At 38.5% G+C, this 101,908-nt stretch overlaps 5 protein-coding genes across 7 annotated transcripts; 3 read left to right on the top strand and 2 right to left on the bottom strand.

The window, feature by feature from the left end:
• Positions 1-25,319: 25,319 nt before the first annotated feature.
• LOC148864060 (T-complex protein 1 subunit alpha-like) lies at positions 25,320-60,292 on the top strand. The gene is made up of 17 exons (XM_088974428.1): positions 25,320-25,581; positions 25,763-25,827; positions 30,774-30,863; positions 31,003-31,089; positions 31,226-31,285; positions 31,423-31,473; positions 31,967-32,062; positions 39,081-39,146; positions 39,414-39,631; positions 47,877-47,973; positions 51,949-52,035; positions 52,921-53,055; positions 53,375-53,479; positions 57,223-57,351; positions 57,466-57,569; positions 59,723-59,813; positions 59,933-60,292. The coding sequence occupies exons 1-17, from the start codon at positions 25,509-25,511 to the stop codon at positions 60,017-60,019; spliced, it is 1,641 nt and encodes a 546-aa protein (XP_088830554.1). The 5' UTR covers positions 25,320-25,508; the 3' UTR covers positions 60,020-60,292.
• A 4,281-nt stretch (positions 60,293-64,573) lies between these two features.
• Positions 64,574-66,276, top strand: LOC148864061 (uncharacterized). The gene has a single exon (XM_088980743.1). The coding sequence runs from the start codon at positions 64,700-64,702 to the stop codon at positions 65,960-65,962; it is 1,263 nt and encodes a 420-aa protein (XP_088836869.1). The 5' UTR covers positions 64,574-64,699; the 3' UTR covers positions 65,963-66,276.
• A 10,962-nt stretch (positions 66,277-77,238) lies between these two features.
• Positions 77,239-82,943, bottom strand: LOC148864062 (U11/U12 small nuclear ribonucleoprotein 25 kDa protein-like). Of its 2 annotated transcripts, XM_088979263.1 has the most exons (8): positions 82,460-82,631; positions 82,301-82,383; positions 80,022-80,317; positions 79,873-79,948; positions 78,906-79,185; positions 78,522-78,627; positions 77,585-77,684; positions 77,239-77,492 (listed from the first exon to the last, which is right to left on the bottom strand). In XM_088979263.1, exons 5-8 carry the CDS (start codon positions 79,123-79,125, stop codon positions 77,397-77,399), a joined length of 522 nt encoding a protein of 173 aa, XP_088835389.1. In that variant the 5' UTR covers positions 79,126-79,185; positions 79,873-79,948; positions 80,022-80,317; positions 82,301-82,383; positions 82,460-82,631; the 3' UTR covers positions 77,239-77,396. The 2 variants fall into 2 exon arrangements, with proteins under 2 accessions (XP_088835389.1, XP_088835388.1); XM_088979262.1 differs by lacking the exons at positions 79,873-79,948; positions 80,022-80,317 and having other exon boundaries at positions 82,460-82,943.
• A 2,669-nt stretch (positions 82,944-85,612) lies between these two features.
• LOC148864063 (UTP--glucose-1-phosphate uridylyltransferase-like) lies at positions 85,613-93,704 on the bottom strand. 2 transcript variants are annotated; one of them, XM_088975200.1, is made up of 22 exons: positions 93,351-93,608; positions 93,112-93,159; positions 92,924-92,949; positions 92,788-92,826; positions 92,453-92,543; positions 92,179-92,239; positions 91,976-92,053; positions 91,845-91,895; positions 91,421-91,494; positions 91,053-91,125; positions 90,627-90,684; positions 90,432-90,478; positions 90,290-90,355; positions 89,424-89,456; positions 89,204-89,256; positions 89,004-89,079; positions 88,859-88,915; positions 88,683-88,766; positions 88,503-88,601; positions 88,319-88,423; positions 85,956-86,027; positions 85,613-85,837 (listed from the first exon to the last, which is right to left on the bottom strand). In XM_088975200.1, exons 1-22 carry the CDS (start codon positions 93,431-93,433, stop codon positions 85,811-85,813), a joined length of 1,401 nt encoding a protein of 466 aa, XP_088831326.1. In that variant the 5' UTR covers positions 93,434-93,608; the 3' UTR covers positions 85,613-85,810. The 2 variants fall into 2 exon arrangements, with proteins under 2 accessions (XP_088831326.1, XP_088831325.1); XM_088975199.1 differs by lacking the exon at positions 92,788-92,826 and having other exon boundaries at positions 92,858-92,949; positions 93,351-93,704.
• Positions 93,705-94,455: 751 nt separating this feature from the next.
• Positions 94,456-99,797, top strand: LOC148864064 (expansin-A13-like). The gene is made up of 2 exons (XM_088975201.1): positions 94,456-95,356; positions 99,301-99,797. The coding sequence occupies exons 1-2, from the start codon at positions 94,860-94,862 to the stop codon at positions 99,605-99,607; spliced, it is 804 nt and encodes a 267-aa protein (XP_088831327.1). The 5' UTR covers positions 94,456-94,859; the 3' UTR covers positions 99,608-99,797.
• Positions 99,798-101,908: the final 2,111 nt, after the last annotated feature.

Below are 101,908 nucleotides of genomic sequence, written 5' to 3' on the forward strand. Positions count from 1 at the left end.
TTGATTTACACCTCTTTTGTTATTTTATAAATTGATTTCGACTAGGGTAGGGGTGGATTTGAGTCAAGCTGAGCCAAAATAGTGTTAGGCTTGAGTTTGAGCTCGAGATTGATTTAAGCTAGAGACTTGAGCTCGAATTTAGCTAAGCTCAAAAGCTTGCAAGCTCGCTTTATTACGAGCCAAGCTTCCTAAATATATATATATATATATGTTTATTTTACATACAACAATTATGAAAATTATTTATAATCATACATATAAAAAATAAAAATACTATATATATATCGAGCTTCATTGGGGAGGGGCCACTTGGATTGGGTTTGAATTGAATTGAACCAAGTCTATAGCCTTTTATAGCCCAACAATCTTTGTACATCCCACTCTAAGCCTACATTTGACACTAGAGGTTTAAAGGGTCGGCCCACCCTAAAGGCGGGCCATGTCATCCTCCTGAGTGGAAATTTTGGAGGTCAATCCAACACGGCCCATGCCGTGTTGAGCTGGGCCACAAGGCGGGCCTTGGGCCTAGGTCGAACCGGGCTGCACTTTTTTTTCATTTTTGATTTTTTTTCTAAGTAAAATTGTAAAACTAAAATATTTAATTTCCTATGAACTTTGGGAATTAGGAACTATTTAAAAATTAAGAAATGAGAAATCTAATTTACTTATACATAAATGAAAAAAAAATACTTAACCAAATTGAAATAAGAATGATGGAATAAAAAATTGGAAGGAAAATAGGAATTTTATTTCATTTAAATTTGAATGGTACAAATTAGTAAATTACAAATACAATGATTGGATCATTGTATACTTAGATGAATGAAATATAAAAATGAAATAGATTAATAAAATATAAAAAATACAATATGGTTACAAATTGAAAATACAAAATTACATCGTTAAAAAATATATCAAATAAATTAAATAAAATTTAAAAATTCTACAAGTAATCAAATTCATAAATCATCATACATGACTTTCATCATCTGTTTTGGGTGAAATGTTTGTTGTATCATGCCCTCCCTTTTCTTGTAATTTATCTTCTACATCTAACCAATCCTTGAAGTAGATGCACATCTCTATGCTCTCATCGTTTATGCAGCTTCTTTTGTCATCCAGCATCCTAGTACTTGCACTAAAACAAGACTTTGATGAAACTATAGACACCGGAGGGATTAGTAGATCACGTGCCATGGTGGCGAGAATCAGATAAGTTTTTGAGTGTTCACTCCACCATGCTAAAATATCAAAATTATTTGATATTTCACCTAAATTAGAAAAATTTACTTGCATATAAAAATTAAGTTTAGTAAATGAACTTGTTGTAGAACTAACAAATTTCTATCTTCTAGTTATTAAATAAAAAAGCCTTTATCTTCTACTACTGGGCTCAAGGTCAGAAGTAGAAGAAAAAGATGATGAACAAATTGTAGGAATATTTCCTACAACTTCAAATTCATACAAACTGGTCATTTCAAATAATAAATTATTAATTTCTTCTTTTTTATTTCCTATGTCAATATCATATTTTTCACAATATGTTTCAAGTAAAATATCTAAATCATATTTTCAAATCCTAGGGTCTAACATTGTTGCTAAACAATAAAGGGGAGAAAATTTTCTCCCAATATTTTTTTAAATTTATTTTCTATAATTTCAACAATACATTGAAATTGTAAATTATTTCTATATTTATCAAAAAAAATCACTAATTATCATTAATTGGTATGGTAAATTACAACTAGTTGGATAATAAATTCCAAATAATTCATTTGTCGCATCATAAAAATGTTTTAAAAAATCTATTATACAGATTGTCATTTCCCAATCTTCCTCAAATATCATATCATTAGGCATTTTTAAATTATAAAAATAAAAAAAAAATTATGATATATACAACTTTCTAACATAACATAAGTAGAATTTCACCTATGCTTTATAATTAATATAAAATGTTTATATTTTAAACCACAATTTTGACATAAATATTTAAATTCTTGTTTTCTTGCCCCTGAACTTTTTATATATATAATACAATTTCTAATTTTTGAAATAATATTCAAGGCATCTTGAATACATAAATTTAAGATGAAATAATTTAACATTTAAGCATGGTTTTAATTGAGATATTAAAATATTCATTGCAAAATCATTATTGCTAGCATTATCAAAATTAATAGAAAACAATTACTTTTTGATAATCATACAAAGCATTTAAAATACTTGTAGCAATAGCTGGGCCACTATGTGGCCATTCAAGCCTAGTAAAACTTAAAATTCTTTTATTCAAAAGCCAATTTTCATCAATAAAATGGCCGATAATACAAATATAACTAATATTAATTTTGGATGTCCAAACCTCCGAAGTAATTGTAACTTTAGAATTAAGATTTGCTAACAAAGAAATTAAATTTTGTTTATATGAATAAAAAAATTTTAAAGCATCAATTCTTATAGTATTTCTAGAAACTTTTTTTATATTGTGGGTTTACAGAACTACACAACCATTTTTCTAGCTTTGGATCTTCAACTAATATAAATGGTTGTTCTGCATGTACAATATACTTAGCAAGTTCTTGTCTCATTTCTTCTTGTGAATATCTAAACGTACCAAAACAAGTCCCCCTTCCAATCTGTGTTTGGGTTGTTTCTCTCCCTTCATCTTCCTCTTACTTATGTGTGAGCAAATGTCTATCCAAATCACTCGTACCACACTTGCTACAATAACTAAAGTATTTCCTACATTTTTGGCAAACGACCATTTTCCCCTTCCCCTCAACATCCTCTACTTTGAAAACTTTCCAAACCGGGCTACTCAACTTAGAAGCCCTTCTTTTTCCCCTAGTATCACTACTATCGGGGGTGAAAGTTCCACTTCCATCGACATCAATCGCATCAGTGCTAACACTAATACTATTGTGATGCGATGAATGTCATCCATGGTGAACATGTTGGGGAATCGGTTTTGAAAAGGACTGGCCATTTTTTTAATTCTAAAAAGATAAAAATTAATCTAATTTGGCTTACCCGGATTGCCAATTTAAAATCCCAACTTGATTTCAACTATTGAAGTCTTTTAATGTCCAAGCTTCCCGAATTGAGATACTTGAGCTGGTTGAGTAAGCCTTCTTGTTGAAAGTTGAAACTTTGATAAAAGACTTGAGAATTGGAGAATGCATAATCAAACAATCAGCTAATCAGAATTTCTCAGGTTACAGATAATTGAGAATGTATGAGTATGAGAAAGAGAGAGAGAGAGAGAGAGAGAGAAGAGATTAAGAGAATCGTTAAATTAGTGAGATGAGAATGGTAGAGGATAGGGCTATTTATAGGAATTTAACATAATTCAATTGCCCAAAATACCCAAAAAACTATTTGCTATTTAGTTGTTGAGTGGGGTATTTTGGTCATTGTAAAGTTACTTATAACTTTACACAAAATGCCCCCTAAACTAGTTGTTATATAGTTGTTGGGGGCATTTATGTTATTTTTTCAACCTCCCTAAGCAAAATACAGAAATACCCCCCTAATATGGCTATTTATAATTGTTGGGGGGTATTTCTATAAAACCCCTCTCAAAAGCTGAAACTAGTCGTTGGGCCCCTTTGGGAGGGGGAACCAACGATTATATTCCCAAGCGTAGCCCGCTATGGGCCTGGCGGGCCGTGTTTCGTGTTGTTCCACGAGTTGGGCCGTGCCGGCATACGGGCCATGGGCGGCACGACACGTGCTGACCATGCCGGCCCACGGGCCTCGAACCTCTGACCCAGCACGGCACGGACCTCTGTGCTGGGCCTGGCATGGCCCGTGGGTCTTCGTGTCATGCCGAGCCAGGCCACACGCGGCCTGGCCCATTTTGCACCTCTATTTGGCACTCCTTATAAGGACTTATCTCCTTTTTTTTGCAATTAAAAATTCAGTGTTCATAAGGGCATTTTAACTGCAAAAATGTTACAAGTCCTTAAAATAAGTATTGTCAAATGCAGCCTAAAGTTGCTAGGTCGTGATGCATGTTTAACATGGACACTTGTTGCAAGAATTTGGATGGGTATGAAAGTAAAAGTTGAACAATAGATGTGAAATTCAAACTAATAAAGCTCTAAGGAAGTTGGGAATAGGTTAGGTGATCAACAAGGAGCTATTTTGTTCGATAGAGAAAAATAAAGGGAGAACACTATGGAAACAACAAAAGGTGTAGGGTTTGGGAACTAAGGGCCTATTCGTTTGTTCTGAAGTCTGACATCTGAAAGTACAATAATTACATTAATAGATATATTGGTATTGGTGAAATTTTATTTCCTTTGAATAGAATGTTGTTTTGAATTATGATTTCTGAAAATTATCAAATATCCATTTTGACCCCATATATAAGAGTTTTTGTTTGTCTTTTTGGGGTATAATTGAAAAACAAAAAGTTGTATGATTGTATTTTAAGAGATAAAAGGAAACGAACAACCATTTTTCTCTTAAAGTTAAAAAATTCTTCTTAAGAGACAAGAATTAAGAGGAAACGAACAGCCCCTAACTCCAAAAACTAATGGCATGATAAGAGGCCAAATACACCTCCTTCTAACTATTCTCCTACTAGAATTGGGAGTTACTAAAAACAAACACAAGGTTTAGTGGTCTACACCATAAGACCACTCCAAATAAGTATGTTTGGCAAAAGATAAATTTGTCAGCACAAAATTAACTCAACTTTACAATTTATATGAACCATTATACACTCTACATATTTGCATCCACACTTATCTGCATCATTTCCAAACGCAGTCAATGGGATTTTAACAACTAAAGACCACTTACGGATTGCAAAGCTCAAAAGAATGATTACTTCTGGCTGTGATTATTGGATGCCACATGAGATATACTTCCTGGGAAGTCAAACTCCAATGTGAGCTTGTTTTACATTGCCAGTCCCCAACATCAGGTTGGTAGCTGACCTGAATCTAATAAAATATACATTAAATTAAATGAAAAATAGATCCATCTGCATAAATCTCGTTGAGTGTGTGCTGCTATCAACTGAGTTGGGTTATTTTTTGATATAATTTTTGAATGTTTAACATCACTGTCATTACTGAGATATGTGCCAATTTGAAGCAGCACCTGGCTCTGTTGGAGGCAAGAATTATTAAATATACAACTATTAATTTCTCTGATCGCAAATTACCCTAATGGCTATCATAAACAGATGGAATTGTTTGTCTTTCTTGTCAAAAGTTTTAAGCTTTGTTTGCATCCAACAGCAAACTATCTCAAGCAACTCTTTACCCACAGTTTCATCTGGATCTATTCTCAATTGCAATGAAAACCAAATTGCTCTGGATTAAGAACCAGTGAAAAAATAAGTGATGGAAGGTTTCCTAATGTTCTTTTGACTGTGAAGGATGTTTGAGTCTAAGTAGGGGTTTATTTTTATTTCTCAGTACTGTAACGCACTGGATTAATAACCCAGCGAGGCATGCAGGATAAACGGTCTTGTTTCTTTTTTCATTTTTATATTTCCATTCCAATGCTTGTTTATCTCTTGTAGAAATTTGAATTCAACAATGAACTCAAAGTGATCATGGTAATTGAAATTCTATTTTATCTTGCTGAATTTGTCTCTTTCAGGAGATCCATGTAGAAGATTTGTCCGTTTCATTGTTTTTGTTGTTTTAATATAAAATTAATTTCTACTAACAGAATCTTTAAAATTAATAAAAATAAATTTTGTTCAAAACTAGTTTATTTTCTTTGTAGTATATTATGTGGTATTTATTTTATTCAATTGTTCATTCAAAAAATAATAACAAATTTTCTAAAAATAATAAAATAAAGAAACAAAAAGGTAACATGAAATAACACAATCTTTTAAGTTTTCATTAATTTAAATCCCATTTAAAAGTTGGCACAATTAAACGATAATAAAATTATAGTTGGATTGGATTCAAATCGGCTTCGCCTATTTGGGGATGTTATAGGATTTCTTAAATTTTTTTTAATAGCTTCAATTTCGCTTTATAAAACAACTGTATGCATGGGTCCTAATAGGGGTGCAACTTGGGCGGGCCCAGCCTGAGTCCGAACTGGCCCAACCCAGAATTTTATACGGGCTGGGCTTGGATTTTTGGTCCTCAGGTTGGGTTCAGGCCCAATAACTTGGGTTTTTATATTTTTCGGGCCAGGCTCGGGCCTAGTCCTTAGGTCGCCCGAACCTGACCCAATTATATACATTTATACATCTATGTGTATATATGTAAATGTTGCATATATATATATATATGTGTGTGTGTGTGTGTGTATTTACATAAATACATTTATATATGTATAATTTTAGAGTGGGTTCATTGATCAACACGAACCCAACCCATGTGCATCAAATTACAAGACGGGCTGGGCTCGGGTTGGGAAAATCGGGCTTGACCTCAGGCTCAGGCCGGGCTGGGCCTAGGTTGACCAAAAACCTGATCCAAGCCGCTCGACTTGCACCCCTGGGTCCTAACTAGTATTTGATGGTGGCTTGGGAAAATCTTTGACTTCTTGTTAGAGAGACCTGAGATCAAATCCTGCTACCACCAAGGTTGGGGGGTTATTAAGGGGATGAGGGTGGTAGGGGTGTCAATGGATCGGTTTTGGGTTAGATCTATCCAAATAAAAATCAATTTGGACAGATTGGAGGACCAAAACGACATATTGGATTTGCCAGTTTAGAGTTAATGGTCTAAACTATTTATTAGATTGGGTTGAACCAATATCAATAATCCATTGATAAAAGGTAAAGATACAAGTGTCAATGGACCTGGTTTGTGTTTTTTGTTTTTTTTTTTTTTTATATTTAATCATATCATATGCCTGAATCCCCATAGGAGGCGTGTTTGTTTTCCTTTTTTTGAAATAGCACAACACACTACTAACTCTCCTTCAAATCGGTGGTAGTGGGACTCAAATCCATGTATTTACTGGAACAATCCAGCTACCAACTAAGCCACTCATATGGCAATTGTGTTTGTGTTGGAATCAATCTAATTTAAAATAAATTTAAATAGATCGGATAATGCAAACATTGAATGGGATTGGTTCAAAATGGTCCAGAATAGTCATTAAATTGGATTGGACTTGATCCATTTGTAATGGATTCTTATTAGACCGATTTGATCCATCTGTGCCCCTTATGCGCCCCACATTAAAAAAAAAAAAAAAAAAAAAAAAAAAAACTTTATGACTGTGTTTTGTATTAATCCATCTGTTTGAGGGGATTTGCCTTCAAAAACTTTGCTATTCTTCTCCATCCAAGTGGTCCAAAGAGTAGCCGCTTTTTTTATATACTTGTGGTTTTGTTCAATAACATTTTATATTTTTTACATTCAATGATCAAACTTGAATGGAAATAGAAAAAAAAATATTTTTAGTGTTTTAAATAAAATGATAAAATCATCTCAATACTATAAAAAATGGTAGTATGGGCATTTTCAAAAAGTTTAAATTGTATATATCATCATGTTATACAAATAATTAACAGTGGATACTAAACTGACAGTTTCTGGGGGTTTGAATACTATGGCGCATTTTGAAGTTCAAGCATTAAATTGGGACTACCCCTAAAGTAGACCTACTACTAATTTTTAATTTATTACCAGAAAAATCTGAAATTTACCTTAGTAAGTTCTTGTGACTAGAGTCTTTTTTGTAGAAAGAATCTTGAGACCAAATCTCGTTGCCTTTGATAAAAAACATCCCATTGCCACCAACGGACAGTTGTGGGTAGGGTTGTAAATTTAAATGCCCAACTGGATATATAATTCAATTATCGTGGGTTTTTAGACCTGCATTTAATTAATAATCTGATAGGACGTGAATTTAGGTGGCGTTCTTTTTTTGGATTTTGAGAGGCAGAAATGTTGGTCATGGGGATTTTGGTTTTTATTGGCCAACAATCTCATATTCTTTTTTCAGCTTTATGTGGGGAATAGGAAAAGTTTATTTTCTTATGTATCATTTACTCGGGAAAGCTATACACATCTTTAAGGTGGGTAAATAACTTTTCCACATAGGGGGAAAGTTACCAACACATGAACGGGACAAAAATGTCCCTTTTAATAATGGATTTCTATGGCTAAAATGGTCATTGCCTTATTTACCTAGGAAATAAAAGAACATAGGTAAATACACTTACCTAGATAAGTATTTCACAAGAAAAATTTGCCCAGCTAACTACATTTACTCGAGTAACTTACCCAAAAGCGAACGAAACCTTAATCCCATTTGACTTTGATTAAAATTATTATTATTATTACTATTATTATTATTATTATAAATATAAGTTAAAAGTAATTTTTTTTTGTCATTTTAAATACAATAAGATGGGTGTGGTTTAAATTCGAATTCATTTAGATTCTAATGCATCGGATTTTAGATTGAATTTGGATCCGCAAGTTTGGTAGATTGGGTTTGGATCGAATGTAGATGTGATAGGATCAGTCCGAATTCGATCAGGTTGCAGCTAGGAGTGGCCACGAGGCAAGCCTTTTATGAGCTATTCGAGCTCAGCTTGACTCAGTTTAAACTGAGCTTTGAGCTGAATTTCAGCCTGATATATAGGCTCATTTCCTATTCAGTAGAGCTTGGCTCATGAGGCTCACGAGCCTAGTATTAAATAAATAATTTTATTATACATATAAATATATATATATACTAAATAATTTTATTGTATATATAATAATAATTTTTACTTTTTATGTATAATAGTAAATAATTTTATAATTCTTAATTTTTTGTCTAAAAAATTAAAAAATAAATTTATACATATACTTTTTATTTTTTCAAAAAAAAAAACTTGGCTTATAGTCGATCTTGAGCCAAGTCAAGCTCGAACTTGTGAGTTATGAATCGAGCCGAGCTCGAATAGCCAAGTATTTGGCTTGGCTCGGCTTGGCTTGAATCCACCCCTGGTTCAGCCCTAGGAAATAAGCAAAAAAACTAGGGTAAGCTAATTCAAGTTGATTGGCAGTTAAGGCTAATGGAATAGATTGGCCCAGCCACAAATCCGGTCCAAAGTTGGAATTCTATGGCCCGAGCCTAAGACACACTCTCAATTCCGTAGTTTGCTTTCTATTTTGGGAAAATTTCTTAAACTACTCCTAAGGTTTAAGAAATTGACTAATTATACCTGATGGCGCGCGATCTGGAAGCTCCTACTTGGAAGATGATCTAGACCTTAGTTGTGTAGCGAGCTGGACCAAGCTGCAAGATAGAGGATTAGAGCACCCGGGGCGGTTAACTCGACAAGGTTGCTCTGATGCTTAAGTCAGTACGATGTTGTGATTGCGAGCTAGAATCTAAGTGTTAGAGAGCTTGGATGCAAGTAATCGTGCATACCTGGAACATGGAGGGGTTGACGCCTTTATATAGCCGAGTTATTGTAGTTTCCCGAAACAGTTCTGACCTGAATGGGTGAGATCCGTTCCCACTTTAGTTGGGGAGTAACATATCAGTCAATGAACTTCATTATCGCCACCCGATTTGGACGGAGAGAAGATAAGGCTTGCCGTTATGGGTATGATCCCACAATATCCGAAGTCTGCTGGGAAGCTACTGGGATTTATTACGTGTCACTTCGGCTCCTGGGCCCTGAACTTGATTAGCAGTCGAGGTGGCATTACACCGAGGTGAGCTGTTGCCGAAGTAACTTTACACCAAGCTCCGCCAGAGCACTCACTAGGCTCCCCTTGCTAAGTTGTCATCCTACGTGCAGATCGTGTCCACGTGACTTTTATTTACTAGGTCGTGCCAAATTACTCCTCATCAATTCCCCCCCACTCCTCATGGCGGGGGTCCTAACCTGACACGAGGAGTTCACAACGAGCTTAGGTGAATTTGGCATGAAATCTAGGTGATGTGGAGGAGGAGCCGCTGCTCGAACCCGTTCAACCGTTCAATTCAACCAGGAAGTAACCCAGATCGCGTACCCTGTATGCACGGACGTCAAGCTGTTTATAGACTCTGCGGACGTCAAAACACGCACTAAATCGATTTCAACCTCGGGGGGCGTGCAACTGGTTTCCCTAGGAACCATCAAATCATGTTGATCTTGGCCGTTGATTCCCAGATATACTGGGCCAAAGGGCCCATTTTCTTTGCCTCAAGTCTGCAAATCCACAATCTTTGAGATCGTGCTCAAGTCTTCCAGTTCGGTATCAGCCTTTTCTGGGTTTGAGGTCGCCTCCTTTTCTTTAGTCTTTCTTTTGGTGAGAACACCTTCCTTTGCTTTTTCCTTTTGATCCCATTGTCCTTTCCTTTAATATGTCTAGCCTTAGCTTAGATAGTCTTTTAGACGAGAGCGGCGAGTCCGCTAGGGCCAAGGTGGGTACCTCAGCTGAGACCGTGGATCCTCATCCTACCAAGGTGGTCACTTCAGGACAGGACGTGGTCCTCGATCCACCCGAGGTGAACTCACCTCGGCGAGAGTAAGAGGCCTCTGGTAATCAGCTTCCACCTCATACCGAGGTCGACTGCCAAACAACTTCCGCCCGTCGATAAGGACGGCGAACAAGCTCCTAGCCTTAGTAGTCCGGTATAGACTCCCTAACGACCTTGTATATAGCATCCCCTTAGGAAACATTCCTTGGGATCATGATCACAACGAGATCATGATCTTCGAGGAGAAGCTCGTAGTCGGTCTACGTCTTCCACTTCACCCTCTTATAATCGAGATCGTTAAATTATTTAACATTACCATAGACCATCTACACCCGAACTCTATCCATAATATAGTGGGGACCATTTCTCTTTTCCATGATTACAACCGCCCCCTTGACCTCAACGTCTTCTCTTCGATCCTTTCCATTAAGAAAAACTTGTCCTGCATTCTGCCCGAGCGCAGGCGAACTTACTACTTGTCACCTCATCCCGGATACAAACTATTGCACCAGCTCCCTAATAAGGTCCCGACCTGGAAGAGGTGTTACTTCATGGTCCGCAACACCGAGGGGTGGCCCTTCCCGACTCACTAGAGAGTAGTCATCCAGGACCCCGGCGTTCGACTGGACCTTAAGACAAGGGAGGAGGTCCGATCTTGGGCGGGGCTCGGCCTAAAGTTTAAAAACTTCATGACCAAGGAGAAGCTCATGCAAGTCGGCCTAAGTCCTCCTGGTAGGTTGCTATTTGTTATGCTTTTTCTATTCGTTTTACTTTGGTACTGTATCTGACTTACCTCGTTTTTATTGCAGTTGCCAAGGACGATATCCCTGTCGATGAGCTCTTCGGGAGCATGAAGAAAGGGAAAAAAAAGAAGAGAGCCTTCAAAGAGGCTCGCGTCAAGACTGAAGCAACCACAACTGAGGGTGTTGTTCCTGAGCCCGAGCACCCACCAATTGCTGAGTAGCCTCCCGTAATCAATCTGGTCGAGAAGGACTCGGGCAAGGCCACCCCAACCTGCATGCCCGAGGAGGCTACGTCTTCAGAGCCCGTCCTAGAAACCGCCACTTCTTCGAGTAGTGATGCTCTAGTTCGGAGCATTTTGACTCCGAAGTTTGGCCTTCTCAAGAGCAAGGATGCGGTGTTCACTAAGGAGATCGTTCGTTGGACCGACTTGCCAGATGCTCAGCTCAGGGCCAGAGCGGCCACACACTGTATGGTGGTATGTTCTTGAACTTGTTTTTCAATTTGTCTTCTACTTAGATTTTTTTGTATACTGATACTCATTTTCTTCTCTTGGCAGGTGAACTCCTCCATCCACAACTTGGCTTATCAGTTTGAGGTGAACCTAAAGTGGGCTCTCGAAGCCGAGGATTCTTCCCGAAATGCCCACACCGAACTAAACTTAGCTCGCAATGAAATCAACCAATTGAAGAATGACACGCAAGCTAAGAAGGAGCTGTTAACTCTACTGATGTCAAATAAGAAGGAGCTCGAAGAGCGTGAAATGGCATTGAAGAGGGAGGTCGAGAACCTCAAGGCTCACGTGAAGGAACGAACTGAACTACTACTTCAGGTGATGGAGGAGGCCAAGGTTAAGGCAGTTGAAGAATACAAGTCCTCTGTGGAGCTTCGGGAAAGGTTAGTCAAGGTAGGGACTGCGGGTTACCACAAGGAGTTCAAACTCAGCAAGTGGTTGACCAAGCGTGAATTTCCCCACCTCAACCTCAACGCCATAACCACGTCAAAAATCACCAAGGAGATGGCCATCGAAGCTGCCAAAGATCCGGACTCTGAAGCGGAGAGTGATAACGACCTGCTTGATGACAAGGAAGAGGAGACCGGTGCTGGCGAGGACCGTATGGAGACAAATCCTCCTATCGAAGTCTCCAATAAGGATGAAGAGCCCCGAAAAGATTGAAGCCTCTTTTCTTGGACCCCCTCTCCTTTCACAATGCTCAATGTTTCGAGCCTCCGAGATCGGTCAATTGTAATCTTTCTCTTTTTTCTTTTTTCTTTTTTTTTGTACTTGAAGTTCTTTATCAATGAAATATAAGTGTTTTGCAATCTTTGTGTGCAAATTTTTCTAAGTGTAGATCACTCTCAAGGTAGCGAGCTAAACCAAATAGGAGAGAACTTTTTTCTAAGTATAGATTACTCTCAAATTGACGAGCTCAACACTAGTAGAAATAATCTAATCGCCATTGTATGCCAGGGCAAACAGACATTGTAGGGTACATACCCGACCTATCTGTGTCTGGGTCACTTTGCTTTGCCTATGCCAAAGCGACTGGGTTTTAAGCTGCCTATGCTGAAGAGGCGACTAGGACTTTTTTCGTGCCGAGGTTTATTATCGGCTCGTCACTATAGCCCTTAGGCTTCTGGGAGTGACTTATGGTCCTCTCTTCAGCTCGTCGTCTATTTGACCAGTTTGGTGATTTCATGAGTGAATTATACTTGGAGTTGTGGATTCATACACAGTATCTTCTTAAGTTGTTCATGTTCCATGCTCGAGGTACTAGCTTCCCTTCCAAAGTCTCAAGCTCATACGTGCCTTCCCCGTACACCCATTTTATACGGTACAAACCTTCCCATTTCAGTCCGATCTTACCCACACCGGGCTTAGGTACCATAACTTTCCGTAGGACTAGATCGCCAACACAAAACTGTTGCTTCTTGACCCGGGCGTTATAGTACTGAGCTATTTTCTGCTAGTATGTCACAGTTCGGATGTAGGCCAGGTCTCGTACCTCTTCTACAAGGTCTAGGTTGGTACGAAGCTCGTCATTATTTGTTTCTTCATCATAAGCCTCAAGTCGCAATGTGGGCACTTCGATTTCTGTCGGGATCACCGCTTTTGTACCGTATGTGAGGTTAAAGGGGGTCTCACCCGTTGTTGTCTTGATGGTAGTCCGGTGGGCCCAAAGAACACTAGGTAGCTCGTCCACCCATAGCCCTTTAGCTCGTGCAAGATGAGGTTTCAACATGCGAAGGATGGCTCTATTCGTTACTTCGGCTTGCTCGTTTGCTTGTGGATGTGCTACCGCAGTGAAGTTCTGTTGAATCCCCATCTTAACGCACCAGTTCTAGAATTTAATATCTTCAAATTGCTTCCCATTATCTGAAATCAAGATTTTAGGAAGTCCGAAATGACATACAATGTTTTTCCAAAAGAAATTTTGCACATTCTGAGTTGTAATGCTTACTAGCGGTTCGACTTCCACCCACTTCGTGAAGTAGTCTACTGCCACGATTAAGAACTTCCTCTGTCTGATTGCTGGTGGAAATGGACCGAGGATGTCGATTCCCCACTACGCGAAGGGCCACGGGCTAGTAAGATATTTCAGGTCGGTAGCAGGTTGATAGAGGATGTTGGCATGCCTCTGACATTTGTCACATTTCTTGACGAGTTTGAGTGCATCTGCTTTCATTGTGGGCCAATAGTAGCCTTGCCTTAATGCCTTTTGGGCAATGGCCCTACCCCCAGGTGTCCTCTGCATAGACCTTCATGGATTTCATGAAGTACAAGCTCAGGTTCTGTGGGTCGCAGGCAACGTAGGTCTATGAGGACGTACTTGGCCGATTGTTGCTCTACCCTCCGAGTTACATTGCATTCTGTAGGTAGAGTCAGCAGATAATCAACGAGCGGGTTAATCCAGCTCGATTCCACTTGCAACACGGGAGCGGCCTCTTCTGCCCCCCTGAAAATATTGGGCCAAGGTAGGTCCTCTATGTAAACAGTCTGCATAGTGTTGTCGCTCGTACTTGCTAGTTATGACAAGGCGTCGGCCTTGGCATTCTTGGACCTCAGGATTTGTTTGATAAAGTAGTAACGGAAGCTCGACAGGATCTCTCTGACTCTGGTTAAGTAGGCTTCCATGGTCAAGTCACGTGCTTCGTAGTCGCCATTGACTTGGTTAACTACTAGTTGAGAGTCACTACAGATGATGAGGTGCTTTGTTTCCATCTCCTTTGCTAAGTTGAGCCCGGCAATTAGCGCCTCATACTCTGCCTCATTGTTCGATGCCTCGAATCCGAACCAGAGAGCATACTCCAGCTTCACCTTGCTCGGGACGTACAGTATCAGTCTTGCTCTGCTTCCTCGTTGGTTAGACGAGTCATTGACATAGAGGATTCAGGGCTCCTCGTCCCAGGTCAGTACTGCTATGACCGGGACCGATGCCGCACTTGTTGATGTGTCGGACGTGCGAGCGGGCTCAGTCAGTTCAGGGACCGGTGTGCTAAACGTGCATTTTTCTACGAAGTCTACCAAGACTTGGGCTTTGATCACTGGTTGTGGCTCGAATCGGAGGTTGTATTCGCTGAGCTCAATGGACCACTTTGTCAACCTCCCGGACACCTCGGGTTTAAGTAGAATGTGCTTCAGAGGTCTATCTGTATCGACAACAATGGTATGGGCTTGGAAGTAGGGGCGTAATTTTTGAGTTGCTACCACTAGCGTGTACGCCAGCTTCTGCGTCTAGTAGTACCTTACTTACATAGTAGACGGGTCGTTGAACCCGGTCTACCTCCCTAATTAGTACCGAGTTGACTACCTCATCACTCGCGGAGAGGTACAACTTCAAAACATCACCTTCCTCAGGTCAGGTTAAAACTGGGGCGATACTTAGATACCTTTTGAGCTCGTCAAATGCAAGTTGGCATTCTTCAGTCCATTTGAAAAGTCTCATTCTTTTTAATAGCTTTAAAGAAGGGGAGGCATCGACCTGCTGACTTGGACATGAAATGGCTTAGGGCTGCTACCCAGCTAGTCAGCCTCTAGACTTCTTTTATTTTTGAGGTGGACTCATGTCCATAATTGCCTTTATCTTTTCTAGGTTGGCTTCGATACCATGCCAGTTGACTATGTAGCCTAAAAATTTTCCCGACGTGATTCCGAAGACACACTTATTCACATTTAATTTCATATTATGTTTTCTTAAAATTTGGAAAACAACGTCTAAATCATTAATTAAAGATTTAGGGAACTGGATCTTTACAACCATGTCGTCAACATAAAACTCCACTTTATTGCCAATTAAAGGCTCAAAAATTTTATTTACAAGTCGCTGAAAGGTTGCTCCAGCATTTTTTAAACCAAAGGGCATAACTTTATAGCAGTATAGCGCTAGCTCGGTTACAAAGGCAATTTTGTCTTCGTCAGTTGTGTCCATCTTAACCTGATTATAGCCAGAGTAGGCATCCATGAAACTCAACAATTTGTGCCTTGAGGTCACATTTACCAGACGGTCAATTCTGGGTAGGGGAAGCAATCCTTTGGGCAGGCTCTATTTAGGTCGGTGTAGTCGACGCACATGCGCCACTTCCCATTGGATTTCTTCACGAGCACCGGGTTTGCGATCTAGCTCGGGTAATGGACCTCCCTGATGAAGTTTGTAGTGAGGAGCTTCCAGACCTCCTCATCGATTACCCTCCACCGTTCTGGGGTGAGGTTGCATTTTCTTTGTTGGATTAGCCTAAATAAAGGGTCCACATTCAGTTTGTGAGTTATGACACTAGAGTCAATTCCGGGCATTTGTGCTGCAGACTAGGCAAAAGCATCTAAATTGTTAAGTAGAAAACTTACTAGTTGATTTCAAAGCGGTTCGCTTGCAAGTGCTCCGATCAGGAGAGTCTTGGTCGGTTCGGTTTTGAACACTGGTATGTGGACCATCTCTTCAATCGGGGCAGCTCGCTCCTCGCTGTAGTCTATCGGTTGTTCTAGTTCGACGTCCTCTGCTATCTTTGCTTTTCTTTTGAGAGCAGCCACATAACACCTATGGGACTCGAGTTGGTCACCTCGTACAACTCTCGCTCTATAATCTGTTAGGAACTTCATTGCGAGGTAGTAGGTCGACACTACTGTGCGTAAAACATGCGTAATAGGCCGACCTACGATTGCGTTGTACAGGGATGGGGTAGTGACCACCAGGAATGTGTGCTTGAACCGGACAATATTTGGCCACGTGCCCACCTCCACCGGTACTGTGACATGACCTATAGGCCTAACTTCTTCTCTGTTGAACTCTACTAGTGGGGCGTCTGCCGGCGTTAGGTCACTCTATTGTAATTGTATCTTGTCAATGGTTTCCTTGAAGAGGATATTTTCCAAACTACCTGAGTCCACCAATATTTGCCTTACTTCAAAGTCATTGATGACCATCTTCACAACCAAGGCGTCGTCATGAGGATATTGGATCCCGCGGGCATCATCCTAGGTAAAGTAGATTGGTTCTTCAATTCGAGGTCATTTGGGTGGGTTCTTTGCTTCGTGCTTTAGCTCTCAGAATGATGTTCTCCCATCCGCCACTATGCACCCCGCTACAATAAATTCCCCGGTGATCATATTAATCACTCTGCGGATCGGTTTCTCTTCTGGTAGTGGGCAAGGTGGCTGTTCATTTTGTTTGCTACTCTCTGGGGCGTCTTTTTTTCTTTCTCCTTGTCGGTTCCTTTGTTCCTTTTCTTCGTGTAGAATGTATTTTTTCAAGTATCCACGATGGATCAGCTCTTCAATTTCGCCGCGAAGGTTTCTACAATTTTTTGTGTTGTGACCGTGGTCCCTATGAAAGTGACAATAGACATTCGGGTTCTTAGTCGTTGGATCTCCGCGAAGTCTAGGTGGCCATTTGACGATAGGAAAATCCTTTATTGCCATTAGGATCTCTCCTCGCTTCGTGTTCAAAGGGGTGTAGTTCGTCCTCTCCACTAGAGGGGTCCCAGAACGCCAACCCGACCTGTAACTTCACAAGGGGGATTTGCTTCTCGAGCTCGGGGATATGCTTCTTCGCTTGGGGGACTTACTTTTCTTTCTTTTCTTGTTGCTTGTCCCCTCTTCCTTTTTTCTCCTAGCTGATTGTCAGTTTTTTGGTTTATTTCCTCTTCAATGCTGATAAATTGATCTGCCAACTGGAGGAACTCAATGATATTTTTTGGTTTGCTAGCTACAACGTGCCACTTGAACTCTTTATGGGTGATGCCTTTGCGTGCTGCGGTGAGACATACTGCTAGGTCAAGGTCCGGTATCTGCAGGCATGTCTCGTTAAAGTGTTTGATATAGCTGCGGATTGACTCTCTCTCCCTCTGCACCACGTTCAAAAGGCTCTCCTATGACTTCGAGCACTTCTTACTAGTGATGAAGTGGGTCATGAGCATGTCTGCGAACTGAGCCCAACTTCCGGTGGAACCCGGCGCCAGGTTTCTGTACTAGGTCCGAGCTACTCCTTTGGACGTGGTGGAGAAAGCCACACACATACAAGCCTCATCGGCCCCGTCGAGGGGCATTTGGGACTGGACGTGTCCACATGATCATTGGGATCAAAGGACCCATTGTACTTGTCTAGTGGTGGAACCTTGAAATCTTTCGACATGGGGGCTGCTAGGAGTTTGGGTGTCAGGGGAGAAGGTTGGCTCAAAAGAGCAGGCGTTATTCCTGTGGCCACCGAGCTCACCTCATCTCTTTCCTGTCCTTGGTCAGCCGGATGGTTGGGCTTTGCTGTTGGATGATTTCTCGCTGATGAACGGCGAGTCTTGCGACGTCACCGCTACTGCTTCTTCGATGGAGCGACATTTGTACTGTTGGCCTCCGTGTTGTTAGGCACTTCGATCTTACTTTGAATAGTAGGGCGAGCTGGTTCAGAGATTCTTCTCGCGACCTCTTCTTTGTCATGTGTTCAATGCTAGTTACTGCAAGGAACCGAGGGGTCTCTCCTAGAGCCTACACCTCAGACTCAGATTGGTGCTCCACATGGGAAATTTGTCGGTTGCGCCTCTCAGGCTGGCTAGGTTTGGGTCTCTTCCTCGGGCTTTCTCTTCGAGAGGCAGGGAGTACGTCGGTCACCTACAACACCTCGGGGCGGGGTACGTCTCGAATTGGGGGCTAGTACTTGCGAAGTTTTCTCCCTGCGAGGTGGGGACTGGCGCTAGTTGTTCGCCGGTTGGTTTGGTTGCAGTGGTGGGAACTACTGCTGATATTGCTGATAGAAGTAATATTGTTGGAACTGATGAATCTACATCGTTCGGACACTCTGGACGAGGTCGCTGAACTGGGAGTGTCCAATCCCAGGGGGAATCATGGAAGGCCCCGAGAATGTGGTGCTCACCTAGGGGAGTGGGACACTCACCTGTTGGGCAGCGTGGGGTGCAGACGGTGATGGGACTCCATATATGGTTAGAGGAATGGTGAACTGGCCGATTATCATCGAGGGTCCTTGGGGAGTGACTATCTGCTACTCTTGCCCGTTGTGATGTTCATGTTACCCTTACCGTTTGTGGCTAGAAGATGCAATTGAGGTTGATGCCGAGTTTGAAACTATAAAGAGATTGGGATGACCTTTCAATTGTGTTCCCACAGACAACGCCAATTGATGGTGTGCAATCTGGAAGCTCCTAGCTGGAGGATGATCTGGACCTTAGTCGTGTAGCGAGCTGGACCAAGCTGCAAGATAGAGGATAAGAGCACCCGGGGCGGTTAACCCGACGAGGTCGCTCTGATGCTTAAGTCAGTACTATTTTGTGACGTCGAGCTAGAATCTGAGTGCTAGAGAGCTTGGATGCAAGTAATCGTGCGTACTTGGACCATGGAGGGGTTGACACCTTTATATAGCCGAGTTATTGTGGGTTTCCCGGAACAATTCTGAGATCTGCGGCCTGAATGGGCGAAATCCATTCCTGTTTTAGTCGGGAAGTAACGTATCAGTCAATGAACTTCATTATCACCGCCCGATTCGGATGGGGAGAATATAAGGCTTGCCGTTATGCGGTATGATCCCGCAATATCCGAAGTCTGCTGGGAAGCTACTGGGATTTATTACGTGTCACTTTGGTTCCTGGGCCCCGTACTCGATTAGCAGCCGAAGTGGCATTACGCTGAGGTGAGTTGTTGCCGAAGTGACTTTACGCCGAGCTCTGCATAGCGCTGACTAGGCTCCCTTTGCTGAGTTGTCATTATGTACAGATCGCATCCATGTGACTTTTATTTACCAGGTCGTGCCAAATTACTCCTCATCAATACCCCGACAGTTTCATTATTGTCTTAAAGTATCCCTATTGTGTATGACAATTGACTAAATCTTAGGGCCTTTCAGAAAACACCATAATCTGGAACTCCACGTGCAGATTGTCTCCAAGGTGGAGCACTGAAATGGGGAAAGAACACCAGAATCTAGGACTCTACGTGGATTTGGATGTACAGTCGGCCATTCATGAATGGCCTCTGGTGGTTACGCATCCCTTCATCATTAATCGCGTTGTACTGACCACCTCTCCTTTTTTTTTGTCACACTCTCTTTCTTTATCTATCATTCCCTCTCACGGTGGTCACCTATATTTCGTAGTCTTCTCTTTCTCTGCTCCTGTTTTGTCACCGCCATGGAAGATTTGTAATGCCTCCCCCCTTTCCTCAAGTCTCTCTCTTGCTCTCTCTATCTCTCCTCTCGTGTAGCTATTTTTCTTCTCTATCTATGATTCGGATTCCTATAACAACTAGGGCAGCTCTAGTACTGTTCTTGGAGAAATCATGGGCATGTATCTTGATTCATTGTTTTTGAAAAAATGAGAAGTATATGTTAATCAAAAAAGAGGTTCCATTCTCGCAAAACAAAGATGGACCAGTAGAGAATGCAAAAAAACTCATTGATGGGATGAAGGACCAATACAACGTATTGGTTAACCTTGTTGATCAAAAGAGCATTGACAACTTCTACAACAGTCTAAATGGACAGTGCGCTTAGCCTCATCTATGAAGGTCAATGTCATTGCTGATAGTTAATAAGGGCAATTTTTGGGCCTTAATATCAATAAAAATAATCATTTTAATATAATTTCTAAAATATGTTAGCTTTTTCAAAAAATATATCAAATAAGGGCAAAATTACTATTCATCTTCTTTATTTTTCTCTTTTCCATCTTGCTTCTGCCCCAGCCTTGTGAACCTTTGACCACCATTCACTAGTTCCACTGTTTTCGTCCGATGAAGAAAAATGTTGAAATCTATTGGGATCTCACCAGAGCCAAGTTCGTCGCCTCCAGCCCCAAACCCCAACCTGGGTTCCACGTCATTGTCGTCGTTGACGATGTGATGACCCTTCTTGTCGGCGATTCTCAGAGGGAAGCATACAACAGAACCAAAACATGGAAGCCCAATAGAAGAAACCATGTGTTGATTTCGAGAAGAGAACATGTTTTTGGCAACAAGGTTTATACAACAGAGCTAGATTTGGAGGCAAGACCAGAGACATCTCGATTGATTATAGTGTGAGTGGCGATGAACCCAAGCTTTGTTTTAGTGTCAATCGGAAATGGGTATTGCAGATTAAGCAATTGAAGTGGAAGTTTAGTGGAAATGAGAGGATTGAAGTGAACAGGTCCCAATTCAGGTGTCTTGGAACGATTATACTGGTTGACAGAAATTTATTCGGTGGTTTAGAGGAGGAAGAAGATGAACGGTGTTTTTGTCTTTATTTGGTATATTAAAAAAAATTGATTTTAGAAATTATATTAAAAGGATTATTTTTATTGATATTAAGGCCCAAAAGTTGCACTTATTAGCATTTAACAATTGAGTTTATCTTTTGAGGCTTTATGTGGTTTGTTGAGTTTCAGGCTGAGGTATGTGGACAAGATTAAAAGAGAAGGTTGATGGCTGAAAGCCTTCAATTAAATAAAGATGTTGAACAATCAACGGAAAAGCAAAACACACCGGAGTTATTGAAGGATAAGGAAAGATAGCTGAGCTTCCATTTCTGATGCACAATGCTTCTAAATCCCCAATGTTATATAAAACTCGCCATTTTGAACTAAAGATGCTACAACACCTACAATCGGCGATATGGTGATTTCATCCTCATCCTACAACACCGCCAATTGAAGAAGCCACAGACCCACATCTCTCAATTGAAAAGTCTTAATCAATGGGAATTGTCGCCAGTTGATTTTCTAGGTTTTTGGGTGGAACTCTTCGATGACGAAGATGAAGTCGAATCAGAGTTGGAAACAAAGACGAAAACGAAGTTGGAACCAAGACGTAGATTAATACAGAATTGGAATCAGAATCAGTCAAAGTGGGAGTAGGAGTTGGGTAGTCAAAAATGGAATCAGAGATAGAGTCGGAGCCAGAAACATAAATGAAGAGTAAATAGGAATCAGAATTAGAGACTAAGGGCTTATTTGTTTGCTCTGAAGTTTTACGTATGAAAGTGCAATAATTACATTAAGAGGTATATGGTATTGGTGAGATTTTCTTTTCTTGAATTCTGAATACAGAGAGTATTGTTTTGAATTCTAAAAATTATCAAATGTCCATTTTGACCCCATATATGAGGGCTTTTTTGTCTTTTGGGGGTATATTTGGAAAATAAAAAGTTGTATGTTTACACATAAGAAGAAACGAACAACCATTTTCTCTTAAAGTTAAAAGATTCATCTTAAAAGATATGAATGAAGAGGAAATGAACAAGTCCTAAACCAGATACGAAGAGGGAGAGGGAGACTGCTGGAGAATTGAGTAGGACCATAAAGGGTATTTTAGGAAGGAATGTATCTATCACATAATATCACATGTGAACTGAGTGGGACAGAAAGAGAACAATTGCCAAACAACTTGAGGGTAATTGTTAAATATTTGTTAAATAGGGATATAGTTACTCTGATTTCTAAACCTTAGTAGAGGTGTAAATCAGGCCAGGCTAGGCCCACCCGAAATATAGACGTTGCCCTCCCCCCCCCCTAACAGCTATAAATAGCCATATTAGGGGGTATTTGTGTATTTTGCTTATGGAGGTTGAAAAAATGACATAAATGCCCTCAAACAGCTATATAGCAACTAGTTTAGGGGGCATTTTGGCTAAATTTATAAGTAACTTTACAATGACCAAAATACCCCTCCTAACAACTAAATAACATATAGTTTTTTGGGTATTTTGGGCAATTGAATTATGTTCAATTCTTATAAATAGCCCTATCCTCCACCATTCTCATCACACCAATTCAACAATTCACTTAATCTCTTCTCTCTCATACTCTTACATTCTCAATTCTCTGCAATCTAAGTAATTTTGATTAGCTGATTGTCTGGCTCTGGATTCTCCAATTCTCAAGTCTAAACTTTATTGAAATTTCGACTTTTAACAAGAAGAATGCTTGCTCAACCATCTCAAGTATCTCAATTTGGCATGCTTGGAGAGTTGAAAGGCTTCAACCGTTGAAATCAAGTTGAGATTTTGAATCGGTAATCCGGGTAAGTCAAATTAGATTAATTTTTATCTTTTTATAATTATAAAAATGGATGGATCTTCTGAAAACCGATTCCCCAACATGTTCACCAAGGATGTTATTCAATCGCATCATGATAGTGTTAGCATTGATGCAGTTGATGTCGATGGAAGTGGAACTTTCACCCTGAATACTGATATTACGAGAAAAATGAGGGCTTCTAAGCTGAGTAGCCTGGTTTGAAAATTTTTCAAAGTAGAGGATATTGAGGGAAAGGTGAAAATGGCCATTTGCAAAAAATGTGGGAAAGACTTTAGATATTGTAGCAATGGTGGTATGGGTCATTTGAGCCGACATCTACTCACACATGAGCGAGAGAATATGAAGGGAAAGAAACAACCCAAACACATATTGGGAGGGGGGATAGTTTTGGTACTTTAAAATATTCACAAGAAAAAAATGAGACAATAACTTGCTAAGTATATCGTACATGCAGAATAACCATTTATATTAGCTGAAGATCCAAAGCTAGAAAAATGGTTGCGTAGTTCTATAAACCCATAATATAAAAAAGTTTATAGGAATACTATAAGAATTGATGCTTTAAAAATTCTTTATTTATATAAACAAAATATAATTTATTTGTTAGCAAATCTTAATTCTAAAGTTGCAATTACTTCGAATGTTTGGACATCCAAATTTGATATTAGTTATATTTGTGTTATCGGTCATTTCATTGATAAAAATTGGCTTTTGAATAAAAAGAATTTTAAGTTTTACTAGGCTTGAATGGCCACATAGCGGCCCAGCTATTGCTCCAAGTGTTTTAAATACTTTGCATGCTTATCTTGATAATGCCATCAATAACAATTATGCAATATATATTTTAAAATATCAATTAAAACCATGATTAAATGGTAAATTATTTCATATTAGATGTGCATGTCACATCTTAAATTTATGTATTCAATATGCCATGAATACTATTTTTACTCATATTTCAAAAATTATAAATTGTATTATATATATAAAAAGTTCAGGGGCAAGAAAACAATAATTTAAATATTTATGTCAAATTTATGGTTTAAAATAAAGATTTTATATTAGATGTAAAACATAGGTGGAATTCTACCTATGTCGTGTTAGAAAGTTGTATATCTCATAAGCAGTTTCTTTCTAATTTTTATAATTTAAAAATGCCTAATGATATGATATTTGAGGAAGACTGGGAAATGGCAGTATGTATAATAGATTTTTTAAAACATTTTTATGATGCAACAAACGAAATATCTAGAATTTATTATCCAACTACTTGTAATTTACCTTATCAATTAATGGTTATCAGTGATTACTTTGCAAAATATATAAATAATTCACAATTTTTATGTATTATTGAAATTATGGAAAATAAATTTAAAAAATATTGGGAGAACATTTCTCCCCTTTATTGTTTAGCTACAATATTAGACCCTAGTATTAGGAAAGATAGTTTAGACATTTTACTTGAATCATGAAGTGAAAATAGGAATATTGATATAGGAAATAAAAAAGAAGAAATTAATAATTTATTATTTGAAATGTATAGTTTGTAAGAATATGAAGTTGTAGGAAAATATTCCTACAACTTGTTCATCATCTTATTCTTCTAATTTTGATCTTGAGCCTAGTAGTGGAAGAGAAAAACTTTTTTATTTAATAAGTAGAATGCAAAAATTTGCTAGTTCTACAACAAATTCATCTACTGAACTTAATTTTTATTTGTTTGTAATTTTTTCTAATTTAGGTAAAGTATCAAAAAAATTTTGATATTTTAGCCTGGTGGAGTGAACATTCGAAAAATTATCCGGTTCTCGCCACCATGGAACGTGATCTACTAACCCCTCTGGTGTCTACAGTTCCATTGGAGTCTTATTTTAGTGCAGGTACCAAGGTGCTGGATGACAAAAGAAATTGCATGAACGATAAGAGCATAGAGATGTGCATTTGCTTTAGGATTGGTTAGATGCAAAACATAGATTACAAGACAAGGGAGGGCATGATATTACACCGAACATTTCACCCGAAGCGAGATGATGAAAGTCATGAATGATGGTTCATGAATTTTACTACTTGTATTTTTTTTTATTTAATTCATTTGATATATATATATATATATATATATATATATATATATATTTTATTTGTTAACAATGTAATTTTGTATTTACAATTTGTAACCATATTGTATTTTTTATCTTTTATTAATTTATTCCATTTTCATATTTCATGCATCCAAGTTAACAATGCAAGTATCCAATCATTATATTTGTAATTCACTAATTTGTACCATTCAAATTTAAATGAAATAAAATTCATATTTTTCTTCCAATTTGTTATTCCATCATTCTTATTTCAATTTGGTTAAGTATTTTTTTTTTCATTTATATGTTAGATAAATTAGATTTATCATTTCTTAATTTTTTAAATAGTTCCCAATTTCAAAAGTTTAAAGTAAAGTTAAATATTTTAATTTTACAAAAAAAAATAAATCAAAATTTTCAAAAAAAATAGTGCAGCTCTGTTCATCTCAGGCCTTTGGCCCAACCCGGCACGGCCCAAGCCCACAGCCATGGGCGGTGCTGGGCCGACCCCCGAAATTTTCACCGGAGAGAGCGGCACGGCCGTGCACGGCCCACTTTACACCTCTAAACCTTGCGGTAATTCAAGACATTTGCCTTCCATTTTTCATATTCTCACTCCTTTCCGCCTCCGTGCCTTGAATCCCTTGATCTCTACTTGGTGACAGAAGATTGAAGATTTCTGGGGTTTGTACAGACCCTTCTTTGGACCTTCTAAGTTCTAAATCTTCGGTTTAGTCTCAGAAGCTTTCTTGCTCCGGTACTTTGGACTATCCCAAAATGGCGATTGCAGCACAGACTCCTGATATTTTGGGGGAGCGACATTCTGGCCAGGACGTTCGGACCCAAAATGGTACACTTTTTAATGCCCTTTTTGCTTGAAGGACGAGGTTGCTTGATAACGGTGCCTCATTTTGTTTTCTGTTTTTACTCTTCCTTTTCACTGCGCTTATTTGCATCATTTCATATGAAATCTAATCAAAGTCTTTTATCGGTCCTGTCTTTTTGGTTGATTCCGAACGGAACATGGGCAGTGGTGGCGTGTCAAGCTGTTGCGAACATTGTGAAATCATCGCTTGGACCCGTTGGTCTGGACAAGGTACCTCCTTTGTTCCTCGAATGAATGCCATCAGAATATCCTTCATTGTTTCTTACCGTTCTTTTTTTTATTTGTCATTTTCAAGAGATTTTATTTTCAAGTGTAAGTATTTCCTTTTTTTCTTGTTTCCCTCTTCTGGAAGGCAAGTGAGTTTGCGCTGAATGCTGTGTAATGATCAGTTAGGTGTTAGCTTAGAGTGTATCTTATGCTTGCAGCTGGTGTACTTTATTTGCTCAATAAACAGGGGTCATGACATTTCTCATAGTTAGTGTTAACTTGGGTCCTTACCTCGTTTCGTTGATCCCCCTAGGGGTGCGCTTTTGAACCTATAAGGACTCAAATGAGAATAGAGTGTGCTGATGTGGGAGGGCATACCATGTTGAGTGAAACATTTAATCTCTATTGTCAGATGGACCAGACGACCCTCCTTTTTGAGATTAAAATTAAAGAGATTAATATGTTGGCCAGAATGAGAATGTTAGCAAGGATTTTGGTTGGGGCATCAAGCAACAGCCATTGGTTAGTGCTTATCCACGTCAGTCAGGTTTATGAGTATCATTTGGTGGTTGGGGGAATAATTGGCATGGGGGGTGTTAGTGACATAAGAGACCTGTTAATGCTCCACAAGAATGTATACTTTCACTTCCTAATTTGTTGGACGGGCTTACTTATCTTCCCCCTTGTTATCACTCCATCTCTGCTGATGTGGCTGTTGTGTATTTTTTTTGAAGATAAATAAAAATAAACTATATAACAGAAAAAGGAAAGAGAGGTTACAGCAGGGTGATAAGGAATCACCCAGCAAGAATAGACCCAAAATACGACAGACTGCACATTTTCATTTGGCCACTCTGCTGAGAAGGTGAACAGTAGATGCTTTCTTTTCTGGCATTGGGTATTTACTGGCTGTAGCATAGGTTTTCCTCGGAATCCCAAATCATAAGGTTTATTGACTGTAGTATTTACCTGCTTTGGGCTTACTGTCTCTCAAAATCCTCATCATGGCTGTCTTACATTCAACTCTTTTACCTTTTGCAATCCTTCCATGACATCCATAATGCTCCCTAGATTTATAGACATTCCTTGCAAGAGATTGAATGCTTAGAAAGAGAATTCAATGCTTCTTTCACATGGATCAGAAGGACTGCAAATGGGATGGCTGACTCGCTAGCAAAACAAGGAGTTTATAGACAACTTCTTTGAAATGGTTTTGAAGACCCTTTTATGAGGGCTAGGTTTTGGCAAAATCATGTATATTATTAAAATAATATAAGAATAAATAGGATTTATTTTATCTTAGGCTTGGTTCAAAACTTATTCAAAAACCTTTATGACACCTAATTTGCCAAATTTTGGAAGACAAATGAGGGTTGAAAGTATGCTCAAAGTTGGAAAATAATCCTATTTGATCCAACATTTAGGTAAAGGTGTTAATCGGCTTGTGCTGTGCTGGGCTGGCATGGCATGGCTCGCGTGCGTCCCGGGCCGTGCTTCCATATCCTGGGATACTTTGGGGGGTCGGCCCGGCATGGCCCACAGCCCTTGTCGGGCACGGGCCTGGGCCGGGCCAAACTGTTTTTTTTTTGCTTTTTTTGTCGTTTTGATTTTTTTTAAAATTTTTTTTGCTAAAACACTTCACTTTACTTGATTCAATAATTCCTTTGAGCTTTGGGGAAAAATAAAAAATCTAACAAAGAAATAAAAAATACTTAAATTAATTAAATACTTGACAAAATACAAAATGGATAACAAATTGGAAAAAATAGGAATTTTATTTCTTGAATGTGAACAATACAATGGTCAATGGACAATGGGTGAATGAAATATAGAAAATGAAATAAAATATAAAAAAATAATACAATTATAAATTGAAAATAAAATTACATTGTTGATAAAATGACAACTAATTTAAATAAAACTGAAAAAAATTACAATAACTTAAAAAATTGAAAAAAATTACAATATTGAAATAATGAAATATTGAGTACACAAGAAAATAAAAAATATTGACTTCATCATTTTTCTTCGAGTTCCACCTCCACCTGCATCTTCATCTAATCATCTCCTTGATTGTCATCATCTGCTTCAGGTGAAATAGCAGGTATAATGTCATGCCCTCCTTTGTCTTGTAATCTATTCTTAGCATCCAACCAATCTTTAAGGCAGATGCACATCTCCAGACTTTCATCATTCATATAGCTTCTCTTGTCATCCAGTACCCTAATACCTACACTAAAAAAGACTTTGATGGAAATGTAGACATCAGAGGGCTTAGTAGATCACGTGCCATGGTGGCAAGGATTGGATAGTTTTTTTTCATGTCCTCTCCACCAGGCTAAAATATCAAAATTATCCCATCCTGTGTTGTCATAGGAATCGATTAAAGTAGAAATATTTGCTTGTAAATAAAAATTAAGTTTAGTAAATGAACTTGCTGATGAACTCGTAGTAGATTTCTGCCTCTTATGTATTAGAAACCAAATTTTGTCTAATCCACTACTGGAACTAGCTGTTTCAAAAGTGGAACTTGCATCTGTACAAGATTTCCTATGTCCTACAACTTGAGATTCATATAAAATATACATTTCAAATAATAAACTATTAACTTCTTCTATTTTATTTCCAATTTCAATATTCGTATTTTCACAGTATGATGCAAGTAAAATTTCTGAACCATCTTTCCTAATCCTAAGATCTAATTTTATAGCTAAGCAATAAAGGGGAGAAATTTTCTCTCAATTATTTTTTAAATTTATTTTCTATTATTTCAATAATACTTTAAAATTGTAGATTTTTCCTATATTTTGCAAAACATTCATTAATTATAAATAATTGATTGATTAAAAGACAACTGGTTGAGTAATAAACACCTGAAAGTCATTAGTTGCATCATAAAAAAATTGTAAAAAATCTTTTACACAAATTGCCATCTCCCAATTTTCCTCAAGTATAGGGTCGTGTGGCATTTTTGCATTATAAAAATCACTAAGAATTTGTTTGTAAACAATACAACATTCTAATATAGAATAGGTAGAATTCCATCTTTGTTGAACATCTAACACAAAATGTTTATATTTCAAAATTTTGACATAAATATTTAAATTCTTGTTTTCTTGCTCTAAGAACTTTTAATATATATTATGCAATTTCTAATTTTAGAAATATGATGAGAAATACTATTTAAAGCATATTGAATACATAAATTTAAGATGTGGCATGCACATATAATATTAATAGTTTACCATTTAAACATGGTTTTAATTGAAATTTTAAAATATTTATTGCTGAATCGTTATTACTAGCATGATCAAAACTAATAGAAAAAAGTTTATTTTCAATTCCATAAATATGTAAAGTATTTAAAATACTTGCAACAATAATTGGGCCAGCATGTGGCCGTTCAAGCCTAGTAAAACTTAAAATTCTTTTATGTGAAAGCCATTTTTCATCAATAAAATGACTGAGAACACAAATATAACTTATGTTAAATCTAGATATCCAAATATCAAAAGTAATCGCAATTTTAGAATTTTTCAAAGCATCTATTTTAATAGTATTTCTAGAAACTTTTTAAAATTGTTGATTTACAGATCTATGTAAAAATTTTTCAAGTTTAGTATCTTTAACTAATAAAAATGGATGTTCAACATGCATAATATATTTTGCTAATTCTTGTCTCATTTTTTCTTGGGAATATTTAAAAGTACCAAAAATCTCACTGCCTATTTATGCTTGTGATGTTTCTTTCCCTTCTTCTTTCATCAAATGGCGTTTCAAATGTTTGGCCAAGTGGCCAATACCACTAGTACTACTATAGTTAAAGTCACTCGTACATTTTTTACAAATGGCTCTCTGTCCCTTCCCCTCAACCTTCTCTATTTTAAATATTGTCTAAATCGGACTAATCAACCTAGTGTTCTTTTTCTTTCCCCTACCTCTAGTAGCAGTACTAGGGGTGGGAGCGCCGACAATATCAACAACATCCATATCGGCACTAACACTATCATATTGTGGCTGAGCATTGACATCGTCGACATTGACCATGTTGGGGAATTGGTGTCGAGAGTGAGAGGAGGAGCTGACCATTTTTTTAATTATAAAAAAATAAAAAAAAATTTAATTGCACTTGCCTGGATTGCTGGTTCGGAATTTCAACGGTTGAGGCTTCCAAGTCTCCCAAATTGCTAACTTGAGATACCCGAGCAAGCCTTGTTCTTGTTGAAACTTGAATCAAGTTGAGAACTGAAGAGTAAAGAGAGTATGAGAGTATATGTGAGAGTATGATGAATGAGAGGAGATTGAGATTTGAGAGAGTATAGAAGAGTATGATAATTGGTGTGATGAGAATGGTGGAGGATAAGACTATTTATAGGAATTGAAAATAATTTAATTCCCCCAAATACCCTAAAAACTAGCTGTTTTTTAGTTGTTGGGAGGGGTATTTTGGTTATTATAAAGTCATTTATCACTTTACCTAAATACCCTCTCAACTAGTTGTTATATAGTTGTTGGGGGGCAGGCTGGCCATGGGCGGCATGGCATGACAATGCAGGCCGTGCTGGCCTGGCCCGCCAACCTGAAACCCCAAGCCCGACACGACTCATACAATTGTGCCGGGCTGCGGGCAGCACGGCCCGATTTACACCTCTGCATTTAGGATCAAATATAGGCATATGGGTACTTATTTTGAAGGACTTGAGAAGAACTTCCTGATGCACTTGGTCGCTTTGAAAAACTCGTTTTCTATGAAAAAGCGTTCTCTACAGTCTCATATTTGGTCTTGAAAATCCTTGGGTAAAGACCATATGTCAAAAATAAAAATTTTCAATCTGGAAACAATTGGGTGCTGAAATGTGTTTTTATGTTGTCTTCTGTGTCAGAGTGTGTGTATGTGTTGGTTCATTTCCATTTGTCCTTGACACTATCGCCATTGATCAATTCTTCAGATGCTAGTTGATGATATTGGTGATGTAACAATTACTAATGATGGTGCTACAATACTCAAGATGTTAGAAGTTGAGCATCCAGCTGCCAAGGTATACGATCTTGCCATACTTCTGTTCCTTCTTATTCTCTCTTTGTTGGTATTTTTTTTTTTTCTGAGAGATCTTTGTTGGTGTTTGATTATGTGTGTCTGTGTCATCTTTTATATCTTCCTTCTTCTGGGGGTTTTAGGTGCTTGTGGAATTGGCTGAACTCCAAGATCGAGAGGTTGGAGATGGGACGACCTCCGTGGTTATAGTAGCAGCAGAATTACTCAAGGCAATGCTTAGACTTTAGCTCCTGCAGGCTGATTGAAGGACATGTGATAAAGCGTTTACTCCTTCAAATATGCTTGCATTGCTGCTAGATTTTCCAAATAAATCAATAATTAAATTTTATCCTTTAATTTATGCAGAGAGCAAATGATCTAGTAAGAAATAAGATTCATCCAACATCTATAATCAGTGGATACAGAGTGAGTTTTTTTACTTGTAAGAGAACATTTTATTTTCATAGTGACTGTAACTATAATTGCATCAATTTATCGGTTCATTGATATTTTGTCTGCACATTTATTTTCTTTTATATACATACAAGTTTATTTTTTGACAGCTTGCTATGAGGGAAGCGTGCAAATATGTTGATGAGAAACTTGCTGTGAAGGTATGCTTCCTTACAGCTTATATTTGGAAACGTTCCAAAAGGAGACAGGAAAATATCCTGGAAAATTTTGTGACTATGATGTGAAAATTAGTGTCTTTGAGACTGAATTCTCTGCAGATGGCTTGTCAATGTACATGGTTTGCTTAAGAGGGCACATCCCATTGATTTATATTGCAAGATCTGCATGATAACCACTGTCTGGCAGTGGTAGATATACAATTAATGGGAAGGTTTGTCTCTGCAGGCATGTATACAGAGAGTGGAACATCCATTCCACTCCAGGGTGAATTTTCTATGTTGAATGTATTTGATTTCAATCCATTATGTTAACTTTTAGTCAAAAGATCTCTTGGAAATATTGGTTTAAGCCTATTCTGTATTTCTAGATTAATAGGTTATCCTTTGTTTATGGACGCCATTAATCTGGTTCTCTTACTTTTTTTTTTAATTGTATTTTATGAATTTCTTTTTTTTTTCTCCTATGCATATCTAGGTTGAAAAGCTTGGAAAAGATTCCCTCATAAACTGTGCCAAGACAAGCATGTCCTCGAAGCTAATTGCCATTGACAGTGATTTCTTTGCTAATTTGGTAAGACATTAGTCACATTTATTGTGTGCCCTTGTGTCTCATCTGTTTGTCATTATAGCTATTGAAATTTAGAATTTTAAAGGTCACACTGTGTTTTCTATGGAAGTATGTTTCTGTTCCAGCCCTTTTAACTCTCCATGCTAACAAAATGCCGACATAGGGGCTTTGGATCAGCCTTTAGATTCTCAGAAAGTTGCCTATGAGAATTCCTGTTCTTGCAACCAATAGGAAATGTGAATTCCTTGTGCATGATATTATGATCATTCTCATAGATTCACTATATTAAACATTTTGCTTTTTTTTTGTTTTCATTTTCCAACTTATTTGCTTGTTTGAAAATTTAAGTGTCATTTAAATGGGTCTGAAGTGGAGAAGATTGCAAAGGAGGTTGAGGCTGAATTTAAATGGGTCCGAAGAAGTGCAAATGGGCTAGCTGATGGATTAGCAAAACAGGGGGCATTGAGACAGCAATTATTTTGGGCTGCACTGTAATGAGGAGTAGAATAGTGTGATTAAAGGGGATCAACAGTCCCATCACCAAGTTGTATAAACTGCTTATAATCTGAATTTAATAAAATACACTTTTACTGATCAGAAAAAAAATTAAGTGTATTTAAATTATTATATAAAATGATAATTTTATTATTTTGTTTTTGTTAAAAGCCATTTATTTATTTATTTGATAGTTATCAAGGCATTGTGCCTAGGTGACATGGCACCTTTGGACGGCGGGTGCCTGGCTTGAATGGCATAACTTATATAAAAAAAGTGATGCCTAGGCGATTTGGAACCCATCTAGACACTTAGACATCTCTAAATTGGTATATGGGGCTCCAGGTTTGGGAGTCATGTTGTGAGATTCCTTAACTTGTTGCTATATTTCTAGTTTTCATTAGGGCTTGCTGAATCCGATCAGTGCTATTTGGGGCTACAGAGATTTCCTGAAAAAAGTAAAATGGGTCACAAGAAATATGTCAGTCAATTTCCAGTGGATCAGATCAGCAAATGCTCTCGCAGACACTTTGGCCAAACAAGGGGTTTCTCGTGCTTTTTTGTATATCTATGGGTCTGTTATGTTTTTGTTAAGACACGGGTCTGTACTCACCCTAAAGGGGAGGTAGCACCTTGTGCCTCCTCCAAGGATGATTGTACTCTTTTTTGTTCTCTTTAATAAAACTACTTATTCATTCATCAAAAAACATATAAAGCATATTCAAAGTGAAAATGTAAAAATAAAATTAAACATAACATATAAAATATTCATGCACTCAGCAATTAAAACACTTGAAAAATTTAATTTCTTTATTTCTTTCCTAATCACATTACCCTAATTCTTTGAGCCACTTTATACCTAGCCCCTTGATGCAAGGGCAAACAAATCCTTGCTAGAGTCCCAAATCCTTAATTCATGCACAAAAGTTTGATTTTGTAATTTTATAATTCTTCATCTTTTAAGAATGTCTTGTATTAAGAAGGATGAATGCATAATATTAAAAGAACGGGGCAATTATAAAAAAAATAAAAAAATGGGGTTCTCATAACATTTCCAAAATCTACTTTTGCTCTTCAATCCCATCAACCCTAGGACTCATTTGAACATTATTTGATCATCAAATAAACTCTGTTATATACATGGTTTAAGCGCCTTACTTGCATACTAGGTTTACTCTATAAGACATCACCTTAGACACTTCTCAACTCAAACTAACTCCCATGATCACTTGTGACAGAGGAGCGTTGCCACCTCTTTCCCTTTCTCCCTTCCCCAGCAGTGAATTCCACCTTTATTTGCTTCAAAAATCTCCTCAACTCCAAATACCTTCATCAACACCACCAAACACTAGTTCTTCTCTAACCCCACCTCCTTTCCTTGAGTCCCCGTAGATCCTCAACATCCTCTTGACCATCTACATAATCTTGTCAGTTCAATTCCAACACCAGTACAACAAACCCGTCTTTCTTATGCTCCTAACTATTTGAATTTGAAGAGCACTTGTGGGTTTGCCTTAAATACTCAGACACTTTTTCTTTGATATGGTATCTTTCTCAGTATTGAAATTGTAGACAAGTGACCTTGGCCCTTTCTTTTCCCTTTTGGAGCTATGGTTAGTTTCTCGAGAAGTGGAAGAAACACTGGGTTGGACAACATAGATAACAAGGAAAATTTTCTTCAAAGGAAATCGAAAAAACCTCCAATAGATTAATTCAATTTACCACCAGGATTAAACATTGCTTAAATACTTTTGGCAGTGAGTAACTAATAAGGCCCAACCAGCCCAGGAGACCCGGGTGTGCCACTTCACCAGCCCCAAGCCGATTGTGGTCCAAGGCCCAAAGCCACCTCTCAAGCACGTCTACATTAGGGGGTCGCGACAAATGAGTTAGTTATGATATTAATGATTACACCTGGTTCTCACCATGTGCCTTCGATGTAAGTGCTTTATAAATACCAACCTGAATAATGAAATGGGCAGTTCAGTTGCTCTCAAAAGTCTCTCTCTCTCTCTCTCAATTTCTAGGAGGTAGGGCTCCCTCAAAGTAGCCGTAGAGCTCAGGTTATTGGAGGGAACCCAATGTCGACAACCAGATTGCAATGGATGAAAAAGTGGAGAGTATAGAAGGGGAGTTACAGAAGGTTACTGGGGAATTCAAGGATATTAAAGAAGCCTTGACCACAGTGACTAGCCAATGTGAACGGATGAACTCTACAACAACTCAAGATTTAGATGACTGCTCGAGCCAAGGGAGTAGTCAGAAGCAAGGGGGAAATTCATGGCACATGGCTAATCTGGATTTTCCTCTCTTCTTCGGTGATGATCCAATGTCATGGATTTTCAGAGTAGAACGATTCTTCGAATATAATGAGATTCCCAACCAATAGAGGGTAGCAATGGTACATATGGAGGGGGAGCGATACTTTGGTATCAATGGTATCGCTGGATTAATCCTCACCTCACCTTGTTTGATTTCTCAGAAGCCTTGTGCACTAGATTTGGGCCGTTGGGTTATGAAGCCCTTTTGAAGCTTAGACAAGTTAGCTCTGTTTAGGAATACTGGAACGAGTTCGAGAAGTTGGCTTCTCGAGTTTTTGGGTGGCCTGAGAAGGCATTGGCAGGATGTTTTGTTGGAGGAATCCAGGAGGACATTCGGATTGAAGTGAACGATCTTCAACTGGCGATTGTTATTGCTGCAACTAGCTTGGCTCGCCTCCATGAGGATTGAATTGGATGAAGAGGCTGCAACGAAACCTAGAACCTTTCCTCAAAACACCTCTGCCTCGACTTGACTAGAATGTGGGTAAGCCCAAAACCAATGGCCCTCTGCTGTCCTTGAAGAAGCTTAACTGGACAAAAGTGCAATCTTTCAGGGAATGGGGCCTTTTCTATAACTGTGATGGGAAATTTTCTCTGGGTCACAGATGCAAGAAGCATCAGTTATTTTTGCTTCGGATGGAGGACAATGACAAGGATTCTGATCAAGAGCCGCGGGAATATGTTGGGATAGAGGAACTGGATGAGGCTCCAGAAATATCCATTCAAGCTTTAATAGGTTGACCAACACCGAGAACAATGAGGGTGGAGGGTAAGCTCAGGAACCAATCTGTTTCCATTCTAATAGGTAGTGATAGTACTTTGAATTTTATTACCGAGTTGCTGGCTTGGCAATTGGGGCTTCTGGTTCAGCCCATTGAGCTGTTTCCGGTGCATGTGGCCAATGGGAATTACCTGAACTGTAATGGGCTTTGCAACGGGGTTGACCTTATGATACAGGGGAATCAGTTTAAGGTGGATCTCCACCCTCTGGAATTTTGGGGAACCAGCATAGTTCTCGGTATACAGTGGCTGAGTGACTTGGGACCGGTCATCAATGATTGGGTAGATTATCCATGTACTTCACTCAAAATGGACAAGCATATTCCCTTGCGGGCCATGGACCAACTCCCCCAAAACATGAGTTAAACCAGTCTATCATGAAATACTGTCATTACATGGATCTGCCAGTGTTGATGTATATGGGTCCAGATTGGGAGGGGATTGAACTTCTTGGACCTGAGACCCAACCACCTAGCTCCCAATTAAAGGGGGACCTCAAACGGCTCCTAGAGGAGTGTCATGACATTTTTGAAGAACCCAAGGCCCTTCCCCACTCAGGGGAGGAAACGTCAGGCTTAAGAAAACAGGTTTGGGCAGCGTGTGGGGATTCTTTTGACCAGGTGATGACAGATGGTTTAAATGCTTGTCTGCATGTTTACCAGGAACGAGAAAAGGATGAGGACTCGGTTTTGTTGGCAGGAGCCTTTGGTTCGAACCGTGTAGTTGGGGTTGGACTGGCTAGCTAGTCAAACCTCTCACATGATAACCTAAGTGGTCATGTGAGGGAGGTGGATTTAAATGTTTTTGGGCCTAATGTTGTGAGTAGCTCGAGTGGGTCCCTTAGAGTCAGGACTTGTAAGTTTTTATCAAAGCAAGTGGGCTCATTTGGGGGGGAATGTTGATAGACACAAGTGTGGGTCTATAGTCGTTTCTATAGAAGTTAGAAGGAATTATTGAAACTATGATGATAAGAAGGGAGTCTACAAGACAGGATACCAAAGGCTTTGTTTGGAGAATTACAACATATTCCTACAAAGAAACTGGGGTATCTCCAACTTTGAGGTCTGGGGACTCAGGTCTATGTGCTGGAAACGAAGGCCTTGAATTCTGACCAGGAGAGAAGTTTTTTTTCACCAATAAAAGAGAGGCGGGATAAGAGTGAAGAGGCTGTGGCTGTAGCTGGGAACACTGCTTCAACTATTCATAGTGGTTATGCATTACAGCAAAAAGAAGGTGAACTTCAGAAAGAAACCACTGTAGAAGCGACGGGTGGGAGAAAAGAAGGGGAGGATAAGCTAGAAGGAGAGGGAAAGGGAGAGGAGAGAGTTTGCTTGGAGATGGAGGCTTTAAAAAGTGCAATTACGATATCCTTGGGAAAGGAGGAGGGTAGTGGTGGGGAAAATTGAGAAAGCTTTAGTTAATCCTTCTTCAAACGTATTCAAGAGAAAGAGACATTACAGAACAAGCCCATTACAAGAGGATGATGAAGATGTTCTGGAAAAGGAGAAGGGAGAAGGAAGTGAAGGGGAGGAAGAAAAGCATTTGGGTTCAGAGAAAGAAAAAATTCCAATAGATGAGACTCATGTTGAAATTGATAGATGTGGAGAAGATTGAAAATACAGGATTAGAGGTGGCCCAGGTGGGCAAGGCAACTGGTATTCTTGTCTTGAGGGAGAAGATTATACTAGAAAGATGTTCACGGGGTTGGAAAAGCATTTTTCCAATGTCGGTGTGGGAGTGTACTGGGGATACTTTTGAGAGTCCCTTACTGTTTGATGACACTCAAAATTTTTCATGTGCAGATAGATCAGAGGTGGTTGAAAAAAGTACAGAAGAGGATGACGTTAGGTTTTTTGAGAAATTTTGTCATGGAATTGGAAAGAATCAATGAGGAGCTTGCTGTTTCGAAGAAGATCAGGAAACACATTAGCAGTTAAAAGGTTTAGGAAACAGAAGAAAGATAGAGATGTCTTGGTCTCAAAAGTTTTTGGTATCAGCAATGAAATTTCTTTTTCATTTATCTTCAGGAAAAAAAGTTTTTGGTAGGCTGAAAGGGGGTCTTCTTGCGGTTGGACCAAACAAGAAGATGTTGAAATTCAAGAGAACATCAAAGAAGGAGGGCTTATTTGTGTCTTGTTGGGGTGTTTTTTTCTTGTTGATGCTCTGGGTCAAAGTAGTAAGGTTGGTGCTCAAGGATGGAATTTGGGTTGAAGTTTTTTTGTCTTTTTTAGTATGTGACAGTTTGGGGCTTGGTTGATTGTTTTGTGGTGTGGGCTTGATTGAATTAGCAAGTTTTCATTTCTTGGAGATTTGGGCATTGGATTTCTTGGGTTTGTAGTGTTTTTTTTTTTTTGTGGGAGCTGTTCCTTGCCTTCTCTCTCTCTCTCTCTCTCTCTCTCTCCTTCTTGTCACTCTCCTTGTATCTTCTTTTTATTTTAGTAAAATCTTTTTTTATTTTATTTTATACCAAAAAAATGAATCCTGTTTTGTCATTTCATTCTGTTTAATGCCATATCCATTGTTAAATTATGAGCACTTAAAATCGTTTCTTACTACTTCAGCCCATGTCCTTTTTTTGGTCTGCCTCTAGCCCCTCTATCCCTTCAATTTCTAGCAAACCACTTTTTACTGTAGGTGATCTTCCATGCACAACACCAAACCATCTTAGAATAGTCTATTAAGACTTACCATATATTTTATATATATATGCCAAGCACCCCCAGGTATCAGTCTAGTCCACATTAGCTGCCCCAACTTATTTCTTTTTGTGGAATCTATCCATGCACAATTGTTTTCTGCTTACACCTTGTAAGGCTCTTTTGATGGAGTCTGCACTCAATAATGTTTGGTGTCTACAACAAAAAGAAAAGAAAATATTGCTAATAAAATCTATATTTTATTTTACTATTCTCTTACAAATGTTTCTGGATTTCCAGTTTTCCACCCTATGTATGGAATCATAAGTGTGGAATATATGTTTATTAGAAAAGATTTTGACTTCTAAGCTAACAAGAAGCAAAATATCTTCCAGATTCTAAATATCTTCTAAGATCTCTAAATATTTCATAATCTCCTAACTTGACAGTAGTTTAATCTCTGGACAATGATCAATGATTCAATAAGAAGGCAATAGAACATTTTGTAAGGAATTCTTGTTTGGTGTAATAAATCTTGTGGGGTCTGTGTGGCCCATCACTTCTTTTTGTGGTTGGATAGGTGGCGAAAGTCCATAGTATTGGGCCTGTTTAAACAGCTAGTCCATCATGAGAACTTTTGAGTGGTCAATAAGAGCTGTACCTACCCAAACAAAAACAGGATTTTTGCTTCTATTTCCTCATTCCTAGGAGTTTATCTGCATTGCCCTTCCTGGTTCTAACATTTTGTTATGCAATCAATGCATTCATCTTTTTTATTTGATTTCTTAGGCTGTGGATGCAGTTCAAGCAATAAACACCACCAATGCACGTGGGGAGACTAAATACCCAATCAAGGTCAGTTGTTGTATAAACTTCTAGTGTTATCATCCACAGAGTGTAGTTGTGTATGCCATGTTGGAAGCACTGGTCTTTCCTTTTCTATAGCTAATTCACATTATATTCTGATCTGAAGTTGAATCTGTGATGTGGTCATTGGGATTTGAACTTACCTATTGTCAAGCATTTTCGTTTAGTTTAATCCCTTTTTTTGGTTCATGGTTTTGAAAGGCATCCAGTTTTCTTGTTTTGCAAGTTATAGTGATACACTTCTTCTTGTTTCAGAGCATCAATATTTTGAAAGCTCATGGCAAAAGTGCAAAAGACAGCTATTTGCTGAATGGTTATGCTCTAAATACAGGCCGTGCTGCACAAGGAATGCCTCTTAGAGTTGCTCCTGCTAGGATTGCTTGTCTTGATTTCAATCTTCAGAAAACAAAAATGCAATTGGGTGTTCAAGTTCTAGTCACAGATCCTAGGGAGCTTGAGAAGATCCGTCAAAGGTGATCACATTAAATAAAAATTGAATTCTTTTGAAATAGTGCAACATAGTTTGGTCTTGATTTAGTTTCGTGAAGTAAGTAATATTTTGCAGCACTTCCTTCGCTAGCATCAGATGCATGGGTGGTTGGACATTTGTCTTGCACATTTAAAGGAATTCTGTTAAATTTGGATGAAACAATGAGGTGATCTTCCTAGTCAATTTTGAGGGTATTGCACCTTTTAGCAGATCATTTTGTGGTTGACACCTTAAGTACCCTAAACTAGAATTGAATGCCAAGACCATAAGATGAAATTTTAACTTCATTTATTGAAATTAATCACGTGATGTCATTTTACCTTATATTGGGATTTGTGGTTACAATAAATTCCTTTGTTACGTTTTTGTCACATTTTTCTATGAATTTGGGCTGCTGTTGTGAAATAAGTGTTTGTAAGGCTAAATATACCTACAAACAAAAAAGAACTTCCTAGTTCCTATATTTAATATGTACATGGACATTGACCATTGAGAACCTTTATGTTTTTTATTTTGTTTTAAAATGTTTATTGTGCAAGATTTTTTTCCCTTTATCAATGAAGTTCTATTGTTAGTGATAAAAAATGTTTATTGTGCAAGATGCTTTTCGGTGTTGGTCATGGTTATCAAGGCAAATAGGTTAAATACTTCAATTGTTCCAGGAATAGACAGGGCTGTCAACGGGTCGGGTCTGGTTTGGAATATGGTAGAACTAGTCCAAACCGACAAGAAATACCATGGACCCAGAACCGAACCAGACCCTATAGGGTCTGTAGTCTTGGAACCAGAACCGAATTGATCAGTCTTCGGGACAGTCAGGTCCAACCCAATGGAAGACAACAACTGAGTTCAACAGTGGAGATCGATTTCAAACTCCCAATAGTCGAGTGCAACAATGGAGATCGATTTAAAACAAAAACCCTTAATGGCTTAATCCCAGCAACCGAGTTTAACAGTAAAGAGCTAAATATCAACTATTAAAAATAAGAAGAAATCAACTGGTAAAAATAAAAAAATGAGAGAGAGGCTAATGGCGAAGAAAGAAGAGACTGTAGAGAAAGAAGAGACTGATGAGAGAGGAGACTGACAGCGACAAAGAACAGAATGGTAAGAAAGAATATATTGACGGTGAGAGAGATGAGACCGATGAGAGAGGAGAGATGGACAGATGACGAGAGAGAAGATTAGGTTGTAGAGTTCTAGCTTCGTTTTTGCTTTTTGAATGGAGAAGAAAACAAAAAAGGCTCATTTCGGTAGGGTTTTGAATGAAGCCCTACCGACGTGACCATTTTGGACATATGTTGTTTAAATATTACATAATATATAATCTATTAACTATTATATATATATCTTATACATTTAATATTATATAAGGCTCGGGTCGGGTCCAAGTCGGTTTGGGTCATGGTGGACCCGGTTATGAACTGATAATAATTGGGACAATTTTTTAGGAACCGGAACTGACCCATTGGGACGAATTCTAGAACCAGAGCCGGTCCGGGTCCATCGGGTCAGATCCAACCCATTGACAGCCCTAGGAATAGAAGAACAATTGTTCTTTTTACTTTTGTTTCTGGAGTAAAAGTAATGTTCATTTGGAAATTTACCAAGTCCTGCCTAGGCAAGCCATTTCCTAGCTCATGTTAGTTCTTTACTTCATGTAATGGTGTCTTTGTTAAGAGCTGTTCTAATGCAATAAAGATGAGTGGGGTCATACATATCTCCATTCCTTTTTGTTGCAGTGACAAATGCAAGAAGTTCCATATTGGCCTCTTCTAATATCTGTTGGTCCAACTCACTACCATGAATCCAGCTACCAGATTGGAAAACCAAAGTAGTTTTCTGGATTGTTACTTCATGTTGATCATGGGTGTGATCTATATTACTTGGGTTTGTTGGGTTACAGCTGTGCTTCATGTTTGACTTTGTCCTGTTTGCATGAGAGGATTGAAATAGTATTGTACTCTTTTATTGAAGTATCTGCGGTTACTTTCATGTGCAAAACCCATATCATTTGCTTGTTATTTTTCACATTTAGCTGTACGTCTGTTGTGGGGGTCACATCAAGGAACAAAATCGTATCTAGATATTAAATCAATGCATTTGATAACTATTCCAGGAGGTTGAGGCTAGTGGTGGGAATTTTCTGTAGTTTTTTGTGGCATTGAACATCCTCTCATGTATATATTTTCTTCTGGCTGGTGCAACAGTTGGGTTGCTCCATTGTTACCTGGGTGATCAGGGTTTGAATCTTGGAAACAGCCTCTTCGTATGTGTAGGGGTAAGGCAGTGCACATCTTTCCCTCTCCAGACCCCGCATGGTGGGAGCCTCATGCACTGGGCTGAACTTATTAGAAATAAGAAAGGTAAACAACTAACTTTTCGTGCATTTGTTGCAAGGTTGTACCTCTTCTAAAGCCTCTTTGAGAGCCATATGAAACACAACTTATTCTGACTTAATGGTTTGACGTGGCTGAGTGTAGTTCAAAAGATGTTGATTGGTGAGGGGATCTCTAAAGTCTAAAGGGAAGGGGCTAGAGAAAAGCTGCAGATGGTTGAGGAGGGTTGGGGAGATGATCTCTGCACAAAGTAATGCTTCTTAAAGTGAGGGAGCTTGGACTTCTGAGCGGAGAATCATGAGAGGTGGATTCTCTCTCGGAAAAGTTGTATCTTTCAAGTTACTAGGTGGATTAAAGCCAAATTTTGCAACAAAGTTATTATTCTTATGGTACTAGATAGTGGATGCTTAACAAGTTCAGCCAAAATGGCTGAGCAGAAGTGTGTTTTTCTTGAAGCATCTTTGGAGATGTTTTCTGAAAACTGAAGATTTTGGTAAACAATAAAGTAACAGTTGACCAGTGGATCCCATGGTCTGACTTGCCTTTGTGTATAATATCTTAATTTAAGTTTCATAAATTTTGTTTAAGGCATGTGTGAGCTATGCTAGAGTCTTAGTTGAGATAGAAAAGTGATTAGTTTTGTCTCTTTTCTCTAAAGAATTGTTTTAAGGATGTATTTTTGGGAGTTGAATTGATAGAAAAGTGAAAAGTGATTAGTCCTAACCATCCACAAATTCTTGAAACTCTTCAGTTGCCTAACAACAATTAGAGTTAAAATTTTCTTCTCCCAACATTAGGCACTTTTTTTTTTTTGATAAATGAGTGAAATTTTATTAAACCAGCAAATAAGAGTTACATGCAACCCGTGGAAAGGCACGAGATGCGACCTTTCCTTTAAAACTAATTACAGAATTATAACAGAAGTACAAGTACAAAAGAAATTACACTGAATCCCAAAATAAAGTATCTTGGGAAACCCCTTGTTTTGCAAGTGAATCAGCCAATGAGTTTGTTGATCTGCCTACCCACTGAGCTCTGATTGTCATAGTCCTTGTTAACCATTTAACCTTTTTGAGAAGATTTCTAAAACCCCAAATAACAGTGTCTAGATCCTTCAGCCAACCCACTATCACCTGGGAATCCCCTTCAATAATCAGATGCTCTATGCCTAGCTGATTTGCAAGCTGGATTCTTTGTACAACAGCCAATAATTCGGCCCTAAAAGAGTCTCCTACACCCACAGGACCTGGGTACAAAGATATCACGTTACCATCTTTGTTTCTCAGCACTCCTATGCCCAAAGGTCCTGGATTTCCTCGGCTACTTCCATTAAAGTTCAGCTTGATAAACTCCTCCCCTGGTGGCATCCATTCAACCCCATGTCTGTCCTTCCTGGTAGAAGTATTAGCCACTGCTAACCAACTTCTCCATAGGTCATCAAAAAAGTATGCATCAAAGATCTTTAGAGTTTTCAGCCACTGAATTGTCCTTGTCAAAATACATTCTTTAACTTCCAAGAAGCTCCTTTCTTTTTCACAAAAGATTCTCATGTTCCTTTCTCCCCAAACTGTCCACAACAAAGCTGTTCTTATGCACTTCCACATAATTCTCCCTCTCTTTGTGTGCCATTCAAAAATAGACGGACTAAATAACAAACTAGTATCAGATGGCGGGTTCCACCTACACTCAAACAACATAAGAATCTAATTCCATAAAGCTGTAGCAAAGGAGCAAGAGATCAGTAAGTGGTGATAGTCCTCGTTCTGAGATTTACAAAGAACACACCAATTAGGGGATAAGCACCAATTTAGTCTTCTCTTTTGTAGGTTTTCAAAGGTGTTAATCTTACCATAATAAACTTCCCAACAAAAAACAACAATCTTTGGGGGAATGGGCCTAGTCCAAAATTCTTTAATAGGGAAATTCCGAGGTGCAGAAGTGGAACAAAGGGACTTGAAGAAAGAGGAGCAAGTGAACAAACCATTCGGGTTAGGGGTCCAAATTCTTGTGTTAGGTTTAAGGGAATCTAAACAAATAGATTCAAGTGAAGAAAATAAATCTGAAACACAAGCATTTTCATCATCATGTAACCCTCTACGGAAACCAAAATCCCTGTTTAGGGCCAAAGAAGAGTCTGAGTAGGAAATAAAAATGGAAATCGGCTCTTCCTTATAAAGGGAAAGAGAGTAAAGAGAGGGAAAAAGGTCTTTAAGAGGTTGGTTGCCCACCCAAATGTCTTCCCAAAAAAGAACATTGTGTCTAGAATTAACATCATACCTGACCAGATTGAGAAAATGGGGTTGAATTCTGTGAATGGCCTTCCAGGGTGTTGCAAGAGTCGCCCATCGAGATACCTCGACATCCCAACCGTTCTGCAAATAGCCATGAATACTATTCACCACTTTGTGCCGCAACCTTTCTCTTTGTAACGATCATCTCCAAAGCCACTTCCCTAGTCAAGCTTCATTCTTAAGAACTAGATTTCCCAATCCTAATCCCCCTTCTTCCTTACTCCTACTGACTATCTCCCACCTAATCAAGTGATCCTTCTTCTCTTTCCCTGGCTCCCATAAGAAATCCCTCATCACCTTTTCTAGCTCCTTGGCTTCCCTTGAGGGTATCTTGAATACAAAAAGAAAATAAACCGGAAAACTAGCGAGTGTCGCCCTAATCAAGGTCACTCTGCCCCCTATCGAAATGTAACTTTTTTTTCCCAAGCAGCCAGCCTCTTTTTAAACTTTTCCACAATTGGATACCAGAACCAACTTTCTTTTGGGTTAGCTCCTAATGGAAGGCCCAAATAGGTTAAAGGTCATTCAGATATGGAACACTCTAGAGAACCTGCTATAGCTTCTACCTCCCAATCTTCCAAATTGGGAGCCAACTGCTGTTCACCATTAGAATAACCTGCTACATGCTGTCATCCCTGCAAAATTTCATACATAGTCACACCCTTAAATGCCTGATCTGTCATTACCTAAATGTTATTATGATGATGAAATTTGAGATCTATCAAAAGCAACACAAAAACATCCCTTTCCTTCCATAAACACCAGAAAATGGCTACTCTAGTGTAGAAATGTGCCTGGTTACACATGCAAGCTGCATTTTAAGGATTGTGCCTTGCTTGAACCCAAGTGATGTCCCTTCCAGAATGTGTACCCGGGTTGCCTTGCACATCCAGGTGTGGCCTTTGTTTTTGTTTTCATTTTCTGTTTGCGTTTTTATATGTTCTTATGTATTTTACACCTTTGCATAGTCTATTAATTTCTAAATTAGTTTTTTATTTGTGTTTTTTCCACTAGTAATGGTTTAATAGCTTCTGAAAGAAGCAAAAACAAAGACCTTTTGAATAGAGTATGGTATAAAATGTCAAAATATTTTCTAATATTTCCACAACATAATTCCATGGTATTGGCTCAATTTTACTAGAACTGACATAGTTCCTTAGTGAAGAATGCTAATGCTATAAATCATCAAAAAAAAAAAAAAAGAATGCTAATGCTATATGGAGTACACGGGATGGTATTATAACATGATGAGTTGGCTACTGTGTTACAGACATGCGGAGTAGCAGTATTATCAACCTTTTGATAAAAAAAAAACAGTATATCAACCACCTAATAGAGATGATGACTACTTTGTTCCAATACTTAGAGGCATGAGGCATAGGTCAGAACACAAGAGGCGCAGCACAAGGTGGCGTAAGCCTCCTCAAGATGGGGGAGGACAAGGAAGAGGAAGAAGAAAGAGGAAAAGGAGGAGGAATAAGTAGACGTAGGTGATTGGGATAAAATTACCATATCTGATATAGGTTTATTTTTGTAATGACAAAGCAAAATGTCTAGGTTAGACTTGTCTTAAAGGCTTTTTGCTCCACCTAAGATCTTCCCAGAATTTCACTGTTGACCCCGCTATTTGGTCATACCTAATATGCACATCATAAACAATTAAGCAGAAAGTCAAAGATTGCTACCTATAAATGCTTAGTTGAGGACTTTTTGGAGATTTTATGTCCTCTGGTCAAAGCATTATTACATTATTGTTTTCAGAATTTGTAGACCATTATATTTTTTGTGCCCTTGACAATGATGACAGTGTTGCAGAAATGGGGGAGGGTGTTGGTGTTGATCTGTTCTTCTGTGAAGTTGGGTTCAGCAGCTCATGCCATTGTTTGATATCCCAATGGCAATACTACTTCCAGTACAACCTTATTTATCTGATTGAGGTGAACTGGATTAGATATATAATGGCTGACAGAGGGTGGAGGTTGTTGACAACTTGGTTTACAAAGATTGGACTCATTAGGGGAGAGATCCATGCCAGTGATGATGGAGGTGCTTAGCCAAAAATGAAAATTCTGTCAAGTTCATGCACAACTGCTTTCTTATCACCAAAGAAAAAAGCAACTTGAATGCCTTGCATACTTGACTCCTCAGCTTTGGAGTGTTGGCAAATGGGACCTGCTCAGTTGTTGGAGTGGTAATTAGAATTGTATTCTCTCAAAGGAGAGGGAGATTACAACAAAATTTGAAGAGGGACTGTAGCTATCATCATTTTTAGGAGTTCCAAAGGGTGCCAGATGGGTGAATGAATGCTATACTTTGTAGGAGTTTTTGTTTTTTTTGGGTTATTTCATTTTCCTGAATTTTTTTGGATCATTACATTTGGGGACATGAAAGATAATCCTCTTTTATTGGTTTCACCTGTCTCTCATTGCATTCTCTATTTTATTCACAAGCAAGTTGGTTACCCCCTCTGGAAGGAGTTGTAATGTTGAGCTTTGATGGGAGCAGTCAAGGCAATCCAGGACCTACGGGTATAGGAGAGATCTTGAGGAATAAGGATGGCAACATTCTGTCCTTATTCTCAGGTCCAGTGGGTTATGGAGACTCTATAAGGGCTGAGATATTAGCTGTGGTACAAGGACTACAGATTTCCAACCAACTTGGAGTGACTAATTTGATAGTTGAAGGAGACTCTAAGGTGATGGTGGGATGGATGTCGGACCCAGAAACTGTTGTTTGTGGGATATAGGGACATCATCAAAAAAGTCAAATGGCTTACGGGAACCATGTCAGTTAGCTTTCAGTGGGTTAGTAGATTGGCAAATGCTTTGGCAGATTCTTTAGCTAAACAAGGGGCTTCAAGGGATTCTCTGTTTTTGGCTAATTTGTTACTGCAATCTGAAAAGAGTTGGGTTTGGAACCACCTTTAAGGGGAGGTAACACCTCGTGCCTCCTCTTAGGGTGCTTCATGCTTGTACTATTTCTATCTCTATTTAATAAAATACCATTCATTCATCAAAAAAATATATATATATAACTTACAACTTAAACAATGGTCGTCATATGAAGGTTTGAGACATGGAGTTTGGGTAGTATATCTGATAGTAAGGATCTTGTCAATGTGATTAGCATATATATATATATATATATATATATATATATATGTTCCTTTTTAAATAACTCTGACCAGATCTCGATTTGTTATCATAATTATCATAAGCCCAAAAGTTGAGCTGTCCCAAACGAGGTGAATAACATGTCCAGAACCCTGACTGAGGCCTTAGCAGTTGGGTTCAGATATACATTGGGGATCAATTCTAGATGTTCAAACTTGTTATCAATATAAAAGGAGTTCTAGGTTTTATCTGTGTCGAGCTGTTCATGTCTGTTTCATCTTTCTCTTGGTGCTATATAGAATCACAGTTTCTACTATTTTATGAATATCACTGTTTTATATGAAGCAATGTTTTCCTTGCTGTTTAATTTGAAGCAAACTCATTCATTGTTTTGTGAATTCTTTGAAATGTCCCTACTATCAAAGAAAGCAATGATGTGTATAGTTCTCTACAGTGCAGCTCTAATTGTTCTTCTATCTTTGCAGAGAGACTGACATGACAAAAGAGCGTATTGAAAAGCTTCTGAAAGCAGGAGCCAATGTTGTGCTAACAAGTAAAGGGATTGATGATATGGCTTTGAAGGCAAGATCCTTTAGGTTTTAATTATTTTACCATGACCAATGTGTTTATTGGTATGGATGTGAATTTATGTTGAACTATTTAAGCCAAAAATCTTGGGATATGAGGACTTGGGTAAGATGGCTGTGCCAGTAGGTGTATAAATAGATTTGAACATTTTTGGGAGAGTAAAAGGTTTTGGGAAGGTAAAAGGTATTGTTGTTATTTGAATTAATAAAACTATTCTCCTTTATATAAAAAAAAAGGGTTTTGGGGGGGATATGGACCTAAGCTTTGTCATTTTTTTTCTCAAAGCAAAGTTTCAAGATGTGGACTTGATACAAAATTGGAATGTCTGCCAGGTCATGGGTTAAATGGTTTGACCGTGAGCCATATAAATAATATATAATATATTTTGCATTTCATAGCATATGTGTAAGTAGTGGCTAGATGGTTTTGTTTCTTGACTTTTGATAACAAGAGACTAGGGTTCAAGTCTTCCAATTCACATTTTGTCCAAAAGTATATGCATATTTAATGAATATAAATATTAAGGAGACATAAATTAACACAAATAACATGATAGATTAAAGGTAGCATGTTAGCATACATAACAAAGGGGTCACAGGCTGACATCAATTTATTGTCATTTACTCATTTTGAAGTTTGTGGTGATTTAGTGACCTGGGTGGGTCGTTATAACCTGGCAAGTTTTGAACAGTTCTTGTCAGTTTTGACAGTTTGGCTGGTTTTTCAGAAATTTGAAAAATTGGGGGATTGGGGAATGAAAAGCTGGAATGGCTTCTAGTTTTCAGGTTTAACAGTTTGACCATCCGGTCTGGTCCAAGTCTTGCAACATTGGCTCAAAGCGGTCACTCTATACCAATGTTTTAAAATGCGGAGGCGTGACACGAGGTGGTCCACTACCTGGAGGCGTGAGGCGTAAGCCTTGAGCATGCATTTTTTATAATTATAGTGGGTATATTAATAAAGAAATAGACATTTTAAACATAAAAAATATACATAAGACTTAAATGACTTAATTTCAATTGTCAAATTGTCAATATTCTCAATACTTGAATTCTAAACAAAACTCTAAGTAATTCACAAATCACATCTTCAAAATAAGAAATTCAGATATTTAATTAATTGATACATAACAAAAACAAATAAAAAATAAATATAGAGTTGTTGCTAGATTATTTTAATTTTTACAATCTGCATAAGTAATAGAATAGAGTCAATAGACTAAATTAACATGTCTAAGGTTCAGAAATTACAAATGAGGCAAGCACAATCAAGAAATAATTTATCAAAGCAAGAGAAGATAGAAATTACTTGAAGAGTTGAAGATGAAGGCTGAAGCTGTAGCCAGCAGTGCAGCTTCTTGGCCTCTGTGGTCCTCTTAAGATCTTCTGAAAAAAAAAAAAAGAAAAAAAGTGTGAGACTGAACAGAGCTGTGTGGTGTTTTTTTTTTTTTCTTTTTTTTTTATGTAGTTATGTACAGAGCTACTCAAAAGAAAAAGAAGGGAAGAAGAAGAAGAAAGAAAAGAAAAATAAAAATACCCCATACCCTACATTGCAGAGTAAGAAGAAGAAGAAGAAGAGAAAAATAAAAATACCCCATACCTGATATTGCAGCTTGAAGATTTGAGAGGTTGGTCAAAGAGAAACTTCAGCAGGTTCACAGTTCACAGCTTCACTGGTTCACTTGAGCCCTAACTTTTGTTCATTTGCAAAATGAACCGATGGGGGCTTTTTCCCCCATTTTACACTGAAACAATGATATAATAAAATGGGGACCATGATAAGATCATGGCTCCACTAATTAAAACTTAAAAACACTAAAATAAACAAAACAATGAACTGTTCTAAAACGCCACACATGCGAGGTGTATGCCTCTCTCGTATAAGGCGTGATAGAAGCGTATATCTCTGTACACAGCTCTCTACAGAGGCGTACGCCTCATATGCCTAGATGCTTCTCGTATGTGCCTCCACGTGTTTTGGAAGCGCCTTGCCTGATGGAACACCTCCAAGTGTATGCTTCCCATGCCTTTTTAAGCATTGCTCCATACTTGGACCTACATTCTCTTGCTTGTCAGCCTAGGATTTTATTATTGCAGCAATCTATCACAACTCATTGCATGTGTCAATCTATGACAGCTTGTTACAGAAAAAAATAAGTATAGATTTGGTGGAGCTAACAAGTATCCCATATAAAATTCTTTTTTATGAATAAAATATCCCATATAAAATTCTTGTTTCATCATATTTATATACTGGCTATGCCATGTCATGATGTCAGAATGACAGGATTACTTTGTAATAAGAATTAAGGGTCCAGGTACAGTAGATACTATGTGCAGCACATGCATAATTGCATGTCTGTATAGGTTGTATGGCTTGCATATTTATTGAACCTTGTGCAATGAAATGATGATAGGGGCATATTTATTGAACCTGTGTAAATGGCTTTGGAGATTTGCAAATGAAAGAAATGCTTGGTGGAGAAAGCTGATTGTGGACAAATATGGAGTGGACTGGGGTGATTGGAGATCCAATTCTCCTATTTCAAGAGGGATAAGTTCCATTTGGACAGGTATAATGAAGAACACTAGTTTATTTGAGGAAGGAATTGGTTACAACTTGGGAAATGGGGAAAGAATCAACTTTCGGAAAGACTCTTGGTGTTCTGAAGTGTGTCTGAAAGATGCCTTTCCTCTCTTGTATCAAATTTCTGTAAATCAGGACTCCTTGGTGGCTGAGAATTTCAATGTGGATGGTAACTCTTTCAGTTGGAACCTAACTTGTAGGAAGCGCCTCTTTGACTGGGAAATTAAGGAGTATGCAATTCTGTTGGGCCTGCTCCAGAACCAGAGGATTGACCCAAACATGGAGGATGCTTGGAGATGGAAATGGGAAGCTGATGGCATGCTTTCTGTTAAGTCTATGTTCAGTAAGTTGATAAGTTCAGGTCAGGAAAACTTTCCGACTAGGCAGATTTGGAGCTCATTCAGTCCTTCTAATGTGAAGTTTTTGCTCTGGACAATGGCTTTAAATAAATGTCTATCCAAAGTTAATCTAGTGAAACGTGGCATTCAGATTTTGGATATGTCATGTGGCTTATGTGGTGGGGTAGTAGAAACTACTGAACATCTGGCCTTACATTGCCCAGTCTCGAATTAAATTTGGAGGCATTTTCTCCAAGCTTTGGAAATCAGTTGGGTAATGCCAATTTCTGTGAAGGATCTGCTGTTGTGTTGGCAGATTGAGGGTCTCAGCAAGAAAGGTATCTTGGTTTGGAAGACTATCCCGGCTGCTGTGCTTTGGACTATCTGGATTGAAAGAAATGACAGAATTTTTCAGGGCAAAGCTAAATCTTCAGAGGAAATGGTGCAGATGGCTGTGGGGGTAAACTTCTGTCCTAGGTGTCGGCATCGGAGTTGTTTAAAAATCAGAATTTGAGTCTGTTGTTTAGATCTCAGAACTGGTTGTATCTGTAATTTGTGGTGGCTCTAGGCAGCCTCTAATGGCCTAGGCTCCTTTGTACTGGTTCTTATTTTAATAAATTACCTTACCTTTTCAAAAAATAAAAAAAATCCTATCAAGCCATGATGCACAGCACACCCTGCTTTTGTGCATATGCCTTTCTGACTCGAGTATATTGAAGAACACTGTCACCCTATTTATAGCACCACCATATTATTGGTTTATTGTGGCAGTTTGTTGGCTAAAACATTTGATATACTAGTAAGATATTTTTGTTGATGTTTATCTTTTGACATTTTAATACTTGTTCTGACATGCATTATATATTATGTTACAAACTCATATTTGAAAAGGTCACAAGGCATACTGACTGTCAAAATTTTTTGATTGTCTCATTCATCAAGTAAATGACATGCTTATTTTTAGATAGGATTTTGTCAATTGGAAACCTTATATATTTATTATGACACCTTTTCTAATGAATTTGTTTTCTCATTGTTATTTCAGTACTTTGTAGAGGCTGGGGCAATAGCTGTGAGGCGTGTTCGCAAAGAGGATCTGCGCCATGTTGCCAAGGCAACTGGTGCAACTGTGGTAAGAAGTTTAACATATCTCTTTTTAATGACTTGCAGTTAGAAACCATATCAATTCATAGTTATTACTCCCTAGTTGAGGTGGCAAATATTTGTACTTAGACAACAGTTTCATTTGTAACTATCTTTGCTGTTATGAGGTAGTAATAGGATATATGTCTGAGTTCTTTCTAATGGAATATTCCCATTCTTGATCTTGCATCGTATTTGGTTAAAAAAAATGATAGATCTTGCATCATATATGTCTTTGAGTTCTTCCTAATGCAATATTCCCATCTCGACCTTGCATCATATTCCCATTTTCATCATATGACATGTATCAACTTGGCCTGGGAACAGCTTACTAATATCTTGGGGGATTGACCAAGATGTGCAAAAATAAAAATGGTTTCATGGGGGACAAACATCAAGCATTCCTCCTCCAAATTAGCATCTCGCAGGTTTTGATATCTTGAGTGCAGACTTCCATAAAAAAGCCTAGAGGTGATATAGGGCCAGATCAAATAGCTTTAGCCAGAGTAAGAAGATGGATTAGATGAATATAGGGATTTCAATAATGAGGAACAAGAACACACTCCACCAGAGTCAGGGTCCAAATTCCTTTGTCAGTGCTGTGAGGGAGAATGAAAACCCTTTACGTTTATCTAAAAGGTTTAAAACAGCCAAGGTCTCAGAATGTCTCAAACCTCTATAGAGGTCTAGGACCCAAGACAGACCTCCAGAACAAAAGGAAGGGACCATTTCAGAGATAAGTTTATTTTTGTGATTGGATGGGTCATAGATGAACCAATTCTAATCTCCTTTAGTTTTTGTACTTCAGTTATCCCATTCACTTCTCCCATATTTCTTACATTTGCAAAATGAGAAACTATATGGTGAACCACAGGTTTCAACATTTGCTGATATGGAAGGAGAGGAAACATTTGATTCATCACTTCTTGGATATGCTGATGAAGTTGTGGAGGAGCAATTATCTGATGATGATGTGATTATGATAAAGGGAACGAAATGCACAAGTGCGGTATGTAATATATCATAGTTAATATATTTTGGCTAATCTTTTAAACCATGAAATCCAAGCTGATATTCTAAGAAATTATATTCCTCTAACAGAGGTCTGGCATTGATCCCTATGAACCTCGAGCACAGTGTGTGAAGGCATTTCACATACCGACTCATGATAATATTATAACAATATCTGTTAATATATTTAATTTTTCAGAAAAAGAAATCTGCTAATATATTTGTTTGATTACCAGTTGGAATATCTTCCACCTTTCTTATGTTGCAACTTCTCCTGGTTGACTTTTTGTTCTTTACTCCCCGTCCTTTGTTGACAGGTCTCTGTGATCCTTAGAGGTGCAAATGACTACATGCTGGATGAGGTGGAGCGAGCTTTGCATGATGCCTTGTGTATTGTCAAGAGGGCTCTTGAATCCAATGTGGTAAGCTTGAGCATTTGTTTGTTTCTGTTATAAGGCATTATTTTTCATGTTTTGAAGTTCAAATATTAATTAGAACTTCTCATGCTGATTTTTTATTTTTTTTTTATTTTTTTACGAATAACACAAAACTTTCATTAATAAATAAAGAAATAAGTACAAAGCAGAAGGGGAGAGGTAAAACCTATTAATCCTCCCCTAGGGAAAATCAAACTATTATATAGTGCAAAACATTGCCAGTCCTGTTTTTGTTTCGCATGGTTATTGTATTGGTATATTGTCTAGAGAACCAGGGGTTATCTGTGAAAATCCCTGAATAAGGCCAATTTTTCTGTTCTCAATGTGCTGATGCTGTTTGATTGTCATTTTATTAGCCATTTATCTTCTTTTTACTGGGTTTGAATTTATTGTTTAATTTTTTTCTTCTGAACTAAATGCATATTATCCACCTGATATTCATTGATTTTTGGCCTGGATATTATGGTGATTAAATAAATATTCATTAAATAAAATGGAATAGTGAAACAGGATTCATATAGCTGACTCCATATGGTTGGGATAAGGCTTGGATGATGATGATGATATTATGGTGATTAAGCTTGTGTAGACTAAGAAGTGTACATACACACACGTCGGGATTTGTTCCTAACTATTTCATGGATTTAATTTAAAATGTTTTCGCGTTGTTCAGCTGGACCAGATGATCTTAAACTTAATGAACAGAACATCACTTCTACCTTTTAGGAACTTAAACTGCTTCATGGTTTTAAATGTTTTAATTTGTACACCTTCTAGAAGGTAGATGTTGTGCTTGATTAGTTGGAAATACAAACACTTTAGTGAAAGGTGATTCCTATTCTATTCAATTCCAGACTCCTACCTATTTTACCTTTTTCCCATTCACTCCTCCCTCTAAGGCCTCGTTCATTTCCTCCCTCTAAGGTCTTGTTCATTTTTCAAAAGCTATTTACCTATTTTCTTTTGATTCTTAGGTAAATGTTTCAATGACCCTTTTATCAATAAAAAAGTTCTTGTTAGAATGGGCAAAATTTCCCAACACGTTTTGTCAAGTGATTTTTCCATAGGTTCTACATGAATGTGAAAAACGAACATGGCAAAATTTCCCACAATCCCATTGACTGACTTCCCCCTTTAGAACTAGGAAAACGAATGGGGCCTAAAAGTAGATGCACCTGTACACCCAACTCATCTCCCCCCACCAAACAATAAGGCTGTGTTCGGTTTGAAAGAAAAGGGAGGGAAAAAAACTCTCTATTCATTGAATTTACATGCCTAAGGCACACATTTACATGTATACACGTACCTCACATCTCCTTATCTTTCTCTATTCATTGAATTTACAAGTGAAAAAAAACTATTCGTATCTACAGTTGCATCCTTGTGAATGCTTTTAAAGGCGCGTGAGGCATATACTTGGAAGTGTGCTAGGTAAGTTGCACTCAAAACACCCCTGAAACGTATGGTGGAGGCATTGATGCCTCTCAAGCATTAGTCTCTTGTCCGTGCTTGGGCGAGAGTACTACTAGGATGGGTGACCTCCTGGGAAGTCCTTGTGTTGCACCCCAATTTTATTAATCTTTTATTTTTTTCTTTATGGCAGCAGTGTAAGGAATCCAGGGCCCTCTGGGTTTGGACTTCGGGAATGAGGAAGGGATTGTTGCTGCTTTATTCTCTGGCCCTATTGGAGAAGGTGACTCTCTTAAGGCTGAGATCCTTGCAGCACTTGAAGGACTTCGAAGAGCAAAAGATCTAAATATTAGCCGTTTGATTCTAGAAGGTGACTCGAAGGTGGCGATTAATTGGTTGAAGACAGAGGACAGTGGTTTGTGGAACTTTAACAATGAGAAAAAACAGTTCTTATGGCTGGGTTGGGACATAGAGATTCAGTACAGCTGGGTGAAGAGGAGTGCCAACTGATTTGTGGATGGGTTGGCCAAGCAAGGAGTGAATAGGGAGGCTGTTTTCTGGGCTAGTTTTTAATTTTCTTTGCTTTCCCTGAGTTTTCTGATTTTTGGGGAGCTAAGTTATTTTATCTCCCTTTGTATTCCTTTCCCTCTATTCTCTTAATTTAATGAAATTGATGTTATTGATAAAAAAAAAGCATTAGTCTCTTGTATGCCTCATGCACATATTATAAAAAGAAAGGAAAGGAAAAGAAAAGAAGGGAAGGGAAGGGTCCTTTCTCCATTTTGGCTCGTGCATCTTCATTCTTCTTCTTCTTCTTGTTGAGGAGGCTTATGCCTCTTGCATTCTGAACTACACCTTACACCTCCAAGTACTTGAATGCCTTATGTTATGGCTCTATGTTTTAAAACATCGATCCTTGTTTTTTTAATCTTTAAAAAGAGGATGGGGTTTTGTTAATATACAAAAACAATAGAAGTGCAATCATGTAGACTACACCAAAAGGCAAATAAGACAAAAGAAAAGCCCAAACTTCTCAAAAAAGAAAGAAAGCATCCATAGTACAAGATAAAAAGAAAACCTACCAGGGAGGGAATATCTCCATGTTCAGCTATCTTCATTCCACCTCTAGGCTGGTTATCTGCTAAAGAATTAGCTGACCACTGTATTGATTGGAATAAATATTGATTCTAGATGCTAGTGTTTTCTTGAATCATCATATCATCCATGCCTTATCTCAACTATATTGGGTTGGTTACATGAATATTGTTTCGCCAATTGGTTCTTGTTGAAACCATATCCACTGTTAAATTATTAGTGCTTAAATCATTTCTTACTACTACCCATGTCTTTTTTCGTCTACCCTGAGCTCTTTTAGCCCCTTCAATGTGTAACGAATCACTTCTTCTGATTGGTGCAATTGGTGGTCTTCTATGTACATTCCCGAACCATTTTAGGCTGCATATGGCATTCCTTACTTTAAGGACTTGTATCCATTTTGCAGTTAAAAACTCAGTGTTTAAAGGGGGCATTTTAACTGCAAAAAGATAACTCAGTGTTAACATTTTACACTGTTTCTGTCCGGGCCCATTCAAATTTTGACAAAATCCCAACCCATTCAGATTTTGCACCCTCATAAAAGAATTTCAAGGTGGTAATTATGTCCGTTAGGCGGGTAATAACACTGCTACTCCACGTGTCTAAAATATTGTTGCCAACTTATATGTAATACTCTATCTTGTATACCACAAAGCACTGATAGATTTCGTTGAGGAATATGTCAATTCCAGTAACATTTCATGTTGGTACCCATGGAAATGTTAGGAAATATATGGACATTTTAAACCATGTCTGTAGTTGTAGCTTAAAATCTAGAAACTTAGGTGCCCTATGATCTGAAAACCAGTGTATGTATTATCACATGAGCACACCTATACAGCCATGCGGACGTGTCGATCAACTCGAACAAATAAAGGCTTGGTTCTATGACCAAGGAGAAAAGAGTTTCTGCTATGCAAATCAGTTCTGAAAAGTAGGATTGTCATGTGGTAAAAAGAGAGAGAGATCTATGGAAGATCAAGCAGCCAGATACCATGTAATCTGCTACGGAGTAGAGTTAAAGCAAAAGGAATAAGAGAGAAACAGGTTGAAGAACCTAGAGAAATAGGGGACGGCACCCCACAATATTAAATAGGGTGAAACCTGAAATATAGTACAAAGACTAAAAATCCCTGCAGCAAGAATAAGATAAATTAACAACTAATAATCACTGCAAATTCTTTACATTCCTTTTCTCATTGCCATGACTTGGGGTGATACAGGTGGTAGCTGGTGGTGGTGCAGTTGAGGCTGCTTTATCTGTCTACTTGGAGCATCTTGCAACAACCTTGGGATCCCGAGAACAGCTGGCAATTGCAGAATTTGCTGAATCTCTTTTAATTGTGCCAAAGGTCATCTTTTGAATTGAGTTCATTAAATTTTTCAATTTATTTCTCTACGTCCTCTTGGGATAACTTATTTTGATCTCTCAATTCTCAAATTGGTGATGTCTGCATTGGCTATAGGTTCTTGCTGTAAATGCTGCAAAAGATGCAACAGAATTGGTTGCAAAGCTTCGGGCGTACCACCACACTGCACAAACAAAAGCTGATAAGCAGCACCTATCAAGGTATTTGTCTCTTGGCCACTTTATAACTCTGTTTAAGGAGAATTTATGTATTAAAAAAAACAATAGAAAGAATCAAGAAGATAGCATTAGACATGTCCATGTGTCTTATGTACTTATCCTGATTCCTGTAAATACAAAATCTACAACTTTTGCACAAAAATTCCCGCCATTAATCACATATTTCCTTAATTTTTTCAAATTAGCTTACATTTCATCATTTAGGTGGTAGGATTCTCAAATTACTAATTAGTGCTGCTTGAGGGCTGTGCTCTGCCCAATTTATTGTATTAGTTGTTTTTGTGATCTGGAGAAGATGCACAGGTTGATACGTCACAAGGCCCATCAATCCAGTTTATAGTACCATCCCATACCTAATTTTTCTTAGTATGGTTTGCAAAGAATGCGAATAGTTTTCATGTCTGTTTGTTGCCTAAATGCTTTTTGTAAAATGTAGAGCTTTGAGTTTTTTATCTTTTCCCTACCTCCTATTTGAAGTGTGCAAAGTGACACTTTTCTTTTTTAATTGTAGCAGAAAATTTCTGAGATAACAATAGGCTTCAGCCACATTAGCAAGCAAATAAAGAAGAGAAAATAGAAGATGAAGCTAGAGTAACTTCTACTATAGCTACTGGCTATGGTAGAAACGGAAGGAGAATTCTTTATTTAGCACCTAGTTGGGAATAAACAACAAATTGGAATAGGTTGTTCTCAACACCTGTTGACACTCTTTAATAGACTAAATTAACAACTTTTAATTTCCTACTTAGACTATTGCTTGTATTCAAACCAGGATACTATAACTCTCTAGTTCTACTGTATATAAGAAATTGGAAATTACTAAAACTAGTAAATTGTCTATTACTATAAATAGTAACTGCAAAACATTTTATAAATGGAAATAACAGGAATTACTATAAACACCACTGGATTCCATTGGTCAGCATGTTGACTAGGACTTTGACCTTGACATGCAGATTCTAAAATCACTCAACTCGAACTTTCCCATTACAGTTTTTATTACTATCAAGTTTACTTTTATTCTGCCAAATTTCAGCAAAAGCGACCAAGATTTGACTAGTCAGAAGACAGTTGCTTCTTTCTTATTTGACAACACTACCAGTGATTTAAAAGCCATGCCTAGACGCACAGGAGAGGCACATTTTAGGGTAGGCACCTTGCCCAGATCCTAGGTGTACCAGGCGTGTGCCTTTTGAAAATTTTACGCTTTTTTCCTTTTTTTGGACCTAGAGGTGCTCCAAGAACTCCCGATTTGCTAATGTTGTTCATTCATTCATCTTAATAAAATATCTTCTTAAAAGGCAATTAAAATTATATAATCATTATTTTTATGTGAAAATTAAGAATTTAAGGCCCTAACATGGACTTGTTTGGGCTTGCCTCAGGGGGTGTGGCACAAAGGCGGCTCGTAGAATCAGGATTGTAATATGTTTGACATCACATTAGCTACTTGAACTAATGCAGTTGAGGAAAAAAAGAGATTGTGGGTTTTACATGCTTGAAAATGTTTTATATGTTTGATTTTATTTTTAAATTTTCATTGGAGTACACTTCACATGTTATGATTATGTATTTTAATTTTAGATAATAGGCTATGATTATGTATTTTAATTTTATTTTTAATCATAACATGTTATGGTTATGTATTTTAATTAAAACACATAAGCACAAGTGATTTTTTAGCTTTTTTTTTTTTTTTTTTGTATTTTTGCGCCTTGCTTCAAAAAGACACACGCCTCGCCTTGCACCTCGGGTGCAAATTGGCCCTTGCGCTGTTAAAACACTGTGCACTATACAGGTCTGCCATCTGGCCCCTTTGATTATCTTTGGGTCTTGCTGAAAACCTTCTTGTAACCACTTGTATACTAATCCAGGGTTATTTTGGTAGCAGTATCTGTTTTTAAAATTAACATTGTTTTGGATTGGATCTATGAGAAACAGCTTTTATGGTCTAATTTAACCCTATTTTAGATATACTAATATGAACTTCTCATTAAAAATATATGTGAAAATAAGAAGCAATCTTGCCATATCTTGTATATATTTTAGGTAAGCAATCATATTTCCTACTATTTTTCGTCACCTTTGTGTTGAAAATTTACATCTTGATTCTTTGTTCTTTTACAATATTGTAGTATGGGGCTTGACCTCTTGAAGGGAACCATCCGCAACAACTTAGAAGCTGGGGTTATTGAACCCGCAATGAGCAAAGTGAAGATATTACAGGTAAAGGCAGTGAGTGACTTGTAGTAGCTATATCAGTTTTTTTTTGGGTAGACGAAATGATATCAGTTCTTTCTGACAGTTTGTAACTGAATTTGTTTCCTGAATTTTTTTGCTTCTAGTTTGCAACTGAAGCTGCCATCACAATTTTGCGTATAGACGACATGATCAAGCTTGTTAAAGATGAAAGTGAGATCGCAGATGAGTAGTAAGTAGTAGGATTTGAACATTGGATTAGTGACAATTTTGGTATACGTGCACGTATTCCTGTGGAGTGAGTATTAGGATTTGAACATTGGATCTCTTTCTCTCTCATTATTATTATTATTATTATTTTTTTTGGGGGGGGGTGTTGATTTTGTGGTGTTCATATTCTATTGCAGTAGAGCAAATGTACATGTGACAGCACGTGACTGTTATAATATTTCCAAAGCCCAATTTTGCTTTTTAAGAATCCCATAAAAGTTCTTCAAATTTTCAAAGATTGGCCATGAGCAACCTTTGTTTCTTTTGTTTGCGTGGTTTGTGATTCGGATACCAGTACATGGAGGAAGTCTTGTATCGTCTTGAAGCAATGAGTTACACAAGTTCTTCATTGAGTCATTGCACTGGCAAGGCTCAAAGTATCCGGCGTATCATATCCTTCCAAGGGGTCACTAAAAAGTGTATCGGTCATCCAAAACGCATGATATACACATTCGTGTATTTGGTCTATCAATACTTTGAACTGGTTGATCTACCGTTTGAGGTTTGGGGGAAATTTTTTCTACCAGGTAAACTAAGTACGCCTTTTACTTGTGCCATAGATCTTGGTGCACCATCGGAATAGTAGAGTTTGGAAGCAAATGCATTCTGTTAACAACACTTTCTCCTCGCCTCATCTGCACATTGCTTTTTTAAGCACAGTTTTCTCATAAGATAAATCGTCTGTGTAACATCTACTGTGTAACTTCATATGATTAGGTCTGTTTCAAGCAACCAAGGGATCTTTTTGCCTCCAATATATTTCTTTCATTAATTTCCATCTACTGCGCTTGCTACAACATTCCGCATAGTCTGATACGTTATAGAGAAAGTGAGAACTCAGAGAGTAAGGTCTGCCCTTCTATACTTAAATTCAGCAATATCATTAGGTTCTTGTTTGTTTTTTGAGAAGTGGGGGCAGATAAGTTGGTAGGTCCCATAGAAAAGAAATAAACCTGTATTTGTTTTTCGGTATTAGTGGGTTTTATGAAAAAAAATGATTCTTGAGTGTTACAATGCTAATATGTGATGGGATAATATTGTCACTTTTTTAAAGATAGCGGTCATTATAAACCTTCACCTAGGGAATAAAAGAACATTGATAAGTGCTCTTATCCGGATGGGTGTTTCTCAAATGTGTAAATTATTTTTCCATTTGCATTCCCCTACATATACATTACCAGTTTACAAAAATTACGAGTTTTATTCTCTTGCAAAATTTAGTTTTTCATTTTTTCATTTCCTAATCTGGATTTGGGTTGGTTTTACTGATCAAGACAGTAATATTGAAGGGTTGGAACTTGATCTTTATAGAAGAAATTGTGTTGTTCCTCAGCACCAAAGAAGTGTTCTTCCTTCAACAAAAGGTGCCGATGCACTTTCTGGGGACATGTTGAAACAGTCCTCAATCCAAGAACTGAAAGCAATTTATTGAAGAAAGCGTTTGTAAAGTAGAGTAGTTGAATCTTAGGGACGATGAAGCCGGTGAAATCAGTAATTGAGTTGCCCAAAAATACCCACACGAAGAATATGTTGAGAGAGAGAGATAGCTGAGTTGCCAAACTATCTTGGCAGGTGAATGCGGATCCATGACCTATGCATAACACCGCCTTAGACAGAAAAACAAAGAAAAGAAACAAGAGAGCTGCAATGAAAATGAGAATTGGGGGTATTATTTGATCATCAGCCAAAAAGTGTTGACTGTAAAACTCTCATTTTATACATGGAAAAGTCTATGATGTCAGAAAGACATGATACCATAAAGGCTTCAACCAATCAAACATTTCCAAGCAGGGAGAGAGGCAAATGTATTGGTGGGGTCCCCCCCTAAAAAAAAATTAAAAAAGAAAAGAAAATTTCTTAACTCCACCACTATCCCCAACCAAGCATGGAAGATGTTCCCAATGCATGCTGAAATGTGCTGTGGGGCATTGTGGGGTGGGCTCTGTGGGGAGCCCAAGGTATCAAAGAATGGGCACCAACCAAGTAGGGTGAATGCGAGTTCCACTTACCCATAAAGAACCTTCAGTTACATGAGTTTGATTCTATGCTTATATTTAGAAAATTTCCATATGACCCTCTCAGCTACTGGGTCATCACCTACACTTAGTATAAATGTAGGGGGGTGCAAATGTGCTGAGTGTGAATTCTGGCTTACTTTTGCTTCAGGTTCAATATCGGCATGTTTGTTTGTAATAAGTGAAATGGTGTATCTCCCACTTTATATGAAAGAGAATGGATGCGGTATATAAGTTTACTTATTTGGAGGAATAAAATGATGTGATTCCCACTTTTTATATGAGAGAAAAATCAAGATAGGATGAAGGGGTCCAAATTTTGCATCATTTTTTATGCTCAATTTGGAAAGATTACAAATATAAATATGTACAGTATAAATACATATAAAATAATACAAAATATAAGGTTTTGCACTCTACATATTTGTATTTGTACTTCTTTCGATAAGATGAAACAGATGTAATCCATTTGATTTCTTGCCCAAGTAACGCATCTCAAATCCTCAGACGTGTTCTTCGTGTAGTCTTTCAATTGAGCTATTTAATCCGAGCAGCTCTATTTCTTGATGACGGTATCGGGCTTGAAATTGCCAATTCCGTAAAGCAGATTGGTTCGGTGAACTTCTGGATCATACTTCATTGATTTCCGGTTGACTCGCCTATTTTTATGAAGCATACATTCCAGTGCTATGAACTGAAATGAAAGGATTTCATTACAGTCAGAAGTGCAGGGAAATGACCCTCAAACCATACCTGGCCAAGACTCACATTACAGGAGAGTCCTGTAAAATCTACCTGCACGAGATCAATGCTTTACTTCTCCATCTAAGCTCGAACATCACTATTTGTGGCTTGAGTACCTCCATGGGATCTTGGGTTCCAAAACCCTCCAACGAGGACTCGTTCTAGTATGGGTCGTCAGTGGTTGATGGGATTTCTTGACTGTTAAGCCGAACTCTACCATTATGGGTCGTCACAATGAGGTTTCCAATCGATATGAAATCGAGATTTTTTTGCTCTTATGATTTTCAGCTGGCAGTTCAGCCAAGAAAGATTTTGAGGGGCAACCATGGGGTTGAGAGAGAGAGAGAGAGCACTGGTGAAATAGAGCAGTGCTCTTTTACTGTTGTTGCCAGTTTTGTACCATTAGATGGTTGTTGGGCTGTTTTTGGTTGCAATACAAAAATTTGAACTGATGCAAAACCATGGCAATACAAATGATTTGAGTGTAAATTCTGATCTATTTGTTTCAAATTTTATCTTATTTTGTTTGATTGCAGTACCAACGAAGTAAATTTAGACGTGAAGCATAATAAAGTAAAATCCACAACAAAATTAATCAAGAATTTGCATTTTTTACATTAAAATTCTCATGTATTTGTATTAGTGCAAATAAATTTGCACTGCAAACAAACACAATCTGAGAAAATTAGATGACATTTGAAGGGCATATGTGTCTTTTCAAATACCACTTAATGACTGATTAAGAGCATGTACTGAATTGGCACGTTTTGAAAGTTCGAGTACTGAATTACCATGTTTTAAAATTCGGAGACCAAACTAACACTAGACCCAAAGTACAAGTATTAATCGGGAATTTTTCCCAAGACTGCATTTGGAAGCGATGCAAATGGAGTGTAAATCCCAGTCTAGGGTAAGTTTACACTCGGTTCACTTTTGCCTATGTTTGGCAACATTATATTTATGCATTGACAAATGAAAGACCAATGCATATTTACATTGATAACAAGATGTAAAAGTACATCAATAAAAAGAAGTAAATTTGCATTCGAGTGAACTTTGGACAAAGAAAAAAGCATATGCTTTATTGGAATTTATGTTTGCATACGTTACAGCTAAGAGTCTGTTTGGTAAGAAGGTAAATTTGTCAATGTAAAACTAACACAATTTTACAATTTATATAAAACATTTTATACACTACATATTTGCATTCACACTTATTTACATCATTTTCAAACACAGCGTTTAAAAAATAGATGCAAAAATGAATCCGGTTGGACTAGTTTTAGATCTGAACCAAAAAATAAATATGAAGAACCCGTTCTCGAACCAGATCCTAAAAGGTTTTTGTTGAGAATTGACCTGACTATTGACCCAATAAGACTCGATTGGGTGAACTTTTGTAATATGTAGTTAATTCGGGTCTTAATCGGTTCGAAACAACCAAAATCTATCCCGACCCATGGCAATCGGAACATGGTAATTGCCCTTATAGGAAATGACGAATAAAGTCCCATTACACCTTCACCACCACGTGCGTTAAGCATGAATATGGTAATTGGCAAGGTCAATTACGACATAACAAATTACAGATTCTAGAAATATCTAGATGAATGCATCAATTGCGTTCATATCGTAATTTCCCACAATTATCAGAGTCATTTTCGTACTAAAATCAAGAAAATCCCAACGAACTCTGCTGCTCCTGTCACTCCTTCAAACTGCTCGTCATCGCGGCTATTTGGTTATATACCCCTCATCCGTCTCATTTCTTCCGCACTCTGATACAGCCGATCACCCCTCAGTACTGCGCTCTTCTTTCTTCTCTGCAAGAAACCCTAATCGATCGATCCCCATCTCTCTCCCTCGTTCTCGCTTTTCTCAGTCATGGATACTCGCCTGCAACTCACCGTTCTCCTCCTCTCGGTGCTCGCTTCGTTCTCATTCTCCAGAACGAGCTTCGCTGCAGGGGAAGAAACTTCGTCGCTGCCGTTATCATCACCACCTTCGTCACCTTTACTGTCTCAAGAAATTCAAGAATCTTTCACGCTGACGACCTTGCTCGAGCCGATCTTGGCGAACCTGGGGTTCCACGAGATGGCCATGGCAGTTCCTTCTCTGTCCGACTCTGCTTTCACGACCTGGAACGGACCGTCGACGCTGTTCGCTCCGACGGACGCGTCGATCCGAAGTTGTGGATCATGCTCCGTTCCTCGTCTCCTTCGCGAGCATATCGTGCCAGGGATTTTCTCTCTCGACTACATGCGCAAGCTAGCTTTTGGAACCAAGATCGAGACCATGAGCTCCGGTCGCTGCATCACGGTGACCTCCGCCGATAACAATTCAAAGATCTTCGTCGGAGGCGTAGAGATTACACAGCCGGATATCTTCAACAATGGTATAATCGTTGTTCACGGCCTTAATGGTTTCGTTGCTCCCCTCTCGCCTTTCTCCTGCAACGTCGAGAGGATGACCTCACTGTCGTTTCCACCCCAGCCTTCTGCGCCCGAACGAACTCAATATTTCACACAGTCTCCTGTGATGCGCCTTATGTTAAGGGACGCCATGCTCCGCCTGCGCAACAATGGCTTCAGCGTCCTCTCTCTTGCTATGAGAGTGAAATACGCCGAGCTCGTAAACCTCCAGAACATGACGATCTTCACTCTGGACGACATGTCTATCTTCTCTGGTGGTCAAGCGTACGTCAGCAATGTGAGGTTCCACATCGTCCCCAATCGATACTTGATGAACGTCGACCTTTCTAAGCTTCCGGCAGGAACGCTGTTGCCTTCGCTGGAGCACGGTCAGAATTTGGTGGTTACAACTGCCGGAGGAGGACCGTCTCCAATGAGGATCAACTACGTTCGGATCAAGATCCCCGACGTGATGCACAACCTCAAGATCGTTGTCCACAGCGTGTACTTGCCATTCCCACATCTTCATCCGACTGCAGCATTCAATGGTATCGGAGGAGCATGGGACTCGACAGCAGTGATTGGCGACGGTGGGATGTTTCCGGCAAGAAACGTTGGTGAAAGTGTGAGAACATCTGGTTCTTGCGACGCTTTGGAGAAGGACGGTAGCTGTGCAGTTCCTCCCGTGCCGGAAATCAAAGCGACAATGGAAATTGATGATCATCATAGTCTGTGAAGCTTGATCTTCTTCCCTCTATTGCTGTTAAGGTGTTCCATCACAGAAGTGGTCTGTAGTGTCTACCGGCGGCATAGTGCACCTGTCTAGTAATATTCTTTGGTAGTAGCAATATAGATATGTTTCTTTGTTTTCTGCTACAATTCTATGGTTCAGTTGGCAACTTTGATGCATGAGAGGCTACTACTACGCTTATTTTACTCTGTTGATTCTATAGTTGATGAGTGAAAAACTGAAAATCCATTTCCCTTGCGTCCAGATTGTGTGAATACTGAATTCTTTAAAATAGATCTAGCTTTGATCTTTTGCCTCCATTTGTTTGCGATGCAATTCCATTGCATGAGTACAAACGCATTATACATCAAAGTAGAGATCAGAAGAGTGTAAATTCTGGGGCGTGGTTAGTTTTGTTTTGGATTTTTACTTCGACTTAATTTTACTTCATTTAATTTACACCAAATCAAATGGTAAAATTTGAAACAAGAAATTACATTCAACTCATTTACATATATTCTAGAAGTGAAATTTGCATTGCATACAAATTAACCCTCCCTGTTTCTTGTTTCCTCACTTCTTGTGATATTATTTTTTTTCCTTCTTTCCTTTCTCAAATGTCAAAATTGTTGTTGTTGAGATATGTTTGCGCTGCACTTGTTGCATTTGCATGCAATGTTTGACAGGTGACCCAATTCGCGTGGGACCATGAGTTTGGTTGTATTGTTGGTAAAGCATGTGTATGATAGGAAGATATACTCAATGGGGCCCGGAGACGGTTGAATGGTTTAAGTTGGAGCCTGGAATGGGAGAGCAGTTAGGATCTGGTAATCACAGCGTTGTAAGCACGTTTAACGAGTACTTAATTTTTTTTTAAAGATTAAAACCCATTTTTTATAGTCGTCAAAATACTTATCAAGCACTCCTCTAACATACTTATGTTGTGGCTGGTCCCATGGGAGAGTGGCATAGATTGAGTGAAAGGGATGGTGAAACCGTGAAAGCTGAAGACTGAAGTGGAATTGAACTGACGAGAGCAGAGTAGTTTGTCAACGAAATTAAAGATTCCGATTGCTTCACTCAACTTAGTTTTTGAAGAAAAAATTAAATTTGGCTATCTAAATTCGACAGCCTGAGACTGGGAGGACTCTCCCCGCATGGGATCTTGTGCTGGTTACAATTTCTACTTGCACTCTCCAAGTTGCATTGTTATACTGGGTCTCAATTCCGTGGTAACCGCGCCAGCATATCAGGTCACTTGATTCACACCGACTCCTTGTAAACAGTATGGGTAAGTCACGACATCCATATAGGCAGTCGAATTTAGACAATCAAAGTGGAAGAGGCCGGAGCTTACGAGTTTACTTTTGCGATATGTGCATGGAAGCTCTCTTCCAAATAAGGACTGGGCTGCTGATTATTTCACCAAACATACGCCTTGTATCGTTCCTCAACGGCATTGTGCGGGATTTTTCCATTCAGTCAATCGAATAGGGGAAGGTTCGAAGGGATTATCATGGGTAGGCCGCGTTTTGACTGTACAGTATCAATGGTCTTTAGCTCTGCCCCGGACCTGGCCCGGCCAGCCCTATATGTTTTCAGGCAACCAGATTCCAAGACCAGATGTGTCCGTATTAATCAATAAAATTATGGTTTTCAATGATTTAAATTATAATTTAATTGTATAATCAAAACCCTTGGTCCGGGTCCTCCAAGCCTATGTTTTGCTTGGCCTAGGCCCGGCTCACGTTATGTGAGGTCTGGACGAGTCCAGCTCACCTGCCAACAAGGTACGTTCCAACACCTTCCCAATATCGTCTGACACCGCATATCTCATACATGGCGAATTTTTGAATCTCAATCTTTTCATTTTTTTTTAAACAATAGTACTCCCCTCCCCAAATTATATTAATCGATTGGACCGTTTGCTGGTTCGATGATACCCAAAACCGGATTCAATTAAAAGCAGCTAAAGCCGTATCAAAAAATTGGGTGAATCGGTCCTGGTTTTTTTTTTGAAATTTTTTTAACACATAAATGTAAATTTCTAGAGTTCATAACTTTGCACATAAATTTTCGAGACCTATATATTTCAAAGGTGCTAAAAACGCCTTATTCCACTTGATGAAGGAAGATTTGGCCCGACCTTGTAATCATTCAACATGTGGCAAAGGCAATAGCTCGGCACAACAGCGTGCCCAAGGCGCGAGCACCGAAAGGAGGAACCAGCAATCCAAACTCCATACTAGGAGCCCGAGCTCTCCCTTAGGCCCCGAGCCTCACACAAGGCAACGACCCGAACTGGCCTGCCCCATGGCAGTTCGGGACACTCCTCTATCCGAACTCAAGACTTCACCTCGCTCACCACTCCAGCACTTTGCCTCCAGAACGCCGAACTGAACAATCGTACCATACCTGACATCGAGGAGGTCCGTATCCAAGGGTGGCGCACCTGACTGACTTGGGATTTGACGCTTGATAGCCGCACTTCAACGGCCACCTGCCACCGCCATCTGCCACCGCCATCTCCTGTTGCAGAGACGGCTCCGACAAAGAGAGCAGTGGCGGTTCTGCCCAGTAGAGGTGATGACACCCGAACTAGCAGGAGCACAAAGATAATCATACCCGACCTGACAGAAGCTTAGGAGTGAGTGAGCGAGGTGGTTATAAAAGGCTCCCTACCCCCCAAGAACAAGGTATGTGAACTTTGTGCCATTTGGTTTTATCTTGCCTTTGAGAGAATACTAACTTGAGCTTCGGAGCAATCTCACCAGGTTCCCCCCGGAGTTTCCTCATCTTCTCCATTTCAGGTTCCCTGTAGCTCCGTTTAGAGGCAAGGTCGTTGACAATTAGGACCGGCCGGATTGCGCACCATCAATTGGCGCCATCAGTGGGAACGCTTCTAAAAGCCTCCCTCTAAAACTCTCATAACCATCCCTTTCCACAAAACCCCAACACTCATGACTTCTTCCAATGACGCCAGACGTGGCGAGGAGATGAACACCGCTGAGGAACAACTTCAAGTCCCCGTAGTGTGCATCAGACAGTTCACATTCAGCCTCGAAGTCCCTAGGCCGGTTGAGCCCGAGATCCCCAGTTCGGGTGAGACCGAAGCTCCCAAGCCAATAGAATCTGAACCCCGTGAAGTAGCAGCCAGTGTGGCATCTCTCCTGGTTAGACCAAACGCGAACTGGGATGAGGAGCCCTGGATCCTTCACGTAGATGGCTCCTCGAACCAGCAAGGCAGCGGGGTTGGAATAGTGTTGTGCGGCCCGGGTGGAACGAAATTGGAATATGCACTAAGCTTTGAGTTCGCGACATCCAACAACGAGGCGGAGTACGAGGCACTGATAGCCGGGCTGAACCTAGCGCAAAAGGTAAAAGCAAAACACATAGTTATCTGCAACGATTCCCAGCTCGTGGTCAACCAGGTTACGGGCGAATACGAAGCACGCAAGCTCACTATGATCGCATACTTGGTAAAAGTAAAGAAGGCTCTGCTCAACTTCCAGTCACATTTCATCAGGCAAATCCCAAGGTCGGAGAACACTGAGGCCGACACCTATCCCGATTAGCCAGCTCGAGTCACAACACCATGAGAACCGTGTACATAGAGGACTTACCTCGGCCTAGCATTCTCGGTGGGGCAGAGGAGGTCGCTCCCGTCCTTGAAGCAGAGCTGAGTTGGATCGACCCACTCGCGAGCTTCTTGCTGGACGGAACCCTCCCTGCGAACTGCAATGTAGCTAGGAGAGCGCAATGCCAGGCAGCCAAATACGTTATAATAGACGAATGGCTGTACCGACGGTCCTACATGCTCCCCTACTTGCGTTGCTTGTGACCTGCTGAAGTCGAGCTCGTACTCCGCGACATTCATGAAGGTCTGTGCGGCGGACACTTGGGGGGCAGAGCCCTCACCCAAAAGGCACTTTGACAAGGGTACTACTGGCTAACGATGAAGGTAGAGGCCGTCGAGCTTGTCAAATAATGTGACAAATGTCAAAAACATGCCAATATCCACCATCAGCCCGCCGCCGACCTCAAGTACCTCACCAGTCCATGGCCCTTTGTGCAATGGGGCATCGACCTCCTGGGGCCATTCCCGCCAGCAACAGATGGGGGAAAGTTCCTAGTGGTAGCGGTAGATTATTTCACAAAGTGGATAGAAGCTGAACCTCTAGCAACAGTTACAGCCCGAAACGTGCAGAACTTCTTTTGGAAGAACATAGTATGCCGCTTCGGGTTACCTCAGGCACTGATGTCCGACAATGGCAAGCAGTTCGAGGATATCAAGTTTCAGGAATGGTGCCAAGATATGGGAATCCGACAGAACTTCACATCGGTCACACACCCGCAGGCAAACGGTCAGGCATAAGTAATGAACAGAGCTATCCTCCGCAGACTGAAAGCACGACTGGACCGAGCTAAGGGGTTGTGGGCGGACAAGCTACCAAGTGTTCTATAGGCTCATCGAACCACGGAAAAAAACCACCACAGGAGAAACCCCCTTTAATCTCACCTACGGAACTAAAGTGGTAATCCAGACGGAGATCGAAATACCTACACTGCAACTAGAAGCATACGACGATCAAACAAACGGAGATGAGTTACGCACCAACCTCTCGACCTACTAGATGAGGTAAGAGACCTCGCATACATTCGGACCGTAGCTTACCAGCAAAAGGTAGCTCGGTACTACAACGCCAGAGAAAAAAAGCGGAACTTCCGCGTCGACGTCCTGGTTCTCCGTAAGATCATGGCACCCAAGCCCGATGTGGGAAAACTTGGACCAAATTGGGAAGGGCCCCACTGAGTAAAGAGAGCGCTCAGGGGGGGGGGGCACACGAGCTCGAAACTTTAGAAGGAAAACAAGTACCTTGAGCTTGGAACATCATTAACTTGAGACGATACTACCTATATATCACCAAGCGAAGTAGATTAAGTCACTACCAGAGCCAAAGGGCTAGGACGCCGAACTAACAAGGACCTCGGCATGGACGAACAAAGGACAAAGATGCAAACTAAAAGCTCAGGCAAAGTGCCAACAATGAACTAATAGGGGCATCAACATATGGTCAGTTCGGCGATACGACTAGTTCGGAGAAAAGAGCGACCAAAAATCAAAAGAAAATCATTTCATTGCAAAATATTGTGTACATTTCAAAAAAAAATTAATAAATACATTTCACTGGCCCGGAGCTACTTCTTCATCATCAGAAGGCACTTCAACAATACCCGAAGGTCCTACCTCACCCTCAGAATCTGGCTCACCATCAGCGGCATTGGCCATCTCCTGAGTAATGCGTGAAGTGGATATGACACTAATGTCGAGCTCGGGGTACGTATTCCGGATCATCCACCGGCTTAGTTTAAAGCCCCTTCTGTACGAGTCCACCATTAGATCATCGAAGCACAATGAGGCGATGTACTCATCAACGGCCTTCTTCTTGGCATCTTCGATGCCTTGAGAAAAGATATGTGTCCTCTCCCTAATATCCTCCTGAAGGTATTCAACCTGATGCTGCAAATCCAGCCTCAGGTCCGCCATGTGCTTAACCACAACTCCCATGGCCTCGACATCTCTCTGAGACCTCGCCTGCCTGGTCTGTGCAGCGCGGGCAGCCACCTCAGCAGCGCGAGCAGCCGCCTCAGTAGCTCAGGAAGTCGCATCGACAGGCAGCTCGTGCCTGCCTCGAGCTCCTTTCCACCTGGGTCGCCAAGGCATGGATAGAATAGTTCACCTACCAAAAGGAAAGAACAAGTGATTAAAAGAACGACAACAAGAGGGATAAAAGCAAAGAGCCCGATAAGAAATCTGACTTACCACCATGGCATGAGTGGCAGCACGACAGGCCACCTGGTTCAAAGGAAGATCGGTCCACGCCGTGACCTCCTCAGGGTAAATGGCCTCCCTACTCTTCTGAAGAGCGTGGTTCCGCGACAACACTCTCCTGAATTCCCCTTGGGCTCCCGAGCCTGAGGGCCCAGCTCGTGTATAAGCAGACCCAGAGTAAGCGGGAGTACTAGAGTAAGCGGGAGCATTAGAGTAAGCGGGAGCCCCCATGTAAGTAGTCTCGGCATAAGGGGCCCCTGCCACTTCTTGCATTGGAGGAGCCATCTCGGGCTCCCTGGGCGGATCCTCTGACGGGTAGTTAGGTACATTGGGCTCCGCATCTTGGGGCAGCTTGGCACGAGTTCGTTTAGCGACTCGCTTCCTCCTCTTCATGCCTTGAAACAGGTGCCCACCACGAGTCCTTTCTGAGTCCATCACACCTACAAAAAGAGTTCGGCATTAGGAAAAAAATGAAAGAACAGAGCAAAACAAAAAACCGCCGAGTAAGGAACCTACCTGAACTCAGACCGGCCGCAATGAGCTTGGCCTCCATCAGATATTGATGGCATTTTAGCCCAAGTCGTGCCCATTGCCGGAGGCCCTTCGCCGTCTCCTTATCAAGCGTAACACTGGCGTTAGGGGCAGCCATTCCCCACCCGGTTTGGAATGGCCACCCCAATTCACTTCACACCCCGAAGTAGTCCCGTTTCCAAGCCGGGACCTTGTTGAGAAGTTTGTGTAGAAGCTTAAAACCCAGGCGAGGAGACAGGTAATACGCCTGCCTACGCCCGGGAAGGGGACCTGCTTGCTTCTTAAGCATTAAAATGGAGGAGAAGATCTCCAAGTCTAAAGGCAAGACCTGTTCGCAAAATAGGGAGATTGTCCCCACCAAGTTACGAATAGAGTTCGGGTGAAGCTGGCCGACTGTAACACCGAAGTGGTTCATTACCTCGACAATGAGGGGGTGGAAAGGAATGCGCAACACAGCAACGAGCTGCTCCCGAAATATCACGATCTCATCAGGACCGTGTTCACAAGAGAAACTGCCCGAAGGTATGAAGTAGGTATACTCCCTAGGCAAGTTGAACTGGGTGATAAGGGAATGAAGCCCCTCGAGAGTCAGGTCGAAGGCTCAAACTTGTCTAATGTCCAACCTCGACGAGAGGAGGATACCAAACTACCCGAGGCAACTCGACCTACGGGTTCGAACTCTTCCTCGAGTTCTACCTCAGGGTCACTAGGACTGCCGAAGGATGCAGCTCGGTTCGTGGAACCTACATCCGACCACCTTGAAGAACTATCTGAGCTATCCGAGCTAGACATTGGAAGGAGAATAAGGATTACAGGAAAGTACTCACTCGGAAAGAAGCAAACGGACTACGGGAATGTGAACGCGAGCTAGAAGTTGGGACGCAAACTGAAACTAAGATGCGGGCTCAAGAAGCAAAACGCAGGATAGTGACAGTGACTGTGGTCCCCCACCATTTATATCTGCAGTAACTGAGAACCAACGGCTCGGATCAAAGACAATCCAATGGCCCGCAGCTGCGCTGACCGCACGTCTCCAGTGACCGAGACGTGACTGGCCGCACGTCTCCTGAGACCGAGACGTGATTGGTTGCACGTCTTTCTAAAACTGAAAAGCGCCAGCGCATGTCTCTTCGCATTAAAGGTGGCAGCGGCGTATCTTTTCAAATTTGAAAAAATGCCCGCTGACACGTCTCCTAGTAGCGTGCTTTTTTGAATTTTGAAATAAACGCGTGCTATCACGTCTGTCAGCGTTCATAGACAGATTAGCGTGTCTCCCATCTTTTTGGCGCTCGAGAAAACTTGGAAAAACCCTAACAAAACGTGCACTTCGCGTCACCAGCCAAACCAGTTCGAAGTATGGGACAAATCCACCTGCCGCCTCACAAACTCCCCACGCCAGGCCAAGTCCCTTAGCGCGAGGAGTGGGGGGCAATTGATGAAGGATGATTTGGCCCGACCTTGTAATCATTCAACACGTGGCAAAGGCAACAGCTCGGCACAACAGCGCGCCCAAGGTGCGAGCACCGAAAGGAGGAACCAGCAGTCCAAACTCCCTACTAGGAGCTCGAGCTCTCCCTTAGGCCCCGAGCCTCACACAAGGCAACGAGCTGAACTGGCCTGCCACATGGCAGTTCGGGACACTCCTCTATCCGAACTCAAGACTTCACCTCGCTCACCACTCCAGCACTTCGCCTTTAGAATGCCGAACTGAACAATCGTACCATACCTGACACCGAGGAGGTCCGTATCCAAGGGCGGCGCACCTGACTGACTTGGGATTTGACGCTTGATAGCCGCACTTCAATGGCCACCTGCCATCGCCATCTCCTGTTGCAGAGACGGCTCCGACAAAGAGAGCAGTGGCGGTTCTGCCCAGCAGAGGTGATGACACCCGAACTGGTAGGAGCACAGAGATAATCATACCCGACTTGACAGAAGCTTAGGAGTGAGTGCGCGAGGTGGTTATAAAAGGCTCCCTACCCCCCAAGAACAAGGTATGTGAACTTTGCGCCATATGATTTTATCTTGCCTTTGAGAGAATACTAACTTGAGCTTCGGAGCAATCTCACCAGGTTCCCTCCGGAGTTTCCTCATCTTCTCCGTTTCAGGTTTCCTATAGCTCCGTTCAGAGGCAAGGTCGTTGATAATTAGGACTGGCCGGATTGCGCACCATCACCACTTTTTTTTTTTTTTTTTGCAAAAAAAAAATTGTTGTTTGGCCTTAAATCTTAATTTTTAATATGAAAAAAATTAAGGGCATTTGAATTAATAAATATTGGTTGTCGACCACCCATTCTCTAAACATTGGTTCTCTCTTTCAAAATTGAGGGCTTTTGAATTAATAAAACTTGTCACACATCCCTAGATTCTATCGTTTGTCGACCACCCATTTTTATTCAAAATAACCCTTACCTCAATCAAAATCCTTGCATATCCATCTTCTCCTTGCTTCTATTGAATCTATTCCTATTGTCATACTTCAAAAACTTCTAACAGAGGAATCCTCCCCATCCTCGACTTCTATTGAGAATCCGGGAACCATCTACTTCATCTCAACTCAAATACTTTTTCTTGCTCACTCTCATATTCAAAAGTCCAATTGGCTGCTTCCTTGTGAAACATGAAAATGAATATAATAATCCTCCATTCAACTTGCAAACCCCAAAACCTCTTATCAAACTTGCTTCCAATAATTTCTATCTTTAATAATGTTTCACCATCAAGGATTGGAATATCAACATAATACGTTTGATACAAGATGTATCATATTGATATTTAAAGAGATGGGTGCATGGCATAAATGGAACAACATGATGACATTGAGGACCTATAGTAATAGCTATGACTGCAACTTAAAGTTTCTAACCGTTGACATAGGTCAATGGATTGTTATTCAATACTTTGATGGTTTTTATAGGTTGTCTCAAAATTTTGGATCACCAACACATATCCAGTTACACTGGTTGCTCAAACTTGTTAGATCTATGAATTTTTCCAAAAATTAGAAAAAATAAATTTTTATATATTATAAATGATTTTCACTGCAAGAAAGAACTATAATTCTGATTTACCAATAATCTATTAAATTCATTGTTCTAAGAATAATTTATGTCAACAATGACTTCTTTCTTGTTTTTATTGAAAAGCAAAAGTTAGAAAAATAATTTATTTTATATATTCCAAATGATTTTCATGGTAAAAAAAGGATCCATCAATGATCTATCAAATTCTTTTTTCTTTTTTTCGTCTATCAAACTCATTTGATCTAACAACAATTGAATGTCTTGTGAGATGAATTTATATCATTTTTACATGTTCTAGACTCTTAATTTTGTTGATTCTAATCTGTCTCTGTATGTAAATTGTTATTATGTGCACTTTTTATACATTTATACATATTCATAGTTATTTCAACCTTATATTTAGTGTTATTGATGTATTTGAGAGATTTGTAAGAATTTCCCTAATACATCTAAACATATTTATATCTTTCAACTGTATCCATGCACATCCGAAGTATACATGACAGGGCCATACCCGCATCCATTTATGGGTGAAGCCCAACTTTGGGCCCTGAAGAATGCAATTCAGCTTTGTTCATTTTGTATTTTCCTTGTGTAGGCTCTAGTATCTTAAAATAATATTTCCATTTGAATGGACCTTTTCATTAGTATCTTATTTTGTAAATTTCATAAATGTGAAGTTGAAACCTCTTAAACTAATACATATGCACAAAAAAGTTTTGAAGGGCTCATATTAGATCCGTTGGCCATCACGTGATGCAAAGTTTCTTAATACAGGACCACCTTGTTAAAAGGGATGTGTGGTTATCTGTTGGTTCATTTGAAAAAAAAAATAGAAATGAAAAGCTATTTAACAAAAAACCAATTCACCCTCTTATTCTCATGGATAAGGCTCTTCATTATTTTCTGGAGACTAAATCTAGTTTTCAGAGTGGGAAAACTGCTAATGCTTTTAAAGCTTGGAATCCAATCGTCTGAGTCCATCAAGTTAACTTTGATGCCTCCCATAACCTAGAGGTTTGGTGTTCCACTGCCTGTATTATTGCCATGGGTCATCTTGGTACAGCTCTTACCTCAAAGCCTACTGTATTGATCTCTTATCAATTTAACTGAAACTTGGGTCATTTGGGAAATTCTCTACAGCGCCATCAACTTCAAAGACTACCATGTAATCATCGAAGGAGACTCGCAACTTGTATCAATTGCTTGAAGAAGACCGGAATAGACTAAAGAATATTATTGAGAAATGCCCTTGTGTTTATTCTTGTTTGAATGCAGGTATCATCTTTTGCCATGCATTTCGTTAATCTAATCAAGCTGCTGATTGGCTGACTTGTAATGCTCTTTTTGGAGGTGAGTATGGATTGTATGCCTTGGTCTTAAATTTTATCTGATTTTGTGATTTTTGAGGACGTGCTAACCCCTTCTTGTGTAGCCCCTTCTAATTGGGGGTGTCAATTGGACTTGGTCCAATCCGATCCAGTCCAATGTGAGTCCATTATAAATGGACCAGGCCCAATCTAATCCAATGATTGTTTTAGACCAATTTGGACCAGTCCAATTCAATGTGTGGACCATTCAATCTGTTCAATTTCATTTTGATTTAGATTGGTTTTAACCCAAACCCAGTCCATTGACACATATTCTTATCTTATACGGATGAACCAAATATTTGCTTAATCCAACCCAATCCAATATAAATTTGTTAAGGACAGGCCAGGTCAAATCCAATCTAATAAATATTTTGGACTGGATTGGTCCAATCTAATATGTCTTGTTGGTCTGTCCAGTCCATCCAAATTGATTTTGGACTGGATGGGGTTCAATCCAAAACTGGTCCATTGATACCCTTACTTCCGAGTTCCGATCTATCAAAAAATGAAAAGATTCAAAAGTGCACAACTAACAACTCGACTCCCATGAAATTTCCAAATTCACAATCAACTTCTTACAAAAGAATCACACATCCACTAGTAAGTTTCTTCTGGCACATCTGTAGCATGTTGATCAACGCTCAATACCCAGCTTTTGACAGCAAATATGGCTTGATTAATCATGATCTTTTGCTAAGACCATGAAAGAACCGGTGCTTTCTCCTCCGGGAGTGTCTCCTAGACACCCGTGACATAACAAAGGGAACATAGTGGACCTACACAAATGTGAAGATAAAATCAAATATGGTAGACAGGCTTGAAAATAGATGGACACAAAACCACAAACACCGAAACTCGGAAGAGCTACCTGAGAGTTATTACGGATGCCATAAACCTGAAGCAGGGCGTTGTCATCAATGAGCTTCTCATTATGGTAGGAGAGACAAAAATTTGCCCACACATGCCTCCTGCAAAGCAAAAAGTGCATTTTTATTTTAATAGCTATATAAGATCCTGAGTACATCTGCAATGAATGTAAAATACAGATTGTTTAAAATAAAAAAAAAGTTTTATCCATTAATTCGTTCAACTTTGATAAAGTTATAGTATCATCCTTCTAAATGCTACATATTTTGAGAGTCGAACTTGCAACGTGACTGTACACATTCACATCATATATTGCCTAGCATAAGTTACTGCCTTTATTTCTATGAATCCAACCACCCCCCACCCTCCCAAAAAAAAAATAATAATAATATCTGTGTAAGACCAAGAAAAGGGAAGGAAGACTCTCTGCATATGGTGGATCACATGACCATTGGAACAACAGATATTGGCAAAGATGCCACAGTTAAAACTATAGATTCAAAATGTAATGTTGTGATTACTATGGCACCATCAGTGGGCTGAAGTAAGAATCCATCCTTGCGAGCCACTTCTTAATCTGACTCAAACATCTTACCATGTTTGAGAAACATATGGAAACTAATGAAGGGTCAACTATTATTGATCAAAGTATGAAATTTAACAACTGTAAGTCCACAATAATTTTAGTTATAGCAATGCACCAAGAAACAGCAATGCATATATGGTAGAGCAAATTTAGCACTAAAAGCTCAAGGACATATTCTTAGGTTGCATTTGGAATTTCTTATTTTAAGGACTTATCTCCTTTTTTCTGTTAAAAATATAAAATGCCACTATGAACACTAAGTTTTTAACTACAAACAGGAGAAAAGTCCTTAAAGTAAGGAATGCCAAATGCAGCCTTAATGTGATCAAGGGATGTTGACCAGATATAGTACCATGAAATGTGGCGATGTCCCATATGCGATTGCTCCATGTCATTTGTTTTTCTTTTGATAGCTGACTTCAGATCCTTAACAGTAGCAGAATTCATAATGGCAACATCTTCATTAAAAAAGACCAATTAGTGAATCAACCAAACCCAAGAAAGCAAATACATTCTTTTAGGCTCAATTACTTTGGTAAGATCACCAAACTAAACAGAATTATCTCAAGAAAATTAAGGCATCCAAGAAAGAGATGTGAACCAATATGGGTTACACCCTTTCTGAAAAGTGAATGAAAGAAATGAAAGTTATGAACCATGAAATTCAGTGTTCAATGATTTGGAAGTTGGAACAAGTTTCATAGAAATCTGATGGAGAAAAGCAAGGAGCTAATACCAAAGGTGGTACCGTCCATTTTAAGGACAGAGATTCTCATAGCGCTACCCAATTCCAAACTGATAAGCGTGTCCACATCAGTGAGAGTGGGTTTCTTCGGGACGTCAGCAAGTATGGGATCGTCTAGCAGAGCTGAAAGCGTTGACTGTAACCTTGCCTTCTTTATGCTGCTGTGGCTGTACCCTATTCCTACCTCCTCAACCTTCTTGTTGGACTCCATCTTTCTCTACTAAATCATGATGGCTTCCTGACTTGCTCAATATTTCATTTACTAATATACCTGTCCAACAGACAAGGAATAATTGAAATTTAAAAGAATTAAAGACTACAGAAAAACATTGGTGGAAATAAGTCAACTAAATGAGGAAGAATAAATACTAAGGAAATAAAATAGAATGTCTAAAATCCAAATATGAAAACAATATAAGAAGCTCAAATTCCTATAGAAACTGGAAATGGAAGGAAAAATACTAGTCATGTATAAAAATTATGGGCAAATCCTCTGAAAAATGATAAACATCATCTTGAAATTCAATATATTTAACACTAGTTTCCTGAAAAATACAGTTGCATAGTTTATTGCAAGGCGTACTCATATAAGTTGGGTTCACACTAGAAAGATGCAAATATTGTGTATTTCAATAAGATTGTCAAGGTTTTCCATAACATACTAAGGGCCAAAGTATCTAAGACATAATGCAATTGACGAAGAGCATGGCCACATAAGAATTAAAAAAAGAAAAGATTAATTTATAAATGCCACAAAGAAGCACAAAACAAATATCTGAATTTGGCTTACATGATTTACCTAAATTTTGACATATTATATTCCACATAAAAACAAAACCTGCAAAACTTTATTGCCACAATACATAAATGCCAACATGCCAGAAGGGAAAGGAACTAAGCAAAAATTCAATAGAAAATAATGTTATAAAGGTCAAGTTGACTTGTTAAATCCACTTACAGAAACCTAAATGTCTCAAGGTGCAAATAAACAGCAACTGCTCCTTTTTGCAATTTTATTATGAGATCCACTTTTCCTGTAATGTTCACAATTACATTTCTTTTCAATTGTAACTTTTGTATTTTAGATAAAATAGTTAAATAACATACTATGCTTTTCATCTTGCTACTGCTTTTGTAATGTCTGGCAGGATTGGGGGAGCTTCTTCTTCTTCTTCTTCTTCTTCTTCAATTGCCTCTGATTTTGACATCCGCCCTATTATTCCTCTTCTTCTTTCCTGTTTTTTTTTTTACATAAAACAGGGTCTCTTCCTTCCCCTTTGTTTTTTGACACCAAAATAGGAGCTCCGCCTCATTCTTCTTCACTGACTATCTTCTATTTTGGAAGACTGAACACTGCTGTGAAGTCTAACGGCACAAAACCAGCTGCTACAGTTGTGTTTTGGCTGCTCAATGCTAACTGCTAAGTACTACATTCTTCTCTAAATCAACGTTATTTGAAAGAACTAAAAAAGGATTTACAAGTGGATAATTCTTGATGTTGGATTATAATAGATGCTTGCATTGTTAATTACTTAATTTTTTAGTGCTTTCACTGGTTTCTTGTATTGTATTGGAAGGAAACAAGGAAGACCTTTTTTACTTGAAAGTTGCAAAATGCAATTTTAGTATTTTAGTGTGAATTATTATTACTTTGACATTTGAAATTAAGTTTTATTTATACTATCATGATTGCAATATCTGTTTTTATTTGAATAGGATGTTTTATTATTAGAAATTCTAACTATAATTGTAGAAAATTATATGCTTGAGACTTTGGCTTGGGAGGCTTACACCTCGTGCTCGGGAGGCTTATGCCTCCTTCATTATGCGGCACACTCTCGTGTTTTAAAAAACTGGTTTATATTCCCCCCCTCCCAATTCTTTCTTCACTCTACATTAAACTTTGTCTTTACACCTAAACCTAGCTAATGAGTCTGCTATGTTGTTTGCATTTCTTGGACTTTCACCTGAATGAGCACTGCAGTTCAAGTTGGAAGCCAAAACCCTGTCATGTCAAAGGAATTGTCTGCAGTCTGCCCACCACTTGGCAATCGCCTTCTGCTTGCATACCTGTCCAGCCCATTGGTCTAAAGAAGGTTACCTCCCCCTATCATCTTTGATCACCCCCTCCCATACCTGAAGCTCTTGGATTACCTGAACAGCACTTGTCAAAAATATGTTTTACCTTGTTCAGGAGTGCTCCGCACAGCATTGACCTGTTGTTTTCTTATTGTTTACCACTAACCAGACACTACCTACCATGCACCTTACCAAGCCATCCATAAAAGTGCTCTTGAATTCCTTTTCGATAAAACCCAATGGCATATTGGCTGACCTTGTGCAGTGCTACATGGTTCTTTGCTTTCTTGTCTTAAGTGGGAGAAGCCGATCTTGAAGTTTGTAATATTTTGGAGGTGGAACCCAAGAACCTCCGGAAAGGTGGAGAAAGTGGTTCCATTTATCAGAAGGGCCAACAATGTCCCTTATGAATCACTTTGCTTTATTTGCAACATTTGTAACATTAATGTTGAAATATGAGCATTTATTTGTCCCATAGGCCATATTTAGTTTCTTCATATTTTAAGCTTGTTTTTATAGCTTTTTTTCCATAATGCTACACATGCATCATATGTATCAGACTTGACTAGTACTGTAGAAAAATTTTAAAATTATAGGAGGAAAAGTGACCTTGAAGTCATTCTTGTGACATCCCTTTCACAGAACTGATAAGCATTGTGGAATAGAGATTGGCTAGGTTCTTCGGGCAGTACTGCTACTTGTGGTTTGGGGCCCTCAAAAGATTAAGCTAAACTGAATAAGGGTTAAGCAGGTCTGTGGATTTTATGCAGGAATTAGCATATATGATATTCATAAACCGTTGTTTTAAGCTAAACTGAATAAGGGTTAAACAGGTCTGTGGATTTTATGTAGGAATTAGCAGCATATATGATATTCATAAAACATTGTTTTTCCATGATAATTTTGGAATTTTGGTTTATCTTTTTTATAACTTTTTTTTTTTCATTTCTGCTATTGAATGCAAACTTGATGTTTCTTTTAATATCTTAAATGTGTGGAGCCTAATGCAGTCTTTTCCTACTCTTTTCAGAAGTATGTTCAAAATAGTTAATAAATGCTAATTTGTTTCCTTTTTAATGTTTTTCTGTGCATAGTTTTCTTAGAAGCATCTATTGTTATGGATCTTGTATATAGTGGTTACATACTGGACTTTCAATTCAGTGACCTTGATTCAATCCCCAGTAGGACCTTTTGCCTCCCCCCTGGAATTTTATGTAAGCCATTAACAAATTCACAATTTCCATTTCTCTTTTGTATGAAGTTCCAATATCATTATTGTAGTCCAAGATAAAAAGAGTGAAACTTACCTCCAGTAAATGAATTTGTCGGAACGACCGTCGATGTCAACTAGTGGAATTCGAAGGGGCTCCCACTCCGACGGGTTTTAGATCTGAGAACGGTAGAAAATGAGGAAAAAAAAAAGGTAGAAAATGAGAAAAATTTACGGAAGGTCAAGGGATACTTACCCCTGCTGGAATGGTCATCGGTGTCGACCGGCGGAACTCGAAGGGGGCAATCTCCGGCGGGTTATGGAAGGTGGAGGTTTCAGGTTTGAAATTGGAGAGAGAGGACACGAAGCCAGAATTAGGGGATGATGCCCTTTTGGGCGAGAGGAAGCTAACGGGACGGGGTGGAACTAACGGTCGTTCGTTGAGCTCCGCCTCTTTAATTCGCGTGTGGTCGGACACGCGGCGCGTTCACTACGCGTGGGATGTATTTGAGGGGCAACTCTGTGGGGACGGATGCAAATCCATTTTTTTCAGCAATCGTCATGGATTAGGTTACAAACTCGATTTGTGAAAAGAAATAGGACTGCTGTATCTTATCGAGACATACCTTCTTACTAGGTCTGATTAATTAGCTTATCAGAGAAGTAAGTTCGCTTGAGATCACGTCATAGGTTGGTTAAACAAGCATACTAAATTGAATATACTATTTTGCTGCTGAGTTAGGGCATTCTTTTTTGCTTGCTCAATTATTATTTCTTTTAGTTGATAGGTGGAGCTGGTTAGCTGTCTTCATTCTCCTTATTTGTTGGCTGCATGCTTTTTAAAAACGAACCGGAAACAGAACTGGACCCTGACCGATTTCCGGTTAAACAGTTCAATCGTCTAAGTTGAATGGTTCGACCCATGATGTCATAAATAAATTAAAAATAAAAAAAATATCTATAAATAATAAAATATAGCATAAAATTAAATAAAATACAAAAAATATAGAAAATAAAAAATAATACAGTACAAAATACATAAAAAAAATCAGAAAAAATAAATAGAAAAATAAAACAAAAAATTGCAAAAACTATAGAAAAAAAAATCTAGAATGTTAAGTCCTAAAATGCAAAATCCTTCACCTAAAATCAAAATTGATAAAAAAAAAATTACACTAATTTTTACCTAGAAGTCCTGCAAACTTGCTTGGGAAGTGCTGCAAATTGCAAAAAACATTAGTCGTTGCCGGTTGTCGTTAAACGCGGTCGGTCGGTGTGTATTGCCGTCGAAAGCCGGAGATGCTGGTTGCCGCAGGTGGTCGGTTCAGTGTGAGGGATGGCCGCTGCAGGTGGTCAATTCGGTGTGAGTGATGGCCGCCGCTACAAACTCGCCTGCCGTAAAGCCTAGAAGTGATGCAAATCGCAAAAAACGCTGGCCACTGCTGCAAATTCGTCGTCGCCAGTTACTGCTAGTCACGGTCAATCAATGTGTATTGCCATTGAACGCCGGAGTTGCTGGCCGCCGCAGGTGGTCAGTTGGATGTGAGGGATGCGTCGTTGCAAAATCGCCTGCCGCAAAGCCTGGAAGTGCTACAAATTGCAAAAAACGTTGGTCGCCGCTACAAATTTGCCATCGACGATCGCCATTAATCATTGTCGGTCAATGTATATCGCCATCAAACGCCAGAGGTACTGGCCACCGTAGGTGGTCGGTTGGGTGTGAGGGCTGATAGGAGGGAAGAACGAAAGGGTTAGAACGAAAATGGGATTCTAACCTACATTCGATTAATTGATTTGGGATGGGAAAATTAAAGCAATCCACGAACCTCTGTCTGAGTCGAATGATTTAGCAGTCTGATCACCCAAGTTAGTGGTTTTTTAACTTTTACAACGTTTTTTAAAGATTTCTGATTTTTAGTATAATCGGACCCGGGGGCCTGACCAGTTATCGGTTTTTCTGGTCCAATCATCCGACCCGGTCCGGTTTTGAAAACCATGGTTGACTGTGCTTGACTACTTTTCGGATAATGACTATAAATAATTACTGGTTTATGAATTCCTGGTGACTGGGATGCCACCAACAGATGGACTGAAGCAACAACTGATAAAGGTGAATTGAATGGAATATCTGGTGGGGAGTGATGAGTTTGTTTTTATCAAATATGGATAATCCACCTCTTTGTTTTGCATTATCTGAATACAGAAGTAGTATTCCAGCAGAAAGAAACTACTTAGTTTTTCTATATTTCTAAACATTCTCTACTTTTAAATGCAGTCTACTGATGAATGTGACGTGTGCAAAGGAGACACTGGCATCATTTGTTTCATTTTCTTTTCTTCTATTAAAGATTGTGTCACACCTTCTACCAGAAGTTGGGTTTTGAGATATTGAAATATAATTAATTGGTATTAGCATTTCAGAATTTTTATCAAGGAGTGATTGTAGCAGTTAATGAAATTTTCTAGGGATCCCTCCTCCTGATTAAACAACTTCTAGTTATTGCCTAATTAAACAAGTTCTAGTTATCTTACTTGCTTACAATTTTTTTAATAAATGAGAAATTTTATTAGGGAATATGGATAATAACAGATAACATTTACAAAAGACCCGTGGAGAAGCACGTGCTGCGACCTCTCCAACCAATCAAAAACTAAAATAGATTGCAACTGTTCCCTAATTGCCCATTGCTTGGCTAAACAATCAGCCATAGCATTAGCACATCTCCCCACCCATTGTATTCTGACATACAAATTTCTTATCAGCCACTTGAATTTTTTAAGTTCATTCTTAAAGCACCAAACCACAGCCTCTGGGTTCTGTAGCCCCTCCACAATCACCTTGGAATCACCTGTTCCACTCGAACAAATTTATTTGATGATAATTCTTCTATAAAGAGATATCCAGGCGCTGCATTAATGTGAACGCATTGTTTATCTATAGAGAGATATCCAGGAGTATTGATATTTTGCAATTCATATCTTAGGTAGCACTTCTTCATTCATCTTCTCAAGGACCCATCCTTATTTTGGAATTGGAGTTTGGGTTTTTCTTTCATTTGGAAGTTTTGCTTGTTTGAGTCTTCTCTGTTGGAAGTTTTTTCTTTAGTTCTTGGCATTTTAGACTTCTCATGGCCAATTGCAGAGATCTCTTGAGGTGTCTCTCCCGGTGCTCAGTTACTCTCCTTATTGTTTTGTTTTATCATGCTGTTTGTTTCTTGGATTGTATGTGAGCATTAATGAAATAATTTTGACTCTTCAGGCATAAAAAACAAAGTCCTTATCCTCTGAAATCAGGATAGTATTTGGAAATTTCCATCTGGTGGAGACTACTAACCAAAATAGATCTACTAGGCCCACGGCAAGGCCATCCAAGAAATGGATGATCACGAAAAGTTCAAAACCACACCCATTGAATGGACAAAATTTTTGGGCATTTTGTAGAGGCATACAATTCAAGCATCAGAAATATTACAACAAAATTCTCTTATTCAATACCATTACATTTCCTCAAAATTCCTACATTGTCCTTTGAAGATATAACCAGACAGCTTGTAGGCTTGTGATACTCAATACGGGTAATATGGCGATACATCACTACAGATCCTCTTCAGATGTCATGAGGGCCATTAATCACCTGGATGTTGCAATAAAACCGTTAACACAAAATATAAGGAAATTGTCCCAAAGACTGCTGTTAAGCAAAGAAACCTAGAAAAGGAAAAGGGAAATTATCTGGGGTTTCAAATTTCTACCTTGTTCTCAAGTACAACCCCATCAGGAATTTCCAATTTCTCGCCAGGTTTTGCATCAATAGTCACATTGCCCTCAAGTATATTCCATCAATTGTAAGATGAAAGAATAAAAGATTTAAAGGGATAACTTCAAGTTTAGTAGTAGTGAAATATATGCACTAAATAAACAAATTGTCACTTGTCAGAATTAAAATTTCCTCCATTGAATTGAAAAGTGTTCTTATAGTTAGATAGGGAGCAACTTCATCTCTTCCAGTCTATGCCATAGGCATGACTGCCAAATCGCAAGTAAACAATTTGAATGGCACCCAAGGATTAAAAATCAGATCGGATCCATCTACATCCACATCTGATATATATATATATATATATATATATATATATATATATATATTAATGTGTTTATTTACATGTGTGTGTGTGCTTTTTTTTTACTCTATGGAGCTACACAACTCGGGGGTGGGGGTGGGGGGGTTAGCCCATCCCCCAACCTTGGTGCAGATTGTTCCCAAGTCTCCACAACAACCAGTTGGCACCTTTTGCATATGTGCAATAAATATTAACCATACATGATATATGGTATTTGGATTTAACTTTTTTTTATGACATACATGGAACCCAAGGCAAATACCCGCTTTATATATATAAGGTAGAGGCCATTGCTGATGGCAGTGGAGAAGAAATAGAGGTCACTGCTACCCTGAAGAAGGAGAACAAACATACCTTTGCTGCTTTCTACTTGTCAGTTGGCCACTAGAAGCAATGAAATCACAGACCTCTGGTAAGTCATCTCCTTTTCTCTTTCTCCCTATTGATCCCTATCTAGGGTTTGGTATTTGATAGAAAACATAAAGGATATACCAATCTAACGGTTTAGAGTTTCTAATAAAGAAATCAAAGTTCAAACCACAACTGGATAGTTGAACTGCTGAACTGCCCACCTAGGGCTAAAAACAGGTCATTCTCCAGGTCAGGTTTTCAAACACTGCTCTCTCCCTTTTTCATCCAAAGATGTACAAGTATTACAAAAGCAAACATTATAAGGTAAGTCAACTCATTACAAGATGAACACTGATTAACCCCCAACCTTGCTGATCCATCAGCTATTGCATTCAAATCCTAGAAGTCCATCTTGAAACATGTCTATTTGTACCAATGTCAGATATGAAACTTACTGGATACAAGACTAGATACTACATGGACACTTCTAGATGTCCTCTATTGCATTAACACTTTTAAAATATGTAATATGATGTCCTAACAAATTATGATATAAAAAAATTAAATTTGTCAGAATTGGGTACAAATTTTGCACCCGGTTCAGTTTTGCATCCATTTGTTTATAAATGTGATTTGCACTGCCACCTGATTCAAAATTTGTACTTTTTGTTTCATTTACATTTACTAGCAGTTGAAATTTTCAACCCAAAAGCTGATGCAAAATTTGCATTACCTTCCTCTTAAATCAATTCTTTCTCATTTAACATGGGAACTGCATTCTCTTGCTTCTTACCTCACTCTCAAACAAATAAGCATCCTTCTTTCATGCTATTTCATATAATGTGGGACCAAATCATTTTATTTCTCATAAACAAATAAGATAAAATTAAATCTGAAGAAAAAGTAAACTAGAAACTACACTCAATCTATTTGCACTAACACTAGTACAAATGAAATTCGTACTGTAAACAAACTGAGCCTTATCTTCAAAAACAAGGATGTAAAAGCATGATATAAATCATATTACATGAGACATCCATACCCATAATCACGTCTATGATTTTAGCAAATCAAGAGTTTTATCCTTGTGTCCCATATTTGTATCTATGTCCATATCTGTATCTGAGTGTCATAGATTTTTGCACCATCGAATGCCAATTTTAGAGTCACCTTTGATCTGGGTCAGTTGGGGATTCCTTGCAATGGATCCCCTTGTAACAACTCCACCATTCCCAAATCCAAGATAAGGACAATAAACACAAAATGAATTGCCTCAATTCTCAAAGATTTTCATGCCTTAGTTGCCAAATTCAAAATCATCTGATGATCAGATGATCCCTCATTTAATAAATGCCTCGAGGAAACTTTTCTTCACTCTCCCTCATCCATTCCTTAACCACCTTTACCGTGGTATTTTTCATCCCTTTTAAGTTTTAACAATTTGTGCCTACCCTTCCTGGTAGACTCCAAACAAACAAGAATCACCAAAATACCTAATAAATCTATGTTGTGGTGAAGAATTGTACATACTAACAGAAAAATAAACAAAAGATGTCATAGTTCATTGTAACAGAGCAGATCCCAGATGTAACAACCACATCATAAAAAGATTCATCAGTAAAGCAGAAAGCATTATCCAATACCTTGAGGGTTATATTGGCACCAAACCATACATCGCCAGTCACCTTCAAGCTATCAAGCTCAATGATGCTAGGGATGGACTTGAAGCGACTTAGGAAGTTTCCAACCTGAATGATAAAATAAAATAAATCATAGTTGTTCAAAGATTAAATCCATCAGATGGAAGACAATCCTTTAATACAATACCTTTTTAAACTCAGGCCCAAGTTCAATAGAGGGATTCGCAGGAACGCTTCTAGCATTGTTTCGGATAACAAAGCCATCAACTACTGTGTAAAGATCAGACTGTAAAAATGCATCTATGTTTTAGACTACCTAATGTCAAGGTCTTTAGAAGATAAATGACATCAAGTGTTTTAGTTTAACCTGAACAAGAAGCAAATCAGATGTTGCCTTCACTGGAAGGAACCGAGATCGCGGAACATTAATGCCAATGGCATGATCAAAGAACTGTTCCAGATATTAAGGGATTCAAAAGAAAATTCATAGATCTAATAATACACAAACATTAGGTAACTGCAGATGTTATATTTGGAGAATACCCTAATTGCTGCACCAGCTGCTGTTTCCAACTGAAGAACTTTGACCCCATCCACTTCCTGGAAACATCATGAGTAACTTGATAGTTGAAATTGCAATAACAAATATTAGCAAGTGTTTCATCAACTGGAAAGAAAAAGGTCCGACCTTAGGGTTTGGGATGATCTCCATTTTTAGTGCATCAGCTTCTACAAGCCTTTTAATGGCATTCAAATTCAACCACCTATGGAGAATAGGAATTAGTAATTTAATACATCTGCATTATCATGGACTGAATCACACTAGAAAAAGAAAATTCTCTTCTCACATGCATTTGCATATTCGAAGAAGAATCTCAATTCACTTACAAATTGTTTGTATTGAAGATCTTGAACTTTTCAATCGACTTGAATTCATTTACCTAAATAAATGACATGAAAGTCATACATCTTCCATCCTATATGATATCTCTCAAAAAAAAAAAACAAAAACAAAAGAAGTAATAAATGTAAAAGATCTGGAAAAAGTATCAATTGATGCTCACTACATTGAGAATGAGAAAATAAAAGTGAATAAGTTGTAGCTTACGTGTTCATCAGGAACCTGTGCAATTTCCAAGAGCTGCATCCAATAATAGCAAGGAAAATGTCAACAAATTTTGAGGCATGCTGAGTATAAGGGACAAGAAAACTATTTCACAAAGTTGTGACATTGAGAGCATTTTAGGCTACAATATTCAACAAATTCTTTTGATGGTAAGGTAAAAAATCATGTCAAGATGAAGCAACAAAATAACTGGCAAGCTATGGAACATTTTAATAAGAAAAATGCATGTAACCATAGATTGCATGTATGTTTAGTCCCTTCTTAAATCACATGTAACCATTAGGCGTTGATGTGTTGCTCCATTGCGACCCGGGTGACCAGGGTTCAAATCTTGGAAACAGCTTCTCTGTATGTGCAGAGGTAAGGCTGCATACATCTGTCCCTCCCTAGACCCTGCATTGGCAAGAGCCTTGTGCACTGCACTGCCTTTTTTTTACATGTAATCATAGATTCTGTTTGGTTTTTAGAATGACAAAAATCATTGCACCTATATTTTGGAAATCTCAAAAGAAAAGGACAAACAGGAGAAAGCAACAAAAGATCGGAGATACACCTCGGACTGTTAAGACAAAATAGCTAGGGAACATTACATAAGAACTGAAACATGACGAAAATTCATTTGAAGCAATGCCAGGGGTAAGTTAAAAAGGCTAAAGTTTGGTATGGTTGGAATATAATGAGAATTATATTATTAGTTTCAATAGTTTCTTCATTAGTGTTCCATTTTTCAATTGATGGTCAAACACCTAAATTTTCGGCATGTTCTTCTACCATGCTTCTGGAGGAGCAAAATAAGAAAGTGATTTGATCATGAATGTTACTGACTTTTAAGTACTACTACTACACACCTGAACCTTTCCTTCGTATGAAATTAGGGTACCACCCTTTACATCTGCCAAAGTTTTAGGTGTCACCTACACAAACACAAAGATTTTATAACAATATCTGAATCTCTAAAGGCATTGTGGATTAACTTTCATCATTGAGTACCTCCATACAGTATTCATTTTTGTTCTGGATCAAATGATTTAATATTTCTATAAAATCCAATTAAGGCCACACATCCCAAATTCTTCATGATATACCAAATATTGTGATTAATAAAACAATAATGAATACTAGAAAGCAGTAGATACACTAATAAATAAGTAAAAATAGTAGATTTAAAGAGGCAATAAAGGATACTTAAGTCAACAACAGCACCCAAGTTATCCGAGTTGGCAACAAAGGCATACTCCTTACCCTGGATAACAAGCATTAAATTTTTTTGTCAATATGACAAGAATGAACCAAAAAAATAAAATAAAATGAATAATATTTGAAAGAAAACAATAAAACTATTGTTTAGAACATATTAAAGGTGGTGATTTAGGTTCCTATTAATGCTGGTATAGGGGGCAACATTACCATGTTAAAGACAAAATGTTCCCATTGAATTGACAAGGAGAATCATCTGATAAGTTTACTTCTTTCAACAGTCAACAACCAAGGGTAATTCCAGTGCTTCTAATATGGAACACGACATCTATTGCATATTCATAAAAGAAGGTGCCAACACCATTCAAATATATTAGAAATACCCATGAAGAAATAACAACTTGGCATTCTTACCTGTGATAGCAATGCATCCAGCTTGCCACTGTTCAACAAGGATGGGAAAACATCACCATGACCAGGAGGATACCTTCACATTTTATATGGTTGAATGAGATAAACAAGGATAAAAATAAATTGTGTTTAGAATTAATCAATTACTTGAAATATATTTAGATGGTAAGAAAATGTGGTATTCAGGTTAATTAATTAATATCTACCAGGGTTATTATGTACATCCCACTGAATATGAAGATGATAAGTGAATAAACTAGAAACCTAAATACATGGAACCAGATTTTTACATATAAGGGGGAAATATAAGTAGTAAATCCATGGCATTGCAAGAGGGATGTCAGGATGCTAAAAGGAATAACATAGCATACCATCCATCCTTGCTAGTCTGTCCCTTGCATGGCAGTGGCACAAAGTCTTCGACAACCAATCGAGGGTATTGGCTCTAAAGAAAATAGATCAATTATCAGCTCCTTAGGCTCAGTTTGGAAAGAACACAATTACAAATATGTACAGTATAAATACATACAAAATACACTTGTATTTTGTATGTATGAATACAAATATGTGCAGTGCAAATACAGGTTTAGAAATACAAAATACAAGGCTTTGTACTACACATATTTGCATTCATACTCTTTCCAAATTGAGCCTTAGGCTCAGTTTGGAAAAGATACAAATGCAAATATGTACCGTGCAAATACATAAGTTATGTTTCCACAAATATAATAAAAAATACAAAATCAAGACGTAGGTATATATTTAAACAATTGAACATTCATTAGACTTTCAGACCTGGTTAAAAGTATGAATCTCAATGTTTGATGCTGAGTATTTCTCCACGATCTACATTAGACAAGTTTAACTTATCAGCCAAACACAGCCATAGGGAAACCACAAATCAGAAAAGCAAAAATATGACTTACCTTTAAGGTATCTTCATGTGTGTTGAATGAATTCATTAGAAGCAAGGGAACACTGCATCCGTACTTGGAGTTGAGAGACTAACATAATTGAAAAGGATAAATTAAACTTAAAACAACATTACTGGTTAGGTCAAGGTATAAAGCATACAATACAATATAGAGCACCAAAAGTAAAAAGTCTAAAAATAATGCAACAAATTGACCTCAATTTGTTTGACAATCAAGTCAAGAAAAGTCATTCCATTGCGAACTTCAATAACAGACCTGCATTTTACCAAGACAATAAATTTGAACTTAAGGAAAAAAAAAACAACTCCTTCCATTTCAAAAAGGATCAAATAAAAAGGTGATCTTGTGGTCTTAGCATCTCCTTTCAAAATAAAGAAAAGGAATAATCTAAGGACATAATGTGCAATTTCCACATTAAAATTCAGTTGCATTAATTGTGAAAGTGCAGAGTATCAAAAGATTGATTACTTGGGACCAGTACATCCCATTGTAGTTCCTAAGCCTCCATTTAGCTTTAACACGACAAGTTTATCCAAAAGATTCTTAGTTTCTGAGAGATCTGCATGCGTTGATTCATATAGTCAGAACATTGTCATGAAAAAGATGTATTCTATCAATGGTATGAAACTCATATAAGTTTCACATGAAAAAACAAATACCTTAGATCGGAAGTTACTTACCTGGGTAAGTACATTTACCCATATTGTTTTATAATGCAATACCATTTTAGCCCTAAATATCTATTATTAAAAGGGGTATTTTTTTTTGTCTCATTCAAGTGTTCAACTTTCCCAAGTACCCACCTAAGAGATGGGTATCATACCCCTGATCGCCACGTAAATCTGAAAAAAAAAAAAAAGATTTCTTGGTTACCTTCATTAGGAATAGCTAAGGTTTCGTATGGAACTACCACTTCATCGGTGGGAGTATTGATCTTACTCCATTCAACGTGCTGTGCTTCACCACTTCAAATGCAGAATCCCATCCAAAATGAGAGAAGTAATGGAGAACAAAAATTTAAGAAATAAATCAATCCCAAAGCATGAAAGAAAGATTATCAATTAAGAAATGACAATTCTATACTAAATAAATAAAAATTTAGAAAACTTTATCATCTTAAGCTCTACCTGAGATAACGAGACACAAGATTTATGAACCCAGATTTCTCATTTTCACTACAACCAAGGAAACGAAGTTAATATCAAGTGTATGTAAGATCTCCTAGTCTAACACATGTACAATTAATATCTAATAAAAATAAATGATCGGAATCTCAGAAGTAAGCTTCTTCAATAATCAGAAACAGACAGAAATGAGAAAACTTACAGATCTAATTTAGTTAAGAGAAAAGGAAGGAAGAAAGCACCTGATTTGATTGAGACCTGCAACATCAGAACGAAGCTTGGAAAGCTTTTCAGTGTCTGCAGGATTCAAAGAAGCAGTTGCCATTTAGAGATACAAAATTCTTGAGATGCAGAATAGGGTGGCAGAGTACAGAAACTATGATGTGAGGTTTTGGGAATTCAATTTATATCATCAAGCGTAAGCGTTAATTAAGAAGCAGGATCGAGTTTGTGATGACTCAAAATTTGGTAATAAAAGAGAAAGAAACGGGCGAAGCCAATGCATGTATGGCAGCTGGCCGAATTTTGACACATCCTCAAGACCCCAACTGTCCAAGACAAAGTAGACAAACTATCCCGCCAAAAATGACGCCCTTGACTGATAAATGCCTCTTGTAATGCTTACCAAGTGCATCTTCAAAACTACCCATGTTCGGCTAGGTTTTAAAAAACGGACCAGATACGGAACCGTTTTTGCCACCATTTTTTAGGTCAAACGGTTCGATCATTTGGTTTTAACAGATGGTCCATTCTGATTCAAAAATTAATTAAAATAAAATTGGTTAAAAACCGTTGTTTGGATCAACCGATTGGCAGTTCGACCATCCAAACCAGTGGATCACTGATCAAGTCAATGGGTTTTTAGCGATTGATGATTTTTGGGTCAATCAGTTTGACTGTCCAGTCTGGTTCAATTTTTAAAACTATGCAAAAAACTTAAAACAATCAACGGGTATCATAGAAAGAGGTGACCAATCAAATGGTATTCATTGAAAAAGCTCTGATTGATCAAAGTCATTTCGCTACCATGTATATTTCTGGTATCATAGATTTTCCCCTAATTAAATATATACCAAACTCCAAAGGAAAGCCTTCAAACTAGAGAGTCTCCTTCAAATATGTGACAACCTATTTGAGCATCAAAGTAATGGATTCTACTAAGGAAAAAGTGGAAGTAGTTAACTCCACTATAAAAGGTAGTACCCTTAGCCTTATTTTGGAAGGAGTATAAATTTAAATATGTAAAATGCAAAATCTTATATCTTGTATTATTTATCCTGCATCTTCATCGTATATATTTGTATTTATAATCTTTTTTAAGTTGAATCTTACTCAGTTTGGAATAGGTATAAATATAAATATATACAAAATAATATAAAATACTAGTTTTTGCACTCTGCATTTTTTGTATTTAAACTCCTTCCAAACTGAGCCTTAATTTCAAATCCAGCCCATTAAAAATACAAATTTTGGAAGCGCAGTTGGACTGGGCCTCAAAGGCTTCATCCCCATTTGGTCACTCATTACTTCACTCACCTTAAAAATGGTTGTTCGGAAAAACTAATCACTCTGCTTCTTTGTGTTTGCTGCTCTCTCTCTCTCTCTCTCTCCCTCCCTCCCTCGGTAGTCTCTTCCCCCACTCTCTCTCTCTCCCTCGGTAGTCTCTTCCCCCTCTCTCTCTCACACAAACACACACAAACCCCTTAACACAAAGAAAGAACAGAACCCGAGACGCAGGAGAAGAGAAGGAAATGTCAATTAACCTCATTCACACCATACTACTTCTATACACGGTAGTCCTAACATGGAGAGCAGCTGGTGCTGTATATGCTTCTACTTCTCCCCCCTCCTATTCCTCAGCAACCCCAATGGCCGAGTGGAGATCCGCCAGAGCCACCTACTACGCCGCATCCGACCCTAGGGACGACGCCGGAGGGGCCTGTGGCTACGGTGACCTAGCGAAGAATGGCTACGGAATGGCCACCGTCGGGCTGAGCACTGCCCTCTTCGATCGGGGCCAGATCTGCGGTGCTTGTTTCGAGCTGAGGTGCGTCGAGGACCTGAGATGGTGCATTCCAGGGACTTCCATTATCGTCACCGTTACCAATTTCTGCGCGCCGAACTATGGCTTGCCGTCCGACGGTGGCGGCCACTGCAATCCTCCCAACAAACACTTCGTCCTACCCATCGAGGTCTTCGAGAAGATCGCCGTCTGGAAAGCTGCTAGCATGCCTGTACAGTATCGCAGGTACGCTGCACCTCTCCCCCCTCTCCATTGCTGTTTGCTAACTTGCGCTTAACGAATAACGAGCCTGGTCTTTTGCTAATATACGCTCAAGGAGTGCGTAGATTCGCTATATTGCGCACATCTTTCCTTAGTGTTGAGTTCAATTATATAAAAACTATATGATATTGGACTCCCTAATCATTTAGCAACTATGTTAGCCCTATGATTTCACATATTTACTAAAAACTACTCTATGGTTTTTATATATTATTAAAACACATTGCAATTTATGATCCCGTGATCTTAGAAAATGTAAAAAAGGATATGGATTCAGGGTTTTTTTTTATTTCAAAAATATCTCTAATAATACTCATTTATCCTTCTAGAAATAGAGTTGGGTAAAAGTTGAATTTTCTTCATTTTCTTTATTAAGAACAATTTCAATTTGGTCAATTGAATGTTAAGGTAAAAAATGTCATTTCCTTTCTATTTAAGAAAAAAATAAACTCTGTAGTAGGTTTTTAGCAAATAAGTGAAACTATGAGGGGTGTCTGTGTAAATACCCCTTTTTAAGTTTTAATCTTCACGAGATTACTAAAATGCGCCTAAATGATTGATTTAATGATAAGATTCTTCGGGTTTCAAAAATTTTGGCGTTGCATTGCATTGCCACTGGGTCCAGTCCAGAGTCCTGACCCCTGAGATCGAGACCCAACCGGGACAACCTCAAATCTGATGAGGCATTGATTTGTATGTCCTTTGTTTTATCTGAAAAACTTTTCTTGTTTGGCGACAAAGTTAACTCTATACCTAGCTGGTGTAACAGTGTCCGGCTCCGGCCAACTCCAACTCCTTATGTGACGACAACATACATAAGTGTACTCCATCGCCGGTTTTGTCGCGTCTATAGCTGCTTTTGACAAGACAAACATACCCCTGATAACAATTTTAATAGCCTAATTTAATAAGATGTATTAAACTTTTGATGTTGCTATTCTCACTCAGCTCGCAGTGAGAATAGCACCATCTAATTCAATTTTGATACGTTTTGTCATTATATGATAATATAATGATCAAGATTTTTTTATGGAATTAGTGCATGATGGGCAAAATGGATGGTGACAGGTGAAAATCACTTAAGCTGAGAAGAGAATTTCATAAAACAGTTGTAACAAGGGCAATATCGTATGAAGTAGAACGTAGGGTAGTTAAGAAACAATATATGGAAAGAAAATGAATGTAACAAAATTACAAATTTTGAGATGAGTGGGTGAAAAGCAAGAAAAAGACAGGTAAAACTCATTCAAAGGAACGTAAGAATATCTCCATGGGCAATGAGGGAAAATAAACAAAATTGATTTCGTCATGTGAAAGAAAACGATACTGGTTGAGATAATAAAAGGGACAAGTCTAGAATTATATGGGTTGAGGTAGTAAGAAATGATTTAAGAATTAAGAACCCATATTTTAAGAATTAAGAACCCATATTTTAACATTGGATATGACATTTAATAGAACAAAATGGTAAAATAGGATTCATGTAGATGATGTCATATAGTTGGGACAAGACTTAAATGATGATTATGCATTTTTATCATTATCCCTTTAGACTGTGTTTGGTTTGAAAGAAAAGGTAGGGAAAGGAAGGGTGTCAAACCAAACACAGCCTTAATTAATTGGAAAAGAAGTGATGTTAGATGGGCAAATGGTGCTTGGGTCCATAGGAAGATGTTGCTGACTTTTTGTTATATGTAACTCAAGTTTTTCTTTCCAACTTTGTAAGTCCTATTGTTTATTCTCTCTTTTCCGTTATGGGACATGCTTATTCAATTGAATTCTTCCTTATCAAGATTAACATTAATAAATAAAAAATGGAAAATTACAAGGAACCCTTAAATTTTGGGGCCAAGGGTGATCATGACCCAACCGTGGGCTTAGCACCTTTAATAAAGCACATAACCAGCTCACACCCAAGGCCAGTAAGGCAGTAATATAAGCTTGGGCAAGGCCCTACATTAGGCCTGAGTTAGGTTGGAATTGCAGACTTTAACTTTTGATATATTTTATTAATTGTATAATATTGTAAATTAACATATTGTACGTATAATTTTAAAATTGCTTTGGCATTGGTGTAGGTCATAAAAATTAAATTTGATTATCTAATGTTAAACTTATATCTTTGCCCTTTATTTAGACATGTATGTAGCCTCTCATATATTCATGTAATGTTTAACCCCCTAACAAATTGTCAATGATGAATGAGAAATTACCCAATTGCGCTTATATATTAATTTTGCACTTCAAAGCAAATATATATATATATATATATATTAGCCTCTCATATATTCATGTAATGTTTAACCCCCTAACAAATTGTCAATGATGAATGAGAAATTATCCAATTGCGCCTATATATTAATTTGCACTTCAAAGCAAATATATATATATATATATATATATATGTACATATGAAAGTAAGTGATGTTTGATGTTAGTTAATGGCGAAGAAAATAATCAAATATTTTACCTTATGAAAACTCTAGCACATTACTTAGATGGCTCAAATTCATTGATCTATTTATAGATGTCACTTTGATGTTGGTTTACTTTAGCGCATCGCTTAGATGGATAAGAATGATCTATTGCTTAAAGAGAGTGAGAAACCACTTTGCTAGATTGGATTTTTGGGATGATTTGTTACATTATTTGGATGGTTTAGAACTTTAGATTGGTTGAAATTTTGGTATCACTTGGATGGTTGAAATGAATCCATTATATTGGGAAACCACTCTAATGGCTCAAATCTATTAATATTGAACATCCAATTAAAGCACAGAATAAAAAAGAAAAATCTGCCAAATAAAGTGAAATACAAAATATGTGAAAGACCTAGACCATTAAAACGACCTCCTAGGAAAAATCAATTAATATCAGCCAGCCAAATTATGCATGGAGATGCTAGCTAATTTAGCTCTTTCAAATGAGGTACCAAATCAATAAGTCTAAAGCCATTACAATGGTTTTCTATGATCAATGGATTGAATCAAGTATTAGTGCATCATTTGGATGGTTGCAATTGACTGATCTTGGGATGCATAACCCAAATTTCTGGTGTTATTTGGTACATCGTTTTATTTGAATCTGGATCTTTTTACCCACAAGACATTAGCTGTACATTGGGGACATCTTCCTATGAATGGTAACTTGACCTGTTCACGCACTGGGCTTTGGGCCTAACTTTACACTGTCTTGGACTCAGGCCCATTAGAATTTTGATAAAAGCCAAGCTCAGGCCAGTTATGAACAGGTAATGGGAACATGTAAACACAAAAGATGTTTCCAATGGGTAGGTGTGGATAGGATTGTTGTGGGTAGGAGATCCAAGCTCATTTTATTTGTTTTAGATTTGTTGTTTTTTTAAAGACAGTTTGGTGCTTTTACTTGAATGCCCAAGATTATTTGAAATTTTGGTGTATTGTTTGGATGGTCAAGATTAATTCTTTTATCTTGAGAGACCATTTTGATAGCATAATTTTTTTTCTTGGTACATTGGTCGGATTGTCCAGAATTTTGACACACCACTTGGATGGTTGAGACAAGTTCACTGATCTTAAGTGACCACTTTGATGGCCTAGATCTTTGTGTTAATTGGATACACCATTTGATGGTTTCAAAACCCAGTGGTTTGAATCACTTTACACCTGTGCAAGGAAAGTACTGATCAAATTTCCATAATTTGGGGGCTTAGCCGCTTAGGTATGTGGGAGGGACCCGTGGCACTGGAATACCAACAGCATATCTATAGAGGAATAGATGCTGGAAGATGTATAACCATTTAACATGCAGATTTTCTTTTGTCCTTTTAATGGGATAAGTTTGTCATTCATTCTCTGTACTTCAGAAAAATTATGTAATAGATTGAACGGCTCTCATGTTCTCGAGTGTTTCTGATTTTGTGGGATCAGGATGAAGTGCATAAAGGAAGGAGGAATTCGGTTCAGGATCGACGGGTCGGGATTCTTCTGTTCAGTGCTGATCAGTAACGTTGCGGGTGCTGGTGACGTAGTGGCCGTGAAGATCAAGGGGTCAAGAACAGGGTGGCTTCCAATGGGAAGGAACTGGGGGCAGAACTGGCATGTCACAGCTGATTTGAAAAACCAGCCCCTCTCGTTTGAAGTCACAACTAGTGATCGGGTCACAGTTGTATCTTACAATGTTGCACCCAAAGATTGGAGCTTTGGGCAGACCTTTGTAGGCAAGCAATTTGAGTAAAAGAACCAAATTAATGCTAAACAAAAGCAGAAGATGGCAGTTATTATATGTATATTTTAGTTATCCTTTTTTTTTCTTTTATTTCCTCCACCTCGAGCATAAATATTGGGGGGGGGGGGGGGGGCAAAAAGGATGTAATTGATTATTTGGTCTTTTTTTAAGGCACTTAGGCAAGTTCATTCATCATAAATTCTCAGTCAACATCAGCCTTCAAAGCAGAAACTGAGGAAATTAGGAAGAGAACCAGGTCTTGAGAGTGTTACAAGAGAGCCAACCTAGCCGGAGAGTGAGCAACCCGATTACACTGATGGGAAAATATGTAACCGAGTAACTGTGTATCACCAAGGTGTGAGAGAAGGCTCTTGCAGCTAAAAATGAGAGTTTGAACTATCAATCAACAATAGTTTGATTAGGTATTAAGCATCATCTTCAATAATGGCTGAAGAAATTTCAAAAGGGGAAGCAAAGAGGATTCCTTCAAGAAGAGCAGTTGCTTCTGTCACCAAGACTATACTGGCTTCAATTGGAATGGTTCATGCATAAACAAAGGAGCCTTGTGCATTTTGAATTAGCAGTCCTCCAAATTTTCCAGATGACGCAAGGGTAAAGTATTGAATGACTGAATGTCAACAAAAGCATGCATCAAAATAATAATAATAATAACTAAACTAAATGATACTTGGAGAGACCATCGCCATGAATGTTTATTTCTTCCTCTTCTTGCTTTCGATTTCAAGCCAAGTAGAACGTTCCCAAAAGATTAGTTGATATCTACTGAGCCTATTGCCATGAATGCTTCATTTTTGGTCTTCGTAAATTGTTATTTTTCCTTATGGACTCTTGAATATGAGCTAATAGTTTACAGTATTTTGCAAAGGTTTCTTGTATTTTTCTCAATGGAGTTTTTCACTTACTCTAGTACCGGCTAGAGTTTTTCAAAATATCAATATGGGTAATCGGTACTGTTTTTTTATGTGTTTTTTTCTTTTTTGAAACTGGTTTAGAGGGGCCGATTTAAAGCTGGTCTACCCCCTAACCACTCACCGACCCGAAACACCCCCTGTAGGGGCATATCGGAAAGGCTCTGATATGATACGTATCAACCAATATGGGTCAATAATATCAAAATTTTGATTCTTATTTGTAGGTAATTCTCCCCATTAAGGAACTTCCTCTATAACAACCTATTAGAATCAATCACATCCCCTATTTGTTCAACCACTCATCGCTTATCCTTCTAAATTCAAATTTAAATTTAAAATTGGATAATGATAAATGGGGTGAGAGATTTTAAGGCCTTATAGTTTTGACTTAACCAAAATGAGAGTTTTAGTAGGGAACCCTATGACCACAACGATGAGCTATGAATTTATAAATCCCACATTCTAACATAAAGGGCTTTGGTGATACTGAAGCTGTTTGGTTTGTTGTTGAGTCTGAATTGGAATGGTCCATTCTCCCCACCTGTTTGGTTCGGACAATAATTTAAATCAGAATCAAAATCAGATGGAATGATTATAATTTCCAAGGGGGAGGGAATGCCAATCCACCAGAAATAGGAATGGGATTCTGCTTCTGCCCAATCACTCGAAACTAATGGACCCCTATTCCAGTTCCGATTATAGATCTCTATTCCCATGAACCAGTTAAACCCTAAGACTGCCTTTAGTTGCGGTACAAATTTCATTTGCTCTGATGCAAATGCATGGAAGAGCAAAATAATTGAGTGTAAATTCTGGTTTACTTTTACTTCAGATTTAACATTCAGATTTAACATTGTCTTGCTTGTTTGTGAGAAATAAAATGAAGTGACCAATGCTTTAAATTAAAAGAAGGAAAGTTTGTCTGGTTTGCTACTACTATACTACTATAACTTTTAAAACTTAAAATAGAAGGGGTAGGAGGAGGGTTATCTGTCTTGGAATAAGGTAGGACGCAAGATTATGCGATCTCCATTTCATATGAGAAAGAACTGAGATAGGTAGAAGACCGTGCAAATTCTGCATCACTTTTTCCGATGCTAACCCTGTATTGCCGGTGAATGCAAAAGAGACAAACAGTACTAATTTTGTATGAGGTGATAGTGCAAATCATAATTACAAACAAAAAAAAAAGAAACTGAACCCAATACAAATTTCGTAAGCCATCAATATTTGCATTGCAACCAAACACAGCCATCAATATTTGCATTGGTTCCTTCGATTGCTGTTATCGATCTTGATTTTTGAGGAGATAATTTTGAAGTTGGAATCTTGTAATGTTAGTATAGAGGTTATACTAGAAATGAGAAGGAATGTTATG

This window comes from Nelumbo lutea, chromosome 3 (genome assembly GCF_056320005.1).
Source record: "Nelumbo lutea isolate HS-2025 chromosome 3, American lotus-T2T, whole genome shotgun sequence".
NCBI lineage: Eukaryota > Viridiplantae > Streptophyta > Magnoliopsida > Proteales > Nelumbonaceae > Nelumbo > Nelumbo lutea.

What these genes read in the sequence shown, in the direction of transcription:
- LOC148864060 (XM_088974428.1), top strand. Translation starts at nt 25,509, where the DNA reads ATGGCGATTGCAGCACAGACTCCTGATATTTTGGGGGAGCGACATTCT. An exon ending in ATGAGAAACTTGCTGTGAAG is followed by an intron (nt 31,474 to 31,966) that starts GTATGCTTCCTT and finishes ATGCATATCTAG; the next exon opens with GTTGAAAAGCTTGGAAAAGA. An exon ending in GAACGAAATGCACAAGTGCG is followed by an intron (nt 53,056 to 53,374) that starts GTATGTAATATA and finishes CTTTGTTGACAG; the next exon opens with GTCTCTGTGATCCTTAGAGG.
- LOC148864061 (XM_088980743.1), top strand. Translation starts at nt 64,700, where the DNA reads ATGGATACTCGCCTGCAACTCACCGTTCTCCTCCTCTCGGTGCTCGCT.
- LOC148864062 (XM_088979262.1), bottom strand. Translation starts at nt 79,125, where the DNA reads ATGGAGTCCAACAAGAAGGTTGAGGAGGTAGGAATAGGGTACAGCCAC. An exon ending in AATGGACGGTACCACCTTTG is followed by an intron (nt 78,628 to 78,905) that starts GTATTAGCTCCT and finishes TTTTTAATGAAG; the next exon opens with ATGTTGCCATTATGAATTCT. An exon ending in GGACATCGCCACATTTCATG is followed by an intron (nt 77,685 to 78,521) that starts GTACTATATCTG and finishes TTTGCTTTGCAG; the next exon opens with GAGGCATGTGTGGGCAAATT.
- LOC148864063 (XM_088975199.1), bottom strand. Translation starts at nt 93,433, where the DNA reads ATGGCAACTGCTTCTTTGAATCCTGCAGACACTGAAAAGCTTTCCAAG. An exon ending in AAAATGAATACTGTATGGAG is followed by an intron (nt 90,356 to 90,431) that starts GTACTCAATGAT and finishes GTGTTTGTGTAG; the next exon opens with GTGACACCTAAAACTTTGGC. An exon ending in TTGGGCCTGAGTTTAAAAAG is followed by an intron (nt 88,424 to 88,502) that starts GTATTGTATTAA and finishes TTTATCATTCAG; the next exon opens with GTTGGAAACTTCCTAAGTCG.
- LOC148864064 (XM_088975201.1), top strand. Translation starts at nt 94,860, where the DNA reads ATGTCAATTAACCTCATTCACACCATACTACTTCTATACACGGTAGTC. An exon ending in ATGCCTGTACAGTATCGCAG is followed by an intron (nt 95,357 to 99,300) that starts GTACGCTGCACC and finishes TTGTGGGATCAG; the next exon opens with GATGAAGTGCATAAAGGAAG.